General features: G+C 40.2%; 2 protein-coding genes and 1 long non-coding RNA gene across 8 annotated transcripts; all 3 read left to right on the forward strand.

Moving 5' to 3' along the window:
- The first annotated feature begins 43,509 nt into the window (after positions 1-43,509).
- On the forward strand, positions 43,510-47,328 carry LOC306866154. Its single transcript, XR_013783927.1, has 3 exons — positions 43,510-43,760; positions 44,058-44,123; positions 46,704-47,328. It is a non-coding gene; the product is annotated as an uncharacterized lncRNA (long non-coding RNA).
- A 5,454-nt stretch (positions 47,329-52,782) lies between these two features.
- On the forward strand, positions 52,783-119,926 carry LOC306866152 (uncharacterized protein). Of its 5 annotated transcripts, none has more exons than XR_013783922.1 (9): positions 52,783-52,854; positions 53,918-54,039; positions 56,220-56,279; positions 63,295-63,354; positions 116,973-117,060; positions 117,711-117,765; positions 118,305-118,447; positions 118,524-118,895; positions 119,559-119,926. XR_013783922.1 is itself a non-coding variant. In XM_079411214.1 (6 exons), the coding sequence occupies exons 1-4, from the start codon at positions 116,489-116,491 to the stop codon at positions 118,443-118,445; spliced, it is 366 nt and encodes a 121-aa protein (XP_079267340.1). In that variant the 5' UTR covers positions 116,452-116,488; the 3' UTR covers positions 118,446-118,447; positions 118,524-118,895; positions 119,559-119,926. The 5 variants fall into 5 exon arrangements, 1 of the variants encoding a protein (XP_079267340.1); XR_013783923.1 differs by having other exon boundaries at positions 52,794-52,854; positions 56,220-56,264; XR_013783924.1 differs by having other exon boundaries at positions 52,794-52,854; positions 56,220-56,264; positions 63,295-63,339.
- Positions 119,927-132,677: 12,751 nt separating this feature from the next.
- LOC306866155 (uncharacterized protein) lies at positions 132,678-136,092 on the forward strand. Of its 2 annotated transcripts, XM_079411216.1 has the most exons (6): positions 132,678-132,815; positions 133,180-133,299; positions 133,480-133,738; positions 133,957-134,109; positions 134,387-134,488; positions 134,950-136,092. In XM_079411216.1, the coding sequence occupies exons 3-6, from the start codon at positions 133,637-133,639 to the stop codon at positions 135,256-135,258; spliced, it is 666 nt and encodes a 221-aa protein (XP_079267342.1). In that variant the 5' UTR covers positions 132,678-132,815; positions 133,180-133,299; positions 133,480-133,636; the 3' UTR covers positions 135,259-136,092. The 2 variants fall into 2 exon arrangements, with proteins under 2 accessions (XP_079267342.1, XP_079267341.1); XM_079411215.1 differs by lacking the exon at positions 132,678-132,815 and having other exon boundaries at positions 133,280-133,738.
- Positions 136,093-144,179: the final 8,087 nt, after the last annotated feature.

Below are 144,179 nucleotides of genomic sequence, written 5' to 3' on the forward strand. Positions count from 1 at the left end.
ATTTATAGGTGTGTCTGCATGGAAGTTTATTTGTATGCGCGAGTGTTTTATGGATGTGTATGCGCGCGCATCGAGTTTATATGTATGTGCGAATGTTTATAGGTGTGTCTGCATGGAAGTTTATATGTATGCGCGAGTAGCTATTTATAGGTGTGTCTGCATGGAAGTTTATTTGTATGCGCGAGTGTTTTATGGATGTGTATGCGCGCATCGAGTTTATATGTATGTGCGAGTATTTATAGGTGTGTCTGCATGGAAGTTTATATGTATGCGCGAGTAGCTATTTATAGGTGTGTCTGCATGGAAGTTTATATGTATGCGCGAGTAGCTATTTATAGGTGTGTCTGCATGGAAGTTTATATGTATGCGCGAGTATTTATAGGTGTGTCTGCATGGAAGTTTATTTGTATGCGCGAGTGTTTTATGGATGTGTATGCGCGCGCATCGAGTTTATATGTATGTGCGAATGTTTATAGGTGTGTCTGCATGGAAGTTTATATGTATGCGCGAGTAGCTATTTATAGGTGTGTCTGCATGGAAGTTTATATGTATGCGGGAGTGTTTTATGGATGTGTATGCGCGCGCATCGAGTTTATATGTATGTGCGAATGTTTATAGGTCCGTCTGCATGGAAGTTTATATGTATGCGCGAGTAGCTATTTATAGGTGTGTCTGCATGGAAGTTTATATGTATGTGCAAGTAGCTATTTATAGGTGTGTCTGCATGGAAGTTTATATGTATGCGCGAGTAGCTATTTATAGGTGTGTCTGCATGGAAGTTTATATGTATGCACGAGTAGCTATTTATAGGTGTGTCTGCATGGAAGTTTATATGTATGCGCGAGTAGCTATTTATAGGTGTGTCTGCATGGAAGTTTATATGTATCTATTAGCTATTTATAGGTGTGTCTGCATGGAAGTTTATATGTATGCGCGAGTATTTATAGGTGTGTCTGCATGGAAGTTTATTTGTATGCGCGAGTGTTTTATGGATGTGTATGAGCGCATCGAGTTTATATGTATGTGCGAATGTTTATAGGTGTGTCTGCATGGAAGTTTATATGTATGCGCGAGTAGCTATTTATAGGTGTGTCTGCATGGAAATTTATATGTATGCGCGAGTATTTATAGGTGTGTCTGCATGGAAGTTTATATGTATGCGCGAGTGTTTTACGGATGTGTATGCGCGCGCATCGAGTTTATATGTATGTGCGAATGTTTATAGGTGTGTCTGCATGGAAGTTTATTTGTATGCGCGAGTGTTTTATGGATGTGTATGCGCGCGCATCGAGTTTATATGTATGTGCGAATGTTTATAGGTGTGTCTGCATGGAAGTTTATATGTATGAGCGAGTAGCTATTTATAGGTGTGTCTGCATGGAAGTTTATTTGTATGCGCGAGTGTTTTATGGATGTGTATGCGCGCGCATCGAGTTTATATGTATGTGCGAATGTTTATAGGTGTGTCTGCATGGAAGTTTATATGTATGCGCGAGTAGCTATTTATAGGTGTGTCTGCATGGAAGTTTATATGTAAGCGCGAGTGTTTTATGGATGTGTATGCGCGCGCATCGAGTTTATATGTATGTGCGAATGTTTATAGGTGTGTCTGCATGGAAGTTTATATGTATGCGCGAGTAGCTATTTATAGGTGTGTCTGCATGGAAGTTTATATGTATGCGGGAGTGTTTTATGGATGTGTATGCGCGCGCATCGAGTTTATATGTATGTGCGAATGTTTATAGGTGTGTCTGCATGGAAGTTTATATGTATGCGCGAGTAGCTATTTATAGGTGTGTCTGCTTGGAAGTTTATATGTATGCGCGAGTAGCTATTTATAGGTGTGTCTGCATGGAAGTTTATGTATGCGCGAGTAGCTATTTATAGGTGTGTCTGCATGGAAGTTTATATGTATGCGCGAGTATTTATAGGTGTGTCTGCATGGAAGTTTATATGTATGCGCGAGTGTTTTATGGATGTGTATGCGCGCGCATCGAGTTTATATGTATGTGCGAATGTTTATAGGTGTGTCTGCATGGAAGTTTATATGTATGCGCGAGTAGCTATTTATAGGTGTGTCTGCATGGAAGTTTATATGTATGCACGAGTAGCTATTTATAGGTGTGTCTGCATGGAAGTTTATTTGTATGCGCGAGTGTTTTATGGATGTGTATGCGCGCGCATCGAGTTTATATGTATGTGCGAATGTTTATAGGTGTGTCTGCATGAAAGTTTATATGTATGCGCGAGTAGCTATTTATAGGTGTGTCTGCATGGAAGTTTATATGTATGCGCGAGTAGCTATTTATAGGTGTGTCTGCATGGAAGTTTATATGTATGCGCGAGTATTTATAGGTGTGTCTGCATGGAAGTTTATATGTATGCGCGAGTAGCTATTTATAGGTGTGTCTGCATGGAAGTTTATATGTATGCGCCAGTAGCTATTTATAGGTGTGTCTGCATGGAAGTTTATATGTATGCGCCAGTAGCTATTTATAGGTGTGTCTGCATGGAAGTTTATATGTATGCGCGAGTAGCTATTTATAGGTGTGTGCATGGAAGTTTATATGTATGCGCGAGTATTTATAGGTGTGTCTGCATGGAAGTTTATATGTATGCGCGAGTTTTTTATGGATGTGTATGCGCGCGCATCGAGTTTATATGTATGTGTGAATGTTTATAGGTGTGTCTGCATGGAAGTTTATATGTATGCGCGAGTATTTATAGGTGTGTCTGCATGGAAGTTTATTTGTATGCGCGAGTGTTTTATGGATGTGTATGCGCACGCATCGAGTTTATATGTATGTGCGAATGTTTATAGGTGTGTCTGCATGGAAGTTTATATGTATGCGCGAGTAGCTATTTATAGGTGTGTCTGCATGGAAGTTTATATGTATGCGCGAGTAGCTATTTATAGGTGTGTCTGCATGGAAGTTTATGTATGCGCGAGTAGCTATTTATAGGTGTGTCTGCATGGAAGTTTATATGTATGCGCGAGTAGCTATTTATAGTTGTGTTTGCATGGAAGTTTATATGTATGCGAGAGTGTTTTATGGATGTGTATGCGCGCGCATCGAGTTTATATGTATGTGCGAATGTTTATAGGTGTGTCTGCATGGAAGTTTATATGTATGCGCGAGTAGCTATTTATAGGTGTGTCTGCATGGAAGTTTATATGTATGCGCGAGTATTTATAGGTGTGTCTGCATGGAAGTTTATATGTATGCACGAGTAGCTATTTATAGGTGTGTCTGCATGGAAGTTTATATGTATGCGCGAGTGTTTTATGGATGTGTATGCGCGCGCATCGAGTTTATATGTATGTGCGAATGTTTATAGGTGTGTCTGCATGGAAGTTTATATGTATGCGCGAGTAGCTATTTATAGGTGTGTCTGCATGGAAGTTTATATGTATGCGCGAGTGTTTTATGGATGTGTATGCGCGCGCATCGAGTTTATATGTATGTGCGAATGTTTATAGGTGTGTCTGCATGGAAGTTTATATGTATGCGCGAGTAGCTATTTATAGGTATGTCTGCATGGAAGTTTATATGTATGCGCGAGTATTTATAGGTGTGTCTGCACGGAAGTTTATATGTATGCGCGAGTGTTTTATGGATGTGTATGCGCGCGCATCGAGTTTATATGTATGTGCGAATGTTTATAGGTGTGTCTGCATGGAAGTTTATATGTATGCGCGAGTAGCTATTTATAGGTGTGTCTGCATGGAAGTTTATATGTATGCGGGAGTGTTTTATGGATGTGTATGCGCGCGCATCGAGTTTATATGTATGTGCGAATGTTTATAGGTGTGTCTGCATGGAAGTTTATATGTATGCGCGAGTAGCTATTTATAGGTGTCTGCATGGAAGTTTATATGTATGCGCAGTGTTTTATGGATGTGTATGCGCGAGCATCGAGTTTATATGTATGTGCGAATGTTTATAGGTGTGTCTGCATGGAACTTTATTTGTATGCGCGAGTGTTTTATGGATGTGTATGCGCGCGCATCGAGTTTATATGTATGTGCGAATGTTTATAGGTGTGTCTGCATGGAAGTTTATATGTATGCGCGAGTAGCTATTTATAGGTGTGTCTGCATGGAAGTTTATATGTATGCGCGAGTAGCTATTTATAGGTGTGTCTGCATGGAAGTTTATATGTAAGCGCGAGTGTTTTATGGATGTGTATGCGCGCGCATCGAGTTTATATGTATGTGCGAATGTTTATAGGTGTGTCTGCATGGAAGTTTATATGTATGCGCGAGTAGCTATTTATAGGTGTGTCTGCATGGAAGTTTATATGTATGCGGGAGTGTTTTATGGATGTGTATGCGCGCGCATCGAGTTTATATGTATGTGCGAATGTTTATAGGTGTGTCTGCATGGAAGTTTATATGTATGCGCGAGTAGCTATTTATAGGTGTGTCTGCATGGAAGTTTATATGTATGAGCGAGTGTTTTATGGATGTGTATGCGCGCGCATCGAGTTTATATGTATGTGCGAATGTTTATAGGTGTGTCTGCATGGAAGTTTATATGTATGCGCGAGTAGCTATTTATAGGTGTGTCTGCATGGAAGTTTATATGTATGCGCGAGTATTTATAGGTGTGTCTGCATGGAAGTTTATTTGTATGCGCGAGTGTTTTATGGATGTGTATGCGCACGCATCGAGTTTATATGTATGTGCGAATGTTTATAGGTGTGTCTGCATGGAAGTTTATATGTATGCGCGAGTAGCTATTTATAGGTGTGTCTGCATGGAAGTTTATATGTATGCGCGAGTAGCTATTTATAGGTGTGTCTGCATGGAAGTTTATATGTATGCGCGAGTAGCTATTTATAGGTGTGTCTGCATGGAAGTTTATGTATGCGCGAGTAGCTATTTATAGGTGTGTCTGCATGGAAGTTTATATGTATGCGCGAGTAGCTATTTATAGTTGTGTTTGCATGGAAGTTTATATGTATGCGCGAGTGTTTTATGGATGTGTATGCGCGCGCATCGAGTTTATATGTATGTGCGAATGTTTATAGGTGTGTCTGCATGGAAGTTTATATGTATGCGCGAGTAGCTATTTTTAGGTGTGTCTGCATGGAAGTTTATATGTATGCGCGAGTATTTATAGGTGTGTCTGCATGGAAGTTTATATGTATGCGCCAGTAGCTATTTATAGGTGTGTCTGCATGGAAGTTTATATGTATGCGCTAGTAGCTATTTATAGGTGTGTCTGCATGGAAGTTTATATGTATGCGCGAGTAGCTATTTATAGGTGTGTCTGCATGGAAGTTTATATGTATGCGCGAGTGTTTTATGGATGTGTATGCGCGCATCGAGTTTATATGTATGTGCGAATGTTTATAGGTGTGTCTGCATGGAAGTTTATATGTATGCGCGAGTATTTATAGGTGTGTCTGCATGGAAGTTTATTTGTATGCGCGAGTGTTTTATGGATGTGTATGCACGCGCATCGAGTTTATATGTATGTGCGAATGTTTATAGGTGTGTCTGCATGGAAGTTTATTTGTATGCGCTAGTGTTTTATGGATGTGTATGCGCGCGCATCGAGTTTAAAGGTATGTGCGAATGTTTATAGGTGTGTCTGCATGGAAGTTTATATGTATGCGCGAGTAGCTATTTATAGGTGTGTCTGCATGGAAGTTTATATGTATGCGCGAGTAGCTATTTATAGGTGTGTCTGCATGGAAGTTTATATGTATGCGCCAGTAGCTATTTATAGGTGTGTCTGCATGGAAGTTTATATGTATGCGCGAGTATTTATACGTGTGTCTGCATGGAAGTTTATTTGTATGCGCGAGTGTTTTATGGATGTGTATGCGCGCACATCGAGTTTAAAGGTATGTGCGAATGTTTATAGGTGTGTCTGCATGGAAGTTTATATGTATGCGCGAGTAGCTATTTATAGGTGTGTCTGCATGGAAGGTTATATGTATGCGCGAGTAGCTATTTATAGGTGTGTCTGCATGGAAGTTTATATGTATGCGCCAGTAGCTATTTATAGGTGTGTCTGCATGGAAGTTTATATGTATGCGCCAGTAGCTATTTATAGGTGTGTCTGCATGGAAGTTTATATGTATGCGCGAGTAGCTATTTATAGGTGTGTCTGCATGGAAGTTTATATGTATGCGCGAGTAGCTATTTATAGGTGTGTCTGCATGGAAGTTTATATGTATGCGCGAGTGTTTTATGGATGTGTATGCGCGCGCATCGAGTTTATATGTATGTGCGAATGTTTATAGGTGTCTGCATGGAAGTTTATATGTATGCGCGAGTATTTATAGGTGTGTCTGCATGGAAGTTTATTTGTATGCGCGAGTGTTTTATGGATGTGTATGCGCGCGCATCGAGTTTATATGTATGTGCGAATGTTTATAGGTGTGTCTGCATGGAAGTTTATATGTATGCGCGAGTATTTATAGGTGTGTCTGCATGGAAGTTTATTTGTATGCGCGAGTGTTTTATGGATGTGTATGCGCGCGCATCGAGTTTATATGTATGTGCGAATGTTTATAGGTGTGTCTGCATGGAAGTTTATATGTATGCGCGAGTATTTATAGGTGTGTCTGCATGGAAGTTTATTTGTATGCGCGAGTGTTTTATGGATGTGTATGCGCGCGCATCGAGTTTATATGTATGTGCGAATGTTTATAGGTGTGTCTGCATGGAAGTTTATATGTATGCGCGAGTAGCTATTTATAGGTGTGTCTGCATGGAAGTTTATATGTATGCGCGAGTAGCTATTTATAGGTGTGTCTGCATGGAAGTTTATATGTATGCGCGAGTAGCTATTTATAGGTGTGTCTGCATGGAAGTTTATATGTATGCGCGAGTATTTATAGGTGTGTCTGCATGGAAGTTTATTTGTATGCGCGAGTGTTTTATGGATGTGTATGCGCGCGCATCGAGTTGATATGTATGTGCGAATGTTTATAGGTGTGTCTGCATGGAAGTTTATATGTATGCGCGAGTGTTTTATGGATGTGTATGCGCGCGCATCGAGTTTATATGTATGTGCGAATGTTTATAGGTTTGTCTGCATGGAAGTTTATATGTATGCGCGAGTAGCTATTTATAGGTGTGTCTGCTTGGAAGTTTATTTGTATGCGCGAGTGTTTTATGGATGTGTATGGGCTCGCATCGAGTTTATATGTATGTGCGAATGTTTATAGGTGTGTCTGCATGGAAGTTTATATGTATGCGCGAGTAGCTATTTATAGGTGTGTCTGCATGTAAGTTTATATGTATGCGGGAGTGTTTTATGGATGTGTATGCGCGCGCATCGAGTTTATATGTATGCGCGAGTATTTATAGGTGTGTCTGCATGGAAGTTTATATGTATGCGCGAGTATTTATAGGTGTGTCTGCATGGAAGTTTATTTGTATGCGCGAGTGTTTTATGGATGTGTATGCGCGCGCATCGAGTTTATATGTATGCGCGAGTATTTATAGGTGTGTCTGCATGGAAGTTTATATGTATGCGTGAGTAGCTATTTATAGGTGTGTCTGCATGGAAGTTTATATGTATGCGCGAGTAGCTAGTTATAGGTGTGTCTGCATGGAAGTTTATATGTATGCGCGAGTAGCTAGTTATAGGTGTGTCTGCATGGAAGTTTATATGTATGCGCGAGTAGCTATTTATAGGTGTGTCTGCATGGAAGTTTATATGTATGCGTGAGTAGCTATTTATAGGTGTGTCTGCATGGAAGTTTATATGTATGCGCGAGTAGCTATTTATAGGTGTGTCTGCATGGAAGTTTATATGTATCTATTAGCTATTTATAGGTGTGTCTGCATGGAAGTTTATATGTATGCGCGAGTATTTATAGGTGTGTCTGCATGGAAGTTTATTTGTATGCGCGAGTGTTTTATGGATGTGTATGAGCGCATCGAGTTTATATGTATGTGCGAATGTTTATAGGTGTGTCTGCATGGAAGTTTATATGTATGCGCGAGTAGCTATTTATAGGTGTGTCTGCATGGAAATTTATATGTATGCGCGAGTATTTATAGGTGTGTCTGCATGGAAGTTTATATGTATGCGCGAGTGTTTTATGGATGTGTATGCGCGCGCATCGAGTTTATATGTATGTGCGAATGTTTATAGGTGTGTCTGCATGGAAGTTTATATGTATGCGCGAGTAGCTATTTATAGGTGTGTCTGCATGGAAGTTTATATGTAAGCGCGAGTGTTTTATGGATGTGTATGCGCGCGCATCGAGTTTATATGTATGTGCGAATGTTTATAGGTGTGTCTGCATGGAAGTTTATATGTATGCGCGAGTAGCTATTTATAGGTGTGTCTGCATGGAAGTTTATATGTATGCGGGAGTGTTTTATGGATGTGTATGCGCGCGCATTGAGTTTATATGTATGTGCGAATGTTTATAGGTGTGTCTGCATGGAAGTTTATATGTATGCGCGAGTAGCTATTTATAGGTGTGTCTGCTTGGAAGTTTATATGTATGCGCGAGTAGCTATTTATAGGTGTGTCTGCATGGAAGTTTATGTATGCGCGAGTAGCTATTTATAGGTGTGCCTGCATGGAAGTTTATATGTATGCGCGAGTATTTATAGGTGTGTCTGCATGGAAGTTTATATGTATGCGCGAGTGTTTTATGGATGTGTATGCGCGCGCATCGAGTTTATATGTATGTGCGAATGTTTATAGGTGTGTCTGCATGGAAGTTTATATGTATGCGCGAGTAGCTATTTATAGGTGTGTCTGCATGGAAGTTTATATGTATGCACGAGTAGCTATTTATAGGTGTGTCTGCATGGAAGTTTATTTGTATGCGCGAGTGTTTTATGGATGTGTATGCGCGCGCATCGAGTTTATATGTATGTGCGAATGTTTATAGGTGTGTCTGCATGAAAGTTTATATGTATGCGCGAGTAGCTATTTATAGGTGTGTCTGCATGGAAGTTTATATGTATGCGCGAGTAGCTATTTATAGGTGTGTCTGCATGGAAGTTTATATGTATGCGCGAGTATTTATAGGTGTGTCTGCATGGAAGTTTATATGTATGCGCGAGTAGCTATTTATAGGTGTGTCTGCATGGAAGTTTATATGTATGCGCCAGTAGCTATTTATAGGTGTGTCTGCATGGAAGTTTATATGTATGCGCCAGTAGCTATTTATAGGTGTGTCTGCATGGAAGTTTATATGTATGCGCGAGTAGCTATTTATAGGTGTGTCTGCATGGAAGTTTATATGTATGCGCGAGTATTTATAGGTGTGTCTGCATGGAAGTTTATATGTATGCGCGAGTTTTTTATGGATGTGTATGCGCGCGCATCGAGTTTATATGTATGTGTGAATGTTTATAGGTGTGTCTGCATGGAAGTTTATATGTATGCGCGAGTATTTATAGGTGTGTCTGCATGGAAGTTTATTTGTATGCGCGAGTGTTTTATGGATGTGTATGCGCACGCATCGAGTTTATATGTATGTGCGAATGTTTATAGGTGTGTCTGCATGGAAGTTTATATGTATGCGCGAGTAGCTATTTATAGGTGTGTCTGCATGGAAGTTTATATGTATGCGCGAGTAGCTATTTATAGGTGTGTCTGCATGGAAGTTTATGTATGCGCGAGTAGCTATTTATAGGTGTGTCTGCATGGAAGTTTATATGTATGCGCGAGTAGCTATTTATAGTTGTGTTTGCATGGAAGTTTATATGTATGCGAGAGTGTTTTATGGATGTGTATGCGCGCGCATCGAGTTTATATGTATGTGCGAATGTTTATAGGTGTGTCTGCATGGAAGTTTATATGTATGCGCGAGTAGCTATTTATAGGTGTGTCTGCATGGAAGTTTATATGTATGCGCGAGTATTTATAGGTGTGTCTGCATGGAAGTTTATATGTATGCGCCAGTAGCTATTTATAGGTGTGTCTGCATGGAAGTTTATATGTATGCGCTAGTAGCTATTTATAGGTGTGTCTGCATGGAAGTTTATATGTATGCGCGAGTAGCTATTTATAGGTGTGTCTGCATGGAAGTTTATATGTATGCGCGAGTGTTTTATGGATGTGTATGCGCGCATCGAGTTTATATGTATGTGCGAATGTTTATAGGTGTGTCTGCATGGAAGTTTATATGTATGCGCGAGTATTTATAGGTGTGTCTGCATGGAAGTTTATTTGTATGCGCGAGTGTTTTATGGATGTGTATGCACGCGCATCGAGTTTATATGTATGTGCGAATGTTTATAGGTGTGTCTGCATGGAAGTTTATTTGTATGCGCTAGTGTTTTATGGATGTGTATGCGCGCGCATCGAGTTTAAAGGTATGTGCGAATGTTTATAGGTGTGTCTGCATGGAAGTTTATATGTATGCGCGAGTAGGTATTTATAGGTGTGTCTGCATGGAAGTTTATATGTATGCGCGAGTATTTATAGGTGTGTCTGCATGGAAGTTTATTTGTATGCCCGAGTGTTTTATGGATGTGTATGCGCGCGCATCGAGTTTATATGTATGTGCGAATGTGCGAGTAGCTATTTATAGGTGTGTCTGCATGGAAGTTTATATGTATGTGCCAGTAGCTATTTATAGGTGTGTCTGCATGGAAGTTTATATGTATGCGCTAGTAGCTATTTATAGGTGTGTCTGCATGGAAGTGTATATGTATGCGCGAGTATTTATAGGTGTGTCTGCATGGAAGTTTATTTGTATGCGCGAGTGTTTTATGGATGTGTATGCGCGCGCATCGAGTTTATATGTATGTGCGAATGTTTATAGGTGTGTCTGCATGGAAGTTTATATGTATGCGCGAGTAGCTATTTATAGGTGTGTCTGCATGGAAGTTTATATGTATGCACGAGTGTTTTATGGATGTGTATGCGCGCATCGAGTTTATATGTATGTGCGAATGTTTATAGGTGTGTCTGCATGGAAGTTTATATGTATGCGCGAGTAGCTATTTATAGGTGTGTCTGCATGGAAGTTTATATGTATGCGCGAGTAGGTATTTATAGGTGTGTCTGCATGGAAGTTTATTTGTATGCGCGAGTGTTTTATGGATGTGTATGCGCGCGCATCGAGTTTATATGTATGTGCGAATGTTTATAGGTGTGTCTGCATGGAAGTTTATATGTATGCGCGAGTAGCTATTTATAGGTGTGTCTGCATGGAAGTTTATATGTATGCGCGAGTAGCTATTTATAGGTGTTTCTGCATGGAAGTTTATATGTATGCGCGAGTAGCTATTTATAGGTGTGTCTGCATGGAAGTTTATATGTATGCGCGAGTAGCTATTTATAGGTGTGTCTGCATGGAAGTTTATATGTATGCGCGAGTAGCTATTTATAGGTGTGTCTGCATGGAAGTTTATATGTATGCGCGAGTAGCTATTTATAGGTGTTTCTGCATGGAAGTTTATATGTATGCGCGAGTATTTATAGGTGTGTCTGCATGGAAGTTTATATGTATGCGCGAGTGTTTTATGGATGTGTATGCGCACGCATCGAGTTTTTATGTATGTGCGAATGTTTATAGGTGTGTCTGCATGGAAGTTTATATGTATGCGCGAGTTTTTTATGGATGTGTATGCGCGCGCATCGAGTTTATATGTATGTGCGAATGTTTATACGTGTGTCTGCATGGAAGTTTATATGTATGCGCGAGTATTTATAGGTGTGTCTGCATGGAAGTTTATTTGTATGCGCGAGTGTGTTATGGATGTGTATGCGCGCGCATCGAGTTTATATGTATGTGCGAATTTTTATAGGTGTGTCTGCATGGAAGTTTATATGTATGCGTGAGTATTTATAGGTGTGTCTGCATGGAAGTTTATTTGTATGCGCGAGTGTTTTATGGATGTGTATGCGCACATCGAGTTTATATGTATGTGCGAATGTTTATAGGTGTGTCTGCATGGAAGTTTATATGTATGCGCGAGTATTTATAGGTGTGTCTGCATGGAAGTTTATATGTATGCGCGAGTAGCTATTTATAGGTGTGTCTGCATGGAAGTTTATATGTATGCGCGAGTAGCTATTTATAGGTGTGTCTGCATGGAAGTTTATATGTATGCGCGAGTAGCTATTTATAGGTGTGTCTGCATGGAAGTTTATATGTATGCGCGAGTAGCTATTTATAGGTGTGTCTGCATGGAAGTTTATATGTATGCGGGAGTGTTTTATGGATGTGTATGCGCGCGCATCGAGTTTATATGTATGTGCGAATGTTTATACGTGTGTCTGCATGGAAGTTTATATGTATGCGCGAGTGGCTATTTATAGGTGTGTCTGCATGGAAGTTTATATGTATGCGCGAGTGTTTTATGGATGTGTATGCGCGCGCATCGAGTTTATATGTATGTGCGAATGTTTATAGGTGTGTCTGCATGGAAGTTTATATGTATGCGCGAGTATTTATAGGTGTGTCTGCATGGAAGTTTATTTGTATGCGCGAGTGTTTTATGGATGTGTATGCGCGCATCGAGTTTATATGTATGTGCGAGTATTTATAGGTGTGTCTGCATGGAAGTTTATATGTATGCGCGAGTAGCTATTTATAGGTGTGTCTGCATGGAAGTTTATATGTATGCGCGAGTAGCTATTTATAGGTGTGTCTGCATGGAAGTTTATATGTATGCGCGAGTATTTATAGGTGTGTCTGCATGGAAGTTTATTTGTATGCGCGAGTGTTTTATGGATGTGTATGCGCGCGCATCGAGTTTATATGTATGTGCGAATGTTTATAGGTGTGTCTGCATGGAAGTTTATATGTATGCGCGAGTAGCTATTTATAGGTGTGTCTGCATGGAAGTTTATTTGTATGCGCGAGTGTTTTATGGATGTGTATGCGCGCATCGAGTTTATATGTATGTGCGAGTATTTATAGGTGTGTCTGCATGGAAGTTTATATGTATGCGCGAGTAGCTATTTATAGGTGTGTCTGCATGGAAGTTTATATGTATGCGCGAGTAGCTATTTATAGGTGTGTCTGCATGGAAGTTTATATGTATGCGCGAGTATTTATAGGTGTGTCTGCATGGAAGTTTATTTGTATGCGCGAGTGTTTTATGGATGTGTATGCGCGCGCATCGAGTTTATATGTATGTGCGAATGTTTATAGGTGTGTCTGCATGGAAGTTTATATGTATGCGCGAGTAGCTATTTATAGGTGTGTCTGCATGGAAGTTTATATGTATGCGGGAGTGTTTTATGGATGTGTATGCGCGCGCATCGAGTTTATATGTATGTGCGAATGTTTATAGGTCCGTCTGCATGGAAGTTTATATGTATGCGCGAGTAGCTATTTATAGGTGTGTCTGCATGGAAGTTTATATGTATGTGCGAGTAGCTATTTATAGGTGTGTCTGCATGGAAGTTTATATGTATGCGCGAGTAGCTATTTATAGGTGTGTCTGCATGGAAGTTTATATGTATGCACGAGTAGCTATTTATAGGTGTGTCTGCATGGAAGTTTATATGTATGCGCGAGTAGCTATTTATAGGTGTGTCTGCATGGAAGTTTATATGTATCTATTAGCTATTTATAGGTGTGTCTGCATGGAAGTTTATATGTATGCGCGAGTATTTATAGGTGTGTCTGCATGGAAGTTTATTTGTATGCGCGAGTGTTTTATGGATGTGTATGAGCGCATCGAGTTTATATGTATGTGCGAATGTTTATAGGTGTGTCTGCATGGAAGTTTATATGTATGCGCGAGTAGCTATTTATAGGTGTGTCTGCATGGAAATTTATATGTATGCGCGAGTATTTATAGGTGTGTCTGCATGGAAGTTTATATGTATGCGCGAGTGTTTTACGGATGTGTATGCGCGCGCATCGAGTTTATATGTATGTGCGAATGTTTATAGGTGTGTCTGCATGGAAGTTTATTTGTATGCGCGAGTGTTTTATGGATGTGTATGCGCGCGCATCGAGTTTATATGTATGTGCGAATGTTTATAGGTGTGTCTGCATGGAAGTTTATATGTATGAGCGAGTAGCTATTTATAGGTGTGTCTGCATGGAAGTTTATATGTAAGCGCGAGTGTTTTATGGATGTGTATGCGCGCGCATCGAGTTTATATGTATGTGCGAATGTTTATAGGTGTGTCTGCATGGAAGTTTATATGTATGCGCGAGTATTTATAGGTGTGTCTGCATGGAAGTTTATTTGTATGCGCGAGTGTTTTATGGATGTGTATGCGCGCGCATCGAGTTTATATGTATGTGCGAATGTTTATAGGTGTGTCTGCATGGAAGTTTATATGTATGCGCGAGTAGCTATTTATAGGTGTGTCTGCATGGAAGTTTATATGTAAGCGCGAGTGTTTTATGGATGTGTATGCGCGCGCATCGAGTTTATATGTATGTGCGAATGTTTATAGGTGTGTCTGCATGGAAGTTTATATGTATGCGCGAGTAGCTATTTATAGGTGTGTCTGCATGGAAGTTTATATGTATGCGCGAGTAGCTATTTATAGGTGTTTCTGCATGGAAGTTTATATGTATGCGCGAGTAGCTATTTATAGGTGTGTCTGCATGGAAGTTTATATGTATGCGCGAGTAGCTATTTATAGGTGTGTCTGCATGGAAGTTTATATGTATGCGCGAGTAGCTATTTATAGGTGTGTCTGCATGGAAGTTTATATGTATGCGCGAGTAGCTATTTATAGGTGTTTCTGCATGGAAGTTTATATGTATGCGCGAGTATTTATAGGTGTGTCTGCATGGAAGTTTATATGTATGCGCGAGTGTTTTATGGATGTGTATGCGCACGCATCGAGTTTATATGTATGTGCGAATGTTTATAGGTGTGTCTGCATGGAAGTTTATATGTATGCGCGAGTTTTTTATGGATGTGTATGCGCGCGCATCGAGTTTATATGTATGTGCGAATGTTTATACGTGTGTCTGCATGGAAGTTTATATGTATGCGCGAGTATTTATAGGTGTGTCTGCATGGAAGTTTATTTGTATGCGCGAGTGTGTTATGGATGTGTATGCGCGCGCATCGAGTTTATATGTATGTGCGAATTTTTATAGGTGTGTCTGCATGGAAGTTTATATGTATGCGTGAGTATTTATAGGTGTGTCTGCATGGAAGTTTATTTGTATGCGCGAGTGTTTTATGGATGTGTATGCGCACATCGAGTTTATATGTATGTGCGAATGTTTATAGGTGTGTCTGCATGGAAGTTTATATGTATGCGCGAGTATTTATAGGTGTGTCTGCATGGAAGTTTATATGTATGCGCGAGTAGCTATTTATAGGTGTGTCTGCATGGAAGTTTATATGTATGCGCGAGTAGCTATTTATAGGTGTGTCTGCATGGAAGTTTATATGTATGCGCGAGTAGCTATTTATAGGTGTGTCTGCATGGAAGTTTATATGTATGCGCGAGTAGCTATTTATAGGTGTGTCTGCATGGAAGTTTATATGTATGCGGGAGTGTTTTATGGATGTGTATGCGCGCGCATCGAGTTTATATGTATGTGCGAATGTTTATACGTGTGTCTGCATGGAAGTTTATATGTATGCGCGAGTGGCTATTTATAGGTGTGTCTGCATGGAAGTTTATATGTATGCGCGAGTGTTTTATGGATGTGTATGCGCGCGCATCGAGTTTATATGTATGTGCGAATGTTTATAGGTGTGTCTGCATGGAAGTTTATATGTATGCGCGAGTATTTATAGGTGTGTCTGCATGGAAGTTTATTTGTATGCGCGAGTGTTTTATGGATGTGTATGCGCGCATCGAGTTTATATGTATGTGCGAGTATTTATAGGTGTGTCTGCATGGAAGTTTATATGTATGCGCGAGTAGCTATTTATAGGTGTGTCTGCATGGAAGTTTATATGTATGCGCGAGTAGCTATTTATAGGTGTGTCTGCATGGAAGTTTATATGTATGCGCGAGTATTTATAGGTGTGTCTGCATGGAAGTTTATTTGTATGCGCGAGTGTTTTATGGATGTGTATGCGCGCGCATCGAGTTTATATGTATGTGCGAATGTTTATAGGTGTGTCTGCATGGAAGTTTATATGTATGCGCGAGTAGCTATTTATAGGTGTGTCTGCATGGAAGTTTATTTGTATGCGCGAGTGTTTTATGGATGTGTATGCGCGCATCGAGTTTATATGTATGTGCGAGTATTTATAGGTGTGTCTGCATGGAAGTTTATATGTATGCGCGAGTAGCTATTTATAGGTGTGTCTGCATGGAAGTTTATATGTATGCGCGAGTAGCTATTTATTGGTGTGTCTGCATGGAAGTTTATATGTATGCGCGAGTATTTATAGGTGTGTCTGCATGGAAGTTTATTTGTATGCGCGAGTGTTTTATGGATGTGTATGCGCGCGCATCGAGTTTATATGTATGTGCGAATGTTTATAGGTGTGTCTGCATGGAAGTTTATATGTATGCGCGAGTAGCTATTTATAGGTGTGTCTGCATGGAAGTTTATATGTATGCGGGAGTGTTTTATGGATGTGTATGCGCGCGCATCGAGTTTATATGTATGTGCGAATGTTTATAGGTGTGTCTGCATGGAAGTTTATATGTATGCGCGAGTATTTATAGGTGTGTCTGCATGGAAGTTTATTTGTATGCGCGAGTGTTTTATGGATGTGTATGCGCGCATCGAGTTTATATGTATGTGCGAGTATTTATAGGTGTGTCTGCATGGAAGTTTATATGTATGCGCGAGTAGCTATTTATAGGTGTGTCTGCATGGAAGTTTATATGTATGCGCGAGTAGCTATTTATAGGTGTGTCTGCATGGAAGTTTATATGTATGCGCGAGTATTTATAGGTGTGTCTGCATGGAAGTTTATTTGTATGCGCGAGTGTTTTATGGATGTGTATGCGCGCGCATCGAGTTTATATGTATGTGCGAATGTTTATAGGTGTGTCTGCATGGAAGTTTATATGTATGCGCGAGTAGCTATTTATAGGTGTGTCTGCATGGAAGTTTATTTGTATGCGCGAGTGTTTTATGGATGTGTATGCGCGCATCGAGTTTATATGTATGTGCGAGTATTTATAGGTGTGTCTGCATGGAAGTTTATATGTATGCGCGAGTAGCTATTTATAGGTGTGTCTGCATGGAAGTTTATATGTATGCGCGAGTAGCTATTTATTGGTGTGTCTGCATGGAAGTTTATATGTATGCGCGAGTATTTATAGGTGTGTCTGCATGGAAGTTTATTTGTATGCGCGAGTGTTTTATGGATGTGTATGCGCGCGCATCGAGTTTATATGTATGTGCGAATGTTTATAGGTGTGTCTGCATGGAAGTTTATATGTATGCGCGAGTAGCTATTTATAGGTGTGTCTGCATGGAAGTTTATATGTATGCGGGAGTGTTTTATGGATGTGTATGCGCGCGCATCGAGTTTATATGTATGTGCGAATGTTTATAGGTCCGTCTGCATGGAAGTTTATATGTATGCGCGAGTAGCTATTTATAGGTGTGTCTGCATGGAAGTTTATATGTATGTGCGAGTAGCTATTTATAGGTGTGTCTGCATGGAAGTTTATATGTATGCGCGAGTAGCTATTTATAGGTGTGTCTGCATGGAAGTTTATATGTATGCACGAGTAGCTATTTATAGGTGTGTCTGCATGGAAGTTTATATGTATGCGCGAGTAGCTATTTATAGGTGTGTCTGCATGGAAGTTTATATGTATCTATTAGCTATTTATAGGTGTGTCTGCATGGAAGTTTATATGTATGCGCGAGTATTTATAGGTGTGTCTGCATGGAAGTTTATTTGTATGCGCGAGTGTTTTATGGATGTGTATGCGCGCGCATCGAGTTTATATGTATGTGCGAATGTTTATAGGTGTGTCTGCATGAAAGTTTATATGTATGCGCGAGTATTTATAGGTGTGTCTGCATGGAAGTTTATTTGTATGCGCAAGTGTTTTATGGATGTGTATGTGCGCGCGTCGAGTTTATATGTATGTGCGAATGTTTATAGGTGTGTCTGCATGGAAGTTTATATGTATGCGCGAGTGTTTTATGGATGTGTATGCGCGCGCATCGAGTTTATATGTATGTGCGAATGTTTATAGGTGTGTCTGCATGGAAGTTTATATGTATGCGCGAGCATTTATAGGTGTGTCTGTATGGAAGTTTATTTGTATGCGCGAGTGTTTTATGGATGTGTATGCGCGCGCATCGAGTTTATATGTATGTGCGAATGTTTATAGGTGTGTCTGCATGGAAGTTTATATGTATGCGCGAGTATTTATAGGTGTGTCTGCATGGACGTTTATTTGTATGCGCGAGTGTTTTATGGATGTGTATGCGCGCGCATCGAGTTTATATGTATGTGCGAATGTTTATAGGTGTGTCTGCATTAGGGTGACCACCTGGCAATAGATCTGTAGCGGGACAGTAGATGTGATTTTGCGGGGCAATGCGGGACACGTGTGAGACAGATACATTTACTACTGTTATGTTATTTAAATACTGATTTACATTACATCCGTTGTCTTGTGTGCCGATTTATGTTTCTGCCGATGGATGCCCATTGCCCACACTCCAAGTTGCGCTTCTGGCAACATTAAATCCAGGAGAGAGTATAAGTTTTGAGCTTGCACACGTAGCCCTAATGTCTGATCGAGAGAGAGCGCGCATCTGTTTTGTGTGAGAGTGAAGAGAATCCTGCAAACAGAGACATTTGTTGCATTCTCGCATTAAAAGAATGCGCTCTGGACACTTTTCATTAAAATAACGCCATAGAAACCGCCTCAAATGAACTATTAAAATGAGAAGAAAGTCGTGTCTGAAAGCTGCAACCGTTTTTTTTTTTTTCAATGAAAGGAGAATATCGTGTTTTTCCGTGTGCGCTCCACCATTTCCGTCGGTGGTGCTCGAGCCCTTGATGAGGTCCGCACATCCTTTGTGCTGTCCACGCAGTCGTCATCTGCGGAAAACTCCCTGTCTACGACTGTGTGGGTTGGTTATTTTCTTAGCTAGAACATGACGACTGCGCAAATGGGGTTTTAAATGCCAGTCAGTTTTTAATGTATTTCTTATTTTGGTATTTCAGTTTCTGGGATGAAAAAAAAAAACATACGGAATACACACCTTACCTCTTGCAGGAAGCGGTACAAAGCTCCCAATTTCGGGACGGTCCCGCAAAATGCGGGACGGGTGGTCACCCTAGTCTGCATGGAAGTTTATATGTATGCGCGAGTGTTTTATGGATGTGTATGCGCGCATCGAGTTTATATGCATGTGCGAATGTTTATAGGTGTGTCTGCATTGAAGTTTATATGTATGCGCGAGTATTTATAGGTGTGTCTGCATGGAAGTTTATTTGTATGCGCGAGTATTTATAGGTGTGTCTGCATGGAAGTTTATTTGTATGCGCGAGTGTTTTATGGATGTGTATGCGCGCATCAAGTTTATATGTATGTGCGAATGTTTATAGGTGTGTCTGCATTGAAGTTTATATGTATGCGCGAGTAGCTATTTATAGGTGTGTCTGCATGGAAGTTTATATGTATGCGCGAGTAGCTATTTATAGGTGTGTCTGCATGGAAGTTTATATGTATGCGCGAGTAGCTATTTATAGGTGTGTCTGCATGGAAGTTTATATGTATGCGCGAGTGTTTTATGGATGTGTATGCGCGCGCATCGAGTTTATATGTATGTGCGAATGTTTATAGGTGTGTCTGCATGGAAGTTTATATGTATGCGCGAGTAGCTATTTATAGGTGTGTCTGCATGGAAGTTTATATGTATGCGCGAGTATTTATAGGTGTGTCTGCATGGAAGTTTATATGTATGCGCGAGTTTTTTATGGATGTGTATGCGCGCGCATCGAGTTTATATGTATGTGCGAATGTTTATAGGTGTGTCTGCATGGAAGTTTATATGTATGCGCGAGTAGCTATTTATAGGTGTGTCTGCATGGAAGTTTATATGTATGAGCAAGTGTTTTATGGATGTGTATGCGCGCGCATCGAGTTTATATGTATGTGCGAATGTTTATAGGTGTGTCTGCATGGAAGTTTATATGTATGCGCGAGTGTTTTATGGATGTGTATGCGCGCGCATCGAGTTTATATGTATGTGCGAATGTTTATAGGTGTGTCTGCATGGAAGTTTATATGTATGCGCGAGTATTTATAGGTGTGTCTGCATGGAAGTTTATTTGTATGCGCGAGTGTTTTATGAATGTGTATGCGCGCGCATCGAGTTTATATGTATGTGCGAATGTTTATAGGTGTGTCTACATGGAAGTTTATATGTATGCGCGAGTAGCTATTTATAGGTGTGTCTGCATGGAAGTTTATATGTATGAGCGAGTGTTTTATGGATGTGTATGCGTGCGCATCGAGTTTATATGTATGTGCGAATGTTTATAGGTGTGTCTGCATGGAAGTTTATATGTATGCGTGAGTAGCTATTTATAGGTGTGTCTGCATGGAAGTTTATATGTATGCGCGAGTGTTTTATGGATGTGTATGCGCGCGCATCGAGTTTATATGTATGTGCGAATGTTTATAGGTGTGTCTGCATGGAAGTTTATATGTATGCGCGAGTAGCTATTTATAGGTGTGTCTGCATGGAAGTTTATATGTATGCGCGAGTGTTTTATGGATGTGTATGCGCGCATCGAGTTTATATGTATGTGCGAATGTTTATAGGTGTGTCTGCATGGAAGTTTATATGTATGCGCGAGTAGCTATTTATAGGTGTGTCTGCATGGAAGTTTATATGTAAGCGCGAGTGTTTTATGGATGTGTATGCGCGCGCATCGAGTTTATATGTATGTGCGAATGTTTATAGGTGTGTCTGCATGGAAGTTTATATGTATGCGCGAGTAGCTATTTATAGGTGTGTCTGCATGGAAGTTTATATGTATGCGGGAGTGTTTTATGGATGTGTATGCGCGCGCATCGAGTTTATATGTATGTGCGAATGTTTATAGGTGTGTCTGCATGGAAGTTTATATGTATGCGCGAGTAGCTATTTATAGGTGTGTCTGCATGGAAGTTTATATGTATGCGCGAGTATTTATAGGTGTGTCTGCATGGAAGTTTATATGTATGCGCGAGTTTTTTATGGATGTGTATGCGCGCGCATCGAGTTTATATGTATGTGCGAATGTTTATAGGTGTGTCTGCATGGAAGTTTATATGTATGCGCGAGTAGCTATTTATAGGTGTGTCTGCATGGAAGTTTATATGTATGAGCAAGTGTTTTATGGATGTGTATGCGCGCGCATCGAGTTTATATGTATGTGCGAATGTTTATAGGTGTGTCTGCATGGAAGTTTATATGTATGCGCGAGTGTTTTATGGATGTGTATGCGCGCGCATCGAGTTTATATGTATGTGCGAATGTTTATAGGTGTGTCTGCATGGAAGTTTATATGTATGCGCGAGTATTTATAGGTGTGTCTGCATGGAAGTTTATTTGTATGCGCGAGTGTTTTATGAATGTGTATGCGCGCGCATCGAGTTTATATGTATGTGCGAATGTTTATAGGTGTGTCTACATGGAAGTTTATATGTATGCGCGAGTAGCTATTTATAGGTGTGTCTGCATGGAAGTTTATATGTATGAGCGAGTGTTTTATGGATGTGTATGCGTGCGCATCGAGTTTATATGTATGTGCGAATGTTTATAGGTGTGTCTGCATGGAAGTTTATATGTATGCGTGAGTAGCTATTTATAGGTGTGTCTGCATGGAAGTTTATATGTATGCGCGAGTGTTTTATGGATGTGTATGCGCGCGCATCGAGTTTATATGTATGTGCGAATGTTTATAGGTGTGTCTGCATGGAAGTTTATATGTATGCGCGAGTAGCTATTTATAGGTGTGTCTGCATGGAAGTTTATATGTATGCGCGAGTGTTTTATGGATGTGTATGCGCGCATCGAGTTTATATGTATGTGCGAATGTTTATAGGTGTGTCTGCATGGAAGTTTATATGTATGCGCGAGTAGCTATTTATAGGTGTGTCTGCATGGAAGTTTATATGTAAGCGCGAGTGTTTTATGGATGTGTATGCGCGCGCATCGAGTTTATATGTATGTGCGAATGTTTATAGGTGTGTCTGCATGGAAGTTTATATGTATGCGCGAGTAGCTATTTATAGGTGTGTCTGCATGGAAGTTTATATGTATGCGGGAGTGTTTTATGGATGTGTATGCGCGCGCATCGAGTTTATATGTATGTGCGAATGTTTATAGGTGTGTCTGCATGGAAGTTTATATGTATGCGCGAGTAGCTATTTATAGGTGTGTCTGCATGGAAGTTTATATGTATGAGCGAGTGTTTTATGGATGTGTATGCGCGCGCATCGAGTTCATATGTATGTGCGAATGTTTATAGGTGTGTCTGCATGGAAGTTTATATGTATGCGCGAGTGTTTTATGGATGTGTATGCGCGCGCATCGAGTTTATATGTATGTGCGAATGTTTATAGGTGTGTCTGCATGGAAGTTTATATGTATGCGCGAGTATTTATAGGTGTGTCTGCATGGAAGTTTATTTGTATGCGCGAGTGTTTTATGGATGTGTATGCGCGCGCATCAAGTTTATATGTATGTGCGAATGTTTATAGGTGTGTCTGCATGGAAGTTTATATGTATGCGTGAGTAGCTATTTATAGGTGTGTCTGCATGGAAGTTTATATGTATGCGCGAGTGTTTTATGGATGTGTATGCGCGCGCATCGAGTTTATATGTATGTGCGAATGTTTATAGGTGTGTCTGCATGGAAGTTTATATGTATGCGCGAGTAGCTATTTATAGGTGTGTCTGCATGGAAGTTTATATGTATGCGCGAGTGTTTTATGGATGTGTATGCGCGCATCGAGTTTATATGTATGTGCGAATGTTTATAGGTGTGTCTGCATGGAAGTTTATATGTATGCGCGAGTAGCTATTTATAGGTGTGTCTGCATGGAAGTTTATATGTAAGCGCGAGTGTTTTATGGATGTGTATGCGCGCGCATCGAGTTTATATGTATGTGCGAATGTTTATAGGTGTGTCTGCATGGAAGTTTATATGTATGCGCGAGTAGCTATTTATAGGTGTGTCTGCATGGAAGTTTATATGTATGCGGGAGTGTTTTATGGATGTGTATGCGCGCGCATCGAGTTTATATGTATGTGCGAATGTTTATAGGTGTGTCTGCATGGAAGTTTATATGTATGCGCGAGTAGCTATTTATAGGTGTGTCTGCATGGAAGTTTATATGTATGAGTGAGTGTTTTATGGATGTGTATGCGCGCGCATCGAGTTTATATGTATGTGCGAATGCTTATAGGTGTGTCTGCATGGAAGTTTATATGTATGCGCGAGTATTTATAGGTGTGTCTGCATGGAAGTTTATTTGTATGCGCGAGTGTTTTATGGATGTGTATGCGGGCGCATCGAGTTTATATGTATGTGCAAATGTTTATAGGTGTGTCTGCATGGAAGTTTATATGTATGCGCGAGTAGCTATTTATAGGTGTGTCTGCATGGAAGTTTATATGTATGCGCGAGTAGCTATTTATAGGTGTGTCTGCATGGAAGTTTATATGTATGCGCGAGTGTTTTATGGATGTGTATGCGCGCGCATCGAGTTTATATGTATGTGCGAATGTTTATAGGTGTGTCTGCATGTAAGTTTATATGTATGCGCGAGTAGCTATTTATAGGTGTGTCTGCATGGAAGTTTATATGTATGCGCGAGTGTTTTATGGATGTGTATGCGCGCATCGAGTTTATATGTATGTGCGAATGTTTATAGGTGTGTCTGCATGGAAGTTTATATGTATGCGCGAGTATTTATAGGTGTGTCTGCATGGAAGTTTATTTGTATGCGCGAGTGTTTTATGGATGTGTATGCGCGCGCATCGAGTTTATATGTATGTGCGAATGTTTATAGGTGTGTCTGCATGAAAGTTTATATGTATGCGCGAGTATTTATAGGTGTGTCTGCATGGAAGTTTATTTGTATGCGCGAGTGTTTTATGGATGTGTATGTGCGCGCGTCGAGTTTATATGTATGTGCGAATGTTTATAGGTGTGTCTGCATGGAAGTTTATATGTATGCGCGAGTGTTTTATGGATGTGTATGCGCGCGCATCGAGTTTATATGTATGTGCGAATGTTTATAGGTGTGTCTGCATGGAAGTTTATATGTATGCGCGAGCATTTATAGGTGTGTCTGTATGGAAGTTTATTTGTATGCGCGAGTGTTTTATGGATGTGTATGCGCGCGCATCGAGTTTATATGTATGTGCGAATGTTTATAGGTGTGTCTGCATGGAAGTTTATATGTATGCGCGAGTATTTATAGGTGTGTCTGCATGGACGTTTATTTGTATGCGCGAGTGTTTTATGGATGTGTATGCGCGCGCATCGAGTTTATATGTATGTGCGAATGTTTATAGGTGTGTCTGCATTAGGGTGACCACCTGGCAATAGATCTGTAGCGGGACAGTAGATGTGATTTTGCGGGGCAATGCGGGACACGTGTGAGACAGATACATTTACTACTGTTATGTTATTTAAATACTGATTTACATTACATCCGTTGTCTTGTGTGCCGATTTATGTTTCTGCCGATGGATGCCCATTGCCCACACTCCAAGTTGCGCTTCTGGCAACATTAAATCCAGGAGAGAGTATAAGTTTTGAGCTTGCACACGTAGCCCTAATGTCTGATCGAGAGAGAGCGCGCATCTGTTTTGTGTGAGAGTGAAGAGAATCCTGCAAACAGAGACATTTGTTGCATTCTCGCATTAAAAGAATGCGCTCTGGACACTTTTCATTAAAATAACGCCATAGAAACCGCCTCAAATGAACTATTAAAATGAGAAGAAAGTCGTGTCTGAAAGCTGCAACCGTTTTTTTTTTTTTTCAATGAAAGGAGAATATCGTGTTTTTCCGTGTGCGCTCCACCATTTCCGTCGGTGGTGCTCGAGCCCTTGATGAGGTCCGCACATCCTTTGTGCCGTCCACGCAGTCGTCATCTGCGGAAAACTCCCTGTCTACGACTGTGTGGGTTGGTTATTTTCTTAGCTAGAACATGACGACTGCGCAAATGGGGTTTTAAATGCCAGTCAGTTTTTAATGTATTTCTTATTTTGGTATTTCAGTTTCTGGGATGAAAAAAAAAAACATACGGAATACACACCTTACCTCTTGCAGGAAGCGGTACAAAGCTCCCAATTTCGGGACGGTCCCGCAAAATGCGGGACGGGTGGTCACCCTAGTCTGCATGGAAGTTTATATGTATGCGCGAGTGTTTTATGGATGTGTATGCGCGCATCGAGTTTATATGCATGTGCGAATGTTTATAGGTGTGTCTGCATTGAAGTTTATATGTATGCGCGAGTATTTATAGGTGTGTCTGCATGGAAGTTTATTTGTATGCGCGAGTATTTATAGGTGTGTCTGCATGGAAGTTTATTTGTATGCGCGAGTGTTTTATGGATGTGTATGCGCGCATCAAGTTTATATGTATGTGCGAATGTTTATAGGTGTGTCTGCATTGAAGTTTATATGTATGCGCGAGTAGCTATTTATAGGTGTGTCTGCATGGAAGTTTATATGTATGCGCGAGTAGCTATTTATAGGTGTGTCTGCATGGAAGTTTATATGTATGCGCGAGTAGCTATTTATAGGTGTGTCTGCATGGAAGTTTATATGTATGCGCGAGTGTTTTATGGATGTGTATGCGCGCGCATCGAGTTTATATGTATGTGCGAATGTTTATAGGTGTGTCTGCATGGAAGTTTATATGTATGCGCGAGTAGCTATTTATAGGTGTGTCTGCATGGAAGTTTATATGTATGCGCGAGTATTTATAGGTGTGTCTGCATGGAAGTTTATATGTATGCGCGAGTTTTTTATGGATGTGTATGCGCGCGCATCGAGTTTATATGTATGTGCGAATGTTTATAGGTGTGTCTGCATGGAAGTTTATATGTATGCGCGAGTAGCTATTTATAGGTGTGTCTGCATGGAAGTTTATATGTATGAGCAAGTGTTTTATGGATGTGTATGCGCGCGCATCGAGTTTATATGTATGTGCGAATGTTTATAGGTGTGTCTGCATGGAAGTTTATATGTATGCGCGAGTGTTTTATGGATGTGTATGCGCGCGCATCGAGTTTATATGTATGTGCGAATGTTTATAGGTGTGTCTGCATGGAAGTTTATATGTATGCGCGAGTATTTATAGGTGTGTCTGCATGGAAGTTTATTTGTATGCGCGAGTGTTTTATGAATGTGTATGCGCGCGCATCGAGTTTATATGTATGTGCGAATGTTTATAGGTGTGTCTACATGGAAGTTTATATGTATGCGCGAGTAGCTATTTATAGGTGTGTCTGCATGGAAGTTTATATGTATGAGCGAGTGTTTTATGGATGTGTATGCGTGCGCATCGAGTTTATATGTATGTGCGAATGTTTATAGGTGTGTCTGCATGGAAGTTTATATGTATGCGTGAGTAGCTATTTATAGGTGTGTCTGCATGGAAGTTTATATGTATGCGCGAGTGTTTTATGGATGTGTATGCGCGCGCATCGAGTTTATATGTATGTGCGAATGTTTATAGGTGTGTCTGCATGGAAGTTTATATGTATGCGCGAGTAGCTATTTATAGGTGTGTCTGCATGGAAGTTTATATGTATGCGCGAGTGTTTTATGGATGTGTATGCGCGCATCGAGTTTATATGTATGTGCGAATGTTTATAGGTGTGTCTGCATGGAAGTTTATATGTATGCGCGAGTAGCTATTTATAGGTGTGTCTGCATGGAAGTTTATATGTAAGCGCGAGTGTTTTATGGATGTGTATGCGCGCGCATCGAGTTTATATGTATGTGCGAATGTTTATAGGTGTGTCTGCATGGAAGTTTATATGTATGCGCGAGTAGCTATTTATAGGTGTGTCTGCATGGAAGTTTATATGTATGCGGGAGTGTTTTATGGATGTGTATGCGCGCGCATCGAGTTTATATGTATGTGCGAATGTTTATAGGTGTGTCTGCATGGAAGTTTATATGTATGCGCGAGTAGCTATTTATAGGTGTGTCTGCATGGAAGTTTATATGTATGAGCGAGTGTTTTATGGATGTGTATGCGCGCGCATCGAGTTCATATGTATGTGCGAATGTTTATAGGTGTGTCTGCATGGAAGTTTATATGTATGCGCGAGTGTTTTATGGATGTGTATGCGCGCGCATCGAGTTTATATGTATGTGCGAATGTTTATAGGTGTGTCTGCATGGAAGTTTATATGTATGCGCGAGTATTTATAGGTGTGTCTGCATGGAAGTTTATTTGTATGCGCGAGTGTTTTATGGATGTGTATGCGCGCGCATCAAGTTTATATGTATGTGCGAATGTTTATAGGTGTGTCTGCATGGAAGTTTATATGTATGCGTGAGTAGCTATTTATAGGTGTGTCTGCATGGAAGTTTATATGTATGCGCGAGTGTTTTATGGATGTGTATGCGCGCGCATCGAGTTTATATGTATGTGCGAATGTTTATAGGTGTGTCTGCATGGAAGTTTATATGTATGCGCGAGTAGCTATTTATAGGTGTGTCTGCATGGAAGTTTATATGTATGCGCGAGTGTTTTATGGATGTGTATGCGCGCATCGAGTTTATATGTATGTGCGAATGTTTATAGGTGTGTCTGCATGGAAGTTTATATGTATGCGCGAGTAGCTATTTATAGGTGTGTCTGCATGGAAGTTTATATGTAAGCGCGAGTGTTTTATGGATGTGTATGCGCGCGCATCGAGTTTATATGTATGTGCGAATGTTTATAGGTGTGTCTGCATGGAAGTTTATATGTATGCGCGAGTAGCTATTTATAGGTGTGTCTGCATGGAAGTTTATATGTATGCGGGAGTGTTTTATGGATGTGTATGCGCGCGCATCGAGTTTATATGTATGTGCGAATGTTTATAGGTGTGTCTGCATGGAAGTTTATATGTATGCGCGAGTAGCTATTTATAGGTGTGTCTGCATGGAAGTTTATATGTATGAGCGAGTGTTTTATGGATGTGTATGCGCCGCATCGAGTTTATATGTATGTGCGAATGCTTATAGGTGTGTCTGCATGGAAGTTTATATGTATGCGCGAGTATTTATAGGTGTGTCTGCATGGAAGTTTATTTGTATGCGCGAGTGTTTTATGGATGTGTATGCGGGCGCATCGAGTTTATATGTATGTGCGAATGTTTATAGGTGTGTCTGCATGGAAGTTTATATGTATGCGCGAGTAGCTATTTATAGGTGTGTCTGCATGGAAGTTTATATGTATGCGCGAGTAGCTATTTATAGGTGTGTCTGCATGGAAGTTTATATGTATGCGCGAGTGTTTTATGGATGTGTATGCGCGCGCATCGAGTTTATATGTATGTGCGAATGTTTATAGGTGTGTCTGCATGTAAGTTTATATGTATGCGCGAGTAGCTATTTATAGGTGTGTCTGCATGGAAGTTTATATGTATGCGCGAGTGTTTTATGGATGTGTATGCGCGCATCGAGTTTATATGTATGTGCGAATGTTTATAGGTGTGTCTGCATGGAAGTTTATATGTATGCGCGAGTATTTATAGGTGTGTCTGCATGGAAGTTTATTTGTATGCGCGAGTGTTTTATGGATGTGTATGCGCGCGCATCGAGTTTATATGTATGTGCGAATGTTTATAGGTGTGTCTGCATGAAAGTTTATATGTATGCGCGAGTATTTATAGGTGTGTCTGCATGGAAGTTTATTTGTATGCGCGAGTGTTTTATGGATGTGTATGTGCGCGCGTCGAGTTTATATGTATGTGCGAATGTTTATAGGTGTGTCTGCATGGAAGTTTATATGTATGCGCGAGTGTTTTATGGATGTGTATGCGCGCGCATCGAGTTTATATGTATGTGCGAATGTTTATAGGTGTGTCTGCATGGAAGTTTATATGTATGCGCGAGCATTTATAGGTGTGTCTGTATGGAAGTTTATTTGTATGCGCGAGTGTTTTATGGATGTGTATGCGCGCGCATCGAGTTTATATGTATGTGCGAATGTTTATAGGTGTGTCTGCATGGAAGTTTATATGTATGCGCGAGTATTTATAGGTGTGTCTGCATGGACGTTTATTTGTATGCGCGAGTGTTTTATGGATGTGTATGCGCGCGCATCGAGTTTATATGTATGTGCGAATGTTTATAGGTGTGTCTGCATTAGGGTGACCACCTGGCAATAGATCTGTAGCGGGACAGTAGATGTGATTTTGCGGGGCAATGCGGGACACGTGTGAGACAGATACATTTACTACTGTTATGTTATTTAAATACTGATTTACATTACATCCGTTGTCTTGTGTGCCGATTTATGTTTCTGCCGATGGATGCCCATTGCCCACACTCCAAGTTGCGCTTCTGGCAACATTAAATCCAGGAGAGAGTATAAGTTTTGAGCTTGCACACGTAGCCCTAATGTCTGATCGAGAGAGAGCGCGCATCTGTTTTGTGTGAGAGTGAAGAGAATCCTGCAAACAGAGACATTTGTTGCATTCTCGCATTAAAAGAATGCGCTCTGGACACTTTTCATTAAAATAACGCCATAGAAACCGCCTCAAATGAACTATTAAAATGAGAAGAAAGTCGTGTCTGAAAGCTGCAACCGTTTTTTTTTTTTTCAATGAAAGGAGAATATCGTGTTTTTCCGTGTGCGCTCCACCATTTCCGTCGGTGGTGCTCGAGCCCTTGATGAGGTCCGCACATCCTTTGTGCCGTCCACGCAGTCGTCATCTGCGGAAAACTCCCTGTCTACGACTGTGTGGGTTGGTTATTTTCTTAGCTAGAACATGACGACTGCGCAAATGGGGTTTTAAATGCCAGTCAGTTTTTAATGTATTTCTTATTTTGGTATTTCAGTTTCTGGGATGAAAAAAAAAAACATACGGAATACACACCTTACCTCTTGCAGGAAGCGGTACAAAGCTCCCAATTTCGGGACGGTCCCGCAAAATGCGGGACGGGTGGTCACCCTAGTCTGCATGGAAGTTTATATGTATGCGCGAGTGTTTTATGGATGTGTATGCGCGCATCGAGTTTATATGCATGTGCGAATGTTTATAGGTGTGTCTGCATTGAAGTTTATATGTATGCGCGAGTATTTATAGGTGTGTCTGCATGGAAGTTTATTTGTATGCGCGAGTATTTATAGGTGTGTCTGCATGGAAGTTTATTTGTATGCGCGAGTGTTTTATGGATGTGTATGCGCGCATCAAGTTTATATGTATGTGCGAATGTTTATAGGTGTGTCTGCATTGAAGTTTATATGTATGCGCGAGTAGCTATTTATAGGTGTGTCTGCATGGAAGTTTATATGTATGCGCGAGTAGCTATTTATAGGTGTGTCTGCATGGAAGTTTATATGTATGCGCGAGTAGCTATTTATAGGTGTGTCTGCATGGAAGTTTATATGTATGCGCGAGTGTTTTATGGATGTGTATGCGCGCGCATCGAGTTTATATGTATGTGCGAATGTTTATAGGTGTGTCTGCATGGAAGTTTATATGTATGCGCGAGTAGCTATTTATAGGTGTGTCTGCATGGAAGTTTATATGTATGCGCGAGTATTTATAGGTGTGTCTGCATGGAAGTTTATATGTATGCGCGAGTTTTTTATGGATGTGTATGCGCGCGCATCGAGTTTATATGTATGTGCGAATGTTTATAGGTGTGTCTGCATGGAAGTTTATATGTATGCGCGAGTAGCTATTTATAGGTGTGTCTGCATGGAAGTTTATATGTATGAGCAAGTGTTTTATGGATGTGTATGCGCGCGCATCGAGTTTATATGTATGTGCGAATGTTTATAGGTGTGTCTGCATGGAAGTTTATATGTATGCGCGAGTGTTTTATGGATGTGTATGCGCGCGCATCGAGTTTATATGTATGTGCGAATGTTTATAGGTGTGTCTGCATGGAAGTTTATATGTATGCGCGAGTATTTATAGGTGTGTCTGCATGGAAGTTTATTTGTATGCGCGAGTGTTTTATGAATGTGTATGCGCGCGCATCGAGTTTATATGTATGTGCGAATGTTTATAGGTGTGTCTACATGGAAGTTTATATGTATGCGCGAGTAGCTATTTATAGGTGTGTCTGCATGGAAGTTTATATGTATGAGCGAGTGTTTTATGGATGTGTATGCGTGCGCATCGAGTTTATATGTATGTGCGAATGTTTATAGGTGTGTCTGCATGGAAGTTTATATGTATGCGTGAGTAGCTATTTATAGGTGTGTCTGCATGGAAGTTTATATGTATGCGCGAGTGTTTTATGGATGTGTATGCGCGCGCATCGAGTTTATATGTATGTGCGAATGTTTATAGGTGTGTCTGCATGGAAGTTTATATGTATGCGCGAGTAGCTATTTATAGGTGTGTCTGCATGGAAGTTTATATGTATGCGCGAGTGTTTTATGGATGTGTATGCGCGCATCGAGTTTATATGTATGTGCGAATGTTTATAGGTGTGTCTGCATGGAAGTTTATATGTATGCGCGAGTAGCTATTTATAGGTGTGTCTGCATGGAAGTTTATATGTAAGCGCGAGTGTTTTATGGATGTGTATGCGCGCGCATCGAGTTTATATGTATGTGCGAATGTTTATAGGTGTGTCTGCATGGAAGTTTATATGTATGCGCGAGTAGCTATTTATAGGTGTGTCTGCATGGAAGTTTATATGTATGCGGGAGTGTTTTATGGATGTGTATGCGCGCGCATCGAGTTTATATGTATGTGCGAATGTTTATAGGTGTGTCTGCATGGAAGTTTATATGTATGCGCGAGTAGCTATTTATAGGTGTGTCTGCATGGAAGTTTATATGTATGAGCGAGTGTTTTATGGATGTGTATGCGCGCGCATCGAGTTCATATGTATGTGCGAATGTTTATAGGTGTGTCTGCATGGAAGTTTATATGTATGCGCGAGTGTTTTATGGATGTGTATGCGCGCGCATCGAGTTTATATGTATGTGCGAATGTTTATAGGTGTGTCTGCATGGAAGTTTATATGTATGCGCGAGTATTTATAGGTGTGTCTGCATGGAAGTTTATTTGTATGCGCGAGTGTTTTATGGATGTGTATGCGCGCGCATCAAGTTTATATGTATGTGCGAATGTTTATAGGTGTGTCTGCATGGAAGTTTATATGTATGCGTGAGTAGCTATTTATAGGTGTGTCTGCATGGAAGTTTATATGTATGCGCGAGTGTTTTATGGATGTGTATGCGCGCGCATCGAGTTTATATGTATGTGCGAATGTTTATAGGTGTGTCTGCATGGAAGTTTATATGTATGCGCGAGTAGCTATTTATAGGTGTGTCTGCATGGAAGTTTATATGTATGCGCGAGTGTTTTATGGATGTGTATGCGCGCATCGAGTTTATATGTATGTGCGAATGTTTATAGGTGTGTCTGCATGGAAGTTTATATGTATGCGCGAGTAGCTATTTATAGGTGTGTCTGCATGGAAGTTTATATGTAAGCGCGAGTGTTTTATGGATGTGTATGCGCGCGCATCGAGTTTATATGTATGTGCGAATGTTTATAGGTGTGTCTGCATGGAAGTTTATATGTATGCGCGAGTAGCTATTTATAGGTGTGTCTGCATGGAAGTTTATATGTATGCGGGAGTGTTTTATGGATGTGTATGCGCGCGCATCGAGTTTATATGTATGTGCGAATGTTTATAGGTGTGTCTGCATGGAAGTTTATATGTATGCGCGAGTAGCTATTTATAGGTGTGTCTGCATGGAAGTTTATATGTATGAGCGAGTGTTTTATGGATGTGTATGCGCGCGCATCGAGTTTATATGTATGTGCGAATGCTTATAGGTGTGTCTGCATGGAAGTTTATATGTATGCGCGAGTATTTATAGGTGTGTCTGCATGGAAGTTTATTTGTATGCGCGAGTGTTTTATGGATGTGTATGCGGGCGCATCGAGTTTATATGTATGTGCGAATGTTTATAGGTGTGTCTGCATGGAAGTTTATATGTATGCGCGAGTAGCTATTTATAGGTGTGTCTGCATGGAAGTTTATATGTATGCGCGAGTAGCTATTTATAGGTGTGTCTGCATGGAAGTTTATATGTATGCGCGAGTGTTTTATGGATGTGTATGCGCGCGCATCGAGTTTATATGTATGTGCGAATGTTTATAGGTGTGTCTGCATGTAAGTTTATATGTATGCGCGAGTAGCTATTTATAGGTGTGTCTGCATGGAAGTTTATATGTATGCGCGAGTGTTTTATGGATGTGTATGCGCGCATCGAGTTTATATGTATGTGCGAATGTTTATAGGTGTGTCTGCATGGAAGTTTATATGTATGCGCGAGTATTTATAGGTGTGTCTGCATGGAAGTTTATTTGTATGCGCGAGTGTTTTATGGATGTGTATGCGCGCGCATCGAGTTTATATGTATGTGCGAATGTTTATAGGTGTGTCTGCATGAAAGTTTATATGTATGCGCGAGTATTTATAGGTGTGTCTGCATGGAAGTTTATTTGTATGCGCGAGTGTTTTATGGATGTGTATGTGCGCGCGTCGAGTTTATATGTATGTGCGAATGTTTATAGGTGTGTCTGCATGGAAGTTTATATGTATGCGCGAGTGTTTTATGGATGTGTATGCGCGCGCATCGAGTTTATATGTATGTGCGAATGTTTATAGGTGTGTCTGCATGGAAGTTTATATGTATGCGCGAGCATTTATAGGTGTGTCTGTATGGAAGTTTATTTGTATGCGCGAGTGTTTTATGGATGTGTATGCGCGCGCATCGAGTTTATATGTATGTGCGAATGTTTATAGGTGTGTCTGCATGGAAGTTTATATGTATGCGCGAGTATTTCTAGGTGTGTCTGCATGGACGTTTATTTGTATGCGCGAGTGTTTTATGGATGTGTATGCGCGCGCATCGAGTTTATATGTATGTGCGAATGTTTATAGGTGTGTCTGCATTAGGGTGACCACCTGGCAATAGATCTGTAGCGGGACAGTAGATGTGATTTTGCGGGGCAATGCGGGACACGTGTGAGACAGATACATTTACTACTGTTATGTTATTTAAATACTGATTTACATTACATCCGTTGTCTTGTGTGCCGATTTATGTTTCTGCCGATGGATGCCCATTGCCCACACTCCAAGTTGCGCTTCTGGCAACATTAAATCCAGGAGAGAGTATAAGTTTTGAGCTTGCACACGTAGCCCTAATGTCTGATCGAGAGAGAGCGCGCATCTGTTTTGTGTGAGAGTGAAGAGAATCCTGCAAACAGAGACATTTGTTGCATTCTCGCATTAAAAGAATGCGCTCTGGACACTTTTCATTAAAATAACGCCATAGAAACCGCCTCAAATGAACTATTAAAATGAGAAGAAAGTCGTGTCTGAAAGCTGCAACCGTTTTTTTTTTTTTCAATGAAAGGAGAATATCGTGTTTTTCCGTGTGCGCTCCACCATTTCCGTCGGTGGTGCTCGAGCCCTTGATGAGGTCCGCACATCCTTTGTGCTGTCCACGCAGTCGTCATCTGCGGAAAACTCCCTGTCTACGACTGTGTGGGTTGGTTATTTTCTTAGCTAGAACATGACGACTGCGCAAATGGGGTTTTAAATGCCAGTCAGTTTTTAATGTATTTCTTATTTTGGTATTTCAGTTTCTGGGATGAAAAAAAAAAACATACAGAATACACACCTTACCTCTTGCAGGAAGCGGTACAAAGCTCCCAATTTCGGGACGGTCCCGCAAAATGCGGGACGGGTGGTCACCCTAGTCTGCATGGAAGTTTATATGTATGCGCGAGTGTTTTATGGATGTGTATGCGCGCATCGAGTTTATATGCATGTGCGAATGTTTATAGGTGTGTCTGCATTGAAGTTTATATGTATGCGCGAGTATTTATAGGTGTGTCTGCATGGAAGTTTATTTGTATGCGCGAGTATTTATAGGTGTGTCTGCATGGAAGTTTATTTGTATGCGCGAGTGTTTTATGGATGTGTATGCGCGCATCAAGTTTATATGTATGTGCGAATGTTTATAGGTGTGTCTGCATTGAAGTTTATATGTATGCGCGAGTAGCTATTTATAGGTGTGTCTGCATGGAAGTTTATATGTATGCGCGAGTAGCTATTTATAGGTGTGTCTGCATGGAAGTTTATATGTATGCGCGAGTAGCTATTTATAGGTGTGTCTGCATGGAAGTTTATATGTATGCGCGAGTGTTTTATGGATGTGTATGCGCGCGCATCGAGTTTATATGTATGTGCGAATGTTTATAGGTGTGTCTGCATGGAAGTTTATATGTATGCGCGAGTAGCTATTTATAGGTGTGTCTGCATGGAAGTTTATATGTATGCGCGAGTATTTATAGGTGTGTCTGCATGGAAGTTTATATGTATGCGCGAGTTTTTTATGGATGTGTATGCGCGCGCATCGAGTTTATATGTATGTGCGAATGTTTATAGGTGTGTCTGCATGGAAGTTTATATGTATGCGCGAGTAGCTATTTATAGGTGTGTCTGCATGGAAGTTTATATGTATGAGCAAGTGTTTTATGGATGTGTATGCGCGCGCATCGAGTTTATATGTATGTGCGAATGTTTATAGGTGTGTCTGCATGGAAGTTTATATGTATGCGCGAGTGTTTTATGGATGTGTATGCGCGCGCATCGAGTTTATATGTATGTGCGAATGTTTATAGGTGTGTCTGCATGGAAGTTTATATGTATGCGCGAGTATTTATAGGTGTGTCTGCATGGAAGTTTATTTGTATGCGCGAGTGTTTTATGGATGTGTATGCGCGCGCATCGAGTTTATATGTATGTGCGAATGTTTATAGGTGTGTCTACATGGAAGTTTATATGTATGCGCGAGTAGCTATTTATAGGTGTGTCTGCATGGAAGTTTATATGTATGAGCGAGTGTTTTATGGATGTGTATGCGCGCGCATCGAGTTTATATGTATGTGCGAATGTTTAAAGGTGTGTCTGCATGGAAGTTTATATGTATGCGTGAGTAGCTATTTATAGGTGTGTCTGCATGGAAGTTTATATGTATGCGCGAGTGTTTTATGGATGTGTATGCGAGCGCATCGAGTTTATATGTATGTGCGAATGTTTATAGGTGTGTCTGCATGGAAGTTTATATGTATGCGCGAGTAGCTATTTATAGGTGTGTCTGCATGGAAGTTTATATGTATGCGCGAGTGTTTTATGGATGTGTATGCGCGCATCGAGTTTATATGTATGTGCGAATGTTTATAGGTGTGTCTGCATGGAAGTTTATATGTATGCGCGAGTATTTATAGGTGTGTCTGCATGGAAGTTTATTTGTATGCGCGAGTGTTTTATGGATGTGTATGCGCGCGCATCGAGTTTATATGTATGTGCGAATGTTTATAGGTGTGTCTGCATGAAAGTTTATATGTATGCGCGAGTATTTATAGGTGTGTCTGCATGGAAGTTTATTTGTATGCGCGAGTGTTTTATGGATGTGTATGTGCGCGCGTCGAGTTTATATGTATGTGCGAATGTTTATAGGTGTGTCTGCATGGAAGTTTATATGTATGCGCCAGTGTTTTATGGATGTGTATGCGCGCGCATCGAGTTTATATGTATGTGCGAATGTTTATAGGTGTGTCTGCATGGAAGTTTATATGTATGCGCGAGTATTTATAGGTGTGTCTGTATGGAAGTTTATTTGTATGCGCGAGTGTTTTATGGATGTGTATGCGCGCGCATCGAGTTTATATGTATGTGCGAATGTTTATAGGTGTGTCTGCATGGAAGTTTATATGTATGCGCGAGTATTTATAGGTGTGTCTGCATGGAAGTTTATTTGTATGCGCGAGTGTTTTATGGATGTGTATGCGCGCGCATCGAGTTTATATGTATGTGCGAATGTTTATAGGTGTGTCTGCATGGAAGTTTATATGTATGCGCGAGTAGCTATTTATAGGTGTGTCTGCATGGAAGTTTATATGTATGCGCCAGTAGCTATTTATAGATTTGTCTGCATGGAAGTTTATATGTATGCGCGAGTGTTTTATGGATGTATATGCACGCGCATCGAGTTTATATGTATGTGCGAATGTTTATAGGTGTGTCTGCATGGAAGTTTATATCTATGCGCCAGTAGCTATTTATAGGTGTGTCTGCATGGAAGTTTATATGTATGCGCGAGTAGCTATTTATAGGTGTGTCTGCATGGAAGTTTATATGTATGCGCCAGTAGCTATTTATAGGTGTGTCTGCATGGAAGTTTATATCTATGCGCGAGTAGCTATTTATAGGTGTGTCTGCATGGAAGTTTATATGTATGCGCGAGTAGCTATTTATAGGTGTGTCTGCATGGAAGTTTATTTTAATGCGCGAGTGTTTTATGGATGTGTATGCGCGCGCATCGAGTTTATATGTATGTGCGAATGTTTATAGGTGTGTCTGCATGGACGTTTATATGTATGCGCGAGTAGCTATTTATAGGTGTGTCTGCATGGAAGTTTATATGTATGCGCGAGTAGCTATTTATAGGTGTGTCTGCATGGACCTTTATATGTATGCGCGAGTAGCTATTTATAGGTGTGTCTGCATGGACGTTTATATGTATGCGCGAGTAGCTATTTATAGGTGTGTCTGCATGGAAGTTTATATGTGTGCGCGAGTAGCTATTTATAGGTGTGTCTGCATGGAAGTTTATATGTATGCGCGAGTGTTTTATAGATGTGTATGCGCGCGCATCGAGTTTATATGTATGTGCGAATGTTTATAGGTGTGTCTGCATGGAAGTTTATATGTATGCGCGAGTAGCTATTTATAGGTGTGTCTGCATGGAAGTTTATATGTATGCGCGAGTAGCTATTTATAGGTGTGTCTGCATGGAAGTTTATATGTATGCGCGAGTGTTTTATGGATGTGTATGCGCGCGCATCGAATTTATATGTATGTGCGAATGTTTATAGGTGTGTCTGCATGGAAGTTTATATGTATGCGCGAGTAGCTATTTATAGGTGTGTCTGCATGGAAGTTTATATGTATGCGGGAGTGTTTTATGGATGTGTATGCGCGCGCATCGACTTTATTTGTATGTGCGAATGTTTATAGGTGTGTCTGCATGGAAGTTTATATGTATGCGCGAGTATTTATAGGTGTGTCTGCATGGAAGTTTATTTGTATGCGCGAGTGTTTTATGGATGTGTATGCGCGCGCATCGAGTTTATATGTATGTGCGAATGTTTATAGGTGTGTCTGCATGGAAGTTTATATGTATGCGCGAGTAGCTATTTATAGGTGTGTCTGCATGGAAGTTTATATGTATGCGCGAGTATTTATAGGTGTGTCTGCATGGAAGTTTATATGTATGCGCGAGTATTTATAGGTGTGTCTGCATGGAAGTTTATATGTATGCGCCAGTAGCTATTTATAGGTGTGTCTGCATGGAAGTTTACATGTATGCGCGAGTAGCTATTTATAGGTGTGTCTGCATGGAAGTTTATATGTATGCGCGAGTAGCTATTTATAGGTGTGTCTGCATGGAAGTTTATATGTATGCGCAAGTAGCTATTTATAGGTGTGTCTGCATGGAAGTTTATATGTGTGCGCGAGTAGCTATTTATAGGTGTGTCTGCATGGAAGTTTATATGTATGCGGTAGTGTTTTATGGATGTGTATGCGCGCGCATCGAGTTTATATGTATGTGCGAATGTTTATAGGTGTGTCTGCATGGAAGTTTATATGTATGCGCGAGTGTTTTATGGATGTGTATGCGCGCGCATCGAGTTTATATGTATGTGCGAATGTTTATAGGTGTGTCTGCATGGAAGTTTATATGTATGCGCGAGTATTTATAGGTGTGTCTGCATTAGGGTGACCACCCAGCTAGCAGGGAACGTTCTCAGAACTTTGGCTAACATTCCGTACAGGTTTGGTTGATGTTTTAGAGAAAACATTTGAATGTAATGTTCAAAAAATGTTTTAAGAATGTTCCTTGATAAATTTGCAAAGATTTCAAACAAACTTCTTTCACGTTGTCATTATGGGATATGTTTGTAGAATTTTTAGGAAAATAATGAATTTAATCCATTTTGGAATAAGGCCGTAACATAACAAAATGTGGAAAAAGTGAAGCGCTGTGAATACTTTCCGGATGCATTGTAAGGATGTCATTGAGGCCGGAGGTGATGGATTTATTTTTTATAAAACGTTTCTTTAATGTGATGTATTAACAAAGCTAGAATATTTTATTTGCAAAATTCTGAGGATATTTTGAGGATGTTGTTGAGGTAACATTATACAATTTTCTCAATAAAACACTGGCACAATGTTTCAAGATAACAAAGGAATAACATTCCCTCAGCCACATTAGGAGAATGTTATAAGGATGTCATTGAGGCCGGAGGTGATGGAATGTTTTTTTATAAAACATTCTTATAATGTGATGTAATAACAAAGCTGCAACATTTCACCTGCAACATTTTGAGGATGTTTTTTTGAGGTAACAGATTGTATAATGTTGTCAATAAAACATTGGCACAATGTTTTAAGATAACAAAGGAAGAACATTCTCTCAGCCACGTTAGATAAACGTTATAAGGATGTAATTGAGGCCTGAGCTGGTGTAATATTTTTTTTTATAAAACGTTTGGGAATGTTCTTGTGTTTACAAAGCTACACTCTAAAAAATATGGTTCTTTAAAGGTTCTTTACAGCTAGAAACAGCTCTTTTTATAACCATACTTTAACTGCTGAGACGGTTCTTTGCTTTAAAGTTTAGGGTTCTTTTTTCCCACCATTTGTTTTTCAAATCTGTAACTATCAAAGCTGCTACGGGTTTTCTGGAGCTCAAGACAGACTTTCAACACACTCTTAAGAGGTAAATGATTAATTTCTTAAAATTTCTATACATTTTACCTTTCAAATTGTAACTAGTTTCATGCCAATCATGTCTTTTTCTCTTTTTACTTGAACAGAAAATCTATGTGACCAGCTCTGTTCAGTTAAAGATACTTACTTTCTCTTCACTATGTAAATCGGCCTAACAGAAATGTTGAAATAATGATCCATTAATGATTTTAATTACTTTATGCAGAAACACCCAGTCATAAATAACATTCAAGTTATCCCAATACCTTATATCAAATTTTCTTTTAACATTATAAAGGGCTCACATACTGTCCATTTTTTTCAAATTGTTTTACATAAAAAATTGGACACATTATAACTCTAAATTCAGCTGTGCATTTCAGAAGCTGTCACATCCTACCTACCATCATCATCATCATCAGCAAAGAGAAACATAAAGATGGACATAAAGACATTGTGAAGATATTTCACTTGAACTTGGTCTTCATTAATTCCATATTATGTTCAGTGTCAACTGGTATTTATTAATGTTTCAGCTAATAACAGTTGTTTGAGCACTGTCATTTTCCCCTCACTTTTCCATTAAAAAAATATTGACAATATGCTGTTTGTTTATTTATTTATTTATTTATGTAAAACCTAAATAGAAGCCACAAGATATTATAAAATCAGGTAGATATAGGGGTGAAAATTAATATTAATAAATAATATATAAAATAATGTAAATACAAATATTAATAATTTAAATATATTTACTGATTAATTGGAAATAAATTGTAACACCAGGACTTATAAAACTTGTCAAAGCACAGTTCTTTACGGAACCTTATTAAAAAAGAGTTCTATTTAGAACCAAAAAGGGTTCTGCTATTGTTAAAAGTCAAAGAACCCAATTTAGTTCAGTTTAGAACATTTTACTGGCAACATTTTGAGGATGTTGTTGAGAAAACTGATTATACAATGTTCGCAATAAAATATTGGCACAATGTTCCATAATAATAGAGGAAGAATATTCTCTCAGCCACATTAAGAAAATGTTATGAGGATATCACAAAAAAACTTTCTTGTAATGTGACGTGTTAACAAAGCTAGAACATTACACATGCAACATTTTGAGCATGTTTTGAGGATGTTGTTGAGATAAAAGGTTGTACAATGATCATTTATAAAACATTGGCACAATGTTCCTGTAACGTGTGGTGGTTGTAGACAGGCGCACCACACGGGGATAAATGAAAACAAATAGTCTTTAATGGCTACAACGCACTATACATGTAAATTACTTTAAGAACTGACAAAAGACAAAGGGAGAACTCAGGACTTATAAAGGGAACGATCAAACAAGGAAACAAGATAATTAATACAACACAGGTGATGATAATGATTGATTAACTAAACTGGGACAGGAAATACCAAATAAGGGCAAGACTGAACAGAAGCAGAAACCAAACCGTGACAGTTCCATAATAACAAAGGAGGAACATTATCAAAGTAACATTTGTAAAATGTTTTAAGGACATTGTGAGGACTAAGACGACAAAATGTTTTTAATAAAACATACCTGTTAAGTGATGTTTTAACAAAAGTAGAACATTTTGCCTGAAACATTTTGAGGATGTTGAACAGAATGTAGAATGATCTTTTATAAATCATTGGCACAATTACAAAGGAGTCAAAACAACATTCATAAAATGTTTTGAGGATATTATTGCCTGAGATGACAAAATCTCATGATATGTGTTAACAAAAGCTCACAATATTTTGAGGATATTTGGGGAATGTTGAAAAAAACCAATAGAAATCATCATAGAATTTGTAATGGTTTTACTGGTTATAATGGTAATTCGACTGGTTTTAATGGAAACTGTAATGGTTCCTGTTGGTCTCTACTGGTAATTGGTCTCCTATTGGTGGCTTGTTAAAACCAATAAATCCTAATGGAACGTGTCCCAAAACACACTATACAGAAAACCATTTTTGTGATCAAATTCATCAAAGATGCATTAAAATGGCTTCTGCCTTGAGTGGTCAGCAGAAGTCAGCTGATTACAAAAGGAAGAACAAGTCTGGCATTTGGCTGCAGTTCTGAACTGTTGCAAATGTGTTTAAGGGAGACCGGGGAGTGTTGTAACATGGGGTTAGTTGAAACACTGTCAGTCTGACAAGTCAGAAAGGAGCTGTGGTGATGTCATCAATATCATACACTCCATTCACATTTTTAATGTTACAGAAGAAGTGGCATGTGAATGTGAGCAACATTATAGATATTTTTTCTTTCCATTTTTTTTCATTAAGATTATTTTTTGCCTAGTAATCATTATGTTGTAGATACAATTATTTGACTTACAAAACTTAAAGTAGCTGTTTAGTTTAATTTGATACTTTGCATTCATGCTAACTTAAAACCCAAATGATAAAACAGTTAACTATGTTATGACTGCTTGGGGTGGGGATAGTTGTAACAGTTCATTAAAAATGTTACAACCAACTCCTTATGATTCCAATGAGTCCATTTATCCAGTCACGTCCTCTGTTGAGGCAATGTCATGTGAGGTTTTTGTTGCACATCAAGGGATTTATATAAAATGTGTTTCCATCATAGTTTATGTGCTTATCTTCTTACTGGATAAAAACACTATCCGCCTCAAATGAGCATATACATTTGTTTGTTTGTTTTTTTGTGCACGTTTAGAATTTATGCACATCTTGACATTTCCATCCAGCATTTTTTTTTTCATATGACATTCCAAAATTCACATAAAGTAAGTAGATGGCAACACAGCTAGTGACTGCAGCACACACACACACACACACACACACACACACACACACACACACACACACACACACACACACACAGTTTGTTTCTGTGCTAAATTTAAAGTCCTAAAAGGAATACACTCAATACAGTATAATGTTTTTGTCACTTTAAATGATTCACTTTATTCAGAACTGATTATTCTTTGTTCTTCAATCAAGTTTTTACATAAACTGGAAGTGTGGGTCTTATTTCAGCAAATTACTTCACACTGTTACATCTATCCCCAGCCTGTGTTACAACTCACCCAGAGGGGTAGGTTGTAACAACGGAACGCTTTGTATTTGACATTAACGCACACAATCTGGGATTATGCAGTACACATGCAAGTAAGTTTTATTTGTAGTAGACAAATGGGCTACGATATATCAAAGTTTGAGAGATCTAGCACAAACAACCACTGAGTTACCGATGCTCAAACAAAAAGTGTTACTTTTACTGGATCAGAGGTAGCTGACAACACTTTAAAGGTGATAATTCTTCTTGGGAAGTTTCATATACATAAAAGAGGGACTAATAGACGTAATTTTTGCTTTAAGTTTTTTTGTAAAGAACTTAATATATTTTATGACTCACTGACTTCAGTTACTAGAAACAAGAAATGTATAAAAACATCTCTCAAATTAAAAAATGTTATTTGTAAAATGTAATGCTTTATCTTACATGATGTATATTTGTTATAGGTATTTTTTATTTTTTTTTGTGTGTGTGTTGTGAGTTATGTTTGAAGTTAGTATTTCTGTATAAGTGATTTTGAAAGAGAGAGAGAGAGAAAAAAAGGTGTTACTTTCATCCCCTACAGGAGACGAGAAGCGCTGATTGGGCCACGGTAGATTGCCGTTTAAAACCACCAATCACTGCGTACTTTTCTCGTGACGTAAGAACATTTGAAATCGACGAGCCGCCCGAACGGTTGTTGAAGAAATTGGAGTAAAATGTTCGTGGTCGGGATGGTGTTATCTGACGGAACTAAATGAGTACGGACTCGGAGTCTTTCACATTCAAACGCGGCGGAATCGGACACAGAGGTGCTGGAGGATGTTTTACTCGCTGGTGAGTTACAGTGTGTGGACCACACAACAAACCTGTATCAGCGGTCAGCGGAACTCTCCCTTCCACAATAATTACTGGACTGTACGTTTATTAATGTATTTTTCAGTTTACGTATTTCTTTTTTATCCTTTACGTATTTACACAAACAAAAATCAGTTTCAATCGAGAATGACATGATTTTTTTTATCTTTATACCTTTGTTTCACATGCACATTCAGTACTATGTGACAGTTGCATTAATTTGGGGTGTAATGCTGCTTTTGAATAACAACTAACGTTAGATTTGTTTTCATCCAGAACCCAAACTGCCTGCTTGAAGATGAACACTGATGAAGCAATAAAATATCTCCTTTTACAACAAAGGTACTGTAATCCGTTTCTACTTTCTTGGTGACATTAATATTGGTAACACTTTATTGTAGAGTTCAACTCTCACTTTTAACTAGTTGCTTATTAGCTTGCATATTACTAGTATATTATAAGCACATATTAATGCCTTATTCTGCATGACCTTATTCTACATCCCTATATCCTACCCAATACCTAAATTTAAATGCTACAAAAACTACCTTACCAACTATTAATAAGCAGTAAATTGGGAGTTAATTAAGGCAAAAATTGTAGTTAATAGAGAATATGTTCCCTATACTGTAGTGCAGTGGTTTTCAACCCTGTCCTGGAGGACCTCCAGCCCTGCATATTTTGTATGTCTCCCTTATCAGACACACCCGGTTTAGTTCTTGCAGTCTCTACTAACAAGATGATGAGTCGAATCAGGTGTGTTTGATGATGGAGACATACAAAATGTGCAGGGCTGGAGGTCCTCCAGGACAGGTTTGACAACTCCTGTTGTAGTTTTACTGTAATATTATGTTCTATGCATATGAATACTGTACATTTGCTACTTAAGTGTTCATTTGGTTGTCTTTTGAACTTAAAAGTTAATAATCGTTCAGTAATTCATAATGGGGTAATGGGAAATAAGCATTAATTCTAAGACTGTTTTTGATTTGTTAGTTTAGCAAATATTGAATGTACTGGTAATAGCAGTCTTAGGTAAGGCTTTAAAGTATATCATTGTATATTGCATATTGTTAACCTATTTAAACTTAATATTATTATTATTATGTTTTCTTTAGAGACTGAAATTTTCAACTCTTAACTCCTCCTATAGAGCTTTAAAAGGATAGCTCATCCAAAAATGAAAATTCGGTCATTAATTACTCACCCTAATGTCGTTCCAAACCCGTAAGACCTTCGTTCATCTTTGGAACACACGGAGGAGAAGAATTGTTGAATAAAATCGTTTTTTTTTTTTTTTTTTGGTGGGGGGGTACAAAAAGTATTCTCGTAGCTTCGTAAAATTATGATTGAATCACTGACCATTTTAACGACGTCCTTACTATGTTTCTGTGCCTTGACTGCAGTGGTAGTACCATTGCTGTCTATGGAGAGTCAGAGAGCTCTCGGATTTCACCGGTGGCCGTGGGTTAAAATGATTCTTTTGATTTTATTACATTCAACGCAAACAGCTGTTGTTGAGGCTTGAAATGTGTAACGGCACTCATAAAGAAATTCACAGAAACCGAAACATACAGAGGTAAAAATTGTACATGTTTAATATATTTAAGTAACATACCATGACAAGGGAGCTATTTTGCTCAATATTTTCACGAGTGCAAATATTGCCTTGATTTTAGTTCAACAAACAAGTACATTTTAAACACAATATTGACTGGTTTGTTCTGTTTCACCAATGAAAATAGTTCCAAAGAAAGATGACAGCAGAAGTATTTCACATTCTCCAAGAAACACTCCGCATTGTTTTAGTACAGCGCTTTGAACCAACCAATCGGTTAAATTAATAAGCAAATTAACATCATCTCTTGCGGTTTAGTGTATTTAAAAGTATGCTTTTTCCTCAGCATATCTTTTTTCTATAGGCCTATTCAAAATGTTATTGCAGTTGTAATTTTGCACTGTAAATTTTATTTGATTGGCAACAGCGCTATAGTGCATTTTGATTTTCTGATTTTTTTTTTTTTGTTAACTAATTATTAGACATTAAAGATGATGCATACATTTATTAATGTTAAAAAAATTGGCCTTTATTAAGGTAAATAACATCTTGGGGTAAATATAAAAAAATAAGATTTAAGCATGTAAAAGCTGATAGAGCACTGATGAAAATATAGCTTCTTATGTTTATACCACCAAAAATCTTGGTGATGCAGTGCTTTTGTGAGGATATTTTGTATGGGATATTGTCTGCTGATATGAAAAGTTCATTGTATGGTAATAATGGATAGCATTTTGACAGTGATAATATCCTCCTGATAACCAGGGGAAAAAGGTTTTGTGAAATTAGGCTTTTAGGGGACATTTTATGTGTTGTTCAAAAGACATGTATTGGCAAAAACCATTTTTGACGGAATCAATCAATCAATTTTTATGTTTCAGGATTTTTGTTAACCAAACTTTGTATAAAGATGATTCTCAACTGTTATGAAAGATAAAACATAATGAATTGATATACTCTTATTTTATGCATTGTGTGTGTAAAATAGCTATAAATAAATGAAAAAAGAAGTGGAGATAGTAGTAGTAATAATGGGAGTAGTAATTAGCAACATTTTCATTAGAATATCTAATATTTCATGGGAATATTGATATTTAATTTCTTTCCCTGTTTATTTGTTGTGTTTGCCTGTTTACATGCTGTAAGTTTTGTTCATTACAGTGAACAAAATGCTATGCTTGGGGTTCAGGAGGATATTTAGTTTTCTTTTAACATTAAATATCACACATGCATGTAATATAATGTGTATTTCCATCACAGGTTTAGTCTTAAATTTCACAAAAGGTGGTTGTTACGACCTGTGTTAGTTTGTTTTCTATTGCTTGTGTTCTTTTTCTTTTCTTGATTTCTCTAATCCAAAACAGGTTCTCCAATCATGGGATGTAAGCAGCCATTGGTTGCCTAGTCGGGGCGGGGTCTTTAAAAGGACGCTGCTGACACTCATCGAAGAGCTCATTCTTGGTTCGGTCGCACGTGGGTTGAGAGCTCCGGAATCCCTCCTCCGGCCGATGATCAAATTGTGTTTTAGAGATTTTGTTTTTCGTTTTAGTAAATGTGCATCTTGTGTAAACTTCTGACCCGTTTTCCTATGTCTAAACCATTTTAACAATGTGGAGCGTAGGGGTGTCCTGCCTTGTTTATTTTGAAATTGTTTGATCTCTGTTTTTGGGCAGGGAGTTAGGTAAGATAAATGTATTTTCTTTTGGTATTTAATTAGGTTATTAATTTTCCCCTCTTTTCTTTTTATATTCGTTTTGTTTGTTATTTTGGCCTTTTTGGACACCCTGAAGATTTACTCTTTATTTCACTTGTTATTCTTTAATAAATTAATTACTTTTTGCTTCAATTTTGTGCATTTGTTTTTTTTGGTTTTCGACCGGAGGGATGCGTGCTGGGATTCCATTTCCACAACCCAACCAATTATTTATTACGCCTCTTCAGTGTTTTATATCTTCCCTAGAGGCGGGGCGTAATAGTGGTATTAAAAAGGTCTGTAGTAGACACCCTGATATAATTCTCAATTCTTTTTTTTCTTCCTTTCCTCAGAATTGTAATGTATAAACACACAGTTGCAAGAAAATGTCAGAATTATGAGCTGACATTTTTCCTGTCAGAATTTGACAATTGCAACTTTTTATCTCACAATTCTGAGAAAAGTTTGATTAAAACTTATAATCATTGCTGTTAGTGTTCATCGTCTGTTTGATTACGTCTTTAATTGATTTTTACGGTACATCTCTGCCACATGTACAGGTGCATCTCAATAAATTAGAATGTGGTGGAAAAGTACATTTATTTCAGTAATTCAACTAAAATTGTGAAACTCGTGTATTAAATAAATTCAATGCACACAAACTGAAGTACAAACCCGATTCCAAAAACGTTGGGACACTGTACAAATTGTGAATAAAAAGGAATGCAATAATTTACTCATAAACTTAATCTCATGAACTTATATTTTATTCACAATAGAATATAGATAACACATCAAATGTTGAAAGTGAGACATTTTGAAATGTCATGCCAAATATTGGCTCATTTTGGATTTCATGAGAGCTACACATTCCAAAAAAGTTGGGACAGGTAGCAATAAGAGGCCGGAAAAGTTAAATGTATATATAAGGAACAGCTTATTTGCAACTTACTAGGCCAATTGGCAACATGATTGGGTATAAAAAGAGCCTCTCAGAGTGGCAGTGTCTCTCAGAAGTCAAGATGGGAAGAGGATCACCAATTCCCCCAATGCTGCGGCGAAAAATAGTGGAGCAATATCAGAAAGGATTTTCTCAGAGAAAAATTGCAAAGAGTTTGAAGTTATCATCATCTACATCTTTCACCCATAGAAAACATTTGGCGCATCATAAAGAGGAAGATGCGACAAAGATTACCTAAGACAGTTGAGCAACTAGAAGCCTGTATTAGACAAGAATGGGACAACATTCCTATTCCTAAACTTGAGCAACTTGTCTCCTCAGTCCCCAGACGTTTGCAGACTGTTATAAAAAGAAGAGGGGATGCCACTAGTGGTAAACATGGCCTTGTCCCAACTTTTTTGAGATGTTGATGCCATGAAATAATAATAATAATAATTTAAAATCAACTTGTTTTTCCCTTAAAATTATACATTTTCTCAGTTTAATTAATAATCATTGCATTCGGTTTTTATTCACAATTTGTACAGTGTCCCAACTTTTTTGGAATCGGGTTTGTAGTTTAAGTCTTTGGTTCTTTTAATTGTGATGATTTAGGCTCACATTTAACAAAAACCCACCAATTCACAATTAATCTCAACAAATTAGAATACTTCATAAGGCCAATAAAAAAAACTTTTTTAGTGAATTGTTGGCCTTCTGGAAAGTATGTTCTTTTACTGTATATGCACTCAATACTTGGTAGGGGCTCCTTTTGCTTTAATTACTGCCTCAATTCGGCGTGGCAAGTTTCTTTGACAGTGGCCTTCAGCTCATCTGCATTGTTGGGTCTGGTGTCTCTCATCTTCCTCTTGACAATACCCCATAGATTCTCTATGGGGTTCAGGTCAGGCAAGTTTGCTGGCCAATCAAGCACAGTAACACCATGGTCATTGAACCAGCTTTTGGTACCTTTGGCAGTGTGGGCAGGTGCCAAGTCCTGCTGGAAAATGAAATCAGCTTCTCCATAAAGCTTCTCAGCAGAAGAAAGCATGAAGTGCTCTAAAATCTCCTGGTAGATGGCTGCGTTGACTGTGGACTTCAGAAAACACAGTGGACCAACACCAGCAGATGACATGGCAGCCCAAATCATCACTGACTGTGGAAACTTCACACTGGACTTCAAGCAACATGGATTCTGTGCCTCTCCATTCTTCCTCCAGACTCTGGGACCTTGATTTACAAATGAAATGCAAAATTTACTTTCATCTGAAAAGAGGACTTTGGACCACTGGGCAACAGTCCAGTTCTTTTTCTCCACAGCCCAGATAAGACGCTTCTGACATTGTCTCTGGTTCAGAAGTGGCTTGGTAAACCCTTTCCTGAAGACGTCTGAGCGTGGAGACTCTTGATGCACCGACTCCAGCTTCAGTCCACTCCTTGTGAAGCTCTCACAAGTGTTTGAATCAGCTTTGCTTGACAGTATTCTCAAGCTTGCGGTCATCCCTGTTGCTTGTGCACCTTTTCCTACCCAATTTCTTCCTTCCAGTCAACTTTGCATTTAATATGCTTTGATACAGCACTCCTTGAACAGCCACACCTTTCAGTAATGACCCTCTGTGACTTACACTCTTTGTGGAGGGCGTCAATGTTCGTCTTCAAAGTCAGCAATCTTCCCCATTATTGTGGTTTCAAAGAACAAGAGATACTCGGAATTTACAGGTCCTTTTCAAAAAATTAGCATATTGTGATAAAGTTCATTATTTTCTGTAATGTACTGATAAACATTAGACTTTCATATATTTTAGATTCATTACAACACAACTGAAGTAGTTCAAGCCTTTTATTGTTTTAATATTGATGATTTTGACATACAGCTCATGAAAACCCAAAATTCCTATCTCAAACAATTAGCATATCATGAAAAGGTTCTCTAAACGAGCTATTAACCTAATCATCTGAATCAACTAATTAACTCTAAACACCTGCAAAAGATTCCTGAGGCTTTTAAAAACTCCCAGCCTGGTTCATTACTCAAAACCGCAATCATGGGTAAGACTGCCGACCTGACTGCTGTCCAGAAGGCCATCATTGACACCCTCAAGCAAGAGGGTAAGACACAGAAAGAAATTTCTGAACGAATAGGCTGTTCCCAGAGTGCTGTATCAAGGCACCTCAGTGGGAAGTCTGTGGGAAGGAAAAAGTGTGGCAGAAAACGCAGCACAACGAGAAGAGGTGACCGGACCCTGAGGAAGATTGTGGAGAAGGACCGATTCCAGACCTTGGGGGACCTGCGGAAGCAGTGGACTGAGTCTGGAGTAGAAACATCCAGAGCCACCGTGTACAGGCGTGTGCAGGAAATGGGCTACAGGTGCCGCATTCCCCAGGTCAAGCCACTTTTGAACCAGAAACAGCGGCAGAAGCGCCTGACCTGGGCTACAGAGAAGCAGCACTGGACTGTTGCTCAGTGGTCCAAAGTACTTTTTTCGGATGAAAGCAAATTTTGCATGTCATTCGGAAATCAAGGTGCCAGAGTCTGGAGGAAGACTGGGGAGAGGGAAATGCCAAAATGCCTGAAGTCCAGTGTCAAGTACCCACAGTCAGTGATGCTGGTGTTGGTCCACTGTGTTTTATCAAGGGCAGGGTCAATGCAGCTAGCTATCAGGAGATTTTGGAGCACTTCATGCTTCCATCTGCTGAAAAGCTTTATGGAGATGAAGATTTCATTTTTCAGCACGACCTGGCACCTGCTCACAGTGCCAAAACCACTGGTAAATGGTTTACTGACCATGGTATTACTGTGCTCAATTGGCCTGCCAACTCTCCTGACCTGAACCCCATAGAGAATCTGTGGGATATTGTGAAGAGAAAGTTGAGAGACGCAAGACCCAACACTCTGGATGAGCTTAAGGCCGCTCTCGAAGCATCCTGGCCTCCATAACACCTCAGCAGTGCCACAGGCTGATTGCCTCCATGCCACGCCGCATTGAAGCAGTCATTTCTGCAAAAGGATTCCCGACCAAGTATTGAGTGCATAACTGAACATAATTATTTGAAGGTTGACCTTTTTTTTGTATTAAAAACACTTTTCTTTTATTGGTCGGATGAAATATGCTAATTTTTTGAGATAGGAATTTTGAGTTTTCATGAGCTGTATGCCAAAATCATCAATATTAAAACAATAAAAGGCTTGAACTACTTCAGTTGTGTTGTAATGAATCTAAAATATATGAAAGTCTAATGTTTATCAGTACATTACAGAAAATAATGAACTTTATCACAATATGCTAATTTTTTGAAAAGGACCTGTATACTGTAGGGATGGTCATTAACTGAAACTCAAATGTAAATATTCTAATATTTTGAGAAACTGATTTTTGACTTTCATCAGCTGTAAGCTCTAATCCTCAAAATTAAAACAATTTTTTTTTAAATGTTTTACTTTACATGTAATGAATCTAAAATATATGAAAGTTTCACTTTTTGAAATGTTACAAGAAAAAAATTTACTTTTTCACGACATTTTATTTTATTGAGATGCACCTGTACATCAGCTTGACATAGTCACCACTGATAAGCTACTACTAAATATAATCAAAACTTAATTTTCTGCAAAGCTGCTTTGCAGCGATTTGTATCTTGAAAAGCGCTATACAAACAAACTTGAACTGAAAAATTCACACTTCAAATACAGTGCCACTTTATATCTGTAAGAAATGTAATGATCCATAGACAATATAAATGATGAAAATGAGCTGTTACGTCGGAGCAATAGCCTTGTGGCCCACGTTCTGACATATGCTACAGCTGTGCACAAAGTGACCTGAGTTCAAGTCTTGGCTAAAGGTTCAGGCTTTTCAAGCCAATGTCAATGTTGTTCACAAATTTAGCCTGTAGTTGTGTTATTAATGTATAATGGATTACGTAGCTGTGTTTTAAATTATAGAAACAATATAGATACTCATAAGGGTTCATATCTATACTTTCAATAAATTAGTCTTTACATAGTTTCTGAATACTAATTAGGCTGGCTAATTTCTAAAGCTTTCAATGTCAGTATTGTTTGTGATCTTAAGATGTAATGTGTATTTGTATTTTTTCTGTTTACACTGTTGTATGCTCCTCTGTTATAGGCCATGAGGAAGAACTCTCTCATGCACACAGAGAATAGAGCTCAGTGCTGCTAACTGGGAGAGCAGCTGGAAAACTGGAGAAGAACAGTTGAACACCTATTAATACAGACGACTGTATTATTTTTCTGCAAGAACCACTCTGAGCAAACAACAGCCAGACGCTTGATTATGCACTGCACTTTACTGAGTTCTTCAACATGTGATGCTGAGCAGTTACTGAATGTAAAACTAATAATAATTTATGTGGATGCCATTTATAAACCTGTTAGATTTTGATGTTTTATTTTTGAGATCAATAAAATTGTATGTTTTAACAATGTAATAGCTAAGCTTTGTGTGTGTGTGTGTGTGTGTGTGTTGGTTTTGGTGGATTACAAGGACATTTCACCAGTTTACATACCAGCATTATAAGGACATTTGGGATTATGGGGACATAGGACATGTCCTCGTAATTCAAGCAATGTAGATTCATATTTTTGAGCCTCAGCAACAACCTCCTTCTTTTTTGGGGAATGTTCCTTTAAGTACGTGAACCAGTTTACTGGTGTGTTGGAGTGTGTGGCACTCCGCCTCCTATCGGCAGGATCTGTTACTGCTGATTTATACACATTACCACCTCAATGGGCGGAGACGCCTCGGAAAACGCGGGCTGCCTTGTGATTGGTTAATCACGCTCACGCGCAGTGGAGGCGGGGTCTCTCCAGGAGCACGCGCAATCTACATATGGACAAGTGACAGCAGCGGCTAATTAGGTAAGTAAATAAAGTATTACGATTTATATATTGATTCATTAGTCTAACATATGCTAATAGACATAACACAGGCCATGTGCGCGATTCATAAGCATTCAAAAGCGCAAAATGAACATTTATATGACAGAAATTAATATAATCTGCTTGTAACGCGTTCTGCATTTTTGCTAATAACGTCATTTAATTTGTTGTTTAAATGGCCACTGAGTTTTATTCTGACCATGCACATTGTCTTTGAGAGCAGCTTTGGGGAATATTATATACGCTTTGTTAGTCTACTTTAAGATGGGTTAAATGTAATATTCTGAACTTTTAAATGTGTTTTTTACTTGATGTTTACTTCTTTAACGTTACTTGATGTGAATGAACTGCAACCGAGGTCAGCTCAGTCAGCTTTAAGAGTATAATAATATAGAATGGATAATGCATTATTAATATTGCATTACACTGTTACAGTGCAGATGAGACTGGCCAGTTTAGCATATCAACTTAATTAAATTTGAATAGCAGAATAATAAAACATTGGCCTAAAAGCATCTCTTCTTGATCTTCAGAATCAGAATGAGCTTTATTGGCCAGGTTTGTTTACACATACAAGGAATTTGTTGTAGTGACAGAAGCTCCACAGTGCAACAGAAAGACAGTAACAGGACAGGACAGATAATAAAATAATAATATACAAATATTGCATTTATTTTAAATGAAATATGTAATTAGAGGTACAGAGGTAATGCAAAATTACTTAAAAAAACAAAAATCTAATTTCAACCTCACTGTACAGTACAGCCATCCATAGAGGTTTTCAGATGCTGTTTACGTAAAATGAATATGTACACAGAGTGCTTTGTTTTCCCAGAGTGTGTTTTAAGTGAACTGCACTAAAATCCAGGAGTAAACTGTACTCGCACCTCCTCCTGAGGTAGTCTGAGTGTTGGGGCTTTCTTGTAAAATTCAACTGAACTGTGTGTATCCACTGTATGGATGCTGCAGCATATTACAGATGTATTTGCAAATGTTCTGTGCTTCATTCTGTGTTTTTAATACTTTATTTTAATTTCTGCAGCTAGATGAAATGGAGAATGTTTCTAGACGACGCAGGTTTAAGCCTGTATGTGATGCAGAGGCACACGAGATCAAGAATCAACAAGCCATACCTTGAGCAGCGGCTCATTAACAAGCTCAAAGGTACAGTACTCCATACGCTGCACTGACTAAGTGTTTAGTAATGTCTCAGAATCATGTACACATTCACTCTATGGAGAACCCAGGTAAAAAAGACGTACATGCTTTGTTGCACATTGTGGGGAGAACATGTTTTCCATTACAAATATCTAAACATCCTTAAATCAGATACACCTATTGTGAGTTGCAGCATGAACAATAAAAAGATGACTTGAACAAATATCTGTAAATAGGGTATGCAAATTGTTTTTAGTTGATTTTTCTTAGCCTGTTGGCAGATATTTGTTTCTGTTTTAATCATAAACTTGCTTAATTTTGATTAATTTCTCAAAAAGCAAGACTTCTTATCTCCTATCAATTTGCTTCAAGTAATGTATCTTGATTTAAGAATCCCTATTTGGGTAAAACTTTATAATAATTTTAATAAATCATTAACAAACATTATGCAATGCTTAATAGATCCTTAGTTAATATTCAAATAGCTAGAAACATGTGCTTGTTAATGTTTACTAATAAACTATTTGAACATTTCCTAATAATTAACAGATTATTTATTTAATGTAAATTAAAATGCTTACAAATGGCATTCAACTTTCAGTTCATATGATCATAAGCTTTTTTATTTTTTTAATTCTACAAAGGGTTTTAACAGATGTTATTCAATAATTAAAAGCTTGTGTTAATGTACAGCACTTGCTGCTATTGACGTGTGATACGTGGGTAAGGCTAGGAACAGGTTTGGTGTTATGGGTAGGGTTAAGCTGTGGTCGAGGGGTCAGTGGTACAGGGTTCAGTCTGATTATTGTAAGGGAACATGTTAACATAGTAGCATAATACAACTGTAGTTAGTGAAGTGCTGAAATGAACTAATTCAGATGAAAATGTAAAAAAAGAGCATTAGGTAGTATCTGAACTGAAGTTTAATGACATTCGTTAGCTTTCAAAAGTACATCAACAAATAAACTTTATCTTTGTAATTTCTGTTAAAATGTGCATTATGATTTGAAAGTTAAATGAAATTTGTAAACTTTATAATTTATGTGAAATTATCTGTTGATCATTAGGTAATGTTTAATAAGTACATTAGTGAACATTAACAAGCACATTACCTCATATCTCTAAATATCTCTTTTAATATTAACTAATGATCTGCTAATTGTTATAGAATGTTTATTGATTTATTAATGAAAGTCGTTATGAAGTGTTACAGACATTTGGATTGGAAAACAAGTCAAAATACTGATAAAACAGCATAACGTTTTTACATTATGATTGAAAGGTACACTAAAAGTTATTTTCATATTCTAGTGTTTGGGAGTGGAGTTATTCAACCCTTAATATTATTATTTTAATTAAAAATTAATGCAGGTCGTTATGGAGTTTATTTTTTCTCCAAACATTGAAGTGCTGCTAATACAACTCTATATATTTACATTTAAAGAACACATTGATGTATTGTGTTCCCTTCAAATTGTTCATTAAATTTACCTTCATAATATGTGCTGAAACCCTGTTAAATTGATATGGTCAAGAGGGCATGAACTGAGAAATCTCATTTTTCCTGATCCTTTGACATAAAGAAGGTCATAGTATTAACGAATAATCCTTAGAAATTAGGTCAAGACTTTCTAACTGATGGCAAACCGGCTAAATCTGACCCAACTATCTTACATTAATCCATTGTATGTAGACTTTGTTCTTTTAAATGCTCACATAGCTGAGAATTGCAGTGTTTCCTGAATGCAAGTTTGTAGTTTTCTGTATTTGTAGTATGCCTAAAATATGTTTTTTTAAGTAATGTTTATTCTCAAACCATTTTAATTTCTCAGGCAAAGATGTGAGTTATGCTTGTTCTCTAAGTTTTTAAATGAATGAGTAAATACAAAAATATAATAATGGTCATAATAATGATTATATATATATATATATATGTGTATAATAATATAAAATAATAATTATTTTTTTGACTATCTAGCTGTGTTCATTTTACATCTCAACTATAGAAAGTTAAAATAGAAACTTAATGGACAGTCAAGGGTCATGTTAAAGACATCATTTCAATTTGTGGTCAAAAGCAGACTTACAGTGTCTAGATTTGGTCATGGAGTCTCTTTAGCTCGTGCAAATATTTGACATCAATATTTCAGTATATCAGTATTTGACATTCATTGTCTCTTTTACAGATGAACACAGATGCCGTTGCTGAGATTTCAGTACTTCTGCCAGAGGCAAGTTCAGAACAGGTATTGTGTCATTTTGGTTGAGTGTGCTTACTTTATATCTGTGAAATAGAAAGCTAATGTAGAGACTTGAGTAGAGTTACACGCTGTGAACCAGAAAACACACTGCATTGCGAGGACAGGAATGGTTTGCCAGGACACTGTATTGTGTAAATGATTAGTGAACAGTAGGCATATAACTGTCATAATGTCCTGTCAAACCATTCTGTCCTTTCGATGCAGTGTGTTGTCAGTGACATCGATAAGGCTTGGTCATTGTAGATTTGCATGGTTAAATTCTGTACCAGAAACTGCAGAACCAGATGTCAGGCGTAAAACAACACTTTTCAAACGGCCACTTTTTTAATGCAGTGCTTTATATTTTAATAGTGATGTTATAAAGAAGGGTCTCGGTTAGTGCTGGGTGGTATAAAAGATCTCAATTCGAACAGAGCTGTAACATCTAAAGATGCATCTTTTTTGTCAGCACCTGACCAACTAATACTAGCACTTACCTGTTCTAGGTAACTGTTCAAGGTTCTGTACTCTACTCTATTTTATTCCGTTATATTCTGTTAATTTCTCTCTCTCTATGCATATATATACAGTATATGTATGAAGAGTTCAGATGCAAAAGCCTCTAAGTGTCATCTGAAATTTTCATCTAAAATGAGCATTTTTTTTTTTTATCAGGCTGCTATGTTTAGGTTCAGTAGTTTTACTCTAATGGTAAAATATAGGTCATTTTCTATGCAATTAAAGTGAAATAACTGAACATAAATATAGGGTCCTGATAAAAATGCAAATTTTAGAAGCAAATTTCAGATGGCACTTAGAGGCTTTTGCATCTGAACTCTTCTCACACACACACACACACATATACTGTATATATATATATATATATTAGGGATGCACGATATGAAAAATGTTAACCGATACCGATAATTAAGTCCTTCTCATGGCCGATGCTGATACCGATAAATTAATATTTTTATATTATAATTTTCATATAATCTGCAGTTTGTGCACCCAGGAGAATACAAAATCTAAGATTCACTGATTAAACTGATATTTTAGTAGCTCTGGCCTAACTATAGCCAGTCCTCGGGCCTGTTTTAGGCTTCTCCTTATCTTTATACTTTAGAAATCAGTATTGAAATCCTAGTCATTGTAGTTACACTCTATGTGAACCAGAAAACACACTGCATTGCGGGGACAGGAATGGTTTGCCAGGACACTGTAATGTGTAAATGATTAGTGAACAGTAGGCATTATCTCACAGCATAGTTCAGTAACAGTGTTGCAAAAGCAACTTTGGTTTCCGAGTAAATCTGTTCTGAGCTCGGACAAGTTTGTTTGCGTTGTGCTGTGCTCATTTATTGGGCCGAGCTGATAAACGCTCTGCACTGCGCAATTCAGATATAACGCAGTGTTGTTGCGCTTTTGTTTCGTTTGCCGTTTGATGTTTCTCTTATGCAACAGAAATGCCAGCGCTTCTGAGTTGAAAAACGCAGTGGTGGCACCAGTGTGACCGCTTACAAAATTTATTCACACCGGCAGAAATAATGGTAGCAAAATGCTGCAGATTGGATCCCTGCTCGTCAGTGATATAAAAAATGCTTGGTCATTATAGATTTGCGTGGTTAAGTTCTGTACCAGGAAAAGGCAGAAGATGTCAGGCGTAAAACAACACTTTTCAAACGGCCACTTTTTTAATGCATTGCTTCATATTTTAACAGTGATGTTATAAAGAAGGGTCTCTGTTAGTGCTGGGTGGTATGACCAAAAATCTGTATCACAGTACTTTTTAAGATTCAGAATAATAGTATTTTTTTTCTTTAGCTTGGAGAGAGAGCAAGCGCAAATGCTGGCAGTGGCAGGTCGTAGCGCCACTTCCGGTGGCATCGTCAAATGCCACTGGCAGCTGCCAGGTCTTTTCTGGCAGCTGCCAGATTTCTCGTGGCAGCTGCCAGGTCTTTTCTGGCAGCTGCCAGACTTCTCGTGGCAGCTGCCAGGTCGTTTCTGGCAGCTGCCAGATTTCTCGTGGCAGCTGCCAGGTCGTTTCTGGCAGCTGCCAGATTTCTCGTGGCAGATGCCATGGTTTTTCTCGCTGTTTTTGCTGTTTGCTCGGTAAAAACTACACTGTCCTCAGTGGCGTGCGGTGGTGTTTTTTGTTGTAGTTGTTGTATTATTATTATTATACATTTTTATGGATCAGCTGCCAGAGTTAATGCCAAGAGTCACGATCGTTTGTCGCCGTTTATTTTTAAATGAAAGATTTGATTATGCATATTATATACCAGCAAGCAGATGCGATCAGAATATGAACCCAATAAGCTAAATTGCTTAAGTATTTTACCATAAAGAACATACACACAGATAAGGAGTGCCCAGCTGCTGCTAGCCAATACTGTATATGCACACGCGCTCGCACACACAAACATATTTTTTTATGTATTTAATGTAACACTAGTTATTAACTAGTAGCTTGCATATTACTATATAAGCTGTTTATTAGTACTCATAAAGTACATACTAATGCCGTATTATACGTGACCATATTCTACATCTTACCCTATACCTGAACAGTAGGCTAATTAGGAGTTTGAGGCAAAAGTCATTAGTTAGTTAATAGTGAGAAATGGAGACAAATATATAGGAAGTGTGTAAATATTGTTATATATAGAAATAATCATGAGACCATTGTAATTGAGACACTCAAGTTTTTATAGATTTTTTTATTGATCATTGATTGTTTTTTTATGACTTATGATGACTTATTCGTCCTCAAATCTGGCGAAGATTTTGAACTTTGATTTATCAATCATGTCTGTGCAGAACACCTCATAATCTTTTTTTTTCAAAAATACTAAAGTGAAAAATTCCACTGGAGAACTTTCATCATAGTCACCCATCCAGCTCTGCAATTTGCTTTGGCATGCAATTTGTTCCTCCTTTTCCAGTAAAAGGACACTGGGAAATTGTATTTCTCCATCCCAATTTCTATTTCTGCACCAGTCAGCTGCAGTCCTGGCATCTCTCAGAAGGATATCCTGCAATAAATAACAAATATGCTCAAAGTATTTCATGTATGCCAATTCTTCAAACATGTAGACGACATAAAGCTCTTACAACATTAAGAAATAAATATTTTCTTATAATTTAATGCTGTCTATCAGTTCTTGTGTCCTTTATGACCTTAATGGATCTTAATCAAATCATGTTCCTTCAGAATTAATTAATTTAACTGTTATGCATCATTTATCAGGAATCCAACAAATATTTGCCAGATATTTTATATTACAAAAATGTTATTTCATTCATGAATCATGACGAGATCATGAATCTAGCATAGATCAATGAAAATTGGGATGCTATGTCATCCGGACTAAAGAGGACAAGGACAACCCAAGTTGTTATCAGCGCTCAGTTCAGAAGCCTGCATCTCTGATGGTATGGGGTTGCATGAGTGCGTGTGGCATAGGCAGCTTACACATCTGGAAAGGCACCATCAATGCTGAAAGGTATATCCAAGTTCTAGAACAACATATGCTCCCATCCAGACGTTGTCTCTTTCAGGGAAGACCTTGCATTTTCCAACATGACAATGCCAGACCACATACTGCATCAATTACAACATCATGGCTGCGTAGAATATTTCTTGCCCTGCCCATGTCTGGGCAGGGCAAGAAACATCATCAAGGATGCCTCTCACCCTAACCATGGACTTTTCACCCTCCTTCCATCCGGCAGGCGTTACAGGTGCCTACGCTCTCGCACTAGTAGGCTCAGGAAGAGCTTCTTCCCCGAGGCTGTGACACTTCTGAACGCCACACCACCAATCTAACCAGCACCTGCTTATTACTGCACTAGTCACAGTACTTTACACACACGCATTTGCACTACTCATATTTTGCACAGACTGCACATTGTCAAAGTTATTACACTATAAACTGTCTAAAGTTGTTACTGTACAAGCACAGTAAACTATTTCTATAAAATATTGCACTACTGCTATTTTGCATAGAATACATTGTTCTATCAATACTTTGCACACTCATCCAGCTGTATTTATTTATTACCACTGTTCTCACGTTTCTGCTGTTCATAATGTGTATAATCTGTAATCTATATAATCTACACTGCTCTGTTCATAATGTACATACAATCCCTACATTGCATTCCTATTTATATTCTGTATATACTCTGCTCAATACTGTATATAGCAATTCCACTGTATATTCTGTAAATCATATCTTCACTTACTCTGCACTTATATGTATATAAAACACTATATTCTTGCACTTCTGGTTAGGTGCTAACTGCATTTCATTAGCTCTGTACTTGTACTCTGCATAAATGACAATAAAGTTGAATCTAATCTAATCTAATCTAGAAGGAGGATCCGGGTACTGAAATGGCCAGCCTGCAGTCCAAATCTTTCACCCATAGAAAACATTTGGCGCATCATAAAGAGGAAGATGCGACAAAGAAGACCTAAGGCAGTTGAGCACCTAGAAGCCTGTATTAGACAAGAATGGGACAACATTCCTATTCCTAAACTTGAGCAACTTGTCTCCTCAGTCCCCAGACGTTTGCAGACTGTTATAAAAAGAAGAGGGGATGCCACACAGTGGTAAACATGGCCTTGTCCCAACTTTTTTGAGATGTGTTGATGCCATGAAATTTAAAATAAACTTATTTTTCCCTTAAAATGATACATTTTCTCAGTTTAAACATTTGATATGTCATCTATGTTGTATTCTGAATAAAATATTGAAATTTGAAACTTCCACATCATTGCATTCTGTTTTTATTCACAATGTGTACAGTGTCCCAACTTTTTTGGAATCGGGTTTGTAGTATGCATCATCAATTTTTTTTATAAAAATAAAAATCCATTCCAATTTCTGTTACCGCACCAGTCAGCTGCAGTCCTGGTGTCTCTCACAAAATGTTTTCCTGCTGTGAAAGAAGAAAGTATGGTCAAAATATTTGGTGTATATACAAATGTTACAATTAATGCCTCAAACTTGTAGGCCTAAAGCATTTACAGTACATGACATAAATGATCTTTTCTAACAATGAATGTTTTCTATAAATATTATAAATACATTACTACAGTTTTTCTTTGTACAATAACAGTAAAAATTATTTGCAACAAAACTTATGAAAATTACACATTGTTTTGCAACAAATAAAACGTTTTTCTACACTCACCATAGTTTAAGCATGCTATTTGTAGTAAAACTGTGGCTATAGCCTACAAATTGTAATAAAAAACATTTAATTTCACGGTGATCCCACATTTGCCCATTTTAATTTTTAGCTTTTCAAAAATTCTATACTTAATTGAACTGCCCAATTTCCATTCATCACTTTATTCATTTGCATGCATGAAATCAATGTAAAATAACCTGCAAAAATGTACATAACCTCAAAGCCGCAAGGATCATAATTTAAGATACTGAATTTCTGATGTTTGTGTGTTGTACGGCTTCTGTCATCAGTCGTTGCCTGCCATCAGTCAAGGCAAGGGAGGCAGAGACTCTTTAGACAAAAAAAAAAATGGATGAGAAAACTATCGATATTACAAAACAATCAATGCAAGTATTACAAAATAGGACATTAAATGGGTAAAAGTCACTAGTATGTATAAAGTAATTGTCCAACAGCGACACCCGCTGGTAAAGTTAAAAAGAACAGCTGAACATCAGTTGACAAAAAAATGTTTGTATTGTTACTACTTTTGTTATTATTTTGGAATAAATGTAAAATACGTAAAAACGCTAACTTGATGACATTTATTGGTTTTGATAAACAGAATATTACACAGTGTAAAAATACAAAATATAATTGTATTTGGCCTTTTTAGTGTAATGTTTATTTAAGGGAAATGTGACAACATATACACATACACGAAGCCGGACGGCTTAGAAAGTGCAAGACAGACTCATATTGAAGTAATAACTTACAAAGTACCAGGAAATCCCTAATATGGACAAAAGCATCCAGCTATCACTGTATGATCTGAATAAAAGGCAGAAACCTTTGGAAACATGAAGGCATTAAACACACGATTGCGACCATATATGGTTTATTTGTACTTTTTTTCAATCATCTCCAGGTGATTTTATGGTAAATTACCAGGTAAGTTTATGAATAATTCAGTGCTACCTGACATAGCATTTATTACAGTACAAAAACTATTGTCTTATATTTGATAAAAATGAATAAAAAAAAAGTGTTTGTAGTACATTAACAAATCATTTATTGGTTATTGTCCAACAGTGTATCTGATTTCTAAGCCAATTAAAAGACATAAGAGAAAAAAATAAAGTTTCATATATTCTTATAAACAGTATCCTATATATATATATATAAAAAATAACATTTTTGTCCCACTCACTTCTGAAATGTTGGCTACGCACCTGTGTATAGTATACACGTGCATATATACTGTCTATACAGCTAAGCACTCCTTATGTGTTCTTTATGGGAAAATGCTGTTTAGCTTATTGGGTTCATATTCTGATCGCATCTGCTTGCTGGTATATAATATGCATAATCAAATCTTTCATTTAAAAATAAACGGCGACAAACGTTCGTGACTCTTGGCACTAACTCTGGCAGCTGATCCATAAAAATGTATAATAATAATAATAATACAACAACTACAACAAAAAACACCACCGCACGCCACTGAGGACAGTGTAGTTTTTACCGAGCAAACAGCAAAAACAGCGAGAAAAACCATGGCATCTGCCACGAGAAATCTGGCAGCTGTCAGAAACGACCTGGCAGCTGCCACGAGAAGTCTGGCAGCTTTCAGAAAAGACCTGGCAGCTGCCACGAGAAGTCTGGCAGCTGCCAGAAAAGACCTGGCAGCTGCCACGAACTCTGGCAGCTGCCGGTGGCATTTGGCGATGCCACCGGAAGTGGCGCTACGACCTGCCACTGCCAGGGAGAGCGCCAGGCCCTGCTGCTTGTGGAATTATTTCACAACAGTATTTATGTACATTCATTGTCTCTTTTACAGATGAACACAGATGCCGTTGCTGAGATTTCAGTACTTCTGCCAGAGGCAAGTTCAGAACAGGTATTGTGTCATTTTGGTTGAGTGTGCTTACTTTATATCTGTGAAATAGAAAGCTAATGTAGAGACTTGAGTAGAGTTACACGCTGTGAACCAGAAAACACACTGCATTACGAGGACAGGAAAGTTTATATGTATGCGCGAGTATTTATAGGTGTGTCTGCATGGAAGTTTATATGTATGCGCGAGTGTTTTATGGATGTGTATGCGCGCGCATCGAGTTTATATGTATGTGCGAATGTTTATAGGTGTGTCTGCATGGAAGTTTATATGTATGCGCCAGTAGCTATTTATAGGTGTGTCTGCATGGAAGTTTATATGTATGCGCGAGTGTTTTATGGATGTGTATGCGCGCGCATCGAGTTTATATGTATGTGCGAATGTTTATAGGTGTGTCTGCATGGAAGTTTATATGTATGCGAGAGTAGCTATTTATAGGTGTGTCTGCATGGAAGTTTATATGTATGCGGGAGTGTTTTATGGATGTGTATGCGCGAGCATCGAGTTTATATGTATGTGCGAATGTTTATAGGTGTGTCTGCATGGAAGTTTATATGTATGCGCGAGTAGCTATTTATAGGTGTGTCTGCATGGAAGTTTATTTGTATGCGCGAGTGTTTTATGGATGTGTATGCGCGCGTCGAGTTTATATGTATGTGCGAATGTTTATAGGTGTGTCTGCATGGAAGTTTATATGTATGCGCGAGTATTTATAGGTGTGTCTGCATGGAAGTTTATTTGTATGCGCGAGTGTATGCGCGCGCGTCGAGTTTATATGTATGTGCAAATGTTTATAGGTGTGTCTGCATGGAAGTTTATATGTATGCGCGAGTGTTTTATGGATGTGTATGCGCGCGCATCGAGTTTATATGTATGTGCGAATGTTTATAGGTGTGTCTGCATGGAAGTTTATATGTATGCGCGAGTATTTATAGGTGTGTCTGCATGGAAGTTTATTTGTATGCGCGAGTGTTTTATGGATGTGTATGCGCGCGCATCGAGTTTATATGTATGTGCGAATGTTTATAGGTGTGTCTGCATGGAAGTTTATATGTATGCGCGAGTAGCTATTTATAGGTGTGTCTGCATGGAAGTTTATATGTATGAGCGAGTGTTTTATGGATGTGTATGCGCACGCATCGAGTTTATATGTATGTGCGAATGTTTATAGGTGTGTCTGCATGGAAGTTTATATGTATGCGCGAGTATTTATAGGTGTGTCTGCATGCAAGTTTATTTGTATGCTCGAGTGTTTTATGGATGTGTATGCGCGCGCATCGAGTTTATATGTATGTGCGAATGTTTATAGGTGTGTCTGCATGGAAGTTTATATGTATGCGCGAGTATTTATAGGTGTGTCTGCATGGAAGTTTATTTGTATGCGCGAGTGTTTTATGGATGTGTATGCGCGCGCGTCGAGTTTATATGTATGTGCGAATGTTTATAGGTGTGTCTGCATGGAAGTTTATATGTATGCGCGAGTGTTTTATGGATGTGTTTGCGCGCGCATCGAGTTTATATGTATGTGCGAATGTTTATAGGTGTGTCTGCATGGAAGTTTATATGTATGCGCGAGTAGCTATTTATAGGTGTGTCTGCATGAAAGTTTATATGTATGCACGAGTATTTATAGGTGTGTCTGCATGGAAGTTTATTTGTATGCGCGAGTGTTTTATGGATGTGTATGCGCGCGCGTCGAGTTTATATGTATGTGCGAATGTTTATAGGTGTGTCTGCATGGAAGTTTATATGTATGCGCGAGTATTTATAGGTGTGTCTGCATTAGGGTGACCACCTGGCAATAGATCTGTTGCGGGACAGTAGATGTGATTTTGCGGGACAATGCGGGACACGTGTGAGACAGATACATTTACTACTGTTATGTTATTTATATACTGATTTACATTACATCCGTTGTCTTGTGTGCCGATTTATGTTTCTGCCGATGGATGCCCATTGCCCACACTCCAAGTTGCGCTTCTGGCAACATTAAATCCAGGAGAGAGTATAAGTTTTGAGCTTGCACACGTAGCCCTAATGTCTGATCGAGAGAGAGCGCGCATCTGTTTTGTGTGAGAGTGAAGAGAATCCTGCAAACAGAGACAATTGTTGCATTCTCGCATTACAAGAATGCACTCTGGACACTTTTCATTAAAATAACGCCATAGAAACCGCCTCAAATGAACTATTAAAATGAGAAGAAAGTCGTGTCTGAAAGCTGCAACCGTTTTTTTTTTTCAATGAAAGGAGAATATCGTGTTTTTCCGTGTGCGCTCCACCATTTCAGTCGGTGGTGCTCGAGCCCTTGATAAGGTCCGCACATCCTTTGTGCCGTCCACGCAGTCGTCATCTGCGGAAAACTCCCTGTCTATGACTGTGTGGGTTGGTTATTTTCTTAGCTAGAACATGACGACTGCGCAAATGGGGTTTTAAATGCCAGTCAGTTTTTAATGTATTTCTTATTTTGGTATTTCAGTTTCTGGGATGAAAAAAAAAAACATACAGAATACATAATTGAAATGCGGGACGCACCTTACCTCTTGCAGGAAGCGGTACAAAGCTCCCAATTTCGGGACGGTCCCGCAAAATGCGGGACGGGTGGTCACCCTAGTCTGCATGGAAGTTTATATGTATGCGCGAGTGTTTTATGGATGTGTGTGCGCGCGCATCGAGTTTATATGTATGTGCGAATGTTTATAGGTGTGTCTGCATGGAAGTTTATATGTATGCGCGAGTAGCTATTTATAGGTGTGTCTGCATGGAAGTTTATATGTATGCGGGAGTAGCTATTTATAGGTGTGTCTGCATGGAAGTTTATATGTATGCGCGAGTAGCTATTTATAGGTGTGTCTGCATGGAAGTTTATATGTATGCGCGAGTAGCTATTTATAGGTGTGTCTGCATGGAAGTTTATATGTATGCGCGAGTATTTATAGGTGTGTCTGCATGGAAGTTTATTTGTATGCGCGAGTGTTTTATGGATGTGTATGCGCGCGCATCGAGTTTATATGTATGTGCGAATGTTTATAGGTGTGTCTGCATGGAAGTTTATATGTATGCGCGAGTAGCTATTAATAGGTGTGTCTGCATGGAAGTTTATATGTATGCGCGAGTAGCTATTTATAGGTGTGTCTGCATGGAAGTTTATATGTATGTGCGAGTAGCTATTTATAGGTGTGTCTGCATGGAAGTTTATATGTATGCGCGAGTAGCTATTTATAGGTGTGTCTGCATGGAAGTTTATATGTATGCGCGAGTAGCTATTTATAGGTGTGTCTGCATGGAAGTTTATATGTATGCGCGAGTAGCTATTTATAGGTGTGTCTGCATGGAAGTTTATATGTATGCGCGAGTAGCTATTTATAGGTGTGTCTGCATGGAAGTTTATATGTATGCGCGAGTGTTTTATGGATGTGTATGCGCGCGCATCGAGTTTATATGTATGTGCGAATGTTTATAGGTGTGTCTGCATGGAAGTTTATATGTATGCGCGAGTAGCTATTTATAGGTGTGTCTGCATGGAAGTTTATATGTATGCACGAGTGTTTTATGGATGTGTATGCGCGCGCATCGAGTTTATATGTATGTGCGAATGTTTATAGGTGTGTCTGCATGGAAGTTTATATGTATGCGCGAGTAGCTATTTATAGGTATGTCTGCATGGAAGTTTATATGTATGTGCGAATGTTTATAGGTGTGTCTGCATGGAAGTTTATATGTATGCGCGAGTAGCTATTTATAGGTGTCTGCATGGAAGTTTATATGTATGCGCAGTGTTTTATGGATGTGTATGCGCGCGCATCGAGTTTATATGTATGTGCGAATGTTTATAGGTGTGTCTGCATGGAAGTTTATTTGTATGCGCGAGTGTTTTATGGATGTGTATGCGCGCGCATCGAGTTTATATGTATGTGCGAATGTTTATAGGTGTGTCTGCATGGAAGTTTATATGTATGCGCGAGTAGCTATTTATAGGTGTGTCTGCATGGAAGTTTATTTGTATGCACGAGTGTTTTATGGATGTGTATGCGCGCGCATCGAGTTTATATGTATGTGCGAATGTTTATAGGTGTGTCTGCATGGAAGTTTATATGTATGCGCGAGTAGCTATTTATAGGTGTGTCTGCATGGAAGTTTATATGTATGCGCGAGTAGCTATTTATAGGTGTGTCTGCATGGAAGTTTATATGTAAGCGCGAGTGTTTTATGGATGTGTATGCGCGCGCATCGAGTTTATATGTATGTGCGAATGTTTATAGGTGTGTCTGCATGGAAGTTTATATGTATGCGCGAGTAGCTATTTATAGGTGTGTCTGCATGGAAGTTTATATGTATGCGGGAGTGTTTTATGGATGTGTATGCGCGCGCATCGAGTTTATATGTATGTGCGAATGTTTATAGGTGTGTCTGCATGGAAGTTTATATGTATGCGCGAGTAGCTATTTATAGGTGTGTCTGCATGGAAGTTTATATGTATGCGGGAGTGTTTTATGGATGTGTATAAGCGCGCATCGAGTTTATATGTATGTGCGAATGTTTATAGGTGTGTCTGCATGGAAGTTTATATGTATGCGCGAGTATTTATAGGTGTGTCTGCATGGAAGTTTATTTGTATGCTCGAGTGTTTTATGGATGTGTATGCGCGCGCATCGAGTTTATATGTATGTGCGAATGTTTATAGGTGTGTCTGCATGGAAGTTTATATGTATGCGCGAGTAGCTATTTATAGGTGTGTCTGCATGGAAGTTTATATGTATGCGCGAGTATTTATAGGTGTGTCTGCATGGAAGTTTATTTGTATGCGCGAGTGTTTTATGGATGTGTATGCGCGCGCATCGAGTTTATATGTATGTGCGAATGTTTATTGGTGTGTCGGCATGGAAGTTTATATGTATGCGCGAGTAGCTATTTATAGGTGTGTCTGCATGGAAGTTTATTTGTATGCCCGAGTGTTTTATGGATGTGTATGCGCGCGCATCGAGTTTATATGTATGTGCGAATGTTTATAGGTGTGTCTGCATGGAAGTTTATATGTATGCGCGAGTATTTATAGGTGTGTCTGCATGGAAGTTTATTTGTATGCGCGAGTGTTTTATGGATGTGTATGCGCGCGTATCGAGTTTATATGTATGTGCGAATGTTTATAGGTGTGTCTGCATGGAAGTTTATATGTATGCGCGAGTATTTATAGGTGTGTCTGCATGGAAGTTTATTTGTATGCGCGAGTGTTTTATGGATGTGTATGCGCGCGCATCGAGTTTATATGTATGTGCGAATGTTTATAGGTGTGTCTGCATGGAAGTTTATATGTATGCGCGAGTAGCTATTTATAGGTGTGTCTGCATGGAAGTTTATATGTATGCGGGAGTGTTTTATGGATGTGTATGCGCGCGCATCGAGTTTATATGTATGTGCGAATGTTTATAGGTCCGTCTGCATGGAAGTTTATATGTATGCGCGAGTAGCTATTTATAGGTGTGTCTGCATGGAAGTTTATATGTATGTGCGAGTGTTTTATGGATGTGTATGCGCGCGCATCGAGTTTATATGTATGTGCGAATGTTTATAGGTGTGTCTGCATGGAAGTTTATATGTATGCGCGAGTATTTATAGGTGTGTCTGCATTAGGGTGACCACCTGGCAATAGATCTGTTGCGGGACAGTAGATGTGATTTTGCGGGACAATGCGGGACACGTGTGAGACAGATACATTTACTACTGTTATGTTATTTAAATACTGATTTACATTACATCCGTTGTCTTGTGTGCCGATTTATGTTTCTGCCGATGGATGCCCATTGCCCACACTCCAAGTTGCGCTTCTGGCAACATTAAATCCAGGAGAGAGTATAAGTTTTGAGCTTGCACACGTAGCCCTAATGTCTGATCGAGAGAGAGCGCGCATCTGTTTTGTGTGAGAGTGAAGAGAATCCTGCAAACAGAGACATTTGTTGCATTCTCGCATTACAAGAATGCGCTCTGGACACTTTTCATTAAAATAACGCCATAGCAACCGCCTCAAATTAACTATTAAAATGAGAAGAAAGTCGTGTCTGAAAGCTGCAACCGTTTTTTTTTTTTCAATGAAAGGAGAATATCGTGTTTTTCCGTGTGCGCTCCACCATTTCCGTCGGTGGTGCTCGAGCCCTTGATGAGGTCCGCACATCCTTTGTGCCGTCCACGCAGTCGTCATCTGCGGAAAACTCCCTGTCTACGACTGTGTGGGTTGGTTATTTTCTTAGCTAGAACATGACGACTGCGCAAATGGGGTTTTAAATGCCAGTCAGTTTTTAATGTATTTCTTATTTTGGTATTTCAGTTTCTGGGATGAAAAAAAAAAACATACAGAATACATAATTGAAATGCGGGACACACCTTACCTCTTGCAGGAATCGGTACAAAGCTCCCAATTTCGGGACGGTCCCGCAAAATGCGGGACGGGTGGTCACCCTAGTCTGCATGGAAGTTTATATGTATGCGCGAGTGTTTTATGGATGTGTATGCGCGCTCATCGAGTTTATATGTATGTGCGAATGTTTATAGGTGTGTCTGCATGGAAGTTTATATGTATGCAGGAGTAGCTATTTATAGGTGTGTCTGCATGGAAGTTTATATGTATGTGCGAGTAGCTATTTATAGGTGTGTCTGCATGGAAGTTTATATGTATCTATTAGCTATTTATAGGTGTGTCTGCATGGAAGTTTATATGTATGCGCGAGTATTTATAGGTGTGTCTGCATGGAAGTTTATTTGTATGCGCGAGTGTTTTATGGATGTGTATGCGCGCATCGAGTTTATATGTATGTGCGAATGTTTATAGGTGTGTCTGCATGGAAGTTTATATGTATGCGCGAGTAGCTATTTATAGGTGTGTCTGCATGGAAGTTTATATGTATGCGCGAGTATTTATAGGTGTGTCTGCATGGAAGTTTATATGTATGCGCGAGTGTTTTACGGATGTGTATGCGCGCGCATCGAGTTTATATGTATGTGCGAATGTTTATAGGTGTGTCTGCATGGAAGTTTATTTGTATGCGCGAGTGTTTTATGGATGTGTATGCGCGCGCATCGAGTTTATATGTATGTGCGAATGTTTATAGGTGTGTCTACATGGAAGTTTATATGTATGCGCGAGTAGCTATTTATAGGTGTGTCTGCATGGAAGTTTATATGTATGCGCGAGTAGCTATTAATAGGTGTGTCTGCATGGAAGTTTATATGTATGCGCGAGTGTTTTATGGATGTGTATGCGCGCGCATCGAGTTTATATGTATGTGCGAATGTTTATAGGTGTGTCTGCATGGAAGTTTATATGTATGTATACGTATACATATGCTATATGTATGTTATATGTATACATTCAAGATGGCGCCAGCATGTTGCACGGCAAGCCGTCGCGTCCTGAGTATTTCAGAAATTACTTATGTTTTTATGATTATAATGATATTGTCTCCGCTTGCTGCCTCATCCGTGCTGAGATATGATCGATCAACGTTGTTGGAAATTAAAGCTTCAGTCAACTTTGATGATAGCTACTTTATTGATGGTGGCCAAACTTTTAACTTCTCCAAGCATCTGTTGTCCATACCGCCGGAGCTATGTCGTCGACATTGCGGCTCCTATTCTACAAAGAGGCGCCGCAAAGGACGAGGAAAGCGCGGCGGATGGTTGGCGAAGAATGCGAGGAATGCACGTGCGGTCCGGGCAAATGATGCTTTGTTTCTTCGGACGTGGCTCCTGTCAGTGTATCCTGATCAGCCTGTGCCTATTCTTCGGCCTCCGTTGTTACAGACTCACAGGCGGAGCGGACAGACGGCACATCCTTATTTAAAAGAACTAAAGTATTCAGCATTAGCCCAGTCACATTCACTGTTTTTGTGTGATTTATGCAAACACTAACATTTGTTTATAGAGTGAACATACAGCTGTGTTGTAAGGAGTCATGTTTAGTAAATTGGACAAAAGACCCTTTGTAAACTTGAGTAAATCCGTTTTTGCAAGTTATTGCACAGCTCAGCTGTGATGTAGTAAAGGAGCAAGGTGCCATGTGATAAAGGAATAAGATTTCTACATTACTTTAAACAATAAATTGTTAAAGAAATACGTGTCTAATGTGGTTTCCCCCCACCCTATTTATTCCTAATCATGTGGTTTCCATTTAGTAGGATGTGCTTATGATAATTTCAAAAGATATCAGTACGAGATATCACAAATAGAAAACATTGTATTTTCAGAGTGGTGTTAGTGGGCTTTTTTTTTTTCTTTTTCTTTTTTTACCTTGTATGACTTGATTGAGTGTATAAAGGACATGACAAGACATTGGAACTACATTACACCAAATTACTTTTACTTTTGATACTTAAGTACATTTGAAGTCAAGTACTTTTATACTTTTACTCAAGTCGACGTTTAAGGGGAGCACTTCCACTTTTACTGGAGTAATATTTTACACTAGGTATCTCAACTTTTACTCAAGTACATGGTCTGTGTACTTCGTCCATCACTGCTTATGCCCCTTCATCAATCCATCCATTCCCCCCTGCCCAGAACCATCCCAGCCCAAATCCACCAGCCACGTGCCAAGCTTTTCAAACAACCCATCTCCTCTGCTTCGCCACCGCCCATTTTCCTCCGACAGCCAGATCTGCATCAGCTTCAATATGGGTAGATGCTCAAGACAGCGCTGCCGGTTTATGCACGTCTGGGATTTTTGTGGTGGTGCTCACGTGATTTGTCCAGTGAAAAAAGCTGCAAATAAAAATACAAAAAAATATTTATTGACTCCTGTAAATGTTTCTCGTTTATCCACAGAACTACTCCATCACCCCGACCCTTATTTTTTCGATTATGTCATATCAGGTTTCTCACACGGCACCCAAAGCCTCATCTGCCCCAATCTCCAGTCCGCTCTTACCGAACCCGAAACCGTCGATATTCTAATCAAAAAAGAAATAGACGCAAACTTCATGATCGGCCCCTTTTCCGTTCCCCCCTTCAACATTTTCCGAGTTAGCCCCATTGGCATAGCCACCAGAAAATTTTCAGGTAAAAAACGCCTCATAATTGATTTATCATCACCACACAATTCCCCGTTCCCGAGCATTAACAGCCTCATTCCGCTCGAAGAATTTTCCCTCCACTACCACGACATTGACCAAGCCATTACCCTGATCAAAATTGCGGGTCGTGGCGCTTGGCTGGCCAAAGTCGACATCACTTCCGCCTTTAAAGTAATGCTCATCCACTCAGACTTTTGGCATTTATTTGGCATTCGCTGGCAGGAAAAATTTTATTTTTCCGTCCGCCTCACTTTCGGCTGCAGAAGCAGCCCCAAAATCTTCGACATGTTGTCAGAAGCTATCTGCTGGATCCTCTCGAACAATTACGACGTACCTTATCTAGTACATCTCTTAGACGATTTTCTAATCATCTCACCCCCCGAATCCATCCCAGCCGCGCATCTTCTGACAACCCAAACGGTTTTTTCAGAGCTCGGGATCCCCCTCGCCCAAGATAAAACCGCGGGCCCTAGCACTTCAATCGAATTTTTAGGTATCAATTTGGATTCACAAAAATTCCAGGCTTCCCTACCTAAAGAGAAAATCGACAGGACGATTTTAGTAGCATCCGCTCTCTTAGCCAACCCAAGCTGTTCCAAACGCGAACTGCTATCCATTCTCGGGCATTTAAATTTTGCGATGCGAATCATCCCGCAAGGCCGCCCCTTCATCTCCCATCTCCTTTTTGTCGCTTCATCCGCCCACGCACTTGAGGATCAAATAGCTCTAACCGACTCATGCTGCAACGAGCTCAGCTTATGGATATCCTTTCTCAAACAGTGGAACGGCTTATCTTTCTTTTACAATAACCTGATTTCTTCCCCAGTCGACATCCAATTATTTACTGACGCCGCACCTTCCGTCGGTTTCGGAGGTTTTTATCAAGGCCGCTGGTTCGCATCTACATGGCCCCCTCAGCTGCTAATTCTACCTCAGCCTTTAATGTCCTCAGCATTATTCGAGCTATATCCCTTAGTCGTCGCAGCCCTTCTGTGGGGCAAAGAGTGGTCTGCCACTAGCATAATTATCCACTGCGACAACGAGGCTACAGTGCACTGCATTAACAAATTCAAATTCAAATTTTATTTGTCACATACATATACATACGTAGTACGACATGTAGTGAAATGTATTGTACGACTGTCCAACAAATTGTCCAACAAAATTAAGAAAAACCTCAAGTTTACAAAAATACAAATAGAAAAAGTACAGTAAACATATATACAGAAATAAACTAGCAATAAAAAAATAACAAATAGATATGAGAATAAAAATAGATATGAGGAATAAAAAATGGAATATGATTCTATATAGATTCTATAAAAAGTAAAGTGTATGTCAGTGATAAAGTGTCCGTGTGCTGTGCAGTGCAGTAAAGTGTATAAGTGAGTAAAAGGATACTAAAGACAAAGACAAATGGTATGTAAGTCCCACTCATTTATCCTTACGTAACCTTCTACAAATTAGTGCAGATTGTACTTGAAAAATGTGCGAAGTGGAAGTGTGGGGTGATGTGATTATAGTGGAGAGTGGTTAAGACTCCGAATGGCCTGCGGGAAGAAGCTCCTCCTCATTCTCTCTGTGTTCGCCTTCATGCAGCGGAAGCGCCTCCCTGAACGCAGCAGAGAAAAGAGTCCATTGTTGGGATGGCTGAGGTCCTTCACTATCTTCCTGGCCCTGGTCAGGCACCGCTTGCTGTAGATCTCCTGCAGGTAAGGGAGCTCGGTGTGAATGGTACGTTCCGCTGAACGCACCACCCTCTGGAGGGCTCGTCTGTCCTGCATAGTGCAGTTCCCGAACCAGGAAGTGATGCTGCCCGTCAGGACGCTCTCGATGGTGCAGGTGTAAAAAGTCTTAAGCACCCGAGAGGGAAGTCTAAAGTCCTTTAAGCGTCTCAGATGGTACAGACGCTGCCTGGCCTTCTTCACCAGGGTGCTGGTATGACAGGACCAAGTCAAGTCCTGCGTGATGTGAACACCCAGGTATCTGAAGCTGTCCACTCTCTCCACTGGAGTCCCGCTGATCGTGATCGGCTGGTATGACCGCTCCTGCTTCGTACTGAAGTCCACTATCAGCTCCTTAGTTTTGCTGATGTTCAGGTGTAGACTATTCACCTGGCACCAACTCTCCAGGTTCTTAATCTCCTGTATGTAGGCCGTCTCGTCGTTGTCTGAGATCAGGCCCAACACAACAGTGTCATCAGCAAACTTGATGATGGTGGTGGAGTTGGAAGTGGCCACGCAGTCATAAGTGTACAGTGAGTACAGCAGGGGGCTCAGAACACAACCTTGAGGGGCTCCAGTGCTTAGGGTGATGGAGGATGAGGTGTGTTTACCCATCCGTACGGCTTGCTGTCTGTCCTTCAGGAAGCTGGAGATCCATTGGCACAAGGATGTGCTGAGACCAAGGACCTCCAACTTGGAGGTGAGTGTGGAGGGAATTATGGTGTTAAACGCTGAACTGTAGTCCACAAACAGCATTTTTACATAATTCCCTTTTCTGCAGTCCAGGTGACTTGTTGTGGTGTGGAGGAGGTGTGAGATGGCATCCTCCGTGGAGCGGTTATGTCTGTATGCAAACTGTAGTGGATCCAGTGTGTCTGGTAGTGATGCAATGATGAAGTCTCTGACCAGTCTCTCAAAGCACTTCATCACCACTGATGTGAGGGCTACAGGGCGATAGTCGTTTAGGCAGGTGGGCTGCGGTTTCTTGGGGACAGGAACAATGGTGGACTGCTTAAAGCATGAGGGGACTATGGACTGTTCCAGGGAGAGGTTGAAGATCTCGGTGAACACCGGTGCTAGCTGGTCGTTCCCATTCACCTGCGCTAATGCCCTTGCTAAGACGCCTGATTTTGATTTCAGCTCGCGAGCAATTCATCATAATTGCAAAACATATTCCCGGGTCCAAAAATCTAATAGCCGACTCTCTCTCTCGCTTTGCCTTCCAGAAATTCAGGACGTTGGCGCCAGAGGCGGACCTGCTCCCAACCCCGGTACCTCCCTATTCAGAGCTGATATTCCCGTAAATCATCCTCTGAAACCTCTCCTCGAAGCATCCCTCAATTCGATTCTTCAAGCAGTATCCCCCAGGACCCTACAGTCTTACCTAACAGCATGGAAATGCTTCAAAAATTTTCACTCAGCTTACAACCTGCTGTTCCCCAACTTTTCCCTGCTCTCCATCACCTCCTTCATTTCCCACCTTAATATCAACAAAAAGCTCCAAATCAGCTCTATTAAAGGTTATCTAAGCGGAATTCAATTTTTCCACAAACTTTTATATGGTTCCCCTTCCCCCCAAATAGCCAATTCTCAAACCTCCCTACTCATCAAAGGCATCCAAAAAACCCATCCCACCCGCCCAGACTCCAGGCAACCCATAACCTTAAAGATTTTGACTGAATGTATTTCCACCCTCCGCAGAGGTTACCATTCCATCCACACCGCCCGTACGCTCGACGCCATGTTTATCCTGGCTTTTTTCGGCTTTCTCAGATGCTCTGAGCTCGCTATCACATCTAGCTTTAACCCAATCATTCACCCCACCATTTCTGATCTAGCGGTGCTGGACGATGAAACTATCTCTTACTTCATTAAGCGAAGTAAAACAGACCAGTCAAAGAAAGGCCACTTCATCTACATCTTCAACCTCCTATCGCCCATATCACCATACCAAGCCCTCCTAGCTTTCCTCCTCCTCAGGAAATCACAGGCCAAACTCCCATCCGACCCCCTGTTTACAGACGACTCCAACCGCCCCGTCACTCGCTTCTGGTTCCAAAAGCACCTTAAGTCAGTCCTGCTCCTTTCTGGTACCCCAGCCGAAAACTTTTCCAGCCACTCGTTCCGAATAGGTGCAGCAACCACAGCGGCCCATAAAGGCCTTTCCCAGCAGCAGATTCAAGCGCTTGGTCGCTGGTCGTCAGAAGCTTTCAAAAGCTACATTCGTTCAGACCGCTCCCACATCAAGGAAGCTCACCAAACACTAATCGGCCTACCCCTCTAATGATATACATCCCTGAGAACCCGAAATTCAGACCCTCCATAGCCAACCCCTCTTAACATCACCTATATCAACCTTCAACGGCCCATCCCCACCCCATTCATTTCAACACCACTACATTCAGCCTTGTCCATACTCCCCCACTGCCGCCGCAGTGAATGCTCCCGCAGGAGCCTTTTTCTATATTTCTCCACTGCCGCAACAGTGACTGCTCCCGCAGGAGCCTTTTCTATACTTCTCCACTGCCGCAGCAGTGACTGCTCCCGCAGGAGCCTATCTGTATTTCCCCACTGCCGCTGAAGTTACTGCTCCCGCAGGAGCCTATCTGTATTTCCCCACTGCCGCAGCAGTGACTGCTCCCGCAGGAGCCTATCTGTATTTCCCCACTGCCGCTGCAGTGTCTGCTCCCGCAGGAGCCTTTTCTATATTTCTCCACTGCCGCAGCAGTGACTGCTCCCGCAGGAGCCCTATCTGAATTTCTCCACTGCCGCAGCAGTGACTGCTCCCGCAGGAGCCTTTTTTCTATATTCTCCACTGCCGCAGCAGTGACTGCTCCCGCAGGAGCCTTTTCTATATTCTCCACTGCCGCAGCAGTGACTGCTCCCGCAGGAGCCCTATCTGTATTTCTCCACTGCCGCAGCAGTGTCTGCTCCGGCAGGAGCCTTTTCTATATTCCTCCACTGCCGCTGCAGTGACTGCTCCCGCAGGAGCCTTTTCTATATTCCTCCACTGCCGCTGCAGTGACTGCTCCCGCAGGAGCCTGCATCTCTACCTCCCTCTCATCTCTATTTCCAGATTCCACAGAAATACCACTACCACAGCAGTATCCAGCATCCCTTCAGCCTAAGCCATGCAAGTTTTGGGGGGTTATCAAGCCCCTCTTCGGCTGCTGTCCTGCAATAATAGCATTTTGGGGGAGCACTTTGGGTCCGGGCTAAATGCCGAGCTCGTACCCTCTCCCCGGTCGAGGGGAGTACCCCGGGCTCGGGAATGATTACCGAGCTCGGAGCCCTCCCCCTGGACAGCACGCCAAATACGCATAAACTTGCTCCGTTATTATTATATGTAAGTGTGAACTCGTGAAGTGATGTTTTATTAACAAATTTTGGGAGGAGCACGCGCAGTTAATTAACACGGCCAATTCATCATCAGCAATCACACCACCTATCCAATCAGCACGAGAGAGTATCCCTATAAATAACCAAGCAGTCTTACCGTCATTATCTCTCGTCTTCCGACATCCCTCCACCACCCCGACTCCTCACCACAGCCGGTTCCTACCCCAGCACGGGGAGGAGCACTCAGGGGGGGAGCACTTTGGGTCCGGGCTAAATGCCGAGCTCGTACCCTCTCCCCGGTCGAGGGGAGTACCCCGGGCTCGGGAATGATTACCGAGCTCGGAGCCCTCCCCCTGGACAGCACGCCAAATACGCATAAACTTGCTCCGTTATTATTATATGTAAGTGTGAACTCGTGAAATGCGGGACGGGTGGTCACCCTAGTCTGCATGGAAGTTTATATGTATGCGCGAGTGTTTTATGGATGTGTATGCGCGCATCGAGTTTATATGTATTTGCGAATGTTTATAGGTGTGTCTGCATGGAAGTTTATATGTATGCGCGAGTAGCTATTTATAGGTGTGTCTGCATGGAAGTTTATATGTATGCGCGAGTGTTTTATGGATGTGTATGCGCGCGCATCGAGTTTATATGTATGTGCGAATGTTTATAGGTGTGTCTGCATGGAAGTTTATATGTATGCGCGAGTGGCTATTTATAGGTGTGTCTGCATGGAAGTTTATATGTATGCGCGAGTGTTTTATGGATGTGTATGCGCGCGCATCGAGTTTATATGTATGTGCGAATGTTTATAGGTGTGTCTGCATGGAAGTTTATATGTATGCGCGAGTATTTATAGGTGTGTCTGCATGGAAGTTTATTTGTATGCGCAAGTGTTTTATGGATGTGTATGCGCGCATCGAGTTTATATGTATGTGCGAGTATTTATAGGTGTGTCTGCATGGAAGTTTATATGTATGCGCGAGTAGCTATTTATAGGTGTGTCTGCATGGAAGTTTATGTATGCGCGAGTAGCTATTTATAGGTGTGTCTGCATGGAAGTTTATATGTATGCGCGAGTATTTATAGGTGTGTCTGCATGGAAGTTTATATGTATGCGCGAGTGTTTTATGGATGTGTATGCGCGCGCATCGAGTTTATATGTATGTGCGAATGTTTATAGGTGTGTCTGCATGGAAGTTTATATGTATGCGCGAGTAGCTATTTATAGGTGTGTCTGCATGGAAGTTTATATGTATGCACGAGTAGCTATTTATAGGTGTGTCTGCATGGAAGTTTATTTGTATGCGCGAGTGTTTTATGGATGTGTATGCGCGCGCATCGAGTTTATATGTATGTGCGAATGTTTATAGGTGTGTCTGCATGAAAGTTTATATGTATGCGCGAGTAGCTATTTATAGGTGTGTCTGCATGGAAGTTTATATGTATGCGCGAGTAGCTATTTATAGGTGTGTCTGCATGGAAATTTATATGTATGCGCGAGTATTTATAGGTGTGTCTGCATGGAAGTTTATATGTATGCGCGAGTAGCTATTTATAGGTGTGTCTGCATGGAAGTTTATATGTATGCGCCAGTAGCTATTTATAGGTGTGTCTGCATGGAAGTTTATATGTATGCGCCAGTAGCTATTTATAGGTGTGTCTGCATGGAAGTTTATATGTATGCGCGAGTAGCTATTTATAGGTGTGTCTGCATGGAAGTTTATATGTATGCGCGAGTAGCTATTTATAGGTGTGTCTGCATGGAAGTTTATATGTATGCGCGAGTATTTATAGGTGTGTCTGCATGGAAGTTTATATGTATGCGCGAGTTTTTTATGGATGTGTATGCGCGCGCATCGAGTTTATATGTATGTGTGAATGTTTATAGGTGTGTCTGCATGGAAGTTTATATGTATGCGCGAGTATTTATAGGTGTGTCTGCATGGAAGTTTATTTGTATGCGCGAGTGTTTTATGGATGTGTATGCGCACGCATCGAGTTTATATGTATGTGCGAATGTTTATAGGTGTGTCTGCATGGAAGTTTATATGTATGCGCGAGTAGCTATTTATAGGTGTGTCTGCATGGAAGTTTATATGTATGCGCGAGTAGCTATTTATAGGTGTGTCTGCATGGAAGTTTATATCTTTGCGCGAGTAGCTATTTATAGGTGTGTCTGCATGGAAGTTTATGTATGCGCGAGTAGCTATTTATAGGTGTGTCTGCATGGAAGTTTATATGTATGCGCGAGTAGCTATTTATAGTTGTGTTTGCATGGAAGTTTATATGTATGCGCGAGTGTTTTATGGATGTGTATGCGCGCGCATCGAGTTTATATGTATGTGCGAATGTTTATAGGTGTGTCTGCATGGAAGTTTATATGTATGCGCGAGTAGCTATTTATAGGTGTGTCTGCATGGAAGTTTATATGTATGCGCGAGTATTTATAGGTGTGTCTGCATGGAAGTTTATATGTATGCGCCAGTAGCTATTTATAGGTGTGTCTGCATGGAAGTTTATATGTATGCGCTAGTAGCTATTTATAGGTGTGTCTGCATGGAAGTTTATATGTATGCGCAAGTAGCTATTTATAGGTGTGTCTGCATGGAAGTTTATATGTATGCGCGAGTGTTTTATGGATGTGTATGCGCGCATCGAGTTTATATGTATGTGCGAATGTTTATAGGTGTGTCTGCATGGAAGTTTATATGTATGCGCGAGTATTTATAGGTGTGTCTGCATGGAAGTTTATTTGTATGCGCGAGTGTTTTATGGATGTGTATGCACGCGCATCGAGTTTATATGTATGTGCGAATGTTTATAGGTGTGTCTGCATGGAAGTTTATATGTATGCGCGAGTATTTATAGGTGTGTCTGCATGGAAGTTTATTTGTATGCGCTAGTGTTTTATGGATGTGTATGCGCGCGCATCGAGTTTAAAGGTATGTGCGAATGTTTATAGGTGTGTCTGCATGGAAGTTTATATGTATGCGCGAGTAGCTATTTATAGGTGTGTCTGCATGGAAGTTTATATGTATGCGCGAGTAGCTATTTATAGGTGTGTCTACATGGAAGTTTATATGTATGCGCCAGTAGCTATTTATAGGTGTGTCTGCATGGAAGTTTATATGTATGCGCCAGTAGCTATTTATAGGTGTGTCTGCATGGAAGTTTATATGTATGCGCGAGTAGCTATTTATAGGTGTGTCTGCATGGAAGTTTATATGTATGCGCGAGTAGCTATTTATAGGTGTGTCTGCATGGAAGTTTATATGTATGCGCGAGTAGCTATTTATAGGTGTGTCTGCATGGAAGTTAATATTTATGCGCGAGTATTTATAGGTGTGTCTGTATGAAAGTTTATATGTATGCGCGAGTAGCTATTTATAGGTGTGTCTGCATGGAAGTTTATATGTATGCGCGAGTATTTATAGGTGTGTCTGCATGGAAGTTTATATGTATGCGCGAGTTTTTTATGGATGTGTATGCGCGCGCATCGAGTTTATATGTATGTGTGAATGTTTATAGGTGTGTCTGCATGGAAGTTTATATGTATGCGCGAGTATTTATAGGTGTGTCTGCATGGAAGTTTATTTGTATGCGCGAGTGTTTTATGGATGTGTATGCGCACGCATCGAGTTTATATGTATGTGCGAATGTTTATAGGTGTGTCTGCATGGAAGTTTATATGTATGCGCGAGTAGCTATTTATAGGTGTGTCTGCATGGAAGTTTATATGTATGCGCGAGTATTTATAGGTGTGTCTGCATGGAAGTTTATATGTATGCGCGAGTAGCTATTTATAGGTGTGTCTGCATGGAAGTTTATATGTATGCGCCAGTAGCTATTTATAGGTGTGTCTGCATGGAAGTTTATATGTATGCGCCAGTAGCTATTTATAGGTGTGTCTGCATGGAAGTTTATATGTATGCGCGAGTAGCTATTTATAGGTGTGTCTGCATGGAAGTTTATATGTATGCGCGAGTAGCTATTTATAGGTGTGTCTGCATGGAAGTTTATATGTATGCGCGAGTAGCTATTTATAGGTGTGTCTGCATGGAAGTTTATGTATGCGCGAGTAGCTATTTATAGGTGTGTCTGCATGGAAGTTTATATGTATGCGCGAGTAGCTATTTATAGTTGTGTTTGCATGGAAGTTTATATGTATGCGCGAGTGTTTTATGGATGTGTATGCGCGCGCATCGAGTTTATATGTATGTGCGAATGTTTATAGGTGTGTCTGCATGGAAGTTTATATGTATGCGCGAGTAGCTATTTATAGGTGTGTCTGCATGGAAGTTTATATGTATGCGCGAGTATTTATAGGTGTGTCTGCATGGAAGTTTATATGTATGCGCCAGTAGCTATTTATAGGTGTGTCTGCATGGAAGTTTATATGTATGCGCGAGTAGCTATTTATAGGTGTGTCTGCATGGAAGTTTATATGTATGCGCGAGTAGCTATTTATAGGTGTGTCTGCATGGAAGTTTATATGTATGCGCGAGTGTTTTATGGATGTGTATGCGCGCATCGAGTTTATATGTATGTGCGAATGTTTATAGGTGTGTCTGCATGGAAGTTTATATGTATGCGCGAGTATTTATAGGTGTGTCTGCATGGAAGTTTATTTGTATGCGCGAGTGTTTTATGGATGTGTATGCACGCGCATCGAGTTTATATGTATGTGCGAATGTTTATAGGTGTGTCTGCATGGAAGTTTATATGTATGCGCGAGTATTTATAGGTGTGTCTGCATGGAAGTTTATTTGTATGCGCGAGTGTTTTATGGATGTGTATGCACGCGCATCGAGTTTATATGTATGTGCGAATGTTTATAGGTGTGTCTGCATGGAAGTTTATATGTATGCGCGAGTATTTATAGGTGTGTCTGCATGGAAGTTTATTTGTATGCGCTAGTGTTTTATGGATGTGTATGCGCGCGCATCGAGTTTAAAGGTATGTGCGAATGTTTATAGGTGTGTCTGCATGGAAGTTTATATGTATGCGCGAGTAGCTATTTATAGGTGTGTCTGCATGGAAGTTTATATGTATGCGCGAGTAGCTATTTATAGGTGTGTCTACATGGAAGTTTATATGTATGCGCCAGTAGCTATTTATAGGTGTGTCTGCATGGAAGTTTATATGTATGCGCCAGTAGCTATTTATAGGTGTGTCTGCATGGAAGTTTATATGTATGCGCGAGTAGCTATTTATAGGTGTGTCTGCATGGAAGTTTATATGTATGCGCGAGTAGCTATTTATAGGTGTGTCTGCATGGAAGTTTATATGTATGCGCGAGTAGCTATTTATAGGTGTGTCTGCATGGAAGTTAATATTTATGCGCGAGTATTTATAGGTGTGTCTGTATGAAAGTTTATATGTATGCGCGAGTAGCTATTTATAGGTGTGTCTGCATGGAAGTTTATATGTATGCGCGAGTATTTATAGGTGTGTCTGCATGGAAGTTTATATGTATGCGCGAGTTTTTTATGGATGTGTATGCGCGCGCATCGAGTTTATATGTATGTGTGAATGTTTATAGGTGTGTCTGCATGGAAGTTTATATGTATGCGCGAGTATTTATAGGTGTGTCTGCATGGAAGTTTATTTGTATGCGCGAGTGTTTTATGGATGTGTATGCGCACGCATCGAGTTTATATGTATGTGCGAATGTTTATAGGTGTGTCTGCATGGAAGTTTATATGTATGCGCGAGTAGCTATTTATAGGTGTGTCTGCATGGAAGTTTATATGTATGCGCGAGTATTTATAGGTGTGTCTGCATGGAAGTTTATATGTATGCGCGAGTAGCTATTTATAGGTGTGTCTGCATGGAAGTTTATATGTATGCGCCAGTAGCTATTTATAGGTGTGTCTGCATGGAAGTTTATATGTATGCGCCAGTAGCTATTTATAGGTGTGTCTGCATGGAAGTTTATATGTATGCGCGAGTAGCTATTTATAGGTGTGTCTGCATGGAAGTTTATATGTATGCGCGAGTAGCTATTTATAGGTGTGTCTGCATGGAAGTTTATATGTATGCGCGAGTAGCTATTTATAGGTGTGTCTGCATGGAAGTTTATGTATGCGCGAGTAGCTATTTATAGGTGTGTCTGCATGGAAGTTTATATGTATGCGCGAGTAGCTATTTATAGTTGTGTTTGCATGGAAGTTTATATGTATGCGCGAGTGTTTTATGGATGTGTATGCGCGCGCATCGAGTTTATATGTATGTGCGAATGTTTATAGGTGTGTCTGCATGGAAGTTTATATGTATGCGCGAGTAGCTATTTATAGGTGTGTCTGCATGGAAGTTTATATGTATGCGCGAGTATTTATAGGTGTGTCTGCATGGAAGTTTATATGTATGCGCCAGTAGCTATTTATAGGTGTGTCTGCATGGAAGTTTATATGTATGCGCGAGTAGCTATTTATAGGTGTGTCTGCATGGAAGTTTATATGTATGCGCGAGTAGCTATTTATAGGTGTGTCTGCATGGAAGTTTATATGTATGCGCGAGTGTTTTATGGATGTGTATGCGCGCATCGAGTTTATATGTATGTGCGAATGTTTATAGGTGTGTCTGCATGGAAGTTTATATGTATGCGCGAGTATTTATAGGTGTGTCTGCATGGAAGTTTATTTGTATGCGCGAGTGTTTTATGGATGTGTATGCACGCGCATCGAGTTTATATGTATGTGCGAATGTTTATAGGTGTGTCTGCATGGAAGTTTATATGTATGCGCGAGTATTTATAGGTGTGTCTGCATGGAAGTTTATTTGTATGCGCGAGTGTTTTATGGATGTGTATGCGCGCACATCGAGTTTAAAGGTATGTGCGAATGTTTATAGGTGTGTCTGCATGGAAGTTTATATGTATGCGCGAGTAGCTATTTATAGGTGTGTCTGCATGGAAGTTTATATGTATGCGCGAGTAGCTATTTATAGGTGTGTCTGCATGGAAGTTTATATGTATGCGCCAGTAGCTATTTATAGGTGTGTCTGCATGGAAGTTTATATGTATGCGCCAGTAGCTATTTATAGGTGTGTCTGCATGGAAGTTTATATGTATGCGCGAGTAGCTATTTATAGGTGTGTCTGCATGGAAGTTTATATGTATGCGCGAGTAGCTATTTATAGGTGTGTCTGCATGGAAGTTTATATGTATGCGCGAGTAGCTATTTATAGGTGTGTCTGCATGGAAGTTTATATGTATGCGCGAGTATTTATAGGTGTGTCTGCATGGAAGTTTATATGTATGCGCGAGTAGCTATTTATAGGTGTGTCTGCATGGAAGTTTATATGTATGCTCGAGTGTTTTATGGATGTGTATGCGCGCATCGAGTTTATATGTATGTGCGAATGTTTATAGGTGTGTCTGCATGGAAGTTTATATGTATGCGCAAGTAGCTATTTATAGGTGTGTCTGCATGGAAGTTTATATGTATGCGCGAGTGTTTTATGGATGTGTATGCGCGCATCGAGTTTATATGTATGTGCGAATGTTTATAGGTGTGTCTGCATGGAAGTTTATATGTATGCGCGAGTATTTATAGGTGTGTCTGCATGGAAGTTTATTTGTATGCGCGAGTGTTTTATGGATGTGTATGCGCGCATCGAGTTTATATGTATGTGCGAATGTTTATAGGTGTGTCTGCATGGAAGTTTATATGTATGCGCGAGTATTTATAGGTGTGTCTGCATGGAAGTTTATTTGTATGCGCGAGTGTTTTATGGATGTGTATGCACGCGCATCGAGTTTATATGTATGTGCGAATGTTTATAGGTGTGTCTGCATGGAAGTTTATATGTATGCGCGAGTATTTATAGGTGTGTCTGCATGGAAGTTTATTTGTATGCGCGAGTGTTTTATGGATGTGTATGCGCGCACATCGAGTTTAAAGGTATGTGCGAATGTTTATAGGTGTGTCTGCATGGAAGTTTATATGTATGCGCGAGTAGCTATTTATAGGTGTGTCTGCATGGAAGTTTATATGTATGCGCGAGTAGCTATTTATAGGTGTGTCTGCATGGAAGTTTATATGTATGCGCCAGTAGCTATTTATAGGTGTGTCTGCATGGAAGTTTATATGTATGCGCCAGTAGCTATTTATAGGTGTGTCTGCATGGAAGTTTATATGTATGCGCGAGTAGCTATTTATAGGTGTGTCTGCATGGAAGTTTATATGTATGCGCGAGTAGCTATTTATAGGTGTGTCTGCATGGAAGTTTATATGTATGCGCGAGTAGCTATTTATAGGTGTGTCTGCATGGAAGTTTATATGTATGCGCGAGTATTTATAGGTGTGTCTGCATGGAAGTTTATATGTATGCGCGAGTAGCTATTTATAGGTGTGTCTGCATGGAAGTTTATATGTATGCTCGAGTGTTTTATGGATGTGTATGCGCGCGCATGAGTTTATATGTATGTGCGAATGTTTATAGGTGTGTCTGCATGGAAGTTTATATGTATGCGCGAGTAGCTATTTATAGGTGTGTCTGCATGGAAGTTTATATGTATGCGCGAGTAGCTATTTATAGGTGTGTCTGCATGGAAGTTTATATTTATGCGCGAGTATTTATAGGTGTGTCTGTATGAAAGTTTATATGTATGCGCGAGTTTTTTATGGATGTGTATGCGGGCGCATCGACTTTATATGTATGTGCGAATGTTTATAGGTGTGTCTGCATGGAAGTTTATATGTATGCGCGAGTATTTATAGGTGTGTCTGCATGGAAGTTTATTTGTATGCGCGAGTGTTTTATGGATGTGTATGCGCGCGCGTCGAGTTTATATGTATGTGCGAATGTTTATAGGTGTGTCTGCATGGAAGTTTATATGTATGCGCGAGTAGCTATTTATAGGTGTGTCTGCATGGAAGTTTATGTATGCGCGAGTAGCTATTTATAGGTGTGTCTGCATGGAAGTTTATATGTATGCGCGAGTATTTATAGGTGTGTCTGCATGGAAGTTTATATGTATGCGCGAGTGTTTTATGGATGTGTATGCGCGCGCATCGAGTTTATATGTATGTGCGAATGTTTATAGGTGTGTCTGCATGGAAGTTTATATGTATGCGCGAGTAGCTATTTATAGGTGTGTCTGCATGGAAGTTTATATGTATGCACGAGTAGCTATTTATAGGTGTGTCTGCATGGAAGTTTATTTGTATGCGCGAGTGTTTTATGGATGTGTATGCGCGCGCATCGAGTTTATATGTATGTGCGAATGTTTATAGGTGTGTCTGCATGAAAGTTTATATGTATGCGCGAGTAGCTATTTATAGGTGTGTCTGCATGGAAGTTTATATGTATGCGCGAGTAGCTATTTATAGGTGTGTCTGCATGGAAATTTATATGTATGCGCGAGTATTTATAGGTGTGTCTGCATGGAAGTTTATATGTATGCGCGAGTAGCTATTTATAGGTGTGTCTGCATAGAAGTTTATATGTATGCGCCAGTAGCTATTTATAGGTGTGTCTGCATGGAAGTTTATATGTATGCGCCAGTAGCTATTTATAGGTGTGTCTGCATGGAAGTTTATATGTATGCGCGAGTAGCTATTTATAGGTGTGTCTGCATGGAAGTTTATATGTATGCGCGAGTAGCTATTTATAGGTGTGTCTGCATGGAAGTTTATATGTATGCGCGAGTATTTATAGGTGTGTCTGCATGGAAGTTTATATGTATGCGCGAGTTTTTTATGGATGTGTATGCGCGCGCATCGAGTTTATATGTATGTGTGAATGTTTATAGGTGTGTCTGCATGGAAGTTTATATGTATGCGCGAGTATTTATAGGTGTGTCTGCATGGAAGTTTATTTGTATGCGCGAGTGTTTTATGGATGTGTATGCGCACGCATCGAGTTTATATGTATGTGCGAATGTTTATAGGTGTGTCTGCATGGAAGTTTATATGTATGCGCGAGTAGCTATTTATAGGTGTGTCTGCATGGAAGTTTATATGTATGCGCGAGTAGCTATTTATAGGTGTGTCTGCATGGAAGTTTATATCTTTGCGCGAGTAGCTATTTATAGGTGTGTCTGCATGGAAGTTTATGTATGCGCGAGTAGCTATTTATAGGTGTGTCTGCATGGAAGTTTATATGTATGCGCGAGTAGCTATTTATAGTTGTGTTTGCATGGAAGTTTATATGTATGCGCGAGTGTTTTATGGATGTGTATGCGCGCGCATCGAGTTTATATGTATGTGCGAATGTTTATAGGTGTGTCTGCATGGAAGTTTATATGTATGCGCGAGTAGCTATTTATAGGTGTGTCTGCATGGAAGTTTATATGTATGCGCGAGTATTTATAGGTGTGTCTGCATGGAAGTTTATATGTATGCGCCAGTAGCTATTTATAGGTGTGTCTGCATGGAAGTTTATATGTATGCGCTAGTAGCTATTTATAGGTGTGTCTGCATGGAAGTTTATATGTATGCGCAAGTAGCTATTTATAGGTGTGTCTGCATGGAAGTTTATATGTATGCGCGAGTGTTTTATGGATGTGTATGCGCGCATCGAGTTTATATGTATGTGCGAATGTTTATAGGTGTGTCTGCATGGAAGTTTATATGTATGCGCGAGTATTTATAGGTGTGTCTGCATGGAAGTTTATTTGTATGCGCGAGTGTTTTATGGATGTGTATGCACGCGCATCGAGTTTATATGTATGTGCGAATGTTTATAGGTGTGTCTGCATGGAAGTTTATATGTATGCGCGAGTATTTATAGGTGTGTCTGCATGGAAGTTTATTTGTATGCGCTAGTGTTTTATGGATGTGTATGCGCGCGCATCGAGTTTAAAGGTATGTGCGAATGTTTATAGGTGTGTCTGCATGGAAGTTTATATGTATGCGCGAGTAGCTATTTATAGGTGTGTCTGCATGGAAGTTTATATGTATGCGCGAGTAGCTATTTATAGGTGTGTCTACATGGAAGTTTATATGTATGCGCCAGTAGCTATTTATAGGTGTGTCTGCATGGAAGTTTATATGTATGCGCCAGTAGCTATTTATAGGTGTGTCTGCATGGAAGTTTATATGTATGCGCGAGTAGCTATTTATAGGTGTGTCTGCATGGAAGTTTATATGTATGCGCGAGTAGCTATTTATAGGTGTGTCTGCATGGAAGTTTATATGTATGCGCGAGTAGCTATTTATAGGTGTGTCTGCATGGAAGTTAATATTTATGCGCGAGTATTTATAGGTGTGTCTGTATGAAAGTTTATATGTATGCGCGAGTAGCTATTTATAGGTGTGTCTGCATGGAAGTTTATATGTATGCGCGAGTATTTATAGGTGTGTCTGCATGGAAGTTTATATGTATGCGCGAGTTTTTTATGGATGTGTATGCGCGCGCATCGAGTTTATATGTATGTGTGAATGTTTATAGGTGTGTCTGCATGGAAGTTTATATGTATGCGCGAGTATTTATAGGTGTGTCTGCATGGAAGTTTATTTGTATGCGCGAGTGTTTTATGGATGTGTATGCGCACGCATCGAGTTTATATGTATGTGCGAATGTTTATAGGTGTGTCTGCATGGAAGTTTATATGTATGCGCGAGTAGCTATTTATAGGTGTGTCTGCATGGAAGTTTATATGTATGCGCGAGTATTTATAGGTGTGTCTGCATGGAAGTTTATATGTATGCGCGAGTAGCTATTTATAGGTGTGTCTGCATGGAAGTTTATATGTATGCGCCAGTAGCTATTTATAGGTGTGTCTGCATGGAAGTTTATATGTATGCGCCAGTAGCTATTTATAGGTGTGTCTGCATGGAAGTTTATATGTATGCGCGAGTAGCTATTTATAGGTGTGTCTGCATGGAAGTTTATATGTATGCGCGAGTAGCTATTTATAGGTGTGTCTGCATGGAAGTTTATATGTATGCGCGAGTAGCTATTTATAGGTGTGTCTGCATGGAAGTTTATGTATGCGCGAGTAGCTATTTATAGGTGTGTCTGCATGGAAGTTTATATGTATGCGCGAGTAGCTATTTATAGTTGTGTTTGCATGGAAGTTTATATGTATGCGCGAGTGTTTTATGGATGTGTATGCGCGCGCATCGAGTTTATATGTATGTGCGAATGTTTATAGGTGTGTCTGCATGGAAGTTTATATGTATGCGCGAGTAGCTATTTATAGGTGTGTCTGCATGGAAGTTTATATGTATGCGCGAGTATTTATAGGTGTGTCTGCATGGAAGTTTATATGTATGCGCCAGTAGCTATTTATAGGTGTGTCTGCATGGAAGTTTATATGTATGCGCGAGTAGCTATTTATAGGTGTGTCTGCATGGAAGTTTATATGTATGCGCGAGTAGCTATTTATAGGTGTGTCTGCATGGAAGTTTATATGTATGCGCGAGTGTTTTATGGATGTGTATGCGCGCATCGAGTTTATATGTATGTGCGAATGTTTATAGGTGTGTCTGCATGGAAGTTTATATGTATGCGCGAGTATTTATAGGTGTGTCTGCATGGAAGTTTATTTGTATGCGCGAGTGTTTTATGGATGTGTATGCACGCGCATCGAGTTTATATGTATGTGCGAATGTTTATAGGTGTGTCTGCATGGAAGTTTATATGTATGCGCGAGTATTTATAGGTGTGTCTGCATGGAAGTTTATTTGTATGCGCGAGTGTTTTATGGATGTGTATGCGCGCACATCGAGTTTAAAGGTATGTGCGAATGTTTATAGGTGTGTCTGCATGGAAGTTTATATGTATGCGCGAGTAGCTATTTATAGGTGTGTCTGCATGGAAGTTTATATGTATGCGCGAGTAGCTATTTATAGGTGTGTCTGCATGGAAGTTTATATGTATGCGCCAGTAGCTATTTATAGGTGTGTCTGCATGGAAGTTTATATGTATGCGCCAGTAGCTATTTATAGGTGTGTCTGCATGGAAGTTTATATGTATGCGCGAGTAGCTATTTATAGGTGTGTCTGCATGGAAGTTTATATGTATGCGCGAGTAGCTATTTATAGGTGTGTCTGCATGGAAGTTTATATGTATGCGCGAGTAGCTATTTATAGGTGTGTCTGCATGGAAGTTTATATGTATGCGCGAGTATTTATAGGTGTGTCTGCATGGAAGTTTATATGTATGCGCGAGTAGCTATTTATAGGTGTGTCTGCATGGAAGTTTATATGTATGCTCGAGTGTTTTATGGATGTGTATGCGCGCGCATGAGTTTATATGTATGTGCGAATGTTTATAGGTGTGTCTGCATGGAAGTTTATATGTATGCGCGAGTAGCTATTTATAGGTGTGTCTGCATGGAAGTTTATATGTATGCGCGAGTAGCTATTTATAGGTGTGTCTGCATGGAAGTTTATATTTATGCGCGAGTATTTATAGGTGTGTCTGTATGAAAGTTTATATGTATGCGCGAGTTTTTTATGGATGTGTATGCGGGCGCATCGACTTTATATGTATGTGCGAATGTTTATAGGTGTGTCTGCATGGAAGTTTATATGTATGCGCGAGTATTTATAGGTGTGTCTGCATGGAAGTTTATTTGTATGCGCGAGTGTTTTATGGATGTGTATGCGCGCGCGTCGAGTTTATATGTATGTGCGAATGTTTATAGGTGTGTCTGCATGGAAGTTTATATGTATGCGCGAGTAGCTATTTATAGGTGTGTCTGCATGGAAGTTTATATGTATGTGCGAGTAGCTATTTATAGGTGTGTCTGCATGGAAGTTTATATGTATGCGCGAGTAGCTATTTATAGGTGTGTCTGCATGGAAGTTTATATGTATGCGCGAGTATTTATAGGTGTGTCTGCATGGAAGTTTATTTGTATGCGCGAGTGTTTTATGGATGTGTATGCGCGCGCATCGAGTTTATATGTATGTGCGAATGTTTATAGGTGTGTCTGCATGGAAGTTTATATGTATGCGCGAGTATTTATAGGTGTGTCTGCATGGAAGTTTATTTGTATGCGCGAGTGTTTTATGGATGTGTATGCGCGCGCATCGAGTTTATATGTATGTGCGAATGTTTATAGGTGTGTCTGCATGGAAGTTTATATGTATGCGCGAGTATTTATAGGTGTGTCTGCATGGAAGTTTATTTGTATGCGTGAGTGTTTTATGGATGTGTATGCGCGCGCATCGAGTTTATATGTATGTGCGAATGTTTATAGGTGTGTCTGCATGGAAGTTTATATGTATGCGCGAGTAGCTATTTATAGGTGTGTCTGCATGGAAGTTTATATGTATGCGCGAGTATTTATAGGTGTGTCTGCATGGAAGTTTATTTGTATGCGCGAGTGTTTTATGGATGTGTATGCGCGCGCGTCGAGTTTATATGTATTGTGACGAGTCGGCTGCCTCCCCCCTGTCCATCATCACCACCCCGTCCCATATTCGCCGCCCTTCACCAGGCTCCCGACAGGAGTGGGTGTGTGAGAGAGGAGGGGCGCTGAAACAGCCAGGGCTGGCGGCGTGTGATGAGGCGCACCTGACGTGAATAGAGCCTCATCACCGCCGCCGTTAAATGCCGAACGCGCCTCTCCTCGTGAGACCGGTCTCTTCCCCGTGCATGCACGCTGGTGTCCTCGTGGGTCCAGGAAAGGGAGCGTAGAGGGAACTACCTGCCGCCGCCAGAGACGCGAGCGGCCGGACCCGCAGTCCGGCCGACACTGCACCCGCGATACGGCCGTCGGGCAAGGACGCCGGGCCGTGGAATCCCGTCGAGCACCCGGGGATGAAGGAGTTGGACGAAGCCGCCACAGAAGCCGCCGTCACCCGCGCCCCGGGACCTCCAGACGGGAGCGCGTGCGGCCGCCGGACTCCGCCCCTTACCTGGACCCTTCCCTCCTGAACACTGCCCTCCTTCACGAGCCCCGCAGCACAACGAGGACACCAGATCCCTGTTTATTTTGGACACTTTTCCCCCTTTGGACACTTTATTTTAAATATTGTTTAATAAAAACCTCTCCGAGGCTTGACGCCACGCCCACTGTGTCTGTCGTTGGCTCCTCCCGCCACAGTGGTGGAGAATGCGGGCAGGCGGAGCCTAGACAGCGCAGTTGGGCAACATCTGATGACGTCATCCCCTCTCGCTCGCAAAAAAGCCGTGGAACCCGCACGGGGACAGAGGAACGACGGGGACAGCCTCCCAGCCACCAAAGGGGTAAGTGACGTTCTTTCTATTGGTCATTTACCCTGTGGCTGGTTGAGGCTGACAACTAATACCCGGTTTCTCTGTCCCGGTTCCGGCGCGATGCGAGAGGGAGCGTTGCCCGGAGAGGAATCCCTGCCCCGCCCACTCCGACCGCTGGAGCCTGGTTGAGGAAGGTAGCACTCCTGCGTGGGCGGCGACCCTAGGACGGGGATGTCGCTTGGGGGGGGGGAATGTGACGAGTCGGCTGCCTCCCCCCTGTCCATCATCACCACCCCGTCCCATATTCGCCGCCCTTCACCAGGCTATCGACAGGAGTGGGTGTGTGAGAGAGGAGGGGCGCTGAAACAGCCAGGGCTGGCGGCGTGTGATGAGGCGCACCTGACGTGAATAGAGCCTCATCACCGCCGCCGTTAAATGCCGAACGCGCCTCTCCTCGTGAGACCGGTCTCTTCCCCGTGCATGCACGCTGGTGTCCTCGTGGGTCCAGGAAAGGGAGCGTAGAGGGAACTACCTGCCGCCGCCAGAGACGCGAGCGGCCGGACCCGCAGTCCGGCCGACACTGCACCCGCGATACGGCCGTCGGGCAAGGACGCCGGGCCGTGGAATCCCGTCGAGCACCCGGGGATGAAGGAGTTGGACGAAGCCGCCACAGAAGCCGCCGTCACCCGCGCCCCGGGACCTCCAGACGGGAGCGCGTGCGGCCGCCGGACTCCGCCCCTTACCTGGACCCTTCCCTCCTGAACACTGCCCTCCTTCACGAGCCCCGCAGCACAACGAGGACACCAGATCCCTGTTTATTTTGGACACTTTTCCCCCTTTGGACACTTTATTTTAAATATTGTTTAATAAAAACCTCTCCGAGGCTTGACGCCACGCCCACTGTGTCTGTCGTTGGCTCCTCCCGCCACAGTATGTGCGAATGTTTATAGGTGTGTCTGCTTGGAAGTTTATATGTATGCGCGAGTGTTTTATGGATGTGTATGCGCGCGCATCGAGTTTATATGTATGTGCGAATGTTTATAGGTGTGTCTGCATGGAAGTTTATATGTATGCGCTAGTAGCTATTTATAGGTGTGTCTGCATGGAAGTTTATATGTATGCGCGAGTAGCTATTTATAGGTGTGTCCGCATGGACGTTTATATGTATGCGCGAGTAGCTATTTATAGGTGTGTCTGCATGGAAGTTTATATGTATGCGCGAGTGTTTTATGGATGTGTATGCGCGCATCGAGTTTATATGTATGTGCGAATGTTTATAGGTGTGTCTGCATGGAAGTTTATATGTATGCGCGAGTAGCTATTTATAGGTGTGTCTGCATGGAAGTTTATATGTATGCGCGAGTATTTATAGGTGTGTCTGCATGGAAGTTTATATGTATGCGCGAGTTTTTTATGGATGTGTATGCGCGCGCATCGAGTTTATATGTATGTGCGAATGTTTATAGGTGTGTCTGCATGGAAGTTTATATGTATGCGCGAGTGTTTTATGGATGTGTATGCGCGCGCATCGAGTTTATATGTATGTGCGAATGTTTATAGGTGTGTCTGCATGGAAGTTTATATGTATGCGCGAGTATTTATAGGTGTGTCTGCATGGAAGTTTATTTGTATGAGCGAGTGTTTTATGGATGTGTATGCGCGCGCATCGAGTTTATATGTATGTGCGAATGTTTATAGGTGTGTCTGCATGGAAGTTTATATGTATGCGCGAGTAGCTATTTATAGGTGTGTCTGCATGGAAGTTTATATGTATGCGGGAGTGTTTTATGGATGTGTATGCGCGCGCATCGAGTTTATATGTATGTGCGAATGTTTATAGGTGTGTCTGCATGGAAGTTTATATGTATGCGCGAGTAGCTATTTATAGGTGTGTCTGCATGGAAGTTTATATGTATGCGGGAGTGTTTTATGGATGTGTATGCGCGCGCATCGAGTTTATATGTATGTGCGAATGTTTATAGGTGTGTCTGCATGGAAGTTTATATGTATGCGCGAGTAGCTATTTATAGGTGTGTCTGCATGGAAGTTTATTTGTATGCGCGAGTGTTTTATGGATGTGTATGCGCGCGCGTCGAGTTTATATGTATGTGCGAATGTTTATAGGTGTGTCTGCATGGAAGTTTATATGTATGCGCGAGTGTTTTATGGATGTGTATGCGCGCGCGTCGAGTTTATATGTATGTGCGAATGTTTATAGGTGTGTCTGCATGGAAGTTTATATATATGCGCGAGTAGCTATTTATAGGTGTGTCTGCATGGAAGTTTATATGTATGCGCGAGTGTTTTATGGATGTGTATGCGCGCGCATCGAGTTTATATGTATGTGCGAATGTTTATAGGTGTGTCTGCATGGAAGTTTATATGTATGCGCGAGTGTTTTATGGATGTGTATGCGCGCGCATCGAGTTTATATGTATGTGCGAATGTTTATAGGTGTGTCTGCATGGAAGTTTATATGTATGCGCGAGTAGCTATTTATAGGTGTGTCTGCATGGAAGTTTATATGTAAGCGCGAGTGTTTTATGGATGTGTATGCGCGCGCATCGAGTTTATATGTATGTGCGAATGTTTATAGGTGTGTCTGCATGGAAGTTTATATGTAAGCGCGAGTGTTTTATGGATGTGTATGCGCGCGCATCGAGTTTATATGTATGCGCGAGTATTTATAGGTGTGTCTGCATGGAAGTTTATTTGTATGCGCGAGTGTTTTATGGATGTGTATGCGCGCGCATCGAGTTTATATGTATGTGCGAATGTTTATAGGTGTGTCTGCATGGAAGTTTATTTGTATGCGCGAGTGTTTTATGGATGTGTATGCGCGTGCATCGAGTTTATATGTATGTGCGAATGTTTATAGGTGTGTCTGCATTGAAGTTTATATGTATGCGCGAGTAGCTATTTATAGGTGTGTCTGCATGGAAGTTTATATGTATGCGCGAGTATTTATAGGTGTGTCTGCATGGAAGTTTATATGTATGCGCGAGTTTTTTATGGATGTGTATGCGCGCGCATCGAGTTTATATGTATGTGAGAATGTTTATAGGTGTGTCTGCATGGAAGTTTATATGTATGCGCGAGTATTTATAGGTGTGTCTGCATGGAAGTTTATTTGTATGCGCGAGTGTTTTATGGATGTGTATGCGCGCGCGTCGAGTTTATATGTATGTGCGAATGTTTATAGGTGTGTCTGCATGGAAGTTTATATGTATGCGCGAGTAGCTATTTATAGGTGTGTCTGCATGGAAGTTTATATGTATGCGCGAGTGTTTTATGGATGTGTATGCGCGCGCATCGAGTTTATATGTATGTGCGAATGTTTATAGGTGTGTCTGCATGGAAGTTTATATGTATGCGCGAGTAGCTATTTATAGGTGTGTCTGCATGGAAGTTTATATGTATGCGGGAGTGTTTTATGGATGTGTATGCGCGCGCATCGAGTTTATATGTATGTGCGAATGTTTATAGGTGTGTCTGCATGGAAGTTTATATGTATGCGCGAGTAGCTATTTATAGGTGTGTCTGCATGGAAGTTTATTTGTATGCGCGAGTGTTTTATGGATGTATATGCGCGCGTCGAGTTTATATGTATGTGCGAATGTTTATAGGTGTGTCTGCATGGAAGTTTATATATATGCGCGAGTAGCTATTTATAGGTGTGTCTGCATGGAAGTTTATGTATGCGCTGTGTATGCGCGCGCATCGAGTTTATATGTATGTGCGAATGTTTATAGGTGTGTCTGCATGGAAGTTTATATGTATGCGCGAGTATTTATAGGTGTGTCTGCATGGAAGTTTATTTGTATGCGCGAGTGTTTTATGGATGTGTATGCGCGCGCATCGAGTTTATATGTATGTGCGAATGTTTATAGGTGTGTCTGCATGGAAGTTTATATGTATGCGCGAGTAGCTATTTATAGGTGTGTCTGCATGGAAGTTTATATGTATGCGGGAGTGTTTTATGGATGTGTATGCGGGCGCATCGAGTTTATATGTATGTGCGAATGTTTATAGGTGTGTTTGCATGGAAGTTTATATGTATGCGCGAGTATTTATAGGTGTGTCTGCATGGAAGTTTATTTGTATGCGCGAGTGTTTTATGGATGTGTATGCGCGCGCATCGAGTTTATATGTATGTGCGAATGTTTATAGGTGTGTCTGCATGGAAGTTTATATGTATGCGCGAGTGTTTTATGGATGTGTATGCGCGCGCATCGAGTTTATATGTATGTGCGAATGTTTATAGGTGTGTCTGCATGGAAGTTTATATGTATGCGCGAGTAGCTATTTATAGGTGTGTCTGCATGGAAGTTTATATGTATGCGGGAGTGTTTTATGGATGTGTATGCGGGCGCATCGAGTTTATATGTATGTGCGAATGTTTATAGGTGTGTTTGCATGGAAGTTTATATGTATGCGCGAGTATTTATAGGTGTGTCTGCATGGAAGTTTATTTGTATGCGCGAGTGTTTTATGGATGTGTATGCGCGCGCATCGAGTTTATATGTATTTGCGAATGTTTATAGGTGTGTCTGCATGGAAGTTTATATGTATGCGCGAGTAGCTGTTTATAGGTGTGTCTGCATGGAAGTTTATATGTATGAGCGAGTGTTTTATGGATGTGTATGCGCGCGCATCGAGTTTATATGTATGTGCGAATGTTTATAGGTGTGTCTGCATGGAAGTTTATATGTATGCGCGAGTATTTATAGGTGTGTCTGCATGGAAGTTTATTTGTATGCGCGAGTGTTTTATGGATGTGTATGCGCGCGCATCGAGTTTATATGTATGTGCGAATGTTTATAGGTGTGTCTGCATGGAAGTTTATATGTATGCGCGAGTAGCTATTTATAGTTGTGTCTGCATGGAAGTTTATATGTATGAGCGAGTGTTTTATGGATGTGTATGCGCGCGCATCGAGTTTATATGTATGTGCGAATGTTTATAGGTGTGTCTGCATGGAAGTTTATATGTATGCGCGAGTAGCTATTTATAGGTGTGTCTGCATGGAAGTTTATATGTAAGCGCGAGTGTTTTATGGATGTGTATGCGCGCGCATCGAGTTTATATGTATGTGCGAATGTTTATAGGTGTGTCTGCATGGAAGTTTATATGTATGCGCGAGTATTTATAGGTGTGTCTGCATGGAAGTTTATTTGTATGCGCGAGTGTTTTATGGATGTGTATGCGCGCGCATCGAGTTTATATGTATGTGCGAATGTTTATAGGTGTGTCTGCATGGAAGTTTATATGTATGCGCGAGTAGCTATTTATAGGTGTGTCTGCATGGAAGTTTATATGTAAGCGCGAGTGTTTTATGGATGTGTATGCGCGCGCATCGAGTTTATATGAATGTGGGAATGTTTATAGGTGTGTCTGCATGGAAGTTTATATGTATGCGCGAGTAGCTATTTATAGGTGTGTCTGCATGGAAGTTTATATGTATGCGGGAGTGTTTTATGGATGTGTATGCGCGCGCATCCAGTTTATATGTATGTGCGAATGTTTATAGGTGTGTCTGCATGGAAGTTTATATGTATGCGCGAGTAGCTATTTATAGGTGTGTCTGCATGGAAGTTTATATGTATGAGCGAGTGTTTTATGGATGTGTATGCGCGCGCATCGAGTTTATATGTATGTGCGAATGTTTATAGGTGTGTCTGCATGGAAGTTTATATGTATGCACGAGTATTTATAGCTGTGTCTGCATGGAAGTTTATTTGTATGCTCGAGTGTTTTATGGATGTGTATGCGCGCGCATCGAGTTTATATGTATGTGCGAATGTTTATAGGTGTGTCTGCATGGAAGTTTATATGTATGCGCGAGTATTTATAGGTGTGTCTGCATTAGGGTGACCACCTGGCAATAGATCTGTAGCGGGACAGTAGATGTGATTTTGCGGGACAATGCGGGACACGTGTGAGACAGATACATTTACTACTGTTTGTCACGTATCCTGTGGGTGTGCCCTGGTTGGCCACCAGATGTCACTGTCTTGTCTGAGCACATGGGTTTGTGTTGTGATTGTTCCATGTGTTCCCCCGGTTGATTGTTGACCCCGCCCTCCTTGTTATTCCCTAATTGTCTCAGCGTGTACACCTGGTGCCTCCTCGTTTGTCTCCTTTAAATGATCCTGGTGTTTGCAGTCCTGTTCGGCCACGTTGTCATATGTTCTTGGTGCAGTAAGTCATGTCTGTTTTCTAGTCCTCGTTTTTGCTTTGCTCTGTCAGTCTGTTTTTCCCCTCGGGGTAATTTATGTTTCTGTTTTGTTTCTTTTTATTATTAAAACTTCACCATTCCCCTGCACTTGAGTTCTCGCCTCATTCTCTGCACGTATCATGACACTATGTTATTTAAATACTGATTTACATTACATCCGTTGTCTTGTGTGCCGATTTATGTTTCTGCCGATGGATGCCCATTGCCCACACTCCAAGTTGCGCTTCTGGCAGCATTAAATCCAGGAGAGAGTATAAGTTTTGAGCTTGCACACGTAGCCCTAATGTCTGATCGAGAGAGAGCGCGCATCTGTTTTGTGTGAGAGTGAAGAGAATCCTGCAAACAGAGACATTTGTTGCATTCTCGCATTAAAAGAATGCGCTCTGGACACTTTTCATTAAAATAACGCCATAGAAACCGCCTCAAATGAACTATTAAAATGAGAAGAAAGTCGTGTCTGAAAGCTGCAACCGTTTTTTTTTTTTTTCAATGAAAGGAGAATATCGTGTTTTTCCGTGTGCGCTCCACCATTTCCGTCGGTGGTGCTCGAGCCCTTGATGAGGTCCGCACATCCTTTGTGCCGTCCACGCAGTCGTCATCTGCGGAAAACTCCCTGTCTACGACTGTGTGGGTTGGTTATTTTCTTAGCTAGAACATGACGACTGCGCAAATGGGGTTTTAAATGCCAGTCAGTTTTTAATGTATTTCTTATTTTGGTATTTCAGTTTCTGGGATGAAAAAAAAAAAAACATACAGAATACACACCTTACCTCTTGCAGGAAGCGGTACAAAGCTCCCAATTTCGGGACGGTCCCGCAAAATGCGGGACGGGTGGTCACCCTAGTCTGCATGGAAGTTTATATGTATGCGCGAGTGTTTTATGGATGTGTATGCGCGCATCGAGTTTATATGTATGTGCGAATGTTTATAGGTGTGTCTGCATGGAAGTTTATATGTATGCGCGAGTATTTATAGGTGTGTCTGCATGGAAGTTTATTTGTATGCGCGAGTGTTTTATGGATGTGTATGCGCGCATCAAGTTTATATGTATGTGCGAATGTTTATAGGTGTGTCTGCATTGAAGTTTATATGTATGCGCGAGTAGCTATTTATAGGTGTGTCTGCATGGAAGTTTATATGTATGCGCGAGTAGCTATTTATAGGTGTGTCTGCATGGAAGTTTATATGTATGCGCGAGTAGCTATTTATAGGTGTGTCTGCATGGAAGTTTATATGTATGCGCGAGTGTTTTATGGATGTGTATGCGCGCGCATCGAGTTTATATGTATGTGCGAATGTTTATAGGTGTGTCTGCATGGAAGTTTATATGTATGCGCGAGTATTTATAGGTGTGTCTGCATGGAAGTTTATATGTATGCGCGAGTTTTTTATGGATGTGTATGCGCGCGCATCGAGTTTATATGTATGTGCGAATGTTTATAGGTGTGTCTGCATGGAAGTTTATATGTATGCACGAGTGTTTTATGGATGTGTATGCGCGCGCATCGAGTTTATATGTATGTGCGAATGTTTATAGGTGTGTCTGCATGGAAGTTTATATGTATGCGCGAGTATTTATAGGTGTGTCTGCATGGAAGTTTATTTGTATGCGCGAGTGTTTTATGGATGTGTATGCGCGCGCATCGAGTTTATATGTATGTGCGAATGTTTATAGGTGTGTCTGCATGGAAGTTTATATGTATGCGCGAGTAGCTATTTATAGGTGTGTCTGCATGGAAGTTTATATGCGAGTGTTTTATGGATGTGTATGCGCGCGCATCGAGTTTATATGTATGTGCGAATGTTTATAGGTGTGTCTGCATGGAAGTTTATATGTATGCGCGAGTATTTATATGTGTGTCTGCATGGAAGTTTATTTGTATGCGCGAGTGTTTTATGGATGTGTATGCGCGCGCATCGAGTTTATATGTATGTGCGAATGTTTATAGGTGTGTCTGCATGGAAGTTTATATGTATGCGCGAGTAGCTATTTATAGGTGTGTCTGCATGGAAGTTTATATGTAAGGGCGAGTGTTTTATGGATGTGTATGCGCGCGCATCGAGTTTATATGTATGTGCGAATGTTTATAGGTGTGTCTGCATGGAAGTTTATATGTATGCGCGAGTAGCTATTTATAGGTGTGTCTGAATGGAAGTTTATATGTATGCGGGAGTGTTTTATGGATGTGTATGCGCGCGCATCGAGTTTATATGTATGTGCGAATGTTTATAGGTGTGTCTGCATGGAAGTTTATATGTATGCGCGAGTAGCTATTTATAGGTGTGTCTGCATGGAATTTTATATGTAAGCGCGAGTGTTTTATGGATGTGTATGCGCGCGCATCGAGTTTATATGTATGTGCGAATGTTTATAGGTGTGTCTGCATGGAAGTTTATATGTATGCGCGAGTAGCTATTTATAGGTGTGTCTGCATGGAAGTTTATATGTATGCGGGAGTGTTTTATGGATGTGTATGCGCGCGCATCGAGTTTATATGTATGTGCGAATGTTTATAGGTGTGTCTGCATGGAAGTTTATATGTATGCGCGAGTAGCTATTTATAGGTGTGTCTGCATGGAAGTTTATATGTATGAGCGAGTGTTTTATGGATGTGTATGCGCGCGCATCGAGTTTATATGTATGTGCGAATGTTTATAGGTGTGTCTGCATGGAAGTTTATATGTATGCGCGAGTAGCTATTTATAGGTGTGTCTGCATGGAAGTTTATATGTATGCGGGAGTGTTTTATGGATGTGTATGCGCGCGCATCGAGTTTATATGTATGTGCGAATGTTTATAGGTGTGTCTGCATGGAAGTTTATATGTATGCGCGAGTAGCTATTTATAGGTGTGTCTGCATGGAAGTTTATATGTATGCGGGAGTGTTTTATGGATGTGTATGCGCGCGCATCGAGTTTATATGTATGTGCGAATGTTTATAGGTGTGTCTGCATGGAAGTTTATATGTATGCGCGAGTAGCTATTTATAGGTGTGTCTGCATGGAAGTTTATTTGTATGCGCGAGTGTTTTATGGATGTGTATGCGCGCGCGTCGAGTTTATATGTATGTGCGAATGTTTATAGGTGTGTCTGCATGGAAGTTTATATGTATGCGCGAGTGTTTTATGGATGTGTATGCGCGCGCGTCGAGTTTATATGTATGTGCGAATGTTTATAGGTGTGTCTGCATGGAAGTTTATATATATGCGCGAGTAGCTATTTATAGGTGTGTCTGCATGGAAGTTTATATGTATGCGCGAGTGTTTTATGGATGTGTATGCGCGCGCATCGAGTTTATATGTATGTGCGAATGTTTATAGGTGTGTCTGCATGGAAGTTTATATGTATGCGCGAGTGTTTTATGGATGTGTATGCGCGCGCATCGAGTTTATATGTATGTGCGAATGTTTATAGGTGTGTCTGCATGGAAGTTTATATGTATGCGCGAGTAGCTATTTACAGGTGTGTCTGCATGGAAGTTTATATGTAAGCGCGAGTGTTTTATGGATGTGTATGCGCGCGCATCGAGTTTATATGTATGTGCGAATGTTTATAGGTGTGTCTGCATGGAAGTTTATATGTAAGCGCGAGTGTTTTATGGATGTGTATGCGCGCGCATCGAGTTTATATGTATGCGCGAGTATTTATAGGTGTGTCTGCATGGAAGTTTATTTGTATGCGCGAGTGTTTTATGGATGTGTATGCGCGCGCATCGAGTTTATATGTATGTGCGAATGTTTATAGGTGTGTCTGCATGGAAGTTTATTTGTATGCGCGAGTGTTTTATGGATGTGTATGCGCGTGCATCGAGTTTATATGTATGTGCGAATGTTTATAGGTGTGTCTGCATTGAAGTTTATATGTATGCGCGAGTAGCTATTTATAGGTGTGTCTGCATGGAAGTTTATATGTATGCGCGAGTATTTATAGGTGTGTCTGCATGGAAGTTTATATGTATGCGCGAGTTTTTTATGGATGTGTATGCGCGCGCATCGAGTTTATATGTATGTGAGAATGTTTATAGGTGTGTCTGCATGGAAGTTTATATGTATGCGCGAGTATTTATAGGTGTGTCTGCATGGAAGTTTATTTGTATGCGCGAGTGTTTTATGGATGTGTATGCGCGCGCGTCGAGTTTATATGTATGTGCGAATGTTTATAGGTGTGTCTGCATGGAAGTTTATATGTATGCGCGAGTAGCTATTTATAGGTGTGTCTGCATGGAAGTTTATATGTATGCGCGAGTGTTTTATGGATGTGTATGCGCGCGCATCGAGTTTATATGTATGTGCGAATGTTTATAGGTGTGTCTGCATGGAAGTTTATATGTATGCGCGAGTAGCTATTTATAGGTGTGTCTGCATGGAAGTTTATATGTATGCGGGAGTGTTTTATGGATGTGTATGCGCGCGCATCGAGTTTATATGTATGTGCGAATGTTTATAGGTGTGTCTGCATGGAAGTTTATATGTATGCGCGAGTAGCTATTTATAGGTGTGTCTGCATGGAAGTTTATTTGTATGCGCGAGTGTTTTATGGATGTATATGCGCGCGTCGAGTTTATATGTATGTGCGAATGTTTATAGGTGTGTCTGCATGGAAGTTTATATATATGCGCGAGTAGCTATTTATAGGTGTGTCTGCATGAAAGTTTATGTATGCGCGAGTGTTTTATGGATGTGTATGCGCGCGCATCGAGTTTATATGTATGTGCGAATGTTTATAGGTGTGTCTGCATGGAAGTTTATATGTATGCGCGAGTATTTATAGGTGTGTCTGCATGGAAGTTTATTTGTATGCGCGAGTGTTTTATGGATGTGTATGCGCGCGCATCGAGTTTATATGTATGTGCGAATGTTTATAGGTGTGTCTGCATGGAAGTTTATATGTATGCGCGAGTAGCTATTTATAGGTGTGTCTGCATGGAAGTTTATATGTATGCGGGAGTGTTTTATGGATGTGTATGCGGGCGCATCGAGTTTATATGTATGTGCGAATGTTTATAGGTGTGTTTGCATGGAAGTTTATATGTATGCGCGAGTATTTATAGGTGTGTCTGCATGGAAGTTTATTTGTATGCGCGAGTGTTTTATGGATGTGTATGCGCGCGCATCGAGTTTATATGTATGTGCGAATGTTTATAGGTGTGTCTGCATGGAAGTTTATATGTATGCGCGAGTGTTTTATGGATGTGTATGCGCGCGCATCGAGTTTATATGTATGTGCGAATGTTTATAGGTGTGTCTGCATGGAAGTTTATATGTATGCGCGAGTAGCTATTTATAGGTGTGTCTGCATGGAAGTTTATATGTATGCGGGAGTGTTTTATGGATGTGTATGCGGGCGCATCGAGTTTATATGTATGTGCGAATGTTTATAGGTGTGTTTGCATGGAAGTTTATATGTATGCGCGAGTATTTATAGGTGTGTCTGCATGGAAGTTTATTTGTATGCGCGAGTGTTTTATGGATGTGTATGCGCGCGCATCGAGTTTATATGTATTTGCGAATGTTTATAGGTGTGTCTGCATGGAAGTTTATATGTATGCGCGAGTAGCTGTTTATAGGTGTGTCTGCATGGAAGTTTATATGTATGAGCGAGTGTTTTATGGATGTGTATGCGCGCGCATCGAGTTTATATGTATGTGCGAATGTTTATAGGTGTGTCTGCATGGAAGTTTATATGTATGCGCGAGTATTTATAGGTGTGTCTGCATGGAAGTTTATTTGTATGCGCGAGTGTTTTATGGATGTGTATGCGCGCGCATCGAGTTTATATGTATGTGCGAATGTTTATAGGTGTGTCTGCATGGAAGTTTATATGTATGCGCGAGTAGCTATTTATAGTTGTGTCTGCATGGAAGTTTATATGTATGAGCGAGTGTTTTATGGATGTGTATGCGCGCGCATCGAGTTTATATGTATGTGCGAATGTTTATAGGTGTGTCTGCATGGAAGTTTATATGTATGCGCGAGTAGCTATTTATAGGTGTGTCTGCATGGAAGTTTATATGTAAGCGCGAGTGTTTTATGGATGTGTATGCGCGCGCATCGAGTTTATATGTATGTGCGAATGTTTATAGGTGTGTCTGCATGGAAGTTTATATGTATGCGCGAGTATTTATAGGTGTGTCTGCATGGAAGTTTATTTGTATGCGCGAGTGTTTTATGGATGTGTATGCGCGCGCATCGAGTTTATATGTATGTGCGAATGTTTATAGGTGTGTCTGCATGGAAGTTTATATGTATGCGCGAGTAGCTATTTATAGGTGTGTCTGCATGGAAGTTTATATGTAAGCGCGAGTGTTTTATGGATGTGTATGCGCGCGCATCGAGTTTATATGAATGTGGGAATGTTTATAGGTGTGTCTGCATGGAAGTTTATATGTATGCGCGAGTAGCTATTTATAGGTGTGTCTGCATGGAAGTTTATATGTATGCGGGAGTGTTTTATGGATGTGTATGCGCGCGCATCCAGTTTATATGTATGTGCGAATGTTTATAGGTGTGTCTGCATGGAAGTTTATATGTATGCGCGAGTAGCTATTTATAGGTGTGTCTGCATGGAAGTTTATATGTATGAGCGAGTGTTTTATGGATGTGTATGCGCGCGCATCGAGTTTATATGTATGTGCGAATGTTTATAGGTGTGTCTGCATGGAAGTTTATATGTATGCACGAGTATTTATAGCTGTGTCTGCATGGAAGTTTATTTGTATGCTCGAGTGTTTTATGGATGTGTATGCGCGCGCATCGAGTTTATATGTATGTGCGAATGTTTATAGGTGTGTCTGCATGGAAGTTTATATGTATGCGCGAGTATTTATAGGTGTGTCTGCATTAGGGTGACCACCTGGCAATAGATCTGTAGCGGGACAGTAGATGTGATTTTGCGGGACAATGCGGGACACGTGTGAGACAGATACATTTACTACTGTTTGTCACGTATCCTGTGGGTGTGCCCTGGTTGGCCACCAGATGTCACTGTCTTGTCTGAGCACATGGGTTTGTGTTGTGATTGTTCCATGTGTTCCCCCGGTTGATTGTTGACCCCGCCCTCCTTGTTATTCCCTAATTGTGTCAGCGTGTACACCTGGTGCCTCCTCGTTTGTCTCCTTTAAATGATCCTGGTGTTTGCAGTCCTGTTCGGCCACGTTGTCATATGTTCTTGGTGCAGTAAGTCATGTCTGTTTTCTAGTCCTCGTTTTTGCTTTGCTCTGTCAGTCTGTTTTTCCCCTCGGGGTAATTTATGTTTCTGTTTTGTTTCTTTTTGTTATTAAAACTTCACCATTCCCCTGCACTTGAGTTCTCGCCTCATTCTCTGCACGTATCATGACACTATGTTATTTAAATACTGCTTTACATTACATCCGTTGTCTTGTGTGCCGATTTATGTTTCTGCCGATGGATGCCCATTGCCCACACTCCAAGTTGCGCTTCTGGCAGCATTAAATCCAGGAGAGAGTATAAGTTTTGAGCTTGCACACGTAGCCCTAATGTCTGATCGAGAGAGAGCGCGCATCTGTTTTGTGTGAGAGTGAAGAGAATCCTGCAAACAGAGACATTTGTTGCATTCTCGCATTAAAAGAATGCGCTCTGGACACTTTTCATTAAAATAACGCCATAGAAACCGCCTCAAATGAACTATTAAAATGAGAAGAAAGTCGTGTCTGAAAGCTGCAACCGTTTTTTTTTTTTTTCAATGAAAGGAGAATATCGTGTTTTTCCGTGTGCGCTCCACCATTTCCGTCGGTGGTGCTCGAGCCCTTGATGAGGTCCGCACATCCTTTGTGCCGTCCACGCAGTCGTCATCTGCGGAAAACTCCCTGTCTACGACTGTGTGGGTTGGTTATTTTCTTAGCTAGAACATGACGACTGCGCAAATGGGGTTTTAAATGCCAGTCAGTTTTTAATGTATTTCTTATTTTGGTATTTCAGTTTCTGGGATGAAAAAAAAAAAAACATACAGAATACACACCTTACCTCTTGCAGGAAGCGGTACAAAGCTCCCAATTTCGGGACGGTCCCGCAAAATGCGGGACGGGTGGTCACCCTAGTCTGCATGGAAGTTTATATGTATGCGCGAGTGTTTTATGGATGTGTATGCGCGCATCGAGTTTATATGTATGTGCGAATGTTTATAGGTGTGTCTGCATGGAAGTTTATATGTATGCGCGAGTATTTATAGGTGTGTCTGCATGGAAGTTTATTTGTATGCGCGAGTGTTTTATGGATGTGTATGCGCGCATCAAGTTTATATGTATGTGCGAATGTTTATAGGTGTGTCTGCATTGAAGTTTATATGTATGCGCGAGTAGCTATTTATAGGTGTGTCTGCATGGAAGTTTATATGTATGCGCGAGTAGCTATTTATAGGTGTGTCTGCATGGAAGTTTATATGTATGCGCGAGTAGCTATTTATAGGTGTGTCTGCATGGAAGTTTATATGTATGCGCGAGTGTTTTATGGATGTGTATGCGCGCGCATCGAGTTTATATGTATGTGCGAATGTTTATAGGTGTGTCTGCATGGAAGTTTATATGTATGCGCGAGTATTTATAGGTGTGTCTGCATGGAAGTTTATTTGTATGCGCGAGTGTTTTATGGATGTGTATGCGCGCGCATCGAGTTTATATGTATGTGCGAATGTTTATAGGTGTGTCTGCATGGAAGTTTATATGTATGCGCGAGTAGCTATTTATAGGTGTGTCTGCATGGAAGTTTATATGCGAGTGTTTTATGGATGTGTATGCGCGCGCATCGAGTTTATATGTATGTGCGAATGTTTATAGGTGTGTCTGCATGGAAGTTTATATGTATGCGCGAGTATTTATAGGTGTGTCTGCATGGAAGTTTATTTGTATGCGCGAGTGTTTTATGGATGTGTATGCGCGCGCATCGAGTTTATATGTATGTGCGAATGTTTATAGGTGTGTCTGCATGGAAGTTTATATGTATGCGCGAGTAGCTATTTATAGGTGTGTCTGCATGGAAGTTTATATGCGAGTGTTTTATGGATGTGTATGCGCGCGCATCGAGTTTATATGTATGTGCGAATGTTTATAGGTGTGTCTGCATGGAAGTTTATATGTATGCGCGAGTATTTATATGTGTGTCTGCATGGAAGTTTATTTGTATGCGCGAGTGTTTTATGGATGTGTATGCGCGCGCATCGAGTTTATATGTATGTGCGAATGTTTATAGGTGTGTCTGCATGGAAGTTTATATGTATGCGCGAGTAGCTATTTATAGGTGTGTCTGCATGGAAGTTTATATGTAAGGGCGAGTGTTTTATGGATGTGTATGCGCGCGCATCGAGTTTATATGTATGTGCGAATGTTTATAGGTGTGTCTGCATGGAAGTTTATATGTATGCGCGAGTAGCTATTTATAGGTGTGTCTGAATGGAAGTTTATATGTATGCGGGAGTGTTTTATGGATGTGTATGCGCGCGCATCGAGTTTATATGTATGTGCGAATGTTTATAGGTGTGTCTGCATGGAAGTTTATATGTATGCGCGAGTAGCTATTTATAGGTGTGTCTGCATGGAAGTTTATATGTAAGCGCGAGTGTTTTATGGATGTGTATGCGCGCGCATCGAGTTTATATGTATGTGCGAATGTTTATAGGTGTGTCTGCATGGAAGTTTATATGTATGCGCGAGTAGCTATTTATAGGTGTGTCTGCATGGAAGTTTATATGTATGCGGGAGTGTTTTATGGATGTGTATGCGCGCGCATCGAGTTTATATGTATGTGCGAATGTTTATAGGTGTGTCTGCATGGAAGTTTATATGTATGCGCGAGTAGCTATTTATAGGTGTGTCTGCATGGAAGTTTATATGTATGAGCGAGTGTTTTATGGATGTGTATGCGCGCGCATCGAGTTTATATGTATGTGCGAATGTTTATAGGTGTGTCTGCATGGAAGTTTATATGTATGCGCGAGTAGCTAATTATAGGTGTGTCTGCATGGAAGTTTATATGTATGCGGGAGTGTTTTATGGATGTGTATAAGCGCGCATCGAGTTTATATGTATGTGCGAATGTTTATAGGTGTGTCTGCATGGAAGTTTATATGTATGCGCGAGTAGCTATTTATAGGTGTGTCTGCATGGAAGTTTATTTGTATGCTCGAGTGTTTTATGGATGTGTATGCGCGCGCATCGAGTTTATATGTATGTGCGAATGTTTATAGGTGTGTCTGCATGGAAGTTTATATGTATGCGCGAGTATTTATAGGTGTGTCTGCATGGAAGTTTATTTGTATGCGCGAGTGTTTTATGGATGTGTATGCGCGCGCATCGAGTTTATATGTATGTGCGAATGTTTATAGGTGTGTCTGCATGGAAGTTTATATGTATGCGCGAGTAGCTATTTATAGGTGTGTCTGCATGGAAGTTTATATGTATGCGCGAGTAGCTATTTATTGGTGTGTCTGCATGGAAGTTTATTTGTATGCGCGAGTGTTTTATGGATGTGTATGCGCGCATCGAGTTTATATGTATGTGCAAATGTTTATAGGTGTGTCTGCATGGAAGTTTATATGTATGCGCGAGTATTTATAGGTGTGTCTGCATGGAAGTTTATTTGTATGCGCGAGTGTTTTATGGATGTGTATGCGCGCATCGAGTTTATATGTATGTGCGAATGTTTATAGGTGTGTCTGCATGGAAGTTTATATGTATGCGCGAGTATTTATAGGTGTGTCTGCATGGAAGTTTATATGTATGCGCGAGTTTTTTATGGATGTGTATGCGCGCGCATCGAGTTTATATGTATGTGCGAATGTTTATAGGTGTGTCTGCATGGAAGTTTATATGTATGCGCGAGTATTTATAGGTGTGTCTGCATGGAAGTTTATTTGTATGCGCGAGTGTTTTATGGATGTGTATGCGCGCGCGTCGAGTTTATATGTATGTGCGAATGTTTATAGGTGTGTCTGCATGGAAGTTTATATGTATGCGAGTAGCTATTTATAGGTGTGTCTGCATGGAAGTTTATATGTATGCGCGAGTGTTTTATGGATGTGTATGCGCGCGCATCGAGTTTATATGTATGTGCGAATGTTTATAGGTGTGTCTGCATGGAAGTTTATATGTATGCGCGAGTAGCTATTTATAGGTGTGTCTGCATGGAAGTTTATTTGTATGCGCGAGTGTTTTATGGATGTGTATGCGCGCGCATCGAGTTTATATGTATGTGCGAATGTTTATAGGTGTGTCTGCATGGAAGTTTATATGTATGCGCGAGTAGCTATTTATAGGTGTGTCTGCATGGAAGTTTATATGTATGCGGGAGTGTTTTATGGATGTGTATGCGGGCGCATCGAGTTTATATGTATGTGCGAATGTTTATAGGTGTGTCTGCATGGAAGTTTATATGTATGCGCGAGTATTTATAGGTGTGTCTGCATGGAAGTTTATATGTATGCGCGAGTGTTTTATGGATGTGTATGCGCGCGCATCGAGTTTATATGTATGTGCGAATGTTTATAGGTGTGTCTGCATGGAAGTTTATATGTATGCGCGAGTAGCTATTTATAGGTGTGTCTGCATGGAAGTTTATATGTATGCGCGAGTATTTATAGGTGTGTCTGCATGGAAGTTTATATGTATGCGCGAGTTTTTTATGGATGTGTATGCGGGCGCATCGAGTTTATATGTATGTGCGAATGTTTATAGGTGTGTCTGCATGGAAGTTTATATGTATGCGCGAGTAGCTATTTATAGGTGTGTCTGCATGGAAGTTTATATGTATGCGCGAGTAGCTATTTATAGGTGTGTCTGCATGGAAGTTTATATGTATGCGCGAGTAGCTATTTATAGGTGTGTCTGCATGGAAGTTTATATGTATGCGCGAGTAGCTATTTATAGGTGTGTCTGCATGGAAGTTTATATGTATGCCGGAGTGTTTTATGGATGTGTATGCGCGCGCATCGAGTTTATATTTATGTGCAAATGTGCGAGTAGCTATTTATAGGTGTGTCTGCATGGAAGTTTATATGTATGCGCGAGTAGCTATTTATAGGTGTGTCTGCATGGAAGTTTATATGTATGCGCTAGTAGCTATTTATAGGTGTGTCTGCATGGAAGTTTATATGTATGCGCGAGTATTTATAGGTGTGTCTGCATGGAAGTTTATATGTATGCGCGAGTAGCTATTTATAGGTGTGTCTGCATGGAAGTTTATATGTATCCCAGATAGCAGACGGATGTGGGCCACTTCAGGCATTGATGCGGCACTGGTGGCCTTCTTATGGCCCGCACCAAATGTGTCTGAGCCTGAAGTGGCCCACATGTAAAATGGCAAATATGGCCCAAAAAATGTAAATCACATCTGGGCCATTTTAGGCAAAGATGCGGCACTCATGACAATGTGTAATCTGAATCTGAGCCTAAAGTGGCCCATATGATAGATAATAAACATGGCCCAAATATGACAAACCAAATGTGGGCCACCTATGGCAAAAACGTGGCACAATTGACAATGACTAATCTGGATGTAAACCAAATATGGCCCACATATGTTTCAGCAAATGTGGCCCAATTATCTTAAAACATATCTGGGCCAGGTTGGGCAAAGATATGGCACAGTGGCACTGGCTCATCTGGATGTGAGCCAAAAGTGGCCCACATATAATCCTGAAAATGTGGCCCAGTTATCTCAAAACATATCTGGGCCCGGTTTGGCAAAGATATGGCACAGTGGCACTGGCTCACCTTGATGTGAGCCAAAAGTGGCCCACATATAATCCACATATAATCCTATAATCCACATATTATCTTAAAACACATCTGGGCCAGGTTTGGCAAAGATATGGCTCAGTGACCACTGGCTCATCTGGATGTGAGCCAAAAGTGGCCCACATATAATGTTGCAAATGTGGCCCAGTTATCTTATAACACATCTGGGCCAGGTTTGGCAAATATATGGCTGATGACCACTGGCCCATCAGGATGTGAGCCAAAAGTGGCCCACATATAATGTTGCTAATGTGGCCCAGTTATCTTATAACACATCTGGGCCAGGTTTGGCAAATATATGGCTCAGTGACCACTGGCTCATCTGGATGTGAGCCAAAAGTGGCCCACATATAATGTTGCTACTGTGGCCCAGTTATCTTATAACACATCTGGGCCAGGTTTGGCAAATATATGGCTGAGTGACCACTGGCCCATCAGGATGTGAGCCAAAAGTGGCCCACATATAATATTGAAAATGTGGCCCAGTTATCTTATAACACATCTGGGCCAGGTTTGGCAAATATATGGCTCAGTGACCACTGGCTCATCTGGATGTGAGCCAAAAGTGGCCCACATATAATGTTGCTAATGTGGCCCAGTTATCTTATAACACATCTGGGATAGGTTTGGCAAATATATGGCTCAGTGACCCCTGGCTCATCTGGATGTGAGCCAAAAATGGCCCACATATAATGTTGAAAATGTGGCCCAGTTATCTTAACACACATTTGGGCCAGGTTTGGCAAAGATATGGCTCAGTGACCACTGGCTCATCTGGATGTGAGCCAAAAGTGGCCCACATATAATGTTGCAAATTTGGCCCAGTTATCTCAAAACATATCTGGGCCAGGTTTGGTAAAGATATGGCTGAGTGACCACTGGCTCATCAGGATGTGAGCCAAAAGTGGCCCACATATAATTTTGCAAATGTGGCCCAGTTATCTTATAACATATCTGGGCCAGGTTTGGCAAAGTTATGGCTAAGTGACCACTGGCTCATCTGGATGTGAGCCAAAAGTGGCCCACATATAATATTGAAAATGTGGCCCAGTTATCTTATAACACATCTGGGCCAGGTTTGGCAAAGATATGGCTCAGTGACCACTGGCTCATCTGGATGTGAGCCAAAAGTGGCCCACATATAATATTGAAAATGTGGCCCAGTTATCTTATAACACATCTGGGCCAGGTTTGGCAAAGATATGGCTAAGTGACCACTGGCTCATCTGGATGTGAGCCAAAAGTGGCCCACATATAATATTGAAAATGTGGCCCAGTTATCTTATAACACATCTGGGCCAGGTTTGGCAAAGATATGGCTGAGTGACAACTGGCTCATCTGGATGTGAGCCAAAAGTGGCCCACATATAATGTTGCAAGTGTCGCCCAGTTATCTTATAACACATCTGGGCCAGGTTTGGCAAAGATATGGCTAAGTGACCACTGGCTCATCTGGATGTGAGCCAAAAGTGGCCCACATATAATATTGAAAATGTGGCCCAGTTATCTTATAACACATCTGGGCCAGGTTTGGCAAAGATATGGCTGAGTGACCACTGGCTCATCTGGATGTGAGCCAAAAGTGGCCCACATATAATGTTGCAAGTGTCGCCCAGTTATCTTATAACACATCTGGGCCAGGTTTGGCAAAGATATGGCTAAGTGACCACTGGCTCATCTGGATGTGAGCCAAAAGTGGCCCACATATAATATTGAAAATGTGGCCCAGTTATCTTATAACACATCTGGGCCAGGTTTGGCAAAGATATGGCTAAGTGACCACTGGCTCATCTGGATGTGAGCCAAAAGTGGCCCACATATAATATTGAAAATGTGGCCCAGTTATCTTATAACACATCTGGGCCAGGTTTGGCAAAGATATGGCTGAGTGACAACTGGCTCATCTGGATGTGAGCCAAAAGTGGCCCACATATAATGTTGCAAGTGTCGCCCAGTTATCTTATAACACATCTGGGCCAGGTTTGGCAAAGATATGGCTAAGTGACCACTGGCTCATCTGGATGTGAGCCAAAAGTGGCCCACATATAATATTGAAAATGTGGCCCAGTTATCTTATAACACATCTGGGCCAGGTTTGGCAAAGATATGGCTGAGTGACCACTGGCTCATCTGGATGTGAGCCAAAAGTGGCCCACATATAATGTTGCAAGTGTCGCCCAGTTATCTTATAACACATCTGGGCCAGGTTTGGCAAAGATATGGCTAAGTGACCACTGGCTCATCTGGATGTGAGCCAAAAGTGGCCCACATATAATATTGAAAATGTGGCCCAGTTATCTTATAACACATCTGGGCCAGGTTTGGCAAAGATATGGCTAAGTGACCACTGGCTCATCTGGATGTGAGCCAAAAGTGGCCCACATATAATATTGAAAATGTGGCCCAGTTATCTTATAACACATCTGGGCCAGGTTTGTCAAAGATATGGCTGAGTGACCACTGGCTCATCTGGATGTGAGCCAAAAGTGGCCCACATATAATGTTGCAAATGTGGCCCAGTTATCTTATAACACATCTGGGCCAGGTTTGGCAAAGATATGGCTAAATGACCACTGGCTCATCTGGATGTGAGCCAAAAGTGGCCCACATATAATGCTGTAAAAAGGCACAGTTATCTCAGAATGTATTTGGGCCAGTTTTGGCAAAGATATGCTACAGTGGCACTGCCTCAGGTGTGAGCCGAAAGTGCCACCCATATGGCATGGCAAATATGGTCCATATAATTCATAATAATTTGGGCCACATTTGGAAAATATACGGCACAGTCAGCATTGGCTAATCAGGGTGTAAGTCTAACTTGGCCCACATTCGAAATATGCCCCCCAAAAATGTAAACCTACGTGGTAAGTCCATTTCTGGCTTAGATGCAACACTTCTGACAATGGCTAATTTAGCTTAAAAAGGACAGACTTTGAAACTGCCTTGAATTTTTTTTTAACAACATTTAACAATATTTTTTGGTATAGATGCAGCAGGCACTTAGGCTGTGTGTCGTGTCCACCAATGCGTTTTTTTTTCACGCGATTGGTGTGTTTATTCAATTGTTTTCAATGGGAGTGCCGCGTTTTTAAAACGCCATGCATTTTTCTGGCTATAAAGCGCTGAACACTCAGCGTTTTTTATAGATCGGCGAGAGTTAAAGAACGTTAAACTTTGGTTAAAATGCTCATTACTGTCACTTTCTACCAGACCGTCCAATCACAATGGAGGAGGGGCGGGAAAAATACCACACCGACCAACTGTCACAACATTCTTTCTGTACAACATCAAATAGCAGAGTAGATGGAAAAATTATATTTCTGGTTTCCGAACATACGTGTCTATACCATATGACATCCGTACTATACAAACATTATTAGTATTATACAAATTATCAGCGAAATCAGTTACAAGTAAACTGTGCTACGGATATTCTGTATAGCAACAAAGCGTCTCAAAAAAAAAAAAAAAAAAAAAACAACAACAAAAACGCTGCACTGCCAAAACACTTTCAATCGCCCACAGCTAGGTGTTTTCAGTAGATTGCCTATAGCATTTTCGGCTGGCTAAAAACGCTTTGGTGGACATGTCCTTAGGCTGGATGTGAGGCTACATGTACTTACATCTATAACATATATGCTATTGCTGACATATGTTTTGTAGGTAGAGTGTCTCGAAAAGTTCAAGTGTCTAAGTTCAAACTTATGAAGAGTTTTTTATGGTTTTGGGATGTGCAAGAAGATACTTTAGTTGCTGTTTGTGCAAAGCTTGGGGCACAATGATTTTGCCAAGTACTGTATCAACATATTTTTGTTGATCTTGGAACATCATTCCTGTCCATAAAAATAGTCCTAACCCTAACCCTACAATCAGAGGGAAATGATAATAACACTGATCTAGAAGCATGGTTGAAAGCCTAAACTTGGCATAACTTCAAACTTCAATTCTAATTGGTCGATATGAATGCTGTTCCAGGATCAATAAAGATGTTGAGCCAGGAACATGTTAGCCTACTCTGTGAAACCTTGCTTATCTTGCTAGCAGTGTCATATAGGCCTAACTTCTAAAGCAGACACGGATAAACTTCCAATGAGGCCTCAAGATGAGTTAAAATTATGACAAATTAGTCAAACAAGATATTTCTTATTATTTGGCTATTTTTATAACAAATGTACTGGATTTGTTGTGGAGAATAGGACTATAAGGAGACATTGAAGTCAAAAAGGTTGTGATTCACTGTTCCTATGTGTCTCAAGTGATCCCACAAAGGGTAATATTTGAAACCCCCTTAAAATATTCAAATATTTAAAAATAATCCAATTCAAATATTCAAATATTGAAAATATATTAAAAAAATAATATTTAAAAAATGAAATAAACATATTTTAAATAAACAAATAAACATTTAATTTTATTACATTCAGGGTTCTCAAGTTTTATCAAAATCTTGATGCGGTTAGGGGAGGAGTCCTAATGGAGCCCCAATTTTACCCATTGTTCATAATTAACCAGCACAAATTGAAATTATAACAATTGGTAAATCTGATAAATGACAGAGCAATTCATCACATCAAAAATACTCTTTAATGTTATATTTCAAAATGACAAATATACACAAATTACAAAAATATAACAAATTGCTCAAGAGTACACACTCCAGCTTATGAAATGTGTTTTGTGTTGTAAGTGTTTGTTGCACATTTTGATGCCTTGATAACAGGGGTAGGGGGCTCCCAGACATTTTCACTGTCGTAATGGATGAGTGTTCCGTCCAGAGCCAACCTGTTTCTAGTTTTGATTTTGTTCAAACCTATCTCCATCAGGACGTGTGTTCGCGCGATGTTGTTGGTTGCCTAGTAACGAACGTACAGTGGCCGAGAATGTTCCGTCAACTTTGTTCGCGCATCTATGTTGCCTACACGTGCTGGCAGCAGGAAACGTCACTTTGGCTGTATCAGAAATCGCCCCCGGTTGGCATTGCCTTTTCAGCGTGAGAAATACACGGCGTGGCGTACAGCGTGTGAACTGGTTGAATTGCGTGTGTCTCACGCCCACATTTCTGGCTTAATATAATTTACATTTATACAACTGTCATTTTTAGGCTATAAATAATCTGTTTTAAAGATAAAAAATATATAATTTTAATTGACATTATAATTGATGAAATACGATTAAATGAACGACAAAGCTCTTGTGAGAAAATATTATTATTTTGATAATTAACTTTTTCAGCCCTCTGCATTCATGAAAAAATTGTCACATTTTTTTGCTTCAGCTTACTTATTTATTAGAGATACGATCTCTATTTTGTTTATAACAAAATATTTACTGCATTTGAAGTTGTCTTTGAAAAAAAAAAATCAAACTGATTCGGCCCTTTAAATTTAAACAGCCGTAAGGCGCGAAAAAGGCGCTCGAAACCAGAAGGTCAGAGGATTGTCAGTTGGAGGGAGGACGAATACAGCAAACAAACAATCAAGGTAAGATCGATACATTTATATTTTCTTAGCGATTGCTTCGTTATATCCATGTTGTATGAGTTAATGGAATAACTTCTAATTTCGAAGTAACATTATTTTGGCAGTTTATAGCTCTAAGGTAGATCTATTATGGTTATCGAATGCGAAATGAACAAGTATCGATTGAACGGCGCGCCAATACATTTAGATTTGCTCATGTTGCTCCGATCTTGCCAATCTTCAGTCAGTTCTGCACGGTGAAAGTATTTAACTCTTGTCTTATTTTGGCACAACAATGAAAAATGTATATATAATAGCCTATAGTGTAATTTTTCATTCATGTTTATACATTGGGCATACAGTAATACTGCAGTAACTGCACTAGTTTTATTACTTTGTGACAGCATTTTTCGTTAACTAGCAATAATGCACAAATTACTACATGCTTTTTCTTACAATAAAAGCTTTTATGAGATGATTACAAAGTAACAATAGCCTAATAGATATTATTGAGCAAGTTGGTTCAGGTATTATTACTCTATGTATTTCACATTTTTAGTATACCCTAGTAATTTTAAAATTAGTTTGCCTGCTTTTTTTTTTTTTTTCATTTAATGTTTTGAGTCAGGATGTTTTTCACCTTAATAACACATTGATGTGATTTGCTACAGAAAACTGCTGGTGGGAATAAAATGCTACAGTTTAGAGTTCACTGTCACCATTAAGGTAAGCTGCTGATACATTTCATGTGGTACAAAATAAAAAAGTATCAAGGAATTTTTTTTTTGTTTTGTTCGTTTATATAAGCTACAATTTAAAAGTGTAATTTAAAGTGTAAAACTTAAAACTTTAAAGTGTAATTATTATTTTTAAACAGTTCTTATAAATACATACAGTATGTAATTCCATCCAAAAAATTTTTTTGAGGTGACTCAATCATGATCATGAGGTGACTAAAGATTCCCAGTTCCCAGCCATATTATACAATGATTTATTGCTTGTCTTTGTTGAATAATACAGAAGATAAAGAGCTTAAACAACTAGTATATTAAATCGCATTATTAGTAAAAAAAAAAAAAAAAAGTAAAAAAAATAATTTTTAAATAAAAAACACATTTAGATTATTTTCCAAAATCGTTCGACTAACATTATGACTTGTTCGGCCTCAAACTCTGACCATGATGACATTGTGTCACTACTAAAAGAGATTGAATCTGATCTTAGATTTGTTAGTCTACCTCTACTCCGTGTGTTTCTCTGCACAGACCCTGTGCACCCAGAATGCGATCTTCCCAGATGTCCTTCATCTCCACCCGAAACCGCTTCGCCCCCCTCCGCGAGACGGAACGCGATGCTGTGATCGTCGGAGGCTCCATCGTCCGGCACGTCCGTGCTACGTCAGCTGAAGGTAGAGTGCACACTCACTGTTTCCCCGGTGCTCGTGTTCTCAATGTTTCTGCGAATGTTTACCCGCGATCCTGAAGGGCAACGAGAACATCGGTGCTGTCGTGCTGCACGCGGGGACAAACGACATCAAGCTGCGGCAGATGGAGACACTGAAGAGGGACTACAGGAGCCTGATCGAGACGGTACGCAGCACATCGCCCGCGGCGACGATCATCGTGTTAGGACTGCTTCCCACGTATCGACAAGGAAACGAAAGGTTCAGTAGACTGTTTGCTTTAAACGAATGGTTATCGTCATGGTGTAAAGAACAGAAACTGCTCTTTGTTAATAATTGGAATCTTTTCTGGGAGCGTCCTAGGCTTTTCCGTGCTGATGACCTGCACCCCAGCAGAGTCGGAGTGGAACTCCTGTCGGACAACATCTCCAGGACGCTACGCTCCATATGACTAGTAAGACAATTCTCAAATAACTGCCATGAGGACTTTTGTTCTACCCACTTAAAAAATAGAAGTACTTGCGCTGTCCAATCTATACAGACTGTGTCTGTTCCCCGAATAGCGAGGTCTAAATATAAATTTAATGCAGGATCTAGAAAAAATCTGACCGTGATTAAACCAGAAAAACGCAAAATAAACGAACAAAAACTATTTTTAAAGCTTGGGCTCCTAAATATTAGATCACTCGCACCCAAAGCAGTTATTGTAAATGAAATGATCACAGATAATAATTTTGATGTACTCTGCCTGACTCGATAAAACAAAAACAACAAGCAGCCGAAATAGTGGAATAAAGTCGTTATTTTTGTTTGTTTTTTTGCGCACAAAAAGTATTCTCGTCGCTTGATAAACTTATGGTTGAACTAACATGAACAAACAGTGAATGACTGTAACATTAAAAAAGCTTAATAAATAATGCAGTTCATGTTAGTTAATACTAGTTAATACATTAATTAATGTTAACAATTAAGGCCTTAGAGTTACCAAACTGTTTAATACACTGGTAGTTCCAGTCCATTTTTTCCCCATTCAGTATTAATGTGCTATTGCTATTAAAACACTATTGTAAAATCAGCATTCAACAGTGTATTTTGTTTTTGTGTGTATCCAATAAAGGCTTGCAAGATTGCCATGATGACGCAGATGGCCCAGCCAAGGTGGTCAAATTCTTTAATTTTGGATGGCTCCATTTGCCAATGTCTTCTAGTGTGTTTACTTCTGCGTTGTCTGTTTTTTTTTTTGGATGACCAACTGGAAACATGTTTTGTTTTGTTTTTTTGTTTAGTTCTAAGATGCTTTATATGCACATATTTTGTGTTTTTATTATTATTGCTATTTTTTTTTTTAGATTGCTTTCCAGTTTTGAAAATGGAAACTTGCACTTGGTTGTTCTTTGACAATATTAATAAATAATGCAAATGTTTTCAGAAATGTGTTTAAATCATCTGTTGTAACTTCTCTTAACATAAAAAGGGGCCATTTTTAAATTTCTCTTTAGTTTATATCTCTTAGTGTCAATGATATGGCACAGCATGCACACACAAAAACACACAGTTATGGTTTATTTATGTAATTCTTGGCTAACATGTGGCTGAACAACTGGCCTACTTGTGGAGCAGATCTGGCAAACAGGAGTGCATTGCAAAAGTGCCACCATTCCATGCTGCATGAGGAATGTTGGGAAAGACCAGGGTTTGTATAAAAATCAACTGTGGCCAGGTGTGGTTTATTTGGTTTGTTGTTGGGTTACATGTGGCATTGCTATGGCTTAATTGTGGCCCAAATCTGGCAAACAGGAGTGGACTGCCTTAAGTGCCATAATGTTCATCTGGCCCACATACCGCGTGGAATGATGGCACTTGGGCGGTCCTCTCCTGTTTGCCAGATTTGGGCCACAATTAAGCCAAAGCAATGCCGCATGTCAGCCGTAAACAAAACAAATGAAGCAGAACTGGCCCACATCTGGCCCAGACACCAAAATTGCTGTGGCCCAGATCCGGCCCACACTTGACACTTTCATCTGGCCCACATACCGCGTGGAATGATGGCACTTGGGCGGTCCGCTCCTGTTTGCCAGATTTGGGCCACAATTAGGCCAAAGCAATGCCGCATGTCAGCCGTAAACAAAACAAATGAAGCAGAACTGGCCCACATCTGGCCCAGACACCAAAATTGCTGTGGCCCAGATCCGGCCCACACTTTACGTTTTCATCTGGCCCACATACCGCGTGGAATGATGGCACTTGGGCGGTCCGCTCCTGTTTGCCAGATTTGGGCCACAATTAAGCCATAGCAATGCCGCATGTCAGCCGTAAACAAAACAATTGAAGCAGAACTGGCCCACAACTGGCCCAGACACCAAAATTGCTGTGGCCCAGATCTGGCCCACACTTTACGTTTTCATCTGGCCCACATACCGCGTGGAATGATGGCACTTGGGCGGTCCGCTCCTGTTTGCCAGATTTGGGCCACAATTAAGCCATAGCAATGCCGCATGTCAGCCGTAAACAAAACAAATGAAGCAGAACTGGCCCACATCTGGCCCAGACACCAAAATTGCTGTGGCCCAGATCTGGCCCACACTTGACATTTTCATCTGGCCCACATACCGCGTGGAATGATGGCACTTGGGCGGTCCGCTCCTGTTTGCCAGATTTGGGCCACAATTAGGCCAAAGCAATGCCGCATGTCAGCCATAAACAAAACAAATGAAGCAGAACTGGCCCACATCTGGCCCAGACACCAAAATTGCTGTGGCCCAGATCCGGCCCACACTTGACGTTTTCATCTGGCCCACATACCGCGTGGAATGATGGCACTTGGGCGGTCCGCTCCTGTTTGCCAGATTTGGGCCACAATTAAGCCATAGCAATGCCGCATGTCAGCCGTAAACAAAACAAATGAAGCAGAACTGGCCCAGACACCAAAATTGCTGTGGCCCAGATCCGGCCCACACTTTACGTTTTCATCTGGCCCACATACCGCGTGGAATGATGGCACTTGGGCGGTCCGCTCCTGTTTGCCAGATTTGGGCCACAATTAAGCCATAGCAATGCCGCATGTCAGCCGTAAACAAAACAATTGAAGCAGAACTGGCCCACAACTGGCCCAGACACCAAAATTGCTGTGGCCCAGATCTGGCCCACACTTTACGTTTTCATCTGGCCCACATACCGCGTGGAATGATGGCACTTGGGCGGCCCGCTCCTGTTTGCCAGATTTGGGCCACAATTAAGCCATAGCAATGCCGCATGTCAGCCGTAAACAAAACAAATGAAGCAGAACTGGCCCACATCTGGCCCAGACACCAAAATTGCTGTGGCCCAGATCTGGCCCACACTTGACATTTTCATCTGGCCCACATACCGCGTGGAATGATGGCACTTGGGCGGTCCGCTCCTGTTTGCCAGATTTGGGCCACAATTAGGCCAAAGCAATGCCGCATGTCAGCCATAAACAAAACAAATGAAGCAGAACTGGCCCACATCTGGCCCAGACACCAAAATTGCTGTGGCCCAGATCCGGCCCACACTTGACGTTTTCATCTGGCCCACATACCGCGTGGAATGATGGCACTTGGGCGGTCCGCTCCTGTTTGCCAGATTTGGGCCACAATTAAGCCATAGCAATGCCGCATGTCAGCCGTAAACAAAACAAATGAAGCAGAACTGGCCCAGACACCAAAATTGCTGTGGCCCAGATCTGGCCCACACTTGACGTTTTCATCTGGCCCACATACCGCGTGGAATGATGGCACTTGGGCGGTCCGCTCCTTTTTGCCGGATTTGGGCCACAATTAAGCCATAGCAATGCCGCATGTCAGCCGTAAAAAAAACAAATGAAGCAGAACTGGCCCACATCTGGCCCAGACACCAAAATTGCTGTGGCCCAGATCCGGCCCACACTTGGCCAGTTCTGCTTCATTTGTTTTTTTTTTACGGCTGACATGCGGCTTTGTTATGGCTTAATTGTGGCCCAAATCTGGCAAACAGGAGCGGACCGCCCAAGTGCCATCATTCCACGCGGTATGTGGGCCAGATGAAAACGTCAAGTGTGGGCCGGATCTGGGCCACAGCAATTTTGGTGTCTGGGCCAGATGTGGGCCAGTTCTGCTTCATTTGTTTTTTTTACGGCTGACATGCGGCATTGCTATGGCTTAATTGTGGCCCAAATCTGGCAAACAGGAGCGGACCGCCCAAGTGCCATCATTCCACGCGGTATGTGGGCCAGATGAAAGTGTCAAGTGTGGGCCGGATCTGGGCCACAGCAATTTTGGTGTCTGGGCCAGATGTGGGCCAGTTCTGCTTCATTTGTTTTGTTTACGGCTGACATGCGGCATTGCTATGGCTTAATTGTGGCCCAAATCTGGCAAACAGGAGCGGACCGCCCAAGTGCCATCATTCCACGCGGTATGTGGGCCAGATGAAAGTGTCAAGTGTGGGCCGGATCTGGGCCACAGCAATTTTGGTGTCTGGGCCAGATGTGGGCCAGTTCTGCTTCATTTGTTTTGTTTACGGCTGACATGCGGCATTGCTATGGCTTAATTGTGGCCCAAATCTGGCAAACAGGAGCGGACCGCCCAAGTGCCATCATTCCACGCGGTATGTGGGCCAGATGAAAGTGTCAAGTGTGGGCCGGATCTGGGCCACAGCAATTTTGGTGTCTGGGCCAGATGTGGGCCAGTTCTGCTTCATTTGTTTTTTTTACGGCTGACATGCGGCATTGCTATGGCTTAATTGTGGCCCAAATCTGGCAAACAGGAGCGGACCGCCCAATTGCCATCATTCCATACGGTATGTGGGCCAGATGAAAGTGTCAAGTGTGGGCCGGATCTGGGCCACAGCAATTTTGCTATCTGGGATGCGGGAGTGTTTTATGGATGTGTATGCGCGCGCATCGAGTTTATATGTATGTGCGAATGTTTATAGGTGTGTCTGCATGGAAGTTTATATGTATGCGCGAGTAGCTATTTATAGGTGTCTGCATGGAAGTTTATATGTATGCGCAGTGTTTTATGGATGTGTATGCGCGCGCATCGAGTTTATATGTATGTGCGAATGTTTATAGGTGTGTCTGCATGGAAGTTTATTTGTATGCGCGAGTGTTTTATGGATGTGTATGCGCGCGCATCGAGTTTATATGTATGTGCGAATGTTTATAGGTGTGTCTGCATGGAAGTTTATATGTATGCGCGAGTAGCTATTTATAGGTGTGTCTGCATGGAAGTTTATTTGTATGCGCGAGTGTTTTATGGATGTGTATGCGCGCGCATCGAGTTTATATGTATGTGCGAATGTTTATAGGTGTGTCTGCATGGAAGTTTATATGTATGCGCGAGTTGCTATTTATAGGTGTGTCTGCATGGAAGTTTATATGTATGCGCGAGTAGCTATTTATAGGTGTGTCTGCATGGAAGTTTATATGTAAGCGCGAGTGTTTTATGGATGTGTATGCGCGCGCATCGAGTTTATATGTATGTGCGAATGTTTATAGGTGTGTCTGCATGGAAGTTTATATGTATGCGCGAGTAGCTATTTATAGGTGTGTCTGCATGGAAGTTTATATGTATGCGGGAGTGTTTTATGGATGTGTATGCGCGCGCATCGAGTTTATATGTATGTGCGAATGTTTATAGGTGTGTCTGCATGGAAGTTTATATGTATGCGCGAGTAGCTATTTATAGGTGTGTCTGCATGGAAGTTTATATGTATGAGCGAGTGTTTTATGGATGTGTATGCGCGCGCATCGAGTTTATATGTATGTGCGAATGTTTATAGGTGTGTCTGCATGGAAGTTTATATGTATGCGCGAGTAGCTATTTATAGGTGTGTCTGCATGGAAGTTTATATGTATGCGCGAGTAGCTATTTATAGGTGTGTCTGCATGGAAGTTTATTTGTATGCCCGAGTGTTTTATGGATGTGTATGCGCGCGCATCGAGTTTATATGTATGTGCAAATGTTTATAGGTGTGTCTGCATGGAAGTTTATATGTATGCGCGAGTATTTATAGGTGTGTCTGCATGGAAGTTTATATGTATGTGCGAGTTTTTTATGGATGTGTATGCGGGCGCATCGAGTTTATATGTATGTGCGAAGTTTTATAGGTGTGTCTGCATGGAAGTTTATATGTATGCGCGAGTATTTATAGGTGTGTCTGCATGGAAGTTTATATGTATGCGCTAGTAGCTATTTATAGTTGTGTCTGCATGGAAGTTTATATGTATGCGCGAGTATTTATAGGTGTGTCTGCATGGAAGTTTATATGTATGCGCGAGTTTTTTATGGATGTGTATGCGGGCGCATCGAGTTTATATGTATGTGCGAATGTTTATAGGTGTGTCTGCATGGAAGTTTATATGTATGCGCGAGTATTTATAGGTGTGTCTGCATGGAAGTTTATTTGTATGCGCGAGTGTTTTATGGATGTGTATGCACGCGCATCGAGTTTATATGTATGTGCGAATGTTTATAGGTGTGTCTGCATGGAAGTTTATATGTATGTGCGAGTAGCTATTTATAGGTGTGTCTGCATGGAAGTTTATATGTATGCGCGAGTAGCTATTTATAGGTGTGTCTGCATGGAAGTTTATATGTATGCGCGAGTATTTATAGGTGTGTCTGCATGGAAGTTTACTTGTATGCGCGAGTGTTTTATGGATGTGTATGCGCGCGCATCGAGTTTATATGTATGTGCGAATGTTTATAGGTGTGTCTGCATGGAAGTTTATATGTATGCGCGAGTAGCTATTTATAGGTGTGTCTGCATGGAAGTTTATATGTATGCGCGAGTAGCTATTTATAGGTGTGTCTGCATGGAAGTTTATATGTATGCGCGAGTAGCTATTTATAGGTGTGTCTGCATGGACGTTTATATGTATGCGCGAGTAGCTATTTATAGGTGTGTCTGCATGGAAGTTTATATGTATGCGCGAGTAGCTATTTATAGGTGTGTCTGCATGGAAGTTTATATGTATGCGCGAGTGTTTTATGGATGTGTATGCGCGCGCATCGAGTTTATATGTATGTGCAAATGTGCGAGTAGCTATTTATAGGTGTGTCTGCATGGAAGTTTATATGTATGCGCTAGTAGCTATTTATAGGTGTGTCGGCATGGAAGTTTATATGCATGCGCGAGTATTTATAGGTGTGTCTGCATGGAAGTTTATATGTATGCGCGAGTGTTTTATGGATGTGTATGCACGCGCATCGAGTTTATATGTATGTGCGAATGTTTATAGGTGTGTCTGCATGGAAGTTTATATGTATGCGCGAGTATTTATAGGTGTGTCTGCATGGAAGTTTATTTGTATGCGCGAGTGTTTTATGGATGTGTATGCGCGCGCATCGAGTTTATATGTATGTGCGAATGTTTATAGGTGTGTCTGCATGGAAGTTTATATGTATGCGCGAGTAGCTATTTATAGGTGTGTCTGCATGGAAGTTTATATGTATGCGCGAGTGTTTTATGGATGTGTATGCGCGCGCATCGAGTTTATATGTATGTGCGAATGTTTATAGGTGTGTCTGCATGGAAGTTTATATGTATGCGCGAGTAGCTATTTATAGGTGTGTCTGCATGGAAGTTTATATGTATGCGCGAGTAGCTATTTATAGGTGTGTCTGCATGGAAGTTTATATGTATGCGTGAGTAGCTATTTATAGGTGTGTCTGCATGGAAGTTTATATGAATGCGCGAGTAGCTATTTATAGGTGTGTCTGCATGGAAGTTTATATGTGTGCGCGAGTATTTATAGGTGTGTCTGCATGGAAGTTTATTTGTATGTGCGAGTAGCTATTTATAGGTGTGTCTGCATGGAAGTTTATATGTATGCGCGAGTAGCTATTTATAGGTGTGTCTGCATGGAAGTTTATATGTATGCGCGAGTAGCTATTTATAGGTGTGTCTGCATGGAAGTTTATATGTATGCGCGAGTATTTATAGGTGTGTCTGCATGGAAGTTTATTTGTATGCGCGAGTGTTTTATGGATGTGTATGCGCGCTCATCGAGTTTATATGTATGTGCGAATGTTTATAGGTGTGTCTGCATGGAAGTTTATATGTATGCGCGAGTAGCTATTTATAGGTGTGTCTGCATGGAAGTTTATATGTATGCGCGAGTAGCTATTTATAGGTGTGTCTGCATGGAAGTTTATATGTATGCGCGAGTAGCTATTTATAGGTGTGTCTGCATGGAAGTTTATATGTATGAGCGAGTGTTTTATGGATGTGTATGCGCGCGCATCGAGTTTATATGTATGTGCGAATGTTTATAGGTGTGTCTGCATGGAAGTTTATATGTATGTGCGAGTAGCTATTTATAGGTGTGTCTGCATGGAAGTTTATATGTAAGCGCGAGTGTTTTATGGATGTGTATGCGCGCGCATCGAGTTTATATGTATGTGCGAATGTTTATAGGTGTGTCTGCATGGAAGTTTATATGTATGCGCGAGTATTTATAGGTGTGTCTGCATGGAAGTTTATTTGTATGCGCGAGTGTTTTATGGATGTGTATGCGCGCGCATCGAGTTTATATGTATGTGCGAATGTTTATAGGTGTGTCTGCATGGAAGTTTATATGTATGCGCGAGTAGCTATTTATAGGTGTGTCTGCATGGAAGTTTATATGTAAGCGCGAGTGTTTTATGGATGTGTATGCGCGCGCATCGAGTTTATATGTATGTGCGAATGTTTATAGGTGTGTCTGCATGGAAGTTTATATGTATGCGCGAGTAGCTATTTATAGGTGTCTGCATGGAAGTTTATATGTATGCGCAGTGTTTTATGGATGTGTATGCGCGCGCATCGAGTTTATATGTATGTGCGAATGTTTATAGGTGTGTCTGCATGGAAGTTTATTTGTATGCGCGAGTATTTTATGGATGTGTATGCGCGCGCATCGAGTTTATATGTATGTGCGAATGTTTATAGGTGTGTCTGCATGGAAGTTTATATGTATGCGCGAGTAGCTATTTATAGGTGTGTCTGCATGGAAGTTTATTTGTATGCGCGAGTGTTTTATGGATGTGTATGCGCGCGCATCGAGTTTATATGTATGTGCGAATGTTTATAGGTGTGTCTGCATGGAAGTTTATATGTATGCGCGAGTAGCTATTTATAGGTGTGTCTGCATGGAAGTTTATATGTATGCGCGAGTAGCTATTTATAGGTGTGTCTGCATGGAAGTTTATATGTAAGCGCGAGTGTTTTATGGATGTGTATGCGCGAGCATCGAGTTTATATGTATGTGCGAATGTTTATAGGTGTGTCTGCATGGAAGTTTATATGTATGCGCGAGTAGCTATTTATAGGTGTGTCTGCATGGAAGTTTATATGTATGCGGGAGTGTTTTATGGATGTGTATGCGCGCGCATCGAGTTTATATGTATGTGCGAATGTTTATAGGTGTGTCTGCATGGAAGTTTATATGTATGCGCGAGTAGCTATTTATAGGTGTGTCTGCATGGAAGTTTATATGTATGCGCTAGTAGCTATTTATAGGTGTGTCTGCATGGAAGTTTATATGTATGCGCGAGTATTTATAGGTGTGTCTGCATGGAAGTTTATATGTATGCGCGAGTTTTTTATGGATGTGTATGCGGGCGCATCGAGTTTATATGTATGTGCGAATGTTTATAGGTGTGTCTGCATGGAAGTTTATATGTATGCGCGAGTATTTATAGGTGTGTCTGCATGGAAGTTTATTTGTATGCGCGAGTGTTTTATGGATGTGTATGCACGCGCATCGAGTTTATATGTATGTGCGAATGTTTATAGGTGTGTCTGCATGGAAGTTTATATGTATGTGCGAGTAGCTATTTATAGGTGTGTCTGCATGGAAGTTTATATGTATGCGCGAGTAGCTATTTATAGGTGCGTCTGCATGGAAGTTTATATGTATGCGCGAGTATTTATAGGTGTGTCTGCATGGAAGTTTACTTGTATGCGCGAGTGTTTTATGGATGTGTATGCGCGCGCATCGAGTTTATATGTATGTGCGAATGTTTATAGGTGTGTCTGCATGGAAGTTTATATGTATGCGCGAGTAGCTATTTATAGGTGTGTCTGCATGGAAGTTTATATGTATGCGCGAGTAGCTATTTATAGGTGTGTCTGCATGGAAGTTTATATGTATGCGCGAGTAGCTATTTATAGGTGTGTCTGCATGGACGTTTATATGTATGCGCGAGTAGCTATTTATAGGTGTGTCTGCATGGAAGTTTATATGTATGCGCGAGTAGCTATTTATAGGTGTGTCTGCATGGAAGTTTATATGTATGCGCGAGTGTTTTATGGATGTGTATGCGCGCGCATCGAGTTTATATGTATGTGCAAATGTGCGAGTAGCTATTTATAGGTGTGTCTGCATGGAAGTTTATATGTATGAGCTAGTAGCTATTTATAGGTGTGTCGGCATGGAAGTTTATATGCATGCGCGAGTATTTATAGGTGTGTCTGCATGGAAGTTTATATGTATGCGCGAGTGTTTTATGGATGTGTATGCGCGCGCATCGAGTTTATATGTATGTGCGAATGTTTATAGGTGTGTCTGCATGGAAGTTTATATGTATGCGCGAGTATTTATAGGTGTGTCTGCATGGAAGTTTATTTGTATGCGCGAGTGTTTTATGGATGTGTATGCGCGCGCATCGAGTTTATATGTATGTGCGAATGTGCGAGTAGCTATTTATAGGTGTGTCTGCATGGAAGTTTATATGTATGAGCTAGTAGCTATTTATAGGTGTGTCGGCATGGAAGTTTATATGCATGCGCGAGTATTTATAGGTGTGTCTGCATGGAAGTTTATATGTATGCGCGAGTGTTTTATGGATGTGTATGCGCGCGCATCGAGTTTATATGTATGTGCGAATGTTTATAGGTGTGTCTGCATGGAAGTTTATATGTATGCGCGAGTATTTATAGGTGTGTCTGCATGGAAGTTTATTTGTATGCGCGAGTGTTTTATGGATGTGTATGCGCGCGCATCGAGTTTATATGTATGTGCGAATGTTTATAGGTGTGTCTGCATGGAAGTTTATTTGTATGCGCGAGTGTTTTATGGATGTGTATGCGCACGCATCGAGTTTATATGTATGTGCGAATGTTTATAGGTGTGTCTGCATGGAAGTTTATATGTATGCGCGAGTATTTATAGGTGTGTCTGCATGGAAGTTTATTTGTATGCGCGAGTGTTTTATGGATGTGTATGCGCGCGCATCGAGTTTATATGTATGTGCGAATGTGCGAGTAGCTATTTATAGGTGTGTCTGCATGGAAGTTTATATGTATGCGCGAGTGTTTTATGGATGTGTATGCACGCGCATCGAGTTTATATGTATGTGCGAATGTTTATAGGTGTGTCTGCATGGAAGTTTATATGTATGCGCGAGTAGCTATTTATAGGTGTGTCTGCATGGAAGTTTATATGTATGCACGAGTAGCTATTTATAGGTGTGTCTGCATGGAAGTTTATATGTATGTGCGAGTAGCTATTTATAGGTGTGTCTGCATGGAAGTTTATATGTATGCGCGAGTAGCTATTTATAGGTGTGTCTGCATGGAAGTTTATATGTATGCGCGAGTAGCTATTTATAGGTGTGTCTGCATGTAAGTTTATATGTATGCGCGAGTATTTATAGGTGTGTCTGCATGGAAGTTTATTTGTATGCGCGAGTGTTTTATGGATGTGTATGTGCGCGCATCGAGTTTATATGTATGTGCGAATGTTTATAGGTGTGTCTGCATGGAAGTTTATATGTATGCGCGAGTATTTATAGGTGTGTCTGCATGGAAGTTTATTTGTATGCGCGAGTGTTTTATGGATGTGTATGTGCGCGCATCGAGTTTATATGTATGTGCGAATGTTTATAGGTGTGTCTGCATGGAAGTTTATATGTATGCGCGAGTATTTATAGGTGTGTCTGCATGGAAGTTTATTTGTATGCGCGAGTGTTTTATGGATGTGTATGCGCGCGCATCGAGTTTATATGTATGTGCGAATGTTTATAGGTGTGTCTGCATGGAAGTTTATATGTATGCGCGAGTATTTATAGGTGTGTCTGCATGGAAGTTTATTTGTATGCACGAGTGTTTTATGGATGTGTATGCGCGCGCATCGAGTTTATATGTATGTGCGAATGTTTATAGGTGTGTCTGCATGGAAGTTTATATGTATGCGCGAGTGTTTTATGGATGTGTATGCGCGCGCATCGAGTTTATATGTATGTGCGAATGTTTATAGGTGTGTCTGCATGGAAGTTTATATGTATGCGCGAGTAGCTATTTATAGGTCTGTCTGCATGGAAGTTTATATGTATGCGCGAGTAGCTATTTATAGGTGTGTCTGCATGGAAGTTTATATGTATGCGTGAGTAGCTATTTATAGGTGTGTCTGCATGGAAGTTTATATGAATGCGCGAGTAGCTATTTATAGGTGTGTCTGCATGGAAGTTTATATGTGTGCGCGAGTATTTATAGGTGTGTCTGCATGGAAGTTTATTTGTATGCGCGAGTAGCTATTTATAGGTGTGTCTGCATGGAAGTTTATATGTATGCGCGAGTAGCTATTTATAGGTGTGTCTGCATGGAAGTTTATATGTATGCGCGAGTAGCTATTTATAGGTGTGTCTGCATGGAAGTTTATATGTATGCGCGAGTATTTATAGGTGTGTCTGCATGGAAGTTTATTTGTATGCGCGAGTGTTTTATGGATGTGTATGCGCGCTCATCGAGTTTATATGTATGTGCGAATGTTTATAGGTGTGTCTGCATGGAAGTTTATATGTATGCGCGAGTAGCTATTTATAGGTGTGTCTGCATGGAAGTTTATATGTATGCGCGAGTAGCTATTTATAGGTGTGTCTGCATGGAAGTTTATATGTATGCGCGAGTAGCTATTTATAGGTGTGTCTGCATGGAAGTTTATATGTATGAGCGAGTGTTTTATGGATGTGTATGCGCGCGCATCGAGTTTATATGTATGTGCGAATGTTTATAGGTGTGTCTGCATGGAAGTTTATATGTATGTGCGAGTAGCTATTTATAGGTGTGTCTGCATGGAAGTTTATATGTATGCGCGAGTGTTTTATGGATGTGTATGTGCGCGCATCGAGTTTATATGTATGTGCGAATGTTTATAGGTGTGTCTGCATGGAGGTTTATATGTATGCGCGAGTATTTATAGGTGTGTCTGCATGGAAGTTTATTTGTATGCGCGAGTGTTTTATGGATGTGTATGCGCGCGCATCGAGTTTATATGTATGTGCGAATGTTTATAGGTGTGTCTGCATGGAAGTTTATATGTATGCGCGAGTATTTATAGGTGTGTCTGCATGGAAGTTTATTTGTATGCGCGAGTGTTTTATGGATGTGTATGCGCGCGCATCGAGTTTATATGTATGTGCGAATGTTTATAGGTGTGTCAGCATGGAAGTTTATATGTATGCGCGAGTGTTTTATGGATGTGTATGCGCGCGCATCGAGTTTATATGTATGTGCGAATGTTTATAGGTGTGTCTGCATGGAAGTTTATATGTATGCGCGAGTAGCTATTTATAGGTGTGTCTGCATGGAAGTTTATATGTATGTGCGAATGTTTATAGGTGTGTCTGCATGGAAGTTTATATGTATGCGCGAGTAGCTATTTATAGGTATGTCTGCATGGAAGTTTATATGTATGCGCGAGTGTTTTATGGATGTGTATGCGCGCGCATCGAGTTTATATGTATGTGCGAATGTTTATAGGTGTGTCTGCATGGAAGTTTATATGTATGCGCGAGTAGCTATTTATAGGTGTGTCTGCATGGAAGTTTATATGTATGCGCGAGTAGCTATTTATAGGTGTGTCTGCATGGAAGTTTATATGTATGCGCGAGTAGCTATTTATAGGTGTGTCTGCATGGAAGTTTATATGTATGCGGGAGTGTTTTATGGATGTGTATGCGCGCGCATCGAGTTTATACACTGTAAGAAATGATTCTGTGGTCATATAGATTTCAATTAATGTTTTTGGTTAAAATGTATTCAATATAATTGTGTTTTGGATTTTGAGGCAAATATTTAATTAAATTTCAAATAAAAATGTTTGGAATAAAATCTACCCATTGTAGTTAAATAAAACTTAAGCATTATATTTATCTAATCCCAAATGGAGAGAATATTGAGTGAATTCAAATTAATGTAATCAGGCAAATTTTAATTGAAAAGCACTTCCTGTCAAAGCGCGCCTTTTTTTTAAAAAAAAGAAAATAACAAAACAAATGCAGCAGGCTAACGTTACCTAGCCACAAGGCATTTGAAGAGAGTAGGCTACAGACAGTGAATGTTCGTCTTCTTCCACATTGCTCATCTTGCAAAATTAAACTGGTTGACTAAGGTAAGAAAACGTCTTTTGTTATCACTGGGCTAGTGAAGAACGTATGTAGTGGTATATTACAATATAAAATGAGTTATCACAGAAAAAGAGACTCAGCAGCAACACAAAGTTGGCTTCTGTTGAAAGGCTATATAACTAATGTAACGTAGAAAGTTAGTGTGATTTTGCTGCGCTATAATATGAACACAGGATTATACATTTTGTAAGAATTCTTATGTATTGAAGTCAAACTTTTATATTGAAGGATGTGGGTTAGCATTTCCACTAACTTATCATGGTTCCTAGGTCCTTTGCGTGTTAATATCATATCCTCAGTATGTTTTTATGAAATTGCGTTAATAAGTACATTGGGTTTAATTTTAAGGTTCCATAAAGAGAAATATTTGGGGTTATCGCTGGAAGAGCATCTTATATTTCAAGACGGCACTTGACGCACTTCCGTTGGCTTTTCTTCCCGTGTGTGGAGCTCGTCTTCCCGAGGCAGGTAACGTAACTTCTCACTGTTGTTTCACTGTTTTGTTGCAATTTGCAAATGTGAAGGTAACTTAGCTAATAGGCAGAATAGTATTAAATACAAGATGGCCAACTACAGAACCAAGTTAAGAGGCTTTGGTATTCCAGATGTTACATGCAATGCTCTAAAACATAAATGCTCTGCTGACAGGAAGTCTGCCAAAAATTTGAAAAAGGCAAAAAGAGCAGAGGTCAATTATCTGCCACCCTACCCAGCTGGTGAAAATGAGCAGAGCTTGGAGAAAGTAAGGGAAGAGCTGGTCACAGAGTCAAAAAAGAAGAACAACGAAAATGTAGTCAAAGATCAAATGAGCAAAACATTTGCCCTCAGATGGCATGAAATCATCAATCTGTGTCCAACTGTTCGAGCCATGAAGGACCGCTGGCCTGCCCTTTTTGACCCTTATCAAGTAAGTTGGAATTTGTAATTCCAGTTAAGAAATAATGAAAATGTGAAACTGACGACCCTGTATGGGATTGCTTCCAAATAATTTTGTCAAATTGACTTCAAGATGTAAAAAAATACTCTTACTTTGGTATTGAATGTTAGACAATTTATATGAAAGAGGTTTAAGAGGCTAAGAACTGATGTGATACCTTTGTCTCTTTTGTTGCCTTTGTGTTTCAGATCAATGCAGAATTTCAAAGAACAACTACTGTACTTCTGGAACCGAAATTTATGTCTGCGTTAGACCGTCACACTCCCAAGCTACTGACGCTATTTCGTGCCAAAGGTGGAGCACTTGGAAGAAGACTGGAGATCATAATGGAACTGCTGCAGGTACAGTGATTTTCCAAATTAGAAGTAGCTTTGTTCCATAAGATTTCCAAATTATATGAATAAGGACATCAATCTGAAAGATAGACCATTGTCCTCCAGAGCTGCTGCCCTATTTTAGAAAAGGAAAAACTAATAACAGCTCATGCCTGTAAGATGCTGTGTTTTGTTTTGTTTTGTTTTTTTGTTTTACAAATTGATCAGAGGCAAGGCAATTTTATTTGTATTTGTTTATTTAGTTTTTAGTGATTGACTTATCAGTTGTTGCATTTCTCCCCAGGACTCAGTGCACTCTTCGATTGAGAGGACCAGAGAGGTTGTTCTTCGGTGTCTTATAGAATACCTTGGAGAACAAGGGGGACATCTTATCAAAGAATTAAACGTAGGTGAACTTAATTTACATGAACTTAATTCAAGGACCATATTTCCTTAAATCCTCAAGTAGGTGCATGATCTAGATATGTGACCTTTGTTTTTTGTAGTATCTTTTTTTTAATAGCTTCAGTGCTTCTTGTCTAAATCTCTGAACTCCACTAGAGGGATGAAGATACTGTACATAGAGAACTATAGAAAAATATAGAAAATAGAAAATAGTGGAACAGCATAAATCCCTCATTACAATGGAAGAAGATTTGTAGACTACAAAACATCAAAATAGAGAAGAAAACAAAACAAAGAACAATTTGAACCCAAGGCCTGCGAGAAAATAAAATTAAAATTAAAAAAATAAAATAGATTTATAAGCTATGAAAACAATAATGAATGTATTTTATAGTAATGTGAAATGCTTGCAATATATTTCTGACAGTTTTATACTAAGACAATAACAATTTCATGTTGCAGGACACTGAGAACTTGGAGGAACTTGAACGGGTCATAATGGCCATTACTGTGACCCCAAAGCCTGGAGCTTCTACAAGCAACAGCCCAAAGAACATTGGGATCATCATAGAGGGTGTGGAAGTCATCACAGGACTTGGAGATATTGCAAGGGCTTGCTCTCTCCTCCTTGGCTTGACCTACGCGCTGAATCTCGATTATCCCAGACAGCTGAAGTACACCTTTGAGGTGTTCCAAAAACTTTTCTTGGAACTGAATGATTCAAAGCTTTCAAACAAAGTCCAGTCCCTCAAGAGCAAACTTCAGGCTTGAAATGAGACTGTATTACAGTGCAGACTTTTGTGCTACACAATGTCCATCTTCTACAGAGCTTGAGAATTGCACATTTAAAAGTGCCATGTTTGTAAGTTGGCACTGATTTGTCCCACAAATGTCGAGACATTTCGATTGTTGTAAGTTCAAAGTACAAATGTATTTTTCTTGTTCAATTTGCATTTTTATGATTTGTTTTGGCACATGCCATTATGGAGTATTTTTCTTTAAGATCAATATTGCTCTTTTTTTTAAATAGCTGAAGTTAGCATTTTGTCCTTTTCATAGTTCTGGTTTTAAATGCGTGAGCAAACTTCTGGCTTGAAAATGAGACTGTAGTTGCAGTGTACATGTTTAGCTACACAATGTTTAGCTTCTACAGAGCTTGGGAATTGCACATCTGAAAGTGATATGTTTGTAAGTTAGCACTAATTTGGACTCTTATCCCACGAATATCTGTGAGATTTCTAGTTACGAAAGGTACGAAATGTTTTTTACTCCGTACAAATTACACTTTTCTGCTTTTGTTTTGATACATGCACCTCTGGAGGATTTTTCTTTAAGATCATTATTGACCCAATTTAGTGGCTAAGTGAGGTGAGAGAGCATGGAAACAGGTTTATGGACACATCACCATTATGTAATATGGATTTTATTTTTGTTTTTACAAAATATTTTGAAGTTAGCATTCTGTCCTTTTCAAATATCTGGTTTGAAATGCAAGATCCAACTTCTGGCTTGAAATGAGACTGTGGTTACAGTGTACAATGATGTGCTACAATGTGTTGAAAGCACAAAAGTGAATTGTTAATAAAATTCTTATTTGAGTATTTAAGTTCTGTACTTTCTGGGCCATATTATTCATGAGAAAGGAATGTTTAGATTTAATTAATTGCATTGATTAAATTTAAATCAATGTGCAGATTAATGTAGATGATGATTACTCAATTATGATATGTAGAATTAAATTAAATTTTATTAGTACTATTTACACATTAGGGAGTTTCTTTCAAATCAAATCAATATTTTTGTTTAGGTTTTAATTAATTCTGTACTGTTTTCTATTCAAATCTACTCATATTAAATGAATAACTATTAAGGGTCTCATTTAATTAATATTTACTCAATACCAAACCTTGTGAAATTTAATTAATAATATTGCTTGTAATCTGTTGCCTCATTTTTATTAATTAGATATGGTGTATCTTTTCTTACAGTGTATGTATGTGCGAATGTTTATAGGTGTGTCTGCATGGAAGTTTATATGTATGCGCGAGTAGCTATTTATAGGTGTGTCTGCATGGAAGTTTATATGTATGCGCTAGTAGCTATTTATAGGTGTGTCTGCATGGAAGTTTATATGTATGCGCGAGTATTTATAGGTGTGTCTGCATGGAAGTTTATATGTATGCGCGAGTGTTTTATGGATGTGTATGCGCGCGCATCGAGTTTATATGTATGTGCGAATGTTTATAGGTGTGTCTGCATGGAAGTTTATATGTATGCGCGAGTATTTATAGGTGTGTCTGCATGGAAGTTTATTTGTATGCGCGAGTGTTTTATGGATGTGTATGTGCGCGCATCGAGTTTATATGTATGTGCAAATGTGCGAGTAGCTATTTATTAGGGGTGGCACGGTTCGCGGAAAAAAACCGAACTGCACGGTTCTCCACACACGGTTCGGCACGCGCTAGGACCGCGGTTCAACTGAATTCTGACAACGCATGTGGTTTGTTATAAATAACACGTAAAACAAATAGGGTTCGGCTAATGTATGTTTCTGTTAATGGATGCGCATTCTGGCTTCCCAGTACATTATAACAACAGCGATGAGAAAAAAAAATAAATAAGTGGACAAATCATTCACTCTTGTTCAATGCGAGTGCCGTATGCTGGAATATGAGCATTTATTCCGTCATCACCCGGGTGCTGATAGCGCGCGCACAGGTGAGACCTGAACAGCACACGTTGATATCGGTGTTTAGACTAAAGTCATGTAAGCTTTGCCAGCTCAAATATTTAAGAGCCAGAGGACGCGAGCTCGCGCGCGCAGTGAGAAGATTTGTGCGTGCGCTCATCAGAAGCGCACAAACCTGCGCCTCAGAACGCGCGCAAATATGAAGCTCTCTCTGAAGTATTGTGTTTTAATGGATAAATTCACACAAAATTCTGTCAAAATGACCGTCTTGGTAAGTATCCTATAGCAGACATAGCCGGCTGGGCGTACAGTATCAGTGCTTTCTCTTAAAGTGACAGTTAATATTAAATAAACAGCAACAACAAAGAAATCACTCACTGCTCTTGATTGAATCGCTTTTGTAACTTTAATAAAGAGTAATCTTTAATTTATACAGTCAAATATGCAATGCTGTTTTACCTTTGATTACTTTAATCGTACTTCAATTTCTGTACCTAAAAAAACCCCTGAAAATCACTGATTATTTTATTTGTATCTTTACTCTATTGTATTTTTATTTGTGCTGTTGCTTGTAGTTAAAGGTCTGCTTTTATTTGTGTACACTCACAATGAAAACAAAACAGATTTTATATATATAACATGTAATAATATTTAGCATTTTCACATCAAAATAAAAGAAACTGAGCAAAGTAGATGTCTTTTTTTTCCCTGTTGTACCGAAATTGTATCGAACCGTGACCCCCGAATCGAGGTACGTACCGAACCGTGACATCTGTGTACCGTGCCACCCCTACTATTTATAGGTGTGTCTGCATGGAAGTTTATATGTATGCGCGAGTAGCTATTTATAGGTGTGTCTGCATGGAAGTTTATATGTATGCGCTAGTAGCTATTTATAGGTGTGTCTGCATGGAAGTTTATATGTATGCGCGAGTATTTATAGGTGTGTCTGCATGGAAGTTTATATGTATGGGCGAGTGTTTTATGGATGTGTATGCGCTCGCATCGAGTTTATATGTATGTGCGAATGTTTATAGGTGTGTCTGCATGGAAGTTTATATGTATGCGCGAGTATTTATAGGTATGTCTGCATGGAAGTTTATTTGTATGCGCGAGTGTTTTATGGATGTGTGCGCGCGCATCGAGTTTATATGTATGTGCGAATGTTTATAGGTGTGTCTGCATGGAAGTTTATATGTATGCGCGAGTAGCTATTTATAGGTATGTCTGCATGGAAGTTTATATGTATGCGGGAGTATTTATAGGTGTGTCTGCATGGAAGTTTATATGTATGCGCGAGTGTTTTATGGATGTGTATGCGCGCGCATCGAGTTTATATGTATGTGCGAATGTTTATAGGTGTGTCTGCATGGAAGTTTATATGTATGCGCGAGTAGCTATTTATAGGTGTCTGCATGGAAGTTTATATGTATGCGCAGTGTTTTATGGATGTGTATGCGCGCGCATCGAGTTTATATGTATGTGCGAATGTTTATAGGTGTGTCTGCATGGAAGTTTATTTGTATGCGCGAGTGTTTTATGGATGTGTATGCGCGCGCATCGAGTTTATATGTATGTGCGAATGTTTATAGGTGTGTCTGCATGGAAGTTTATATGTATGCGCGAGTAGCTATTTATAGGTGTGTCTGCATGGAAGTTTATTTGTATGCGCGAGTGTTTTATGGATGTGTATGCGCGCGCATCGAGTTTATATGTATGTGCGAATGTTTATAGGTGTGTCTGCATGGAAGTTTATATGTATGCGCGAGTAGCTATTTATAGGTGTGTCTGCATGGAAGTTTATATGTATGCGCGAGTAGCTATTTATAGGTGTGTCTGCATGGAAGTTTATATGTAAGCGCGAGTGTTTTATGGATGTGTATGCGCGCGCATCGAGTTTATATGTATGTGCGAATGTTTATAGGTGTGTCTGCATGGAAGTTTATATGTATGCGCGAGTAGCTATTTATAGGTGTGTCTGCATGGAAGTTTATATGTATGCGGGAGTGTTTTATGGATGTGTATGCGCGCGCATCGAGTTTATATGTATGTGCGAATGTTTATAGGTGTGTCTGCATGGAAGTTTATATGTATGCGCGAGTAGCTATTTATAGGTGTGTCTGCATGGAAGTTTATATGTATGCGCGAGTAGCTATTTATAGGTGTGTCTGCATGGAAGTTTATATGTATGCGCGAGTAGCTATTTATAGGTGTGTCTGCATGGAAGTTTATTTGTATGCCCGAGTGTTTTATGGATGTGTATGCGCGCGCATCGAGTTTATATGTATGTGCGAATGTTTATAGGTGTGTCTGCATGGAAGTTTATATGTATGCGCGAGTAGCTATTTATAGGTGTGTCTGCATGGAAGTTTATATGTATGCGCGAGTAGCTATTTATAGGTGTGTCTGCATGGAAGTTTATTTGTATGCCCGAGTGTTTTATGGATGTGTATGCGCGCGCATCGAGTTTATATGTATGTGCAAATGTTTATAGGTGTGTCTGCATGGAAGTTTATATGTATGCGCGAGTATTTATAGGTGTGTCTGCATGGAAGTTTATATGTATGTGCGAGTTTTTTATGGATGTGTATGCGGGCGCATCGAGTTTATATGTATGTGCGAAGTTTTATAGGTGTGTCTGCATGGAAGTTTATATGTATGCGCGAGTATTTATAGGTGTGTCTGCATGGAAGTTTATTTGTATGCGCGAGTGTTTTATGGATGTGTATGCGCGCGCATCGAGTTTATATGTATGTGCAAATGTGCGAGTAGCTATTTATAGGTGTGTCTGCATGGAAGTTTATATGTATGCGCGAGTATTTATAGGTGTGTCTGCATGGAAGTTTATATGTATGCGCGAGTGTTTTATGGATGTGTTTGCGCGCGCATCGAGTTTATATGTATGTGCGACTGTTTATAGGTGTGTCTGCATGGAAGTTTATATGTATGCGCGAGTATTTATAGGTGTGTCTGCATGGAAGTTTATATGTATGCACGAGTGTTTTATGGATGTGTATGCGCGCGCATCGAGTTTATATGTTTGTGCGAATGTTTATAGGTGTGTCTGCATGGAAGTTTATATGTATGCGCGAGTAGCTATTTATAGGTGTGTCTGCATGGAAGTTTATATGTATGCGGGAGTGTTTTATGGATGTGTATGCGCGCGCATCGAGTTTATATGTATGTGCGAATGTTTATAGGTGTGTCTGCATGGAAGTTTATATGTATGCGCGAGTAGCTATTTATAGGTGTGTCTGCATGGAAGTTTATATGTATGCGGGAGTGTTTTATGGATGTGTATGCGCGCGCATCGAGTTTATATGTATGTGCGAATGTTTATAGGTGTGTCTGCATGGAAGTTTATATGTATGCGCGAGTAGCTATTTATAGGTGTGTCTGCATGGAAGTTTATATGTATGCGCTAGTAGCTATTTATAGGTGTGTCTGCATGGAAGTTTATATGTATGCGCGAGTATTTATAGGTGTGTCTGCATGGAAGTTTATATGTATGCGCGAGTTTTTTATGGATGTGTATGCGGGCGCATCGAGTTTATATGTATGTGCGAATGTTTATAGGTGTGTCTGCATGGAAGTTTATATGTATGCGCGAGTATTTATAGGTGTGTCTGCATGGAAGTTTATTTGTATGCGCGAGTGTTTTATGGATGTGTATGCACGCGCATCGAGTTTATATGTATGTGCGAATGTTTATAGGTGTGTCTGCATGGAAGTTTATATGTATGTGCGAGTAGCTATTTATAGGTGTGTCTGCATGGAAGTTTATATGTATGCGCGAGTAGCTATTTATAGGTGTGTCTGCATGGAAGTTTATATGTATGCGCGAGTATTTATAGGTGTGTCTGCATGGAAGTTTACTTGTATGCGCGAGTGTTTTATGGATGTGTATGCGCGCGCATCGAGTTTATATGTATGTGCGAATGTTTATAGGTGTGTCTGCATGGAAGTTTATATGTATGCGCGAGTAGCTATTTATAGGTGTGTCTGCATGGAAGTTTATATGTATGCGCGAGTAGCTATTTATAGGTGTGTCTGCATGGAAGTTTATATGTATGCGCGAGTAGCTATTTATAGGTGTGTCTGCATGGACGTTTATATGTATGCGCGAGTAGCTATTTATAGGTGTGTCTGCATGGAAGTTTATATGTATGCGCGAGTAGCTATTTATAGGTGTGTCTGCATGGAAGTTTATATGTATGCGCGAGTGTTTTATGGATGTGTATGCGCGCGCATCGAGTTTATATGTATGTGCAAATGTGCGAGTAGCTATTTATAGGTGTGTCTGCATGGAAGTTTATATGTATGCGCTAGTAGCTATTTATAGGTGTGTCGGCATGGAAGTTTATATGCATGCGCGAGTATTTATAGGTGTGTCTGCATGGAAGTTTATATGTATGCGCGAGTGTTTTATGGATGTGTATGCGCGCGCATCGAGTTTATATGTATGTGCGAATGTTTATAGGTGTGTCTGCATGGAAGTTTATATGTATGCGCGAGTATTTATAGGTGTGTCTGCATGGAAGTTTATTTGTATGCGCGAGTGTTTTATGGATGTGTATGCGCGCGCATCGAGTTTATATGTATGTGCGAATGTTTATAGGTGTGTCTGCATGGAAGTTTATTTGTATGCGCGAGTGTTTTATGGATGTGTATGCGCACGCATCGAGTTTATATGTATGTGCGAATGTTTATAGGTGTGTCTGCATGGAAGTTTATATGTATGCGCGAGTATTTATAGGTGTGTCTGCATGGAAGTTTATTTGTATGCGCGAGTGTTTTATGGATGTGTATGCGCGCGCATCGAGTTTATATGTATGTGCGAATGTGCGAGTAGCTATTTATAGGTGTGTCTGCATGGAAGTTTATATGTATGCGCGAGTGTTTTATGGATGTGTATGCACGCGCATCGAGTTTATATGTATGTGCGAATGTTTATAGGTGTGTCTGCATGGAAGTTTATATGTATGCGCGAGTAGCTATTTATAGGTGTGTCTGCATGGAAGTTTATATGTATGCACGAGTAGCTATTTATAGGTGTGTCTGCATGGAAGTTTATATGTATGTGCGAGTAGCTATTTATAGGTGTGTCTGCATGGAAGTTTATATGTATGCGCGAGTAGCTATTTATAGGTGTGTCTGCATGGAAGTTTATATGTATGCGCGAGTAGCTATTTATAGGTGTGTCTGCATGTAAGTTTATATGTATGCGCGAGTATTTATAGGTGTGTCTGCATGGAAGTTTATTTGTATGCGCGAGTGTTTTATGGATGTGTATGTGCGCGCATCGAGTTTATATGTTTGTGCGAATGTTTATAGGTGTGTCTGCATGGAAGTTTATATGTATGCGCGAGTATTTATAGGTGTGTCTGCATGGAAGTTTATTTGTATGCGCGAGTGTTTTATGGATGTGTATGCGCGCACATCGAGTTTATATGTATGTGCGAATGTTTATAGGTGTGTCTGCATGGAAGTTTATATGTATGCGCGAGTATTTATAGGTGTGTCTGCATGGAAGTGTATTTGTATGCGCGAGTGTTTTATGGATGTGTATGCGCGCGCATCGAGTTTATATGTATGTGCGAATGTTTATAGGTGTGTCTGCATGGAAGTTTATATGTATGCGCGAGTGTTTTATGGATGTGTATGCGCGCGCATCGAGTTTATATGTATGTGCGAATGTTTATAGGTGTGTCTGCATGGAAGTTTATATGTATGCGCGAGTAGCTATTTATAGGTGTGTCTGCATGGAAGTTTATATGTATGCGCGAGTAGCTATTTATAGGTGTGTCTGCATGGAAGTTTATATGTATGCGTGAGTAGCTATTTATAGGTGTGTCTGCATGGAAGTTTATATGAATGCGCGAGTAGCTATTTATAGGTGTGTCTGCATGGAAGTTCATATGTGTGCGCGAGTATTTATAGGTGTGTCTGCATGGAAGTTTATTTGTATGTGCGAGTAGCTATTTATAGGTGTGTCTGCATGGAAGTTTATATGTATGCGCGAGTAGCTATTTATAGGTGTGTCTGCATGGAAGTTTATATGTATGCGCGAGTAGCTATTTATAGGTGTGTCTGCATGGAAGTTTATATGTATGCGCGAGTATTTATAGGTGTGTCTGCATGGAAGTTTATTTGTATGCGCGAGTGTTTTATGGATGTGTATGCGCGCTCATCGAGTTTATATGTATGTGCGAATGTTTATAGGTGTGTCTGCATGGAAGTTTATATGTATGCGCGAGTAGCTATTTATAGGTGTGTCTGCATGGAAGTTTATATGTATGCGCGAGTAGCTATTTATAGGTGTGTCTGCATGGAAGTTTATATGTATGCGCGAGTAGCTATTTATAGGTGTGTCTGCATGGAAGTTTATATGTATGAGCGAGTGTTTTATGGATGTGTATGCGCGCGCATCGAGTTTATATGTATGTGCGAATGTTTATAGGTGTGTCTGCATGGAAGTTTATATGTATGTGCGAGTAGCTATTTATAGGTGTGTCTGCATGGAAGTTTATATGTATGCGCGAGTGTTTTATGGATGTGTATGTGCGCGCATCGAGTTCATATGTATGTGCAAATGTGCGAGTAGCTATTTATAGGTGTGTCTGCATGGAAGTTTATATGTATGCGCTAGTAGCTATTTATAGGTGTGTCGGCATGGAAGTTTATATGCATGCGCGAGTATTTATAGGTGTGTCTGCATGGAAGTTTATATGTATGCGCGAGTGTTTTATGGATGTGTATGCGCGCGCATCGAGTTTATATGTATGTGCGAATGTTTATAGGTGTGTCTGCATGGAAGTTTATATGTATGCGCGAGTATTTATAGGTGTGTCTGCATGGAAGTTTATTTGTATGCGCGAGTGTTTTATGGATGTGTATGCGCGCGCATCGAGTTTATATGTATGTGCGAATGTTTATAGGTGTGTCTGCATGGAAGTTTATTTGTATGCGCGAGTGTTTTATGGATGTGTATGCGCACGCATCG

This window comes from Barbus barbus (genome assembly GCF_936440315.1).
Source record: "Barbus barbus genome assembly, chromosome: 47".
Taxonomy (NCBI): Eukaryota; Metazoa; Chordata; class Actinopteri; order Cypriniformes; family Cyprinidae; genus Barbus; species Barbus barbus.

What these genes read in the sequence shown, in the direction of transcription:
- LOC306866155 (XM_079411215.1), top strand. Translation starts at nt 133,394, where the DNA reads ATGGCCAACTACAGAACCAAGTTAAGAGGCTTTGGTATTCCAGATGTT. An exon ending in CCCTTTTTGACCCTTATCAA is followed by an intron (nt 133,739 to 133,956) that starts GTAAGTTGGAAT and finishes TTTGTGTTTCAG; the next exon opens with ATCAATGCAGAATTTCAAAG. An exon ending in ATCTTATCAAAGAATTAAAC is followed by an intron (nt 134,489 to 134,949) that starts GTAGGTGAACTT and finishes TTCATGTTGCAG; the next exon opens with GACACTGAGAACTTGGAGGA.
- LOC306866152 (XM_079411214.1), top strand. Translation starts at nt 116,489, where the DNA reads ATGTTGCCTACACGTGCTGGCAGCAGGAAACGTCACTTTGGCTGTATC. An exon ending in GTTGGCATTGCCTTTTCAGC is followed by an intron (nt 116,571 to 116,972) that starts GTGAGAAATACA and finishes AAATTTAAACAG; the next exon opens with CCGTAAGGCGCGAAAAAGGC. An exon ending in AGTTCACTGTCACCATTAAG is followed by an intron (nt 117,766 to 118,304) that starts GTAAGCTGCTGA and finishes TTCTCTGCACAG; the next exon opens with ACCCTGTGCACCCAGAATGC.